Source organism: Panthera onca, chromosome X, assembly GCF_046562875.1.
Source record: "Panthera onca isolate mPanOnc1 chromosome X, mPanOnc1 haplotype 2, whole genome shotgun sequence".
NCBI classification, from domain to species: Eukaryota; Metazoa; Chordata; class Mammalia; order Carnivora; family Felidae; genus Panthera; species Panthera onca.
In genome coordinates, this window is record NC_138357.1 from 60,270,618 (window position 1) to 60,414,796 (window position 144,179).

Below are 144,179 nucleotides of genomic sequence, written 5' to 3' on the forward strand. Positions count from 1 at the left end.
TCTGATAGAAATGGGAGAGATTATAAATGGGAAAATTATGTTCCAATGGAAAACTATAGTATGCCCATGTGGAAAATCAGATTCCAGTCCTCTTTGAAATTTTGTTTTTGCCTATAAACTGGATTGGATGCTGAATTCTAGTTTTATCCAAACTAATGTTTCCATTTTTTCTCCTATCCTTCTAATTTGGAATTATTAAGAACTAAAACTGTACTTTTTCTGAAACTATACAAGCTAAAGTTGGACAGCTTGATAAAAACTTCAGAGAAATCAGTATAACAGCTCATGTATACAACAATCTTTATGCCTGCCACTATGTGCATCACTCAGAAAGGTTATTAGACACATTAAAAGTATAAACAAGGGACACAGAGGGAGATGGAGGTGTAGGAGGACGCTGGGCTCACTGTGTCCTAGTGATCACTTAGATTCCACCCACACCTGCCTAAATAACCCAGAAAACAGCCAGAAGACTACCAGAATGGATTCTCTAGAGCCAAGCATAGGAGAGAGGCCCACGGAAGAGGGTAGGAAGGGCGGACAGGTGGTGCTCGTGACACAGACTGGCAGGAGGGAGCCGGGGCAGAGGGGCAGGCTGCCAGCAAAGCAGAGCTCCCCAGTCTGGCTTGCAAAAGCAGAGGGGCCAGACAGAGTGTGTTCAGACAGCAAGCGGGACTTAACCTCTGGAAGGTTATAAGTTAACAGGTCTGCTCAGAGAGAGGGAGGGCTGGAGGACAACATGAGGAAGAGTTATTGAGCCCCTGAGGGCAGAGTTCAGCTTGGCAGGGATCAAAGGCGCTCGCCAGTGCCATCTCCCTCACCCATCCCCCAGCCAAAATCCCAAAGGGAACCAGTTCCTGGCAGGGAACTAGTTTGCTCCGCACCAACACCCAATGCTGTGCTTCTGTGGATCCATCCCTCCAGAGGCAGGTCTGACTCACTCCTGGTGTTGGAAGGCCACTCACGAAGCAGACCACCAAAGGCAAAGGAGGTGAGCCTACCCCTCCCGCCCCTGTGTACCTTACTGATCCACCCCAACTAATACACCAGATCCCCAGCACCACAAGCCAGGCAGTGTACAAGTAGCCCAGACAGGCCACTCCACCCCACAGTGAATCCCACCCCAAGGAGAGAGGAAGACAAGGTACACAACTGTCTGACTGTGGCCCCAGTGGTGGGCTGGGGTCAGACATCAGGTCTGACTGCGGCCCTCCCCACCAATGCAAGTTATACAAGACAGCACAGGGGAAGTGCCCTGCAGTTCCGACCACTCCAGGGGCTATCCAAAATGGTGAAGCAGAAGAATTCCCCTCAAAAGAAACTCCAGGAAATACCGACAGCTAACGAACTTACCAAAAACGGTTTAACAATAAAACAGAAAGTCAATTTAGACTAATAGTCATAAAGTAAATCACTGGACTTGAAAACAGTATAAGAACAGCACAGGATCTATTGCTACAGAGATCAAGGGACCAAGGAACAGCCAGGAGGAGCTAAAACATGCTATTAATGAGCTTCAAAATAAAATGGAGGCGACCACAGCTCTGACTGAAAAGGCAGAGGGGAGAATAGGTGAACTAGAAGATAAAATTATGGAAAAAGAAGAAGATAAGAAAAAGAGAGATGAAATAAATCCAGGAGTAGGAGGGGAAAATTAGAGAACTAAGTGATGCACTAAAGAGAAATATACGCATAATTGGTATTCCAGAGGAGGACGAGAGAGGGAAAGGTGTTAAAGGTACTTGAAGAGATAATAGCTGAGAACTTCCCTGATCAGGGAAGGAAAAAAAAATGAAATCCAAGAGGCACAGAGAACTCAGACGTAACTTGAATCAATCTTCTGCATGACATGTCATAGTGAAACTGGCAAAATACAAGGGTAAAAAAAAATTCTGAAAGCAGCTAGAGATAAACATGCTCTAACATATAAAGGGAGACGTATAAGACTCGTGACCGATCTCTCTACTGAAACTTGGCAGTCCAGAAAGGAATGGCAGGAGATCTTCAATGTGATGAACAGAAAAAAATATGCAGCCGAGAATCCTTTATCCAGCAAGTCTGTCATTTAGAATAGAAGGAGAGATAAAGGTCTTCCCAACCAAACAAAAACTGAAGGAATTTGTCACCACGAAACCAGCCCTACAAGAGATCCTAAGGGGGATCCTGTGAGACAAAGTACCAGAGACATCACTACAAGCATAAAACATACAGACATCACAATGACTCTAAACCCATATCTTTCTATAATAACACTGAATGTAAATGGATTAAATGAGCCAACCAAAAGACATAGGGTATCAGAATGGATAAAAAAACAAGACCCATCTATTTGCTGTCTACAAGAGACTCATTTTAGACCTGAGGACACCTTCAGATTGAAAGTGACAGGATGGAGAGCTATTTATCATGCCACTGGAAGCCAAAAGAAAGCTGGAGTAGCCATACTTATATCAGACAAACTAGACTTTAAATTAAAGGTTGTAACAAGAGATGAAGAAGGGCATTATATAATAATTACAGGGTCTATCCATCAGGAAGAGCTAACAATTATAAATATCTATGCGCCGAATACTGGAGCCCCCAATATATAAAACAATTACTCATAAACATAAGCAACCTTATTGATAAGAATGTGGTAATTGCAGGGGACTTTAACACTCCACTTACAGAAATGGAGAGATCATCTAGACACATGGTCAATAAAGCAACAAGGGCCCTGAATGATACACTGGATCAGATGGACTTGACAGATATATTTAGAACTCTGCACCCCAAAGCAACAGAATATACTTTCTTCTCGAGTGCACATGGAACATTCTCCAAGATAGATCACATACTGGGTCACAAAACAGCCCTTCATAAGTTTACAAGAATTGAAATTATACCATGCATACTTTCAGACCACAATGCTATGAAGCTTGAAATCAACCACAGGAAAAAGTCTGGAAAACCTCCAAAAGCATGGAGGTTAAAGAACACCCTACTAACGAATGAGTGGGTCAACCAGGCAATTAGAGAAGAAATTAAAACATATATGGAAACAAACGAAAATGAAAATACAACAATCCAAACGCTTTGGGATGCAGCGAAGGCAGTCCTGAGAGGAAAATACATTGCAATCCAGGCCTATCTCAAGAAACAAGAAAAATCCCAAATAAAAAATCTAACAGCACACCTAAATGAAATAGAAGCAGAACAGCAAAGGCAGCCTAAACCCAGCAGAAGAAGAGAAATAATAAAGATCAGAGCAGAAATAAACAATATAGAATCTAAAAAAACTGTAGAGCAGATTAACGAAACTAAGAGTTGGTTTTTTTAAAAAAAAAAATAATATTGACAAACCTCTAGCCAGGCTTCTCAAAAAGAAAATGGAGATGACCCAAATATATAAAATCATGAATGAAAATGGAATTATTACAACCAATCACTCAGAGATACAAACAATCATCAGGGAATACTATGAAAAACTATATGCCAACAAATTGGGCAACCTGGAAGAAATGGACAAATTCCTAAACACCCACACTCTTCCAAAACTCAAGCAGGAGGAAATAGAAAGCTCGAACAGACCCATAACCAGCGAAGAGATTGAATCGGTTATCAAAAATCTCCCAACAAATAAGAGTCCAGGACCAGATGGCTTCCCAGGGGAGTTCTACCAGACGTTTAAAGCAGAGATAATGCCTATCCTTCTCAAGCTATTCCAAGAAATAGAAAGGGAAGGAAAACTTCCAGACTCATTCTATGAAGCCAGTATTCCTTTGATTCCTAAACCAGACAGAGACCCAGTAAAAAAAGAGAACTACAGGCCAATATCCCTGATGAATATGGATGCAAAAATTCTCAGTAAGATGCTAGCAAATTGAATTCAACAGCATATAAAAAGAATTATTCACCATGATCAAGTGGGATTCATTCCTGGGCTGCAGGGCTGGTTCAACATTCGCAAATCAATCAACGTGATACATCACATTAATAAAAGAAAAAATAAGAACCATATGATCCTGTCAATCGATGCAGAAAAGGCCTTTGACAAAATTCAGCACCTTTCTTAATACCCTCGAGAAAGTCAGGATGGAAGGAACATACTTAAACATCATAAAAGCCATTTATGAAAAGCCCACAGCTAACATCATCCTCAATGGGGAAAAACTGAGAGCTTTTTCCCTGAGATCAAGAACACGACAAGGATGCCCACTCTCAACGGTGTTGTTTAACATAGTACTGGAAGTTCTAGCATAAGCAATCAGACAACAAAAGGAAATCAAAGGCATCAAAATTGGCAAAGAAAAAGTCAAGCTTTCACTTTTTGCAGATGACATGATGACTATACATGGAAAATGCAATAGACTCCACCAAAAGTCTCCTAGAACTGGATACATAAATTCAGCAAAGTTGCAGGATACAAAATCAATGTACAGAAATCAGTTGCATTCTTATACACTAACAATGAAGCAACAGAAAGACAAATAAAGAAACTGATCCCATTCACAATTGCACCAAGAAGCATAAAATACCTAGGAATAAATCTAACCAAAGATATCAAAAATCTGTATGCTGAAAACTATAGAAATCTTGTGAAGGTAATTGAAGAAGAGAGAAAGAAATGGAAAGACATCCCCTGCTCATGGATTGGAAGAATAAACATTGTCAAAATGTCAATACTACCCAAAGCTATCTACACATTCAATGCAATCCCAATCAAAATGGCATCAGCATTCTTCTCAAAACTAGAACAAGCAATCCTAAAATTCATATGGAACCACAAAAGGCACCGAATAGCCAAAGTAATTTTGAAGAAGACCAAAGCAGGAGGCATTACAATCCCGGACTTTAGCCTCTACTACAAAGTTGTAATCATCAAGACAGCATGGTATTGGCACAAAAACAGACACATAGACCAATGGAGTAGAATCGAAACCTCAGAACCAGACCCACAAACGTATGGCCAACTCATCTTTGACAAATCAGGAAAGAACATCCAATGGAAAAAAGACAGTCTCTTTAACAAATGGTGCTGGGAGAACTGGACAGCAACATGCAGAAGGTTGAAACGAGACCACTTTCTCACACCATTCACAAAAATAAACTCAAAATGGATAAAGGACCTGAATGTGAGACAGGAAGCCATCAAAACCCTAGAGGGGAAAGCAGGAAAAGACCTCTCTGACCTCAGCCATAGCAATCTCTTACTCGACACATCCCCAAAGGCAAGGGAATTAAAAGCAAAAATGAATTACTGGGACCTTATGAAGATCAAAAGCTTCTGCACAGCAAAGGAAACAACCAACAAAACTAAAAGGCAACCAACGGAATGGGAAAAGATATTTGCAAATGACATATCGGACAAGTGGCTAGTATCCAAAATCTATATAGAGCTCACCAAACTCCACACCTGAAAAACAAATAACCCAGTGAAGAAATGGGCAGAAAACATGAATAGACACTTCTCTAAAGAAGACATCCGGATGGCCAACAGGCACATGAAAAGATGCTCAACGTCGTTCCTTATCATGGAAATACAAATCAAAACCACACTCAGGTATCACCTCACACCAGTCAGAGTGGCCAAAATGAACAAATCAGGAGACTATAGATGCTGGAGAGGATGTGGAGAATTGGGAAACCTCTCGCACTGTTGGTGGGAATGCAAATTGTTGCAGCCACTCTGGAAAACAGTGTGGTGGTTCCTTAGAAAATTAAAAATAGACCTACCCTATGACCCAGCAATAGCACTGCTAGGAATTTACCCAAGGGGTACAGGAGTACTGATGCATAGGGGCACTTGTACCCCAATGTTTATAGCAGCACTCTCAACAATAGCCAAATTATGGAAAGAGCCTAACTGTCCATCAACTGGTGAATGGATAAAGAAATTGTGGTTTATATACACAATGGAGTACTACATGGCAATGAGAAAGAACAAAATATGGCCCTTTGTAGCAACGTGGATGGAACTGGAGAGTGTGATGCTAAGTGAAATAAGCCATACAGAGAAAGACAGATACCATATGTTTTCACTCTTATGTGGATCCTGAAAAATTTTAACAGAAACCCATGGGGGAGGGGAAGGAAAAAAAAGAGATTAGAGTGGGAGAGAACCAAAGCATAAGAGAATCTTAAAAACAGAACAAACTGAGTGTTGATGGGGGTTGGGAGGGAGGGGAGGGTGGGTGATGGGTATTGAGGAGGGCACCTTTTGGAATGAGCACTGGGTGTTGTATGGAAGCCAATTTGACAATAAATTTCATATATTGAAAAAAATAATAAAAATAAAAAAGAAGTGGCATATATTTTCAATGGAGTATTACTCTGCCATAAAAATTATGAGATCGTGCCATATGCAACAACATGGATGGATCTATAGAGTATAATGCTAAGCGAAGTAAGTCAATCAGAGAAAGACAAATGCCATATGATTTTACTCATATGTGGAATTTAAGAAAGAAATCACACAAAGAAAAATGAGACAAACCAATAAAAGCAGACTGTTAACTATAGAGAACATACTGATGGCTGTTCTAGGTGGGTCAGTGAATTAGGTGAAGGGAGTAAAAGTACACATCATAATGAGCACTTAGTAAAGTACACAATTGTTGAATAAGTATTTTACACCTGGGACTGAAATAACAGTGTATGTCAACTACACTGGAATTAAAAAAAAAAGGAGCAGCTATCATATAAAAAAGCTAGCCTTAAAATTCCCCCAAATATCGGGGAGCTTTTGGAACTTTCCCTTGGTGGAGGAGCTGGTGGACACAGTTTTTGCTCTCCTTTCACCTTGAAAGTGCAGACCTGTGCAGAAGGTGGGTGTCCTAACAAACATGTTGCCTCAGTGAGCTCCAGACCCCTATGCCACACCAGCCTTAGCTGTCACACAAAGGTGGCCACATATTGGTGCATACTGGGACACTCTGGTTAGTGTTCATTACACCACCAACCTTTACACAAAAATGACACAGGCACAAATGACCCCAGAGCACTTTAGGCCCACATCACTTTGGCTGCAGATGGTTTGTTAATGTACTTCTGGTGCAGAGTATGTTGGAACCTCCTGTTTGATATCTGCTTCAGATTCAGCCACCCTGCCAAAATGCCACCTTCACAGAGTGCTCCAGAACACTCCTGCTGCACTGGACTCTTCTACAGTCACCACCAGTCCAGGACACCCACTATGTTGTGTACCTCAGGACACACTGGCTTGCAACGAAATCAATTTCAGCTGTCCTGTCAGGTCACTCTTAATATAGAAAACCCTGGAACAAGCCAACCTGCAACCACTTCAGCTTCAGCTGAAATACTAGAGAACATTTTGTGTGAAAAGTCCAAAGATCACACCCACCCACACCCACTCTAACTTTAGCTGTCCTACCAGAGGATCCCCTTCTTGAGCACCGCAGGACCCCATGATACATACACCAGGAAACTTCCTGTGCAGAGTATTGTAACACCTTAGTTTACATCCACTTATGCTTATCTATTCTGCAAAGGTATTCTTCGTGAGTAGAAACCCAGTTCCCCAGCTTGCACCCACTTTAGTTTCAGCTATTCTGCCAGGTTACCCTCTGTACAGGGAGCCCAGGAACTTTCTGGATCATACACCACCTCACTCCAGCTTCCCTGCCAATGTACCTCTTGCACAAAAAGCACCAAGACACTCTAGATTACACCAAATGCAGCTTCAGCTATGAAGATGCTTTCTGCAAGTAGAGTCTCAGGACAACCTGGTTTGCAACCACTTCAGCTTTAGCTGTCTTGTCAGGGAACCTGTTGCATAAAGAGCCAAAGACCACACAAATTTGTTCCCACTTCAATTTTAGCTATTTTGCCACAGCACTCACTGTGTGGATGGTCCTGGGATGCCAGGCCCCACCTACAACCAGTCAGAAAATTTCACCAAGTACTCACTCTCAACATAGGGGTTACCATACCCAAGACAATTCCATCAAGATTAGAAGTAGCTGTTTTGCCTAACCCATAGAAGCAAACACAGAAATTCAAGAAAAATGGGGAGACAGTGGAATATGTTCCAAAATAAAGAATAAGAAAAATAATCTAAGAAAATAACTAAATGAAAAGGAGATATGCAAAATGCTTAATAAAAATTTACATGAATGGTCATAATTATGCTAACCAGGCTGCAGAGAAGAGTGGAAATCTCACTGGGACCTTCAGAAAAGATATAGAAAATATAAAAAAAGAACCAATAAGTGTTGAAGAATACAGCAACTAAAATAAAAAATCAACAGTAGAGTAGCAATACAGAATGTATAAGTGATTTGGAAAAGAAGGTAATAAAAAGCACTGAAGCTGAACAACAACAAAAAATAATAACAATTTTAAAAAATGATGAAAGGTTAAGGAATCTCTTGGACAACATCAAATGAACAAACATATGCATTGTAGGATTCCCAGAAGAAAAGACAGAAAAGTACAAAAACACTTATTAGAGGAAATAATAGCTGAAAATTTCCCTAACCAAGTGAAGGGAACATTCACGCTCAAAGAAGCACAGAAAGTTCCAAGTAATATTAACCCAAAAAAGAGCACACAATGACACATAATTAAAATATCAAAGTTTAAAGATAAATAATTTTAAAAGCCACATGAGAGAAGCAAAACATTATCTACAAGGTAAATCCTTAATAATATCAGCTGGTTTTCCAGCAGAAAATATTCAAGCCAGAAGGGACTGGCAATGTATATTCAAAGTGCTTAAAGGAAAATAAATCTACGGTCTACAATCAGGAATACTCTACCTGACAATCTTATTATTCAGATTTGAAGGAGAGATAAAAAGTTTCCCAGAAAAACACAAATTAAAAGTGTTTATCACCACTAAACCAGCCTTACAAAGGATGGTAAAAAGACTTATCGAAGTGGAAAATAAATGGCCATAATTAGACATGAGAAAATTAGGAACAAAAAGTTATAAAATATGATTGCATATACATAAATGTGAGGGAGGGAGTAAAAAAAGGAAGTATCTTTGGAATGTGTTTGTACTTAAATGACAACCAACTTAATATAGACTGCTGTATACTTAGGATGTTATATATCAACCCCATTGTAACTACAAATCCAAAAAATATATAATAGATGCACACAAAAAAAAACCAATAAGGAGAAATAATGCCAAACATAACACTACAGAAACTCCTCAATCACAAAGAACAAGAGAAGAAAAAAGGAACAGAGAACAACTGCAAAAATAACCAGAAAACAATTAACAAAATGGCATTAAATACATACTTATCAATAATTATTTTAAATAAATGTCCTAAATGCTTCAATCCCAAGGCATAGGTTATCAAAATGGATAAAACAACAAGACCAATGTATACGTGGCCTATAAGACACTCACCACAGATCCAAAGACACATACAGACTAAAAGTGAAGCTATGGAAAAACATATGCCATGAAAATTGAAGTGAAGAGAAAGGTAAGGTAGCAATACTTATATCAAACAAAATAGACATTAAAACAAAGCCTGTTTCAAGAGATAAAGAAAAGAATTACATCGTGATAGAGATAAAACAAGGAAATATAAAAACTTCAAAAATCTTCACACACAATAATGACACAATAAATGCATATAGAAAATATTAATGGACATAAGAAAAGACACTGATGGTAATACAATAATAGGGGTCACTTTAATGCCCCACTTACATCAATGTATAGATCATCCAGTCAGAAAAATCAATAAGAAAACCTTGTCTTTGAACTTCAAATTTCACCAGATGAACAAAACAGATATGTACAGAAAATTCCATCCAAAACCAGTAGAATGCTTCACCAAAAACCATACTACATTTAGGAATAAACCCGACCAAATAGGCAAAAGATCTATACTCTGAAAAATATAGAATGCTTATGAATGAAATTGAAGAGGTCACAAAGAAATGGAAAACTATTCCATGGTCATGGATTGGAAGAACAAATATTGTTAATATGTCTATACTACCTAAATCAATCTACACAATTAATGCAATCCCTATTGAAGTACTACCAGCGTTTTTCACAAAGCTAGAACAAACAATCCTAAAATTTGTATGGAACTATGATAGACCCCAAATAGCCAAAGCAATCTTGAAAAAGAAAAGCATAGCTGGAGGCATCACAATTCTGGGCTTCAAGCTATATTACAAAGCCATAGTCATCAAGACAGTATGGTATTGACACAAAAACAGACACACAAAGCAAGAAAGAATATCCAAGGTGGGGGGGGGGGAGGGGGAAACAGTGTCCTCAAAAAATGGTGTTGGGAAAACTGGACAGCAAAATGTATAAGAATGAAACTGGGCCACTTCTTACACCATATACAAAAATAAATTTAAAATGGTTGAAAGATCTAAATGTGAGACAGGAAACCATCAAAACCCTACAGGAGAATACAGGCAGCAACCTTTTTGACATTGACCATAGCAACTTCTTACTAGACACATCTCCAGAAGCAAGGAAACAAAAGCAAAAATGAACTATTGGGACTTCATCAAGATTAAAAACAAACAAACAAACAAAAAAAAACAACAAAACAACAACAAAAAACCTTCTCTGTAGAGAAGGAAAACAATCAACAAAACTAAAATAAGCCCATGGAATGGGAGAAAATATTTACAAGTGATATATATGATAAAGTATCCAAAATCTGTAAAGAATTTATCAAACTCAACACCCAGAAAAACAAAATAATCCAGTTCAGAAATGGGCAGAAGACCTGGATAAACATTTTTCCAGAGAAGATGTTCAGATGGCTAACAGACACATGAAAAGAGTTTCAACATCACTCGTTATGAGAGAAATGCAAATTCAAACCACAATAAGATACCACCTCATATATCTCAAAATAGCTAAAATTAACAACACAGGAAACAACAGATGTTGGCAAGGATTCAGGGAAAAGGGAACCCTCTGGCATTGTTGGGAATGCAAACTGGTGCAGCTACTCTGGAAAACAACATGGAGTTTCCTCAAAAAGTTAAAAATATAACTGCCCTATAATCCAGCAATTACAATACTAGGTATTTACACAAATGATACAAAAATACTAATTCAAAGGGACATGCACCCAGATGTTATAGCAGCTTTATCAACAATAACCAAATTGTGGAAAGAATCCAAATGTCCATCAGCTGATAATTATACAAAGAAAATGTGACATAGAAGCACCTGGGAGGCTGAGTTGGTTGGTTGGTTGAGTTATGACTCTTGATTTCAGCTTAGGTCATGATCCCAGGATCATGGGATTGAGCCCTGCTTGGGATTCTCTCTCTCCCTCTGCCCCTCTCCCCGGCCCATTCTCTCTCTCTCTCTCTCTCTCTCTCTCTCTCTCTCTCTCTCAAAATGATGTGATACACTCACACACACTACTACTCAGCCATAAAAAATAATGAAATCTTGCCATTTTCATGATATGGACAGAGCTAGAGTATATTATGTAACACAAAATAAATCAGCCAGAGAAAGAGAAACACCATATGATTTCTGTCATATGTGGAATTTAAGAAACAAAACAGATGAACACAGGGGAAGGAAAATAAAGAAAGGACATTATACTTCCTTCTTAACCATAGACTTTTATCTATAGAGAATAAACAGTGTTGCTGGAGGTGAGGTAGGTGGGATGGACTAAATTAAATGGGTAATGGGTATTAAGGAGGACACTTGTGATGAAACCTGAGTGTTATATATGTGATGAATCACTAAATTCTACTCCTGAAACCAACATTATACTATATGTTAACTAACTAGAATTTAAATAAAAACTTGAAACAAATTACCAGTAACCAATATACTTTCAAGTGCACATGGAAAATTATACAAGATAGATCACATGTTAGGCCACAAAACAAGTCTCAATAAATCTAAGACTGGCATCATATCATACCTTGTTTTTGACTCCAATAGTATAAAACAATAAGTCAATTACAAGAAAAAATTGGAAAAAAAACCCAAAAACTCGGAGACTAAACAACATGCTAAGCAACCAATGACTCATGAAACAATCAAAGAAATAATAAAAAACATACAAGAAGGTAAAATGAAAATGAAAACACAATGATCCAAAATCATTTGGATGCAGCAAAATCAGTTCTATAAGGGAAATTGATAGCGGTACACGGTTACCTCAAGAAACAAGATGTTGAGCATCTTTTCCTGTGTCTGTTAGCCCCTCACACTGGTCAGAGTGTCTAAAATTAACAACTCAGGAAACAACAGATGTTGACAAGGATGTGGAGAAAGGGGAACACTCTTGCTCTGTTGGTGGGAATGCAAACTGGTGCAGCTTCCCTGGAAAACAGTGTGGATGTTCCTCAAAAATTTAAAATAGAATTACCCTATGACTCAGCAATAGAACTTCTAGGAATTTATCCAAAGGATACAGGAGTCTTACTTGTAGGAGCACAGGTATGCCAATATTTATGGCAGCACTATCAACAATAGCCAAATTATGGAAAGAGCCCAAATGTCCATCAGCTGCTGAATGGATAAAGAAGATGTGGTATGTATATATAATAGAATACTACTCGGTGATGAAAAAACTGAAATCTTGCCATTTGCAACAATGTGGATGGAACTGGAAGGTATTATACTAAGTGTAATAAGTCAGTCAGAAAAAGACATCATATGCTTTCACTCATATGTGGAATTTAAGAAACTTAACAGAAGACTATAGGGGAAGGGAAGGAAAAATAAGTTACAGAGAGGGAGGCAAACCATAAAGACTCTTAAATACAGAGTACAAACTTATGGTTGATGGGAATGGGGGGTTGGGAGGTGGGGGAAATGGGTGATGGGCATTGAGGAAAGCACTTGTTAGGATGAATCATGGGTATCTAATCCTGAAGCCAAGACTACACTGTACACACTGTATGTTAGCTAACTTGGCATTAAATTATTAAAAACAAAAAAAGAAACAAGAAAATGTTCAAATAGTTAATCTGATCTTACACATAAATGATGGGAAAAAGGGACAAAAAAACCCCAAGGTGAGTAATAAAAAAGGAAAAAAAAAACCCACAAAGATCAAGGCAGATATAAGTAGCATAAAGTCTAAAAAATGTAAAGACAAGAAAAGGAAAAAGTCAATGAAGCCAAGAGCTGCTTCTTTGAAAACATAAACAAAATTAAAAATCTTTAGCCAGACTCAAGAAAAAAAAATGAAAAGGCCCAAAAAATAAAATCAGAAATGAGAGAGAAGTGACAATTGAAACCACAGAAATACAAAGGGTTATAAAAGAATACTAAAAAAATTATATATGAACAAATTGCACAATTGAGAAGTAATGAATGGATTTATAGAAACATAACCTTTCAACACTGAATCAAGAAATAGAAAAGAAAAAAAAATAGAACATTTCAATGGAAGAATTAATAGTAATGAAATTAAATCAATGATACTGATTAAAAAAAATACTACCAAAAAATTTCCAGGACCATCTGGATTCACAGATGAATTCTACCAAACATTAAAAGAAGAGTTAATACCTATTCACCTTAATCTATTCCAAAAAGAAAAAAGAACCAAAAAAAAAAAAAGCTTCTAAATACATTCTATGTGGCCAGCATTACCCTGTACTAAAACCAGATAAAGACACAATAAACACACACACACACACACACACACACACACACACACAATAGGCCAATATCTCTGATGAACATAGATGAAATACTACTAAAAAATATTAGCAAACCATATTCAACAATACATTAAAGGAATTACACATTACAATCATGTGGGATTTATTCTGGGTACACAAAGATGGTTCCATTATTGCAAATCAATCAATATAATATATGATATTAACAAAACAAAGGATTAAAAGCATATGATTACCTCAATAAATGTAAAAATACCATTTGACAAAGTACAGTATCCATTTATGATAAAACTCTCAACAAAGTGGCTTTAGGTGATCATGCCTCAACATAATAAGAGACATATATGAAAAACCCATAGTTAACATCATATTCAATGGTGAAAACTTGAGAGGTTCTATTCTAAGATTAGGAAAAAGACAGGGATATACAATGTCACCATTTTTATTCAACATAGTACTGGAAGTCCTACACGCAGGTATTATATTATTTTACTCACATGTGGAATTTGAGAAACACAACAGATGAACATAGGGAAAGGGAAGGGAAAATAAATTAAAAACAGAGAGGGAAGCAAACCATAGAGAGTCTTAAATACAGAGAACAAACTGAGGGTTGCTGGACGTAGATGGGGGGATGGGTTAAATGGGTGATGGGTATTAAGGAGAGCACTTTTTTGGATGAGCACTAGGTGTCCTATGTAAGAGATGAATCATTGGGTTCTACTCTTGAAGGCAAGAATACACTGTATGTTAACTCAATTGAATTGAAATAAAAAAAGACAAGCAATAACAAGTGTTGACAAGAACTTGGACAAAAAGGTATTATTGTACACTACTGGTGGAAATAGGAATTGATACAGCTACTGTGGAGAACAATATGGAAGTTATCTAAAAATAGAATTATCATATGATTAATTAATTCTACTTAATTTTTCATGAAAAGAAAACAAAAACACTAAATCAAAAATATATATTCATCCTTAAGTATATTAAAGCATTATTTACATTAGCCAAGATATGGAAGGAAACTGTCCATGGATAGTTGATTGGACAAGGAAGATGTATATACATATACATATATATATATATATATATATATATATATATATACACATATACATATATACATATGGTATACACATGTACATATAGAAAAAAATGTTACATAGCCATAAAAAGGATGAGATCTTGCCATTTGTGATAATGTGTAGAACTAACAGATATTATACTAAGTGAAATAAGTCAACCAGAGAAAGACAGATACCATATGATTTCACTCATATGTGGGATCTAAACAACAAATGAGTAACAAAGAAAAAGCAGAATCGGATCTATAAATATACAGAAAAGAATGATGATTTGCAGAGGGGTAGAAAAAGGGGGATGGGCAAAATGTGTAAAGGGTATTGGGAGATACAGCCTTCCAGTTATGGAAAAAAATAAGTCATAGTAATAAAAGGCACAGCATAAGGAATATAGTCAATGATATTGTAATAGCATTGTGTGGTGACAGATGGTAGCTACATTTGTGGAGAGCATAGCATAATATATAAACTTACTGAATCACTGTGTTGTACCCCTGAAACTAATGTAACATTTTGCCAATCATAGTCAAAACTTTTTAAAGGTAAACAATAAAAACAAATTGAAATTAAGGATTTAACCATTATTGAAAAATTATTTATAAATATGGACTATATAATAGTTTTATTTTTTGGAATAAAAGAATATTAAAATGTAGTTCAAAAGAAAATATTTTTTCTTTTTTTTCCAAATTTTTATATAAATTCTAGTTAATTAACATATAGTGCATTATTAATTTCAGGAGTAGAATTCAGTGATTCATCACTTACATACAACACCCAATGCTCATCATAACAAGTGCCCTCCTTAATACCCATTATCCATCTAGCCCATTCCCCACCCACCTCCTTCCATCAATCCACATTTTGTTCCATATATTTAAGTGTCTCTCATGGTTAGTTTCCCTTTCTCTTTTTTCCCCACTCCCGTAAGTTCATCTACTTTGTTTCTTAAATTTTGTATATAAGTGAAATCATATGGTATTTTTCTTTCTCTGACTTATTTTGCTTTGCGTAATACACTCTAGTTCCAAACATATCATTGCAAATGGCAAGATTTAATTCTTTCTGAAGGCTGAGTAATAGCCTTCAGATATACATCTTCTTGATCCATTCATCAGTCCATGGACATTTGTGCTCTTTACATAGCTTGGCTATTGTCGGTAATGCTGCTATAAACATTGGGGTGCATGTACCCCTTCAAACCTGTATTTTTTATCCTTTTGGATAAATACCTAGTAGTGTAATTGCTGGGTCTTAAGGTAGTTCTACTTTTAACTTTTTGAGGAACCTCCATACTGTTTTCCTGAATGCCTGCCTGCACCAGTTTGCATTCACACCAACAGTGCCAGAGGGTTCCCCTTTCCCTGCATCCTTGCCAACATCTGTTGTATACTGTGCTGTTAATTTTAGCTATTTTCACAGATATGAGTTGGTATCTCATCATGGTTTTGATTTGCATTTTCCTGATAATGAATGATGTTGAGCATCTTTTCATACTTCTGTTGACCATCTGGATGTCTTCTTTAGAAAAGTGTCTATTCATGTCTTCTGCCCATTTCTTAACTAGATTATTAATTAGTATTTGGGGTGATGTTGATATATATATATATATATATATATATATATATATATATATGTGTGTGTGTGTGTGTGTATATAATTTATTGTCGAATTGGTTTCCATACAACACCCAGTACTCATCCCAAGAAGTGCCCTCCTCCATGCCCATCACCAACTTTCCCCTCTCCCCCACCCCCTATCAACCCTCAGTTTGTTCTCAGTCCTTAAGTGTCTCTTATGGTTTGGCTCTCTCTTCTGCAACTTTTTTCCCCCTCCCCCCCACCCCATGGTCTTCTGTTAAGTTTCTCAAGATCCACATATGAGTGAAAACATATGGTATCTGTCTTTCTCTGCCTGACTTATTTCACTTAGCGTAATTTGGATACTAACCCTTTATCAGATGCCAACTGCAAATATCTTCCCCCATTCCATTGCTTGTGTTTTAGTTTTCTTACTGTTTCCTTCTCTCTGGAGAAGCTTTTTATCTTGATGACATCCCAATAGTTAATTTCTGCTTTTGTTTCCTTGCCTCTGGAGATGTTTCTAGTAAGAAATTGCAATGGTCAGTGCCAAAAGCTTGCTGCCCTCTACTGTAAGGTTTTAATGGTTTCTGTCTCACATTTAGGCTTTTCAACCATTTTGAATTTATTTTTGCATATGGTGTACGAAAGTGGTCCAGTTTCATTCTTCTGCATGTTGCTTTCCAGTTTTCCCAACATCATTTGTTCAAGACACCATTGTTTTCCCCACTGGATATTCTTTCCTGCTTTGTTGAAGATTAATTAACCATATAGTTTTGGGTTCATTTCTGGGCTTTCTATTCTGTTCCATTGATCTGTGTGCCTGTTTTTGTGCTAATACCATACTGTCTTGATGACTACAACTTTGTAATATAGCTTTAAATCTGGTATTGTGATGCCCCCACTTTTCTTTTTCTTTTTCAGGTTTGCTTTGGCTATTTGGAATCTTTTTTGGTTCCATACAAATTTTAGGATGTTTGTTCCAGCTCTGTAAAAAATGCTCATTGTATTTTGATGGGGATTGCATTAAATGTGTAGATTGCTTTAGGTAGTATAGACATTTTAACAATGTTTGTTCTTCCAATGCGTGAGCGTGGAATGATTTTCCATTTCTTTGTGTCATCTTCAATTTCTTTCATAAGTGTTCTATAGTTTTCAGAGTATAGATCTTTTACCACTTTTTTTAGGTTTATTCTCAGATTCCTAATTTTTTGGTGCAATTGCAAACAAGATCGATTCCTTGACTTCTTTTTTGGCTGCTTCATTATTGGCGTATAGAAATGCACCAGTTTCTGTACACTGATTTCATATCCTGAGACTTTGCTGAATATGTGACAATACTTCAGTTGATAAGTAAAATAGTTGTAGAAGTTTAAGGTGCAAACATTTACACACCTGTGTTATAAGTCACACAGATGAAAAGAATAGCATCGGGAATTTAGTCAATAATATCTTAATAAGTACTTAATAAGTACTTAATAAGACCTAGGACCATTTACTTGAGTGCCTATACATGAGGAAAAGGAGAAAATACAGTTACTTTGAGGAATATTGGACACAGTATCTGACTTGACATTGATATCCAGAGAACTGAAGCATCACCATCACGGTACCCTTAGTAAGGCCTTAGAGATGGGTTACGGGTTGAATTGTGTCCCTCAAATTTCTCTGCTGATATCCTCACCTTCAATACTTCAGAACATGACCTTTGAGGGAGAGTCTTTACAGAGATAAATGTTTAAATGAGGTCATTGGGATAGATCCCAATCCAATGTGATATGTCTCCTTATAAAAAATGGAAATTTGGACACAGATACATATGTAGAGGGAGAATACCATGTGAATATGAATACATCCATCTACAAGCCAAGGAGAGTCCTTCCCTCACAGTCCTCAGAAGGAACCAACTCTGTCAACACCTTGATTATGTTGTTATAGCCTACAAAATGGTGAGAGAATAAATTTCTATGGCTCAAGCCATTCAGTTTGTGGCAGCTTAAGTAAGTACCTGCCACTTTGGTAGGCTACCCTAGAAAACAAGTACATATGAACAGGTAATAAGTAGAGTCTTGGTTATGGTTCAGCTTATGATTGGTCTAATGGATCTTGCAAACCCAACCACTGGTCATTTCCTCAACCTCTAAGTGTATCATTTTCAGCTGTATACTGGGCAGTTGGAGTAACCCTCTATGTGGTCCATGGACTGTGGAGTAGTAGTTATTAAGTAATGAAATCAAGTGGAAACATTAGAAAATTCCTCTCCACTCTTTAGGAGAAACATAAAAGTATATATAGCATCCCTAGGTCCACTTGGCAATGATTTATATTACTTTTAAGGAGAAAAAGTATACAAGAATAACATTGCCACTCATAGCTCTGCTTAATTTGTCAGTTTGCCTACTGAGAAAACTGGATGAATCATGGAGAATGACTATAAACTACTACAAGTTGATCCAGGTAGTATTCCCAACTGTAGCTGCTCTGCTAGTCATGGTACTGTTGCTAGATCAGCTTGGAAAGACCTCACATACACTGATTTGGGAAATTATTTTCTATTTATTCAGAAAAGGGAAACAGAAAACAGTTCACAATCATATGAGGCAGACAATGATATGCATCTACAGTTTGCTGAGATCTATGTTAAATCTCCCATTCTTTCTTATAATATAGTGTAAACTATTCTGAAACATCTGTATACCCTATAGAATATTACATTAGTGGCATTATGCTGATTAGGCAGGATAATAAAAAAGTTGAAAAATATGCTGGAAGGCTTTATTAAGGGACATTTATTTCAGAGAATGGAGGACAAATAATAGAAATATTCAGGAACTTGCAATTTTACTAAAACTTTTCGTCCAGTGGTCAAAGACATGCTGAGACACTGCCCCTCTACAGAAAAAAAAAAAAAAAAGTTGTGTCTGGCATTTATTACTAAACAGAAAGAAATACATTGTCTGGTGGTCTTCTTTGGATTCTGGAGTAACACAGTCCACACAAAAGAATACTGCTCCATTTGACTTACTGGGTGACACTAAAGGCTGACAGATTTCAATGGGGCCTTGAAACAGAAAAGGGCTTGATAATAAGCCCAAGTTGTGGTTGTAGAAAGCCAAGTTGTGGCACAGAATGAATAAAATTCTCTGGTTTTGGAGGTGTAAGTGGTAGGGAAAGGTGCAATGTGGTGTTTCTGACAGGTGCCAGTGTGAGAATCTCAATTCAAGCCCCTGGGTTTCTGAAGCAAAGCCATGGTGTCTATATCCAAGAATTATATGCCCTTTAACAGACAACTCTTGGCATGGTACTGGGCTATAATAGAGACAAAATGTTTTACAATAGGATACCAAATGATTATGAATCCAGAACTGCCAAGCATAATCCAGATTCTGTTGAAGAATTTTTCCTAATCAAAAAGTCATGAAGGCCCAGCAGCTATCCATCATAAAATGGACATGGTCATTCTGGGATCAAGCCTAAGCAGGACCAGAAGTTATAAATAAATTTTATGAACAGTTTACACAGACCTCTATGTCATCCAACATACTTGCACTAGCACCCTCCCTCTGCTTACACCTGTGAATATTTGAAAAAGGAGAGAAAGCCTGAATTTCATTCATAAATAGGTTAGTTCAGTTTGTGGGTTCAAGCTAAAAATATATGGTACCTACATTACAGCCACACTCAGGGATGACCTTAAAAGAGTATAGTATCTAACTAGAGGATTCACTTCACAGTAAAGGAGAAGTGGGAGTAAACTGGCCAAGAGATTCACTGGTAATACATATTGCACTATCCAGAAGCAACTGTCTTCAGAGAGAGCCTGAATGACCTACTGAAGGCATAATAAAATATTAACTTGGGTGCAATACTCTTCAAAATTGAGTGACATTCTTTAAGATGCAGTGCATGCATGAAAACAGCAACTTCTATGTAATGGTGTGCCTTGAATAGGGAGAGCATATGTGCTTAGAAATGAAGTGATATACTCAGGAGTGGCCTCACTTACCATCCCTCTTAATGGCTCACCAGAGCTTGAGTTCTTGTTACATCAGTTCTGGTCAATGTAGTGTTATAAGTCCTAATCCTCCTAAAAGGAACATATTCTTGCCAGGGGAAATAGCAATAGTCCCAGTGAAGTGCAAGTTATGTATATTGCCAGGGAAGTTTGTACTCCTTATGTTTAGAGGCCAGCTATTGTGAAGAAAATTCACCACCTTGACAGGGTAATTTAACCTGATCAGCAAGAGGAGATAGAGTTCCTGTTTACAATATAAGAGAGAAAGAATATCTGTGAAAGGCACATGATCTCTTGGTACTCTTTTTTCCATTTTTTACTATGAATGGAGTTTGAAGAGTGTATGATTACTAGGGTCTCAGACCCTTCTGGAATGAAATTGGAGGTTGTACCACCAGGTAAGGCAGCAAGATCTATAGAAGCAATACCTGAGGATGAAGAGAAAGAATGGACAGCATAGGAAGTCAGCCAATTGTGACCCTAACATCAACAACAGTGATGAAGGCTATTGTTTTTCCACTTTTCTCCCTAAGAAGAAGTCCACTGGAGCTTTGGAGGGGTGAGTATGGATAGAGAAATTAATCTGTGTAGTGACTGAGTTTGCTGCTCAGATCTCACTTCAAGAAAGATTGGGGCGCCTGGGTGGCTCAGTCGGTTGAGCCTCCGACTTCGGGTCAGGTCATGATCTCGCGGTCTGTGAGTTCCAGCCCTGCATCGGGCTCTGTGCTGACAGCTCAGAGCCTGGAGTCTGCTTCTGATTCTGTGTCTCCCTCTCTCTCTCTCTGCCCCTCCCCGAATAATGCTCTCTCTGTGTCTCAGAAATAAATAAACATTAAAAACCTGCATATCAAGTTAATCCCTTCTTTAAAAAAAAGAAAGAAAGAAAGATTGTGCTATGAGGAGCATAGATACTGATAGCCTCAAGCTACTGAAAATTTGAGATCCACCAGTGTGCAAGCCAGGGCCACTCTTTCACTGGATTTCTTCCAGCTAATGATTTAGCACCATGGGGGTACAAAGGTCAGGATATTCCTTACCAACACAAACTCTTCTAAAGAGCAGTGTTTACTCATGGCTTTTCACCGGCCTGGTTGAGACTCTCTGAGCTGCATCACAGTCTCAGGCTCTTCCTTCCAGCTTTCCTTTTTCTTTCTCTTTTAACATGGGTCACAACTGCATGGTAATCTGAAGATTCTCCCTACCTACTCTTTCTCCTTTTCTCCTTTACCTTTCAACACTGTTTCCCTTAGTAAGTCATTTATATTTTTCATTATGCCTTAGCTTGTAATTCCTGGAGGATCGCTGGTGCTCTAGGGTAGAAGGCCAGAGAGACATTTCAGGTGGAGGGTAAATTTTCTAGCTGCCATTTGCCAACTGTTTTGGAAGTATTTTTACCAACATTTACAGATCTATCCTTGTGTACTGGCTGAATATTGGTATTGGGTCTAAATTTCATCCCTGTTTCTCATTTATTTCTCCAACATCACTTATTATTTATAGGTAATTGCTTTTATTATTTTATTTTATATCATTCAAGAGCTTCTTTTAGGAAATACAGGTACACACACACACACACAAGGACACACATACACAGACACACACACATGCATTCTCTCTTTCCTCTTTTAAAAAATACTATAGCTTATATAACATATCTCTTATTCACCTTGATTTTTTTCACTAAAACTTAAGTAAAAGATCTTTCCATCTCACTACATAGAGAGCTTCTTTATTCCTTTTCAGATTCACGTGGTATTCCATTGCAATGAAGTACTGTTATATATTCAACCAATCATTTAATGACAGATAAATGGACTGTTTTTTAACTTTTCATATTTACAATGTTGCAATAAAAAAACTTTTTTGTGTCATTTAGGGAATGTGTAAAGTTATCAAATGGGTTAGAAAAATGACACCTCTTTAAGAATTGGATCTGAAATGTAGTAATTTCTGAGTAAATGGAAGACAAGATTATAACAAAAGGCAGAAATCAGACTGTATGGAATGAAGGAGTGCTCCATATTTATATCTGTCTATAGCTCTATCTATATATTTGTTGTTTCAATAGATAGGATATTTGTGTTCTCTCAAAATTCATATATTAAAATCTTAATTCCAAATGTGGTGGCATTAGAGTGGGCCTTAAGACCCCAAAGGTAGAGTCTTTGGGAAGTGCTTTGGGGGAGCAGAGCCCTCAAGAGAGGAATTAGTGTTTTTATAAAAGAGAACCCATCGTTCCCTTTTCCCCTTCCACTATGTGAGGACACAGTGATAAGGGAGGTCTATGAACCAGAAGGTAGGCTCTCACAAGACCCTGAATTTTCTGGTTCCTTGATCTTGGACTACCCAACCTCTAGAATTGTGAGAAATAAATTTATTTATGAGCTACCCAATTCATGGTATTTTGGTTATAGCAGCCAAGACAGACCAAGACGATTATCTAATCTAATCTAATCTAATCTAATCCTACTTCGGATTAGACTGTCGTTCTTTCCACACCCCTTTACAGCTTTCAAGAATAAACATTACAAGCATATTCATGGAAATATGTAAAATAATTGACAAATATGTGTTATTCTTTCAGGGTAACTTGCAGATTATCATTAAATAAAGTAATAAACTAAAGAAAAAATGTCTAAAGGTAAATGATTACATTTAGAGGTCTATATGTATGTAGGAAGTGGGGGTTACTCTCTACATATATCTGTTTATTTCTTTTAAGGGTGTAAAAGATATGATTCTTTCCTTCCATTATCTGTTTACTTTTTCTTAATGCTAAGAAAAGGTAGATAAAACAAAACATGATAAATGTATTCAAAGGGAGATTGTAAAGTTTTAACCTAAATTTAGAAATGGTTTCCAATTAAAGTTTCAGAACATGGGGTAAAATGCTACAGCATTTTGGCTTGAATAGTTCAAGCATTTAATAAAGCATGTACCACTAAAATTACCTCTATAAATTATACACAAAAAAAATCAGCTCCTGGTGTAAGTGTTAAATTGTAGTGTAGGGCTAACCTGTAGCCTTGAGAAATAACAGCTTTGTTTGGATACTGTAGGTTAAGAGCTAACAGCCTTGTCCTATCAGTCAAGGGAACAAGTTCAAGGAAAATCAACTGGATTAGTGTTTGATTGAATTGGGGCAAGGGCATGTCTGAACTGTTTCCACCCCGATCTGGGAACTATTTCTTTGTTCTGTTCCCAGGTGGTGATAAGACGATGTGGTAGGCTATAAAAACTCTGTACCCCGGCTGTTCAAGGCCACACTCTGATCAAGAGTGTTGGTCCCAATCTGTCGGCCTTGCCTCTCATTGCAATAAACTTTGTTGTGACTGTCACTGGTGCCCGTAGCATTCTGTTTCAGGAGTCGTGTGGATGCAACACTGGGATTCATGGAAGACTTGTTTTTATTTATTACAGTTCCACACAAGTAGAAATGATCATTTGGGAGTAGCCAGTGTTTACTGTGGTAAGGCCATTCTGTGAAACCAAGTGCTCAGTTCTTTTATTTTCTTTTTCTTTTTCTTTTTCTTTAAAGCAGCTTATGAATCCACTTTGCTTCAGGCTGAGGAATAAAGTAAAAAAAGGAAAAAAAGAAAATAAAAAGTAAAATATTATTTATCTATTAATTATGGAGAGTTCCAGGTTTTTTAGAGACCACACCAAAACACATAATGTCACAAGTGAAAGGAACTTGGATATCATTTTTATTATTTTTTATTAAAAATACAGGTCCCTGGACTCCACCCCAGACTTATCAAGTCGAAGTCTGAGATGGAGTCAGAAATTTGCATGTTCAACATCCCTGGGTGCTCCTAATGTTCACCAAAAGGTGAGAAGTACTGAATACTCATCCAACAATAAGGATTTGTGTAGGAACCAAGTTCTATCAAAGTACATTATGTATCTAAGATCTCACAACTATTTTAATAGACCAGAACTTTTGAAATTGATAATATAATATAAAAACACAAAAAGTAGTTAACAATAATGGAAAGTCACTTCAAATTCCACCCTACTAATATAAATATATTCATATTTGCATATTACTATCTTTGTTCAGAAACATGCAGATTTTTGCTTAGTTGTGATCCCATAGTATTTTTTCCTGTTTTTATCTCTTAAAAGTATAGTATGAACTTTTTCCTTTAATTATCAAGGTTTTATAATTATTTCAATAAATGCATATGATTATATATATTTTACTAAACCATTCTCCTAGTTTGATACCTTTAGTTTAATTCCAAAGTTTTTCCTTTATAGACTGTATTGTAATCATTGTCTTTATTCCTAGTGTTTGTTTATCCATCTGCTGATATTTTTATTACAATACATTTCAAGTAATGGGATTACTGAATCAAATAGTATTACCACATTTATGACTCTTCCTTCATAGTTCCATATAATTCTAGAGGAAGGTTAGACCAGTTTACACTGTTCTTTTGCGTCAGCCGTGAATAAATGTACCACCATCCTTAAAGCCTCAAGAACTCTATGTGAGATATATATGTAAGATATCTTAAACACATAATACATATAAAATTTATGTTATATTTATATAATTTAGGTATGGATTATTATATTTTTACTTCATTATTATATGAGAAATGATCTCATAGGATTGTTTTCATTACTAACCATGGTCAATATATTTTTTTAAATTTTTAAATATTTTATTATTATTTATTTTTGAGAGAGAGAGAGACAGAGCACGAGTGGAGGAGGGGCAGAGAGAGAGGGAGATACAGAATCCAAAGCAGGCTCCAGGCTCTGAGCTGCCAGCATAGAGCCTGACATGGGGCCTGAACTCACGAACCATGAGATCATGACTTGAGTTGAAGTCAGAGGCTTAACTGAATGAGCCACCCAGGCACCCCATAGTCAATATTTTTTAATAATTTTATTTCTTATATTTATTTATTTCCTCCTGTATAAATTATGTTTCTATTTCTTGGTCATTTATTATAGGTACCTTTATTTTACTGTAAGAAATGTGTCTTATTACTCACACTCTTGATTTATAGTTCAGTATTTTTTTCTACATGATGATACTTCTCAAATAATTAGGATGAAGTGTTGACTGTGTGTAGCCTAAAATACAGATGGAATAACTTTCATCTACATATTGTGGTTTACGAGAATTACTGGAAATGCCACTTTCTAAAGCATTTCACATTACAAGTCCAAATATTTGACATTCATTCATTTATATTTTGGCTTTAAGAGATTTAAATGCTTCTGTTAAACCATAGTTAATACTTTAAGGGTGACTACTATGGACTGAATGTTTGTGTGTCCCTAAAATTCATATTCTGAAACCTTAATGCCCAATATGATGGTATTTGAAGGTAGAGAATTTTAGGGGGTAATTAGGTTTAGATGAGGTCCTAATGGTGGAGTCCTCATGATGGGATTGGTCCCCTTATAATAGAATGAATAGACCAGATCTCTTTCTATGCCATGCAAGAATATATCAAGAAAGTGGTGTCTATAAGCCAAGAATAGGTCTTTTACCAGAACTCAGCCATGCTTATACCCTAGTCGTGGACTTCTAGACTATCAAATTTTGAGAAATATGTGTTAAGTCACCCACTCTATGGTATTTGTCATAGCAGCCTGAGCTAAGATAGTATGAAATTATTTTGACAATTCAGGGAATAATAAGTGGCAGAATTTTTTCCATATGAGAAAGAGTTTTGAGTTTCTGGGACTTTCCATAAGATGAAACATTGTCTAAAGAAGGGAGATCTTGGGATTAAAGTTTGTTATTGACAGCCAAATGTCAACAAGAAGAAATCAAAACTAATGGTGACTGAGGGGAAATAGGTAGACTAGTTGCATGTTTGAAGCACAGCAAAGCAACAGCATATCAACACAGTTATGCAATAAAGGAAAAAAAATCTTTTGAAACTACATCATTAAAAATCATAGGCCTTTGTTCACCTTCTTTCCATTTAATTTATAGTTTAATATTAAAAAGAAAACCTGTGTAGAGGCATCACAATAATCTATTGCAGCTTTTATGCCCCTTAGGTTTAATTATGTTTACTATGTGAGTTGCCAACCCTGTGTCTCTACCACCACTCACTTTGGATTCTTCCTGGAAATTCTATGTTTTACTTCAGTTAATATCACCTTTCAATATCATACTCTTATCTTGTATCTAATAATAAAATTTTATAGCCTGGTTCTCCTATTAACTAGTTGAGTGTACTTGGATACAAATTTCCCCACTGTCTTTGCCTTTCAAAATATTTCTTATCTTTCATGATCCAGGTCAAATATAACCTTAATAGTTATTTGACAGCTTTTTTTTTTTACCCTTTTTTAATGAATGAATGGATGAATCAATGAATCAATGAATGTATTTATGAACTGGGCACACTAAAAATTATACTATCTAGTATCATCTGGATTTTTAAAACTGCCCAGCAATTATTTTATTCATTTTTTCGAATTTTTTAAATAAACGTCACACTAATTTTCTTGTTCAATAAATATCAAGTGCTAGCCACTTTCTTGGGAATTTGGGATATATTAGCAAACAAAACAAAGAGCTTTGCCCTCACAGCAATTACATTATATATTATATTATACTTTATGTATATAATACATTATATATTATATATTACATTATATATAATATACATATTATATATATGTGTGTATATATATATATATACATATTCATATTTGTCAAACTACTGCCACAATCACCCCAAACATTTCAATCACTCCCAAAAGATGCTATATATCCCTTGATTGAAAGTTTTAAGCAGATGTGATGTGTTTTAACATGATGTGATGTATGTTTTCTACAGAAGAGAGTTAACAGTGGCTGGGACCAGGGAGGTAGCAGTGTAGTTGATGAAAGGTGGTCATATTTTAGATATTTTTTGAGTAAACCAGATCTAACAAGGATTGTAAAAGAAAAAGAAAAATCAAAATGTCTTTGGTATATATTTATATATTTATATATATATTTATATATTTATGTATTATTTATATTCTGACTTATTTTGCTTATTTTGCTTATTTTGCTTGCATAATATTGCCCAGCTCCAGCCATATCGTTGCAAATCACAAAATTTTTCTTGTGTGAAAACCCATTTGTCCTGATATTCAGCACCAAAGCAACAAATTGAAAAGTGCCTAGACCATGAATGACAAAGACCCATTTACTAATTTTAAGCAGCTTCCAGACAGGTAGAAACCTGCAAGTACGTTATCAAGGGGCAGAAGCACTGGAGAGTGTCATTTTTGCAATATCATCTTGACTTGCTGCTGATAATGGCAATGATACCCATTTTTGATTCTCTTCCTCTAGCCTGTTAACATCAGTGGGCTGTGCTTCCTATCCTTCACTGTAATCAGAATGTATGAGTATCCCATGCCCCAATCAACGTGCAGGACACCCAAGCCACAATAGGGCCAAGTGAGTGCTCAAGCACCCCAACCCATGCAGAGACCAAGGCACAACAAGGGTGGGTAAGCACCCTAGGCCCTGCACTACCCACACAGCAACCAAGCCAAAGCTAAGTTGAGAAAGAGCCTCACATCCTGCCATCCCTATGTAGTGGAAATGCCACAACTGGGTTAGTTAGTTCCTTGAGCCTCACCCAAACCATTCAGAGACTTGAGCCACAGTTTAGGAAAATGCCCTTAGATTCACATTCCCTGTGCAACATACTAGCCACAAACTGAACAAATGAGTACCCAAATCCCTTGCCTACCCCACACAGAGACCAGGAAACAATGAGATGAGCAAGTGGCTAAAATTATACTCTCCTTGTGCAGGGGTTGAGTTACAAACAGTTCAAGAAAAGGCCTCATGCTTCACCACCTCTGTACAGCAGTTGTAGCCTTATCACAACCCATGAGTATGTGCAACCCATAAGAAGTACAACTATAGAGTACCTGGCTCTGGTAGCCAAGGAAGATTGAATTTCTGGACCACACATTTCAGCTTCTACACAAGACTTCTCCTTCAAGAGTGGGGGAGGTGGCCATTTTGCTTAATACAATACAAACACAGATAGGCAAAATGAGGAAACAGGAAAATGTTCCAAATCAAAGAATAAGGCAAATTCCCATATTAAACTTAATGAAATGGAAATAAACAATCTAACTGATAAAGCATTCAAAGTAATGGTCATAAAGATGCTCATTGATCTTCGGAGAAGAATGTATGAACATAGTGATAACTTCACCAATGTAATAGAAAATATAAGAAAGTGCCAAACAAATTATAATTGTACTGAAAAATACATTAGAGAGGTTCAACAGCGCAATGAACAAAATAGAAGTATGAATTTGTGGGCTGGAATATAGAGTAATGGCAAACACCCAGAGCACCAAAAGGGGAGAAAAAAAAAAGACAACATCTGGATAACATCAAGCAGAATGGGAAAAGAGAAAGAGAAAGGGACACAGAAAATGAAAATATCTCAAGAAATAAGTGCTAAGATGTCTCTAATCTGGGAAAGGAAAACATACATACAGGTTCACAAAGCCCCAAAAGTTCCAAATAATATGAAACCAAAGAGAAACACATGGGGACACATTTTAAAATGGTAAAAGTTAAGGACAAAAAGAATTTTAAAAGCACCAAGAGTAAAGCAACTTACTACATACAAGGGAAACCTCAGAAAGCTATCGGCAGATTTTTCAGCTGATACATTATAGGCCAGAAAGGAGTAGCATGACATATTCTGAAGTGCTGAAAGAGGAAAACTGCAAACCAAGAATCCTCTGCCTAGCAAGTTTATTATTCAAAATTAAGACTTACAAGTTGTTTTCCAGATAAGCAAGAACTAAAGGAAATTATCACCACTAAATCAGCTTTAAAAGAGATGTTAAAGACACTTCTCTGAGCTAAAATGGACAGGCATTAGTGAGTAATAAGAAAACACAGAAAAGCAAAAACCTCACTGTAAAGGATAAATAAATAAATGTTCAACCACATATAAAGTTAAGTATGATGGGTAAAATAAAAGTAGTAAAATTAAAAATACAATAATTAAGGGATATATAAAATAAAATTATATAAAGTGTATTTTCAAAATATTTTTGGGTGATATGAGTAAAGATTTGGAATGAGTACAAAATTAATATCAACTTAAAGTGGAGTATAACAAATAGAACAAAGTGAGGATTGCTCGAGGGGAGGTGGATGAGGGGATGGGCCAAATGGGTGATGGGCATTAAGGAGGGCATTTGTTGGGATGAAGACTAGGTGCTATATGTAAGTGATGAATCACTGGTTTCTACTCCTGAAACCAATACTACACTGTATGTTAACTAACTTATATTTAAATAAATAAATTTTAAAAAGACTACAATATACCTAAGGTATTTTATTTTATACGAACCTCACAGTACCACAAACAACAACAATGGAAAAATCTTATAGTGAATACAAGAAAGACAATGAGAAAAGGATCTAAACATAATACTAAAGAGGAGGAGGAGCCAAGATGGCGGAACAGCATGGAAGGTTTTTGTGTGTCTCGCATCCATGGAATACAGCCAGACCAACACTAAACCATCCAACACACCTAAAAAACTTATTGGAGGTTTAACCCAACAATCTGCACAACCTGAAACACAGAATTCAGCAGGTATGTGGCACGGAGAGGTGAACTTGGAGAGAGAGAGGCTGGCGGCAGGCAGGGAGTCGCTTTTGCAGGCAGAGAGAGGATGGAGACTTGGGGTGGGGAGAATACAGGAAAAGCACCCCTCCCCAAAAACAGCTGGAGAGAAAGTGGAAAATTGGAAACAGCCACAGGGTCTAAAATAAAAAGGGAGAAAGGATAAAGGAGAGGGTTTAAATTCCATTAAGACTGTAAACAAGGGGAGCACAAAGTCTGCAACTCTGCAGCTCAATAACTGACTGTGCTCTGGTGGGAAGGGTGAATCCCCAGGAACAGACTGGGGTCTGGGGGGATCTCAGGCCACACAGGGAAGAGCGGTTCCACTGCTGGAAGGACATTTGGTAGAGACTGTTGAAGCCACCTAGACCCAGCAGACCCCCCAAAATGGCTACATTTGCTGGTGCTGGAATAAGGTCATTAAGGGTGAAGCCTGGTGCCAGATGTGTGTTGTGATTTTCCATAATCCCTGTAGCTCCTGCTACACTATCTCGATAACTTTTTCTGGGGTGGGCTGGCACCTGGCCTCAGTAATGGGGCACCAGAAGCAGCAGGGTCTAGCAAGCGATCCTGGGTGCAGTCAACATTTGGCCTTTGCTCATTTGGCCATTGCTTGATGAGACCCTCTTGCAGAGGGGCGGAATGGCTAAAAGCAGCAGTCCTTCAGAAGTCAGGGGCTGGGGGAAAAATGCATCTGAGACAAAACTTGGGAGAGGTATTGCCTGGGGCTTGTTCATAGTGAAGAAGTGGAGAGTGGATGAAAGCTGAAGACAGAGGACGGGTGCATGATTACTGATCAGGGAGAACACAGTTCCAATACTAGAGACTGGGTAGCTAGAACAGAGAATTAGTGATATAGAGGACAAACTTACCGAGAATAATGAAGCAGAAAAAAGAGGGAGATTAAGGCAAAAATGCACGATTTAAGACTTAGAGAAATCAGTGACTCATTAAAAAGGAACAACATCAGAATCAAAGGGGTCCCAGAAGACGAAGAGAGAAAAATCAGGGTAGAAGGGTTATGCGAGCATATAATACACAAATTCTCAAAATACTCAGGCAAGGAGAGAATCATGAAAGCATCAAGGGAAAAAAAGTCCCTAACTTACAAGGGAAGACAGATCAGGTTTGCAGCAGAAATTTCCACAGAAACTTGGAAGGCCAGAAAGGAGTGGCAGGGTATATTCAATGTGCTAAATCAGGAAAATATGCAGCCAAGAATTCTTTATCCAGCAAAGCTGTCATTCAAAATAGAAGGAGAGATAAAAAGTTTCCCAGAGAAACAAAAATTAAAGGAATTTGTGACCACTAAACCAGCCCTGCAAGAAATTTTAAAGGGGAATTTCTGAGGGAAGAAAAGATGTATACATATATATATATAATATATATATTATATATACACATATATATTATATATAATATATATAATATATTATATAACAAATATATAATTATATATTAATTATATTTATATAATATATTAATATAATTATATTATAATTATAATATTATAATATTATATATTATATGCTATTATATTATATATAATAATATAATATATATTATATATAATATAATTATATAAAATAATATATATTAATATATTATAATATAACATATTATATATACCAAAAGCAACAAAGATTAGAGAGGACCAGAGAACACCACCAGAAACTCCAACTCTGCAAGCATCATAATGGCAATAAATTGATATCTTTCAGTACTCTAAACGTCATTGGGCTCAATGCTCCAATCAAAAGACATAGGGTAACAGAATGGATAGGAAAACAAGATCCATCTATATGCTGTTTACAAGAGACACACTTTAGACCTAAAGACACCTTCAGATTGAAAGTAAGAGGATGGAGAACCATCTATGATGTAATGGTCAACAAAAGAAAGCCAGAGTAGCCATACTTATCTCAGACAATCTAGACTTTAAAATAAAGACTATATCAAGAGATGCAGAAGGGCATTATATCATCATTAAGGGGTCTATCCACCAAGAAGACCTAACAATGGTAAACATTTATGCTCCAAATGTGATAGCACCCAAATATATAAATCAATTAATCTCAAACATAAAGAAACTCATCAATAGTAATACCACAATAGTAGGAGACTTCAACACCCCACTCACAACAATGGACAGATCATCTAATCAAAAAATCAACAAGAAACAATGTCTTTGAATGATACACTAGACCAGATGGATTTAACAGATATATTCAGAAAATTTCATTCTAAAGCAGCAGAATACAGTTTCTTCTCCAGTGTACATGGAATGCTCTCCAGAATAGACCATATACTGGGACACAAATCAACCCTAAGTAAGTACAAAAAGGTCGAGATCATACTGTGCATATTTTTAGACCACAACACTATGAAACTCGAAATCAACCACAAGACAAAATTTGGAAAGGTAACAAATACTTGAAGAACATCCTACTAAAGAATGAATGGGCTAACCAAGCAGTTAAAGAGGAAATTTAAAAGTATATGGAAGTCAATGAAAATGATAACACAATCCAAAACCTCTGGGACGCAGCAAAGGCCATATAAGAGGAATGAATATAGCAATCCAGGCTTTCCTAAAGAAGGAAGAAAGATCTCAGATACACAACCTAACCTTATGTCTTAAGAAGCTGGAAAAAGCAGCAAATAAAACCAAAATCCAGAAGAAGACAGGAAATAATAAAGGTTAGAGCAGAAATTAATGCTATTGAAACTAAAAGAAAACAGTAGAACAGATTAATGAAACCAGAAGCTGGTTCTTTCAAAGGATTAACAAAATTGATAGACCACTCACCACTTTGATCAAAAAGAAAAAAGAAAGGACCCAAATAAATAAAATTAAGAATGAAAGAGGAGAGATCACAACCAACACAGCAGAGATACAAACAATAATAAAAGAATATTATGAGCAGTTATATGACAATGAAACGGTCAATCTGAAAGAAATAGACAAATTCCTAGAAACATATACACTACCAAAACTGAAACAGGAAGAAATAGAAAATTTGAACAGACGTATAACCAGTAAGGAAATCGAATTAGTAATCAAAAATCTCCCAAAATACAAGAGTCCAGGGCCAAGAAGCTTTGCAGGGCAATTCTACCAAACATTTAAGGAAGAGTTAACATTTTTCTCTTGAAAGTGTTCCAAAAAATAGAAATGGAAGGAAAACTTCCATACTCTTTCTATGAAGCCAGCATTACCTTGGTTCCAAATCCAGACAGAGACCCCACTAAAAAGGAGAACCATAGACTGATTTCCCTGATGAACATAGATGCAAAAATCCTCAACAGGATATTAGCCAACTGGCTCCAACAATATAGTAAACAAATTATTCACCACGACCAAGTGGGGATTTATACCTGGGTTGCAAGGCTGTTTCATATCTGCAAAACAAAAGAAAGCAAGACACAAACAATCGGGCCAATATTTCTAAAGAACTTAGATTTTAAAATTCTCAGAAACCTATTAGCAAATTGAATTAAACAATATATTAAAAGAATAATACATGGTCAAGTGAGATTCATTTCGGGGATTCAATGATGGTTGAACATATGAAAATCAATCAACATGATATTCCACATTAAAAAATGAAGGATTAAAAAGTACATGATTAGTGACAGTACTGGAGAAGGAAGTTGGAAGCCACTATAGTAGCCTCTGGAGGAGCAAGCAACGTTGATCTGTGGTCCAGAGGCCATTATCCCCAACTGGGAAACCCAGGAAATCTCCACAGGGACCACTTTAATGGCTGAGCAATTTGATGGGGTCGTGATTTTGGGAGCCCACTCCATAACAACCACTGGGTCCTATATCTCCAGTTGAGTGACTGATAGGCTGACCCCTATTCATGACTATTTTTTGCTGCCACTAAGGCTCAGCAGCTTATATGCAGGCAGTAGCTGATGCTGTCAGTTATCAGTTTGATTTCCACAGCACCGAGCTGAATGAGCCTCCTATGGTACACACAGCAACCAGCCTCTTTTAGGAGATGTGTTAATGGTATCTAGAAGACCTGATGGCAGGAATCATCATTGCAGGCTGGTAACCCCAAGAAGGAGGGCTGTTGTACTCAGTGCCCATTGTAGGTATGATCGTAAGGCAGTCCTTGGCCACTGGGGGTTCTGGGAGCTCATATACCTATGGCTATTGGAAAGCATGACCAAGGAAGAGTGTCTGGAATTCACTGCCAATGATATTAATTTGGTCATCGAATGGATGGTTCCAGTGGAGGGGTGATTTGCCTGGAAGCCATTGCAGAATTAAGGGTAGAGCAGAAGGTACTTTTGGGAGCCTAGATTCCCAAACTCACCATTACCACATCCCCAATTCCTAGAATTCTAGGATACAATAAAAGACACACCATTGTGATGGAAAATTCACTAAAAATTTCATCAAAAAAGAAAAAAAGTATGATAATTTCTATAGATGCAGAAAAAGCATTTGACAAAATTCAACTTCAATTTATCATAAAAATTCACAACAAAGTGTTTGTAGAAGGAATGTACTTCAACATATAAAAGCCATATATAATAAACCCACAGCTAAGATACTCAGCAGTGAAAAGCTGAAAGCTTTTCCTCTAAATCAGAAACAAGAAAAGGAGGCCTGCTCTGAGCACTTTTATTCAACATAGTATTAAAGTCCTAGTTGCAGCGATTAGGAAAGAAAAATAAGTAAAAGGTATCCAAATTGAAAAAGAAGAAGTAAAATTGTCACTATTTGAAGATGACATGAAAATGAATTCAGTAACATTATAGGATACAGAATTAATATACAGAGATGTGTTATATATCTATACACTAAAATGAACTATCAGAAAGAAAAATTAAGAAAACAATCCCTTTTACAATAACATCAAAATAATAAAATACTCAGGAATAGATTTAACCAAGGAGGTGAAACTCTTATATTCAGAAAACGATGACATTGTAAAAGTGATTAAAGACAACACAAATAAGTGAAAATATATTTTGTACTCATGGACAGGAAGAATTAATATCTTTAAGATATCTATACTACCCAAAGAGTTAATATCATTAAAATATCTATACCACCCAAAGCAATCTAAAGATCCAATACAATCCCTATAAAATACTAATGACATTTTTACAGAATTACAGTAAATAATCCTGATATTTGAAGGAAACTACAATGGATACTTAATAGACAAAGAAATCTTAAAAAAGAATAAATATGGAAATATTAGATGCTACATGATTCTGAACTACACTACAAAACTATAATAATCAAAAGTATATGGTATTGGAACCAAAAGAGGCACGTAAGTTAATGGAACAGAATAGATACTCAAAAAATAAACTCATTTTCTGTGATCAATTTATCTACAACAGAGGAGGCAAGAACATATAGTGGGGGGAAAGAAACCAGAGTTTTTAATAAATTGTGTGCAAAACTAAACCACCTTCTTACAGTGAATACAAAAATATACTCGAAGTGAATTAAATACTTAAATGTAAGGCCTGAAACCAAAAAATTCCTGGATGAAAATACAAACAGTAAGTTTTTTTTGCATTGATCTTACCAATATTTTACTGGATGTATTTCCTCAGACAAGGACAACTAAAGCAAAAATGAATAAATGAAACTAGAGCAAACTAAAATCTTTTGCACAGTGAAGGAAACCAACAACAAAATAAATAGACAATCTACTAAACAGGAGAAGACACCTGGGGTTGATAGCCAAAAGATATAATGACCTTGTACAGCTCAATAGTAAAAGAAAAAAAGGCTAATTAAAAATTGGCATGCAACCTAAATAGACACTCTTCCAAAGAAGTCAACAGGCAACAACAGGGAGATGGCCAACAGGAAGATCAAAACATGCTCAATATCACTAATCATCAGGGAAATGCAAATAAAAACTTTAAGGACACACCAACTCATGCCTGCCAGAATGGTAATTATCAAACAAACAAAAAGCAAGAAATAACAAGTGTTGGGGAGGATGTGGAGGAATGGGAATCTTTGTGCACTGTTGGTCAAAATATAAATTGATGCAGCCACTATGAAAAACAGTATGGAGTTTCCTCAAAAAAAAAAAAAAAAAAAAAAAAGATTCAATTACCATGTGATCCAGCAATTCCACTTCTCATTATTTATCCAAGGAATGTAAAAACACTAATTCTAAAAGATGGATGTATTCCTTTGTTTATTATAGCTTTGTATACAATAATCAAGATATGGAAGCAAACTAAGTATCCATTAATAATAAATGGATACAGAATGTATCACAAACACATTGGAATATTATTCAGCCATACAATAGAATGAAATCCTGCCAAATCCAACAACATGCAATCACGTAGAGGATATTATGCTAAGTGAAATAAGTCAGAGAAAGGCAAATGACATGATTTTTACTTATATGTGGAATCTAAAAATAAGTCAATAAAGCAAGACAGAAGTAGGCTCATAGGTACAGACAGCAAACTGATAGTTGTCAGAAGGGAGGGGATGGAGGAATGGGTGAAATAGGAAAAGGGGGCATGCAAACTTCCAGTTTAAATGATTAAGTCAGGGGAACCTGGGTGGCTCAGTTAAGCGTCTGACTCTAGATTTTGGCTCAGGACATGATCTCACAGTTTGTGGATTTGAGCCCCATGTCTGTGCTGTGCACAGAGCCTGCTTGGGATTCTCCCTCTCCCTCTTTCTTTCCCCCACTTTTCTCTCTCAAAATAAATAAACTTTAAAAAATAAAATAAAATGATTAAGTCATGGGGATGTCACGTCCATCATAGGGAATATAGTCAATAATATTGTAATAAGTCTATATGGTGACAAATGGAAACTAGACTTCTGGTGGTAATCATGTATTAATGTATAAAATTATCAAATCACTATGAGGTACATTTGTAACTAATATATGTTGTATTTCAATCATATTTCAATAAAAATATAAAATAAGAGAAGGGCTAAAGAAAAGGGACAGGAAAGAACTGAAGAGGAATGAGTACAAAAATTTTTCAAATAAAATATTTAAAGTTACAAAGACAATTAATGAAGGAACTAAAAATAAAGATAGAACCATATTAGGAAAAGAGGAGAGGAGATGGTGTATATGAACAAAATCTTCACCCATTGTGGAAGACCATTTTGAGAAAATGTATAAAATTGAAAAGTAACAATAAAATATATTATTTAGAGATATGGAAGTAGCCAACAAACAAAATAAATACAGAATCACATTTATATGTACCTATGACCTTCGGTTTGCCTATACAACTAATTTTACTGGTACTTGAATATCTTATCATCAAATACAATGATAATGCTTCAAATTAAAGCAATTGTGTCTTTTGAAAACAGACCAAACCAAGTAATGACAGTGTTAGAAAAATGAGTCCTTATGTCATAAGTATATATTTTAAATACAATTCTTAAATTATTATTTTTTTACACTCTGGAAATCAGTGTAGTATCAAAGAATTCCCATACCTTTTCCTTTTCCTTAGAAAAATTTCATTAGATAATTTTCATTTCATGTCACTATTTCTTGTGATCTAGTAGTTCAGCCACCTATGTTACATCATTAGGCGTATTCCATTACTGATCCATCCCAGTTATGTGCAGGCACATGGCTTACATCTTTCAGACTCCATTAAAACACCAAACACTGTCACTGGACTGTTCACTCCGGTTTCAATTTATAGCTCATTTAACTTAATTCTTCATTTTGGAGACAAAGAAATAGGCCCAGAATAGGAAGAGGATTTACTGGTTTTATTTTGTCATAAAACGATATGTGTTTTAGGGTAAAAAGTACAAATTTAAAGAGTCTGCACAGTTCTATAGTTCCTGTGTCTTTATTCAATTTGTGAATTCACAAAAAAATCACACAGAGTAGAAAGATTTTGGAGGAAGATGGTGGCGTAGGAGGATGCTGGGTTCACCGCGTCCTACTGATCACTTAGATTCCAACCACATCTGCCTAAATAACCCAGAAAACCCGCCAGAAGTCTAGCAAAATGGACTCTCCAGAGCAAAGCGTAAATGAGAGGCCCACGGAAGAGGGTAGAATGGGGTGAGAGGCAGTGAATGTTACATGGACTGGCAGGAGGGAGCCGGGGAGGTGGAGGGGCAGCCAGCCTTCCCGGCAAGGCAGAGCCCCCGAGTCTGGCTTGCAAAAGCGGAGGGGCTGGATGGAGTGTGTTCTCACAGCCAGCAGAACTTAACATCTGGAATGTTATAAGTCAACACCTCTGCTTGGAGAGTGGGAGGGCTAGAGGAAAATGGGAGGGAGAGTTGTTGAGCCCCAGAAGACAGAGCTCAGCTTGGCGGGGAACAAAGGCGCTGGCCAGCACCATCTCCCTTGCCCATCCCCCAGCCAAAATCCCAAAGGGAACCAGTTCCCATCAGGGAACTTGCTTGCACCCGGCAAACACCCAATGCTGTGCTTCTGTGGATCCATCCCTCCGAAGGGTTGGCCTCCCTCCCGGTGCTGCAGGGCTCCTCCCGAAGCGGACACCTAAGGCAAAGCAAGCTGAGTCTGCCCCTACTGCCCCTGGCACCCTGCTGATCCACCCCAGCTAATATGCCAGATCCCATCGAAGCAGCACCACAAGCCTGGCAGTGTGCAAGTAGTCCAGACAGGGGCCACACTACTCCACATTGAGTCCTGCCCCTGGAGAGGGGAAGATAAGGTACACACCAGTCTGACTGTGGCTCCAGCGGTGGGCTGGGGGCAGACATCAGGTCTGACCACCAATGTAAGTTACTCCAGACAGCACAGAGGAAGAGCCCTGCAGTTCCACGCCACTCCAGGGTCTATCCAAAATGACAACATGGAAGAATTCTCCTCAAAATAAACTCCAGGAAGTAGAGACAGCTAAAGAACTGATCAAAACGATCTAAGCAATGTAACAGAAAATGAATTTAAAGTAATAGTCATAAAATTAATCGCTGGGCTTGAAAAAAGCATAAAGGACAGCAGAGAATCTATTACTACAGAGATCAAGGGACTAAGAAAGAGTCAGGAGGAGCTAAAAATGCTATAAATGAGCTGCAAAATAAAAATGAGATGACCACAGCTCAGATTGAAGAGGCAGAGGAGAGAATAGGTGAATTATAAGATAAAACTATGGAAAAAGAGGAAGCTGAGAAAAAGAGAGATAAAAAAATACAGGAGTAAGAGGGGAAAATTAGAAAACTAAGTAACAATTAAACGTAATAACATATGCATAATTGGGATTCCAGGGGAGGAAGAGGGAGAGAGAGGTGCTGAAGGTGTACTTGAAGAAATCATAGCTGAGAACTTCCCTGATCTGGGGAAGGAAAAAGGCATTGAAATCCAAGAGGCACAGAGAACTCCCTTCAGACGTATCTTGAATTGATCTTCTGCATGACATATCATAGTGAAACTGGCAAAATATAAGGATAAAGAGAAAATTCGGAAAGCAGCTAGGGATAAACATGCTCTAACACATAAAGGGAAACTGATAAGACTAGTGATGGATCTCTCCACTGAAACTTGTCAGGCCAGAAAGGAATGGCAGGAAATCTTCAATGTAATGAACAGAAAAAATATGCAGCTGAGAATCCTTTATCCAGCAAGTCTGTCATTTAGAATAGAAGAGATACAGTCTTCACAAACAAACAAAAACTAAACACATTCGTCACCACTAAACCAGCCCTACAAGAGATCCTAAGGGGGACCTGTGAGACAAGGTACCAGAGACATCACTACAAGCATGGAACCCACAGACATCACGATGACTCTAAACCCATATCTTTCTATAATAACACAGAATGTAAATGGACTAAATGCTCCAACCAAAAGACATAGGGTATCAGAATGGATAAAAAACCAAGACCCATCTATTTGCTGTCTACAAGAGACTCATTTTAGACCTGAGGACACCTTCAGATTGAAAGTGACAGGATGGAGAACTATCTATCATGCTACTGGAAGTCAAAAGAAAGCTGGAGTAGCCATACTTATATCAGACAAACTAGACTTTAAATTAAAGTCTGTAACAAGAGATGAAGAAGGGCATTATATAATAATCACAGGGTCTATCCATCAGGAAGAGCTAACAATTATAAATGTCAGTGTGCCGAATATGGGAGCCCCAAAATATATAAAACAATTACTCACAAATATAAGCAACCTTATTGATAAGAAGGTGGTAATTGGAGGAGACCTTAATACTCCACTTACAACAATGGATAGAGCATCTAGACACAGGATCAATAAAGAAACAAGGGCCCTGAATGATACATTGGATCAGATGGACTTGACAGATATATTTAGAACTCTGCATCCCAAAGCAACAGAATATACTTTCTTCTCGAGTGCACATGGAACATTCTCCAAGATAGATCACACACTGGGTCACAAAACAGCCCTTCATAAGTATACAAGAATTGAGATCATACCATGCATACTTTCAGACCACAATGTGATGAAGTTTGAAATCAACCACAGGAAAAAGTCTGGAGAACCTCCCAAAGCATGGAGGTTAAAGAACACTCTACTAAAGAATGAATGGGTCAACCAGGCAATTAGAGAAGAAATCAAGAAACATATGGAAACAAATGAAAATGAAAAGACAACAATCCAAATGCTTTGGGATGCAGCGAAGGAAGTGCTGAGAGGAAAATACATTGCAATCCAGGCTTATCTCAAGAAACAAGAAAAATCCCAAATACAAAATCTAACAGCACACCTAAAGGAAATAGAAACAGAACAGCAAAGACACCCCAAACCCAGCAGAAGAAGAGAAATAATAAAGATCAGAGAAGAAATAAACAATATAGAATCTAAAAAAAAAAAAAAACCTACAGCATATCAATGAAACCAAGAGTTGTTTTTTTGAAAAAATAAACAAAATTGGTAAACCTCTAGGCAGGCGTCTCAAAAAGAAAAGACAGAGGGCCCAGATAGATAAAATCATGAATGAAAATGGAAGTATTACAGCCAATCCCTCAGAAATACAATCAATTATCAGGGAATACTATGAAAAATTATATGCCAACAAACTGGACAACCTGGAAGAAAAGGACAAATTCCTAAGCACCCACACACTCCCAAAACTCAAACAGGAAGAAATAGAAAACTTGAACAGACCCATAACCAGTGAATAAATTGATTCAGTTATCAAACATCTCCCAACAAATAAGAGTCCAGGACCAGATGGTTTCCCAGGGGAATTCTACCAGACATTTAAAGCAGAAATAATACCTATCCTTCTCAAGCTATTAAAAAAAAAAAGAAAAATGAAGGAAAACTTCCAGACTCATTCTATGAAGCCAGCATTATTTTGATTCCTAAACCAGACAGAGACCCAGTAAAAAAAGAGAACTACAGGCCAATATCCCTGATGAAAATGGATGCAAAAATTCTCAATAAGATACTAGCAAATCGAATTCAACAGCATATAAAAAGAGTTATTCACCATGATCAAGTGGGACTCATTCCTGAGCTGCAGGACTGGTTCAACATTCACAAATCAATCAATGTGGTACATCACATTAATAAAAGAAAAGATAAGAACCATATCACCCTGTCAATCGATGCAGAAAAAGCATTTGACAAAATCCAGCACCCTTTCTTAATAAAAACCCTCGAGAAAGTCGGGATCGAAGGAACATACTTAAACATCATAAAAGCCATTTATGAAAAGCCCACAGCTCATATCATCCTCAATGGGGAAAAACTGAGAGCTTTCTCCCTGAGATCAGGAACATGACAGGGATGTCCACTCTCACCTCGTTGTTTCACACAGTGTTGGAAGTTCTAGCATCAGCAATCAGACAACAAAAGGAAATCAAAGGCATCAAAATTGGCAAAGATAAAGTTAAGCTTTCACTTTTTTCAGATCACATGATATTATACATGGAAAACCTGATAGACTCCACCAAAAGTCTGCTAGAACTGATACATGAATTCAGCAAAGTCGCAGGATACAAAATCAATGTACAGAAATCAGTTGCATTCTTATGCACTAATAATGAAGCAACAGAAATACAAATAAAGAAACTGATCCCATTCACAATTGCACCAAGAAGCATAAAATGCCTAGGAATAAACCTAACCAAAGATGTAAAAGATCTGTATGTTGAAAGCTATAGAAAGCTTATGAAGGAAATTGAAGAAGATATAAAAGAAATGGAAAAACATTCCATGCTCATGGATTGGAAGAATAAGTATTGTTAAAATGTCAATACTACCCAAAGCTATGTACACATTTAATGCAATCCTAATCAAAATTGTGCCAGTATTCTTCTCGATGCTAGATCAGGTAAGTCAGAGTGGCTAAAATGAACAAATCAGGAGACTGCTAGATTTGATGCTAGAAAGGATGTGGAGAAACGGGAACCCTCTTGCACTGTTGGTCGGGATGCAAACTGGTGCAGCCACCATGGAAAACAGTGTGTAAGTTCCTCAGAAAATTGGAAATAGACCTACCCTATAACCCAGCAATAGCACTTTTGGAAATTTACCCAAGGGATACAGGAGTGCTGATGCATAGGGGCACTTGTACCCTAGTGTTTATAGCAGCACTTTCAACAATAGCTAAATTATGGAAAGAGCCTAAATATCCATCAACTGACGAGTGAATAAAGAAATTGTGGTTTATATACACAATGGAATACTACGTGGCAATGAGAAAGAATGAAATATGGCCCTTTGTAGCAACGTGGTTGGAACTGGAGAGTGTTATGTTAAGTGAAATAAGTCATACATAGAAAGACAGATATCATATATTTTCACTCTTATGTGGATCCTGAGAAACTTAACAGAAGTCTATGGGGGGGCGGGAGAAAAAAAAAGAGGTTAGAGAGGGAGAGAGCCAAAGCATAAGAGGGTCTTAAAAACTGAGAACAAACTGAGGATTAATGGGGGGCAGGAGGGAGGGGAGAGTGTGTGATGTGTATTGAGGAGGACACCTTTTGGGATGAGAACTGGGTGTTGTATGGAAACCAATTTTACAATAAATTTCATATTAAAAAAATCACATAGAGTAACTAAGTATAGCTAATTCCGTATAGAGTAAGTACTCTAAGGTGGACTCCAGTTTACAAACAATATCTTTCCTTGAATAGAAATAATTTTTCATCCTCCTTCCTTTTTTTTTGGTTATTTGATTTGCCTTCATTTGACTCTAATTAACCATGGAATTGACAATACAAGCTATTTCATCAAATGCTTAGTATTGTGTATAATACCACCTAATTTCTGGGTGCTCAGTAAATGAAAATATCTGCTGGAAAATAAAATAAGCTATCAATGACAGTTTCTATTGATAAGAAGGTGACAATTAACATATTGATTTATTTTTTGACTTGAACATTTTGTACCGAACTGGTTTCTTTTACCTTATGTTCATATTGCCCAAATGCAAATTAAAATTTACACACATCAGTATTTTAGAAATCTTGATAGGAATATGGGTCTATGAATATGTTTAATACAACCCTAGATATATTACTAAGCAATTTACATGCTTTACTTTCCTATAAAGAATGTAATATTCATGTTCCATTTTACACTTGAGGAAAATGATATTCCAAATGATTAAAAAAAGTTCTGCAAAGGAATTCTGCAAGTAACTGGTAGTGTAGCAATTAAAATCAAAGCTTTCTGACTCCAAAACTGTAGGAAGTAGCAACTAGATTATGCAACATTCATGATACTTTCTATTTTCAACTTATTTTGGTATTTTGAGGAAGGTTAGAATATCTTTGCTGACACATTTTAAGATACTAGAACCTTGGCTATCACAATGCAGGATATAAAATCAACACACAGAAATCGGTTGCATTCCTATACACCAACAATGAAGCGGCAGAAAGAGAAATCAAGGAATCCATCTCATTTACAGTTGCACCAAAACCCATAAAGTACCTAGGAATAAATCTAACCAAAGAGATGAAAAATCTATACATTGAAAACTACAAAAAGTTTAACAAAGAATTTGAAGAATACACACACACACACACACACACACACAAAATAGAAAAATATTCCATGCTCCTGGATAGGAAGAACAAATATTGTTAAAATGTCGATACTACCCAAAGCAATCTACATATTCAATGCAATCCTAATCAAAATTGCACCAGCATTCTTCTTGAAGCTAGAAGAAATAATACTAAAATTTGTATGGAACCAGAAAAAACCCCGAATATCCAAAGCAATCTTGAAAAAGAAAACCAAATCAGGAGGCATCACAATCCCAGACTTCAAGCTCTACTACAAAGCTGTAATCTTCAAGACAGTATGGTACTGGCATAAGAACAGACACTCAGATCATTGGAACAGAATAGAGAACCCATAAATAGACCCACAAACGTATGGCCAACTAATCTTTGACAAAGCAGGGAAGAATATCCAATGGAATAAAGAGAGTCTCTTCAGCAAGTTGTGCTGGGAAAACTGGACGGCGACATACAGAAAAATGAACCTGGACCACTGTCTTACACCATACACAAAAATAAACTTAAAATAAATGAGAGCCCTAAATTTAAGATAGAAAGTCATCAGAATCCTCGAGGAGAAAGCAGGCAAAAACCTCTTAGATGTTTGCTGCAGCAGCTTCTTACTCAACAAGTCTCTGGAGGCAAGGGAAACAAGCAAAAATGAACTACTGGGACCTCATCAAAATAAAAAGCTTCTGCACAGTGAAGAAAATAATCAGCAAAACTAAAAGGCAACTAACAACACGGGAGAAGATATTTGCAAGTGACATATCAGATAAAGGGTTAGTATCCAAAATCTATAAAGAACTGATCAAACTCCACCCCCTAAAAACAAAGAATCCAGTGAAGAAATGGGCAAAGACATGAATAGACACTTCTCCAAAGAAGACATCCAGATGGCCAACCGACGCATGAAAAAATGCTCAACATCACTCATCATCAGGGAAATACAAATCAAAACCACAATGAGAGACCACCTTACACCTGTCAGAATGGCTAACATGAACAACTCAGGCAACAACAGATGTAGGCGAGGATGTGGAGAAAGAGGATCTCTTTTGCATTGTTGGTGGGAATGCAAGCTGGTGCAGCCACTCTGGAAAACAGTATGGAGGTTGCTCAAAAAACTAAAAATAGAACTACCCTATGACCCAGCAATTGCACTACTAGGCATTTATCCACGGTATACAGGTGTGCTGTTTCGAAGGGACACATGCACCTCCATGTTTATAGCCGCACTATCAACAATAGCCAAAGTATGGAAAGAGTCCAAATGTCTATCGATGGATGAATGGATAAAGAAGATATATAATAATATATATTAACACATATTAATATATTAATTAATTAATATATAATTAATATATATATATTATTACTCAGCAACCAAAAAGAATGAAAGCTTGCCATTTGCAACTACATGGATAGAACTGGAGGGTATTATACTAAGTGAAATTAGTCAGAGAAAGACAAAAATCATATGACTTCACTGATATTAGGGCTTTGAGAGACAAAATAGATGAACATAAGAGAAGGGAAACAAAAATAATATAAAAACAGGGAGGGGGACAAAACAGTAGAGACTCATAAATATGGAGAACAAACATAGGGTTACAGTAGGGGATGTGGGAGGGGGGATGAGCAAAACGGGTAAGGGGCACTAAGGAACCTACTCCTGAAATCATAGTTGCACTGTATGCTTACAAATTTGGATGTAAATTTTAAAAAATAAAATAAGAAACATAAAAACAATAGATATATGAGAGTAGGGGAAATTACAACAAAGAAGAACAACAGAGACTTATATCTATAATAAAGAAAGTCTTTTATGAATTGACAATAATCTATAAATATCCAATGAGAAAAATGGACAAAGGATACAAAGCCATGATTCTCAAATTATCAAACCAATGTGACCAAAATACATTCAAAATATTTTCAAGGTTACTAATAGGAACATGCAAGTTAAAGTATCAGTGAATTATTATGCATCCATTAGAATGGTTAGAGGAAGAGCTGTAACATATATTGCTAACAAAACATCCCCCTCTCTTCTGCTTTCTGCACCTTTCCCATTCTCGTGTGTGGTGTGTGTGTGTGTGTGTGTGTGTGTGTGTGTGTGTGTGTGTTTCAAGGTTTGATATGGTCAAGTGAATCTTTAATAAAAGTAAGGAATGATACATAGTAAAAGGTTGTTGATTGTTATCCGAAGAAAATAAGTCGAAATGGATAAGGGTAGAAATGGGCAGTGGGAACACAAGCCAAAATAAAAACTAAAAAAACTGATGTTAGGCAAATCCAGAATGTATGGCATCTTGGAGAATTAAATTATGTGTGTATTTTCATAAATAAGATGGAACTTAAAGCAATAGCATTAGATACATATCTCCTGGTTTATAGAGATAATTAGGATATTGTCAGGTAAAAAATTAAATTGTAAAGTACTGCATATGTATGATTTTAGTTTAGTCAAAACAAATTATTTATCTCTCTATCTGCTTCTGCTTACATACACTTGTATGTACAAGGTGTTGGTGCAAAAGAAAAATGAACACCAGGCTGGTAACACTGGTTATCTCAAGAGGATATATGCGTAAGGAACTTAGAAGTACAGGAGTGAGCATAAGGATTTAGTAACTTTTTACATATTTTGTATTATTTTAGTTGTTATAAAAAATTTGTATTACTTTTGTTAGTAAGAAAATATTTAAATTTGACCATAAGACAGAAAATCAATAACGAAAATTCAGTTTTAAACAATACATTATACAAAAGAAACTTAACAGATATATACAAACCATTCCAAATAAAATCGGTGAAATATATATTATTCTCAAGTGCAGGTGAAAAATTCTCCAGGATCAATAATGTGTTAAGCCATGAAACCAGTCTTAAAAAAATGAGAGGGGCGCCTGGGTGGCTCAGTCGGTTGAGCGACTGACTTCGGCTCAGGTCATGATCTCACAGTTTGTTGGTTCAAGCCCCGTGTTGGGCTCTGTGCTGACAGTTGGAGCCTGTAGCCTGCTTCGGATTCTGTGTCTCCCTCTCCCTCTGTCCCTCCCCCACTCATGCTCTGTCTCTCTCTGTCTCAGAAATAAATAAACATAAACAAAAAATTTTAATTAAAAAGTTAAGGAGATTTAAATAATATCAAGCATCTTTTCTGAACATAATGATAAATTACATAAAGAAACGTAGAAAATGTATATTACATGGAAAGTTAAAAACATGCTACTAAATAACCAATGTGTCAAAGAAGAAATCAAAAGAGGAATTAAAATGTAACTTGCCAGGGCATGTGCGTGGCTAAATTAGTTGTGTCTAACTCTTGATTTCAGCTCAGGTCATGCTCTCATGGGTCATGAGATCAAGCCCTGAATCAGGCTCTGAACTGATGGCATAGAGCCTGCTTAGGATATTCTCTCTACCTCTCTGCCTCTCCTTCCCCTAAAAATAAATAAACTTGAAAAATATAACTTGAGAAATTAAAATGTAAATACAACTTACCTAAACTTATGGGTAGAAGAAAAAACAATTCTAAGAAAAAAATCATACTGAGAAATACCTGATTCAAAAAATAATACTAATAATACATAAAAAAGAGAGAGACAATTCTCAAATAATAAAACTAGCTCTACAACTCAAGAAATTAAAAATAAAAGATTAAACAAAACTGAAAATTAGTAGAATGAAGGAATTAACAAAGGTCAAAGCAAAAATAAATGAAAAAGACACTAAGAAGATAATAGAAAAAAAGATCAATGAAACTAAGAGATCGTGTTTTGGAAAGATAAACAAAATTGATAAACCTTTACCTAGCCTCACCAAGAAAAATATCAAATAAATAAAATCAGAAAAGAAAAAAAAATACATTACAGATTTTGTTACAACAGAAATACAAAGGATCATAAGAGACTACAATGAAGAATTTGATAAATCCTAGCAACATACAACATTGCAAGATGGAATAAAAAAGAAATAGAATATCTGAACAGACTGATTACTAGTAAGGAGGTTGAATAAGTAATCAAAAACCTCCCAACAAAAGTTGAGAATCAGAGGCTTCCCTGCAAAATTTTATCAAATATTTAAAGAAGAACTAATACCAATCCTTCTCAAACTCTTCTAAAAATATAAAAGAGGAAGTAACATTGCTGAACTCATTTTATTTATCCATATACTAAAACCACTCAAGGATACCACAAGCAAAGTAGAGGCCAATATCCCTGATGAATATAGATAGAAAAAATCCTTAGCCAAATACTAGCAAAACTGAAATCAACAATACATTAAAAGAATCATACAACATGAACAAATAGGATAAATTCCAGGGATGCAAGGATGGTTCAACATCTGCACATCAATGTTATACACCATGTTAACAAAACTCATTTTAATAGATGCAGAAAACATGTATGAAAAAATTCAACATTCCTGTATGATAACTCAATACACTGGGTATAGACGGAATGTACTTCAACCTAAGAAAGCCTATATGAGACAAAATCCACAGCTAACATCATATTTAAATGGTTAAAACTGGACATTTTCCCCCTAAGATTAGACACAAGAATTATCATTCTCATCATTTTTATTCAACATAGCGTTGAAAGTCCTAGCCAGAACATTTAGGTACAAACAAGAAATTAACATCATTGATACCAGAAAAAGTTAAAGAGCGTTAAGACATACAAACTTCCAATTACAAAATAAATCACAGAGATGAAAAGAGCACCATAAGGAATATAGTCAATAAGATAGTAATAATGTTTGGTGATAGATGGTCAGTACACTTATCATAATGTATAGAATTGTAAAAGCAGTATGTTGTACATTTGAAAATAATATAACATTGTATGTTAATTATACTTGAATTAACAAGTCAACCAAATCAGAAAAGAAAAAGTAAAAGTGTCTCCATTTGCAGATAACATATTATACATTATAAACACTAACCACCAAAATCTGTAAGAACTAATAAAAGCATTCAACAAAGTTGCAGGATACAAAATTAATACACAAAATCCTGTTGTTTTTCTACACAATAATAATGAACTAGCAGAAACAAAAATGAAGAAAACAATTACACTTACAATTGCATCCAAAAAATATCCAGATATAAATTTAACCAAGGAGGTGAAACACCTGGACTCTGAAAACTATAAGACATTGAAGAAAAAAATGGAAGACACAAAAAAATAGAAAAGTATTCTATGCTAATGGATCTGAAGAATTAATATTGTTAACATATCTATGCTACCAAAAACATTCTACAGATTTAATACAATCCTTATCAAAATTCCAATGATATTTTTCACAGAAGTAGATATAACAATATTAAAATCTGTATAAAAATGATAAAAGACCTTGAAAAATCAAAGTAATGTTGAGAAAAAAGAAGAAAACTGGAAGTGTCATGCTGCCTGATTTCAGACTATACTGCAAAGCTATAGTAGTCATACTAATATGGTACTGGTACAAAAACAGACAAAGAGTTCAATGGAGCAAGACAGAGAGATAAATAAACCCATCCACATAAAGTCAATTTGGTTATGACAAAGGGGCCATGAATATTCATTGGGGGAAATGACAGTGTCTTCAATAAGTGGTTTGGGAAACCTTGACAGCCACATGCAAAAGAGTGAAACTGAACCACTGTCTTACACCATACATAAAAATTAACTCAAAAACGGATTAAAGATTTAAATGTAAACTCAGAACCATAAAACTCTTAGAAGAAAATGTAAGCAATAAACTCCTTGACATTAGTCATGCTGATGGCATTTTGGATTTGATTCCAAAAGTTATGGAATAATAAGTCACAGTAATAAAAAGCACAGCATAAAGAATTTAGTCATTTATATTGCTATAGTGTTGTGTGGGGACCGATGGTAGCTACACTAGTGGCAAACATAACATAATGTATACAATTTTCAAACACTATGTTGTATGCCTGAATGTACCTGAACGTGGTACACCTAATGTAGCATTGTGTTAACTATATTCAAATAAAAAAATAACACACACACATACACACACCCACACGCACACACACATATACACAATGGAATGTTATTCAGCCTTAAAAAGAAGAAAATCTTGTACTATGTATGAAACTTGAAGGAATTATGCTAAGTGTAGTAAGTCAGATAGAGACAAACACTGTATGATTTCACCTATATGTGGAAATTAAAAAAAAAATGGGAGAGTGGATACAGAGAAAACATTTGTGGTTGTCATATGTGTGGAGGCTGGGGAATGGATGAAGTGGGTGAAAGCAGTTAAAAATTACAAGCATCAAGTTATAAAAACAAAGAAGTCATGGGTATGTAATATACCATATATCTGCCAAACACCCCACTTACATCAATGGATAGATCATCCAGACAGAAAATCAATAAGGAAACAGTAGCTTTGAATGACACATTGCATCTAACATATATATTCAGAGAACACCATCTAAAAACATGGGAATACACATTCTTACCAAGTACACATGGAACACTGTCCAGAATAGATCATATGTTAGGCCATAAAACAAGTCTCAGCAAATTCAAAACCATTGAAATCATATCATGCATCTTTTCAAACTACAACACTATGAGACTTGAAATCACTACAAGAAAAAATTGGAAAGACCACAACAAAATGGAGGTTAAAGAACATCCTACTAAAGAATGAATAGCATAACCAGGAAAGTAAAGAAGAAATTTAAAAGTACATGGGATAAAAGAAAAATAAAAACACAACAGTCCAAAACCTTTGGGATGCAGCAAAGGCAGTCCTAAGAGGGAAGTATATTGTAATACAAGCCTACATCAAGAAGCAAGAAAAGTATCAAATACACAAGATAAACTTAATACCTAGAGGAGCAAGAAAAGGAACAGCAAATAAAGCCTAAAGCCAGCAGAAGAAGGGAAATAGTAAAGATTAGAACAGAAACAAATGATACAGGAACCAAAAGAAAACACAGACACACACAGACACACACACACACACACACACACACACACACACACACACTAGAAAAGATCAACAAAAATAAGAGCTGTTGTTAGAAAAAAATTAATGAAATTAATAACCCCCAGCCTTTTCAAAAACAAAAGATACAGAACCCAAATAGATAAAATCATTAATGAATTAGGAGAGATCACAGCCAACATCACTGAAATATAACCAAGTATAAGAGAATATTATTTAAAAAAAAAAACGAACTGGGCAATCTGGAAAAACGGACAAATTCTTAGAATCTCACAAAATACCAAAACTGAAGCAAGAAGAAATAGAAAATTTGAACAGACCCATAACCAGCAAGGAAATTGAATCAGCAAACAAAAATCTTCCAACATACAAAAGTCCAGGGCCAGATGGCTTCCCAGGGGAATTCTACCAGTCATTTAAAGAAGAGTTAATACCTATTTTTCCTCAAACTTGTCCAAAAAGTAGAAATGGAAGGAAAACTTCCCAACTCATTCCATGAGCATTACCTTGTTTCCAAATCCAAAGACCCCACTAAAAAGAATTATAGGACAATAGCCCTGATGAACATGGAAGCAAAAATTTTCCACAAGATACTAGCAAATCAAATTCAAAAATACATTAAAAGATTATTCACCATGATCAAGTGGGATTTACTCTTGGGCTGCAGGGCTGGTTCAATATTTGCAAGGCAATCAATGTGATACACCACATTAAGAAAATAAAGGATAAAAACCATATGATCCTCTCAATAAATTCAGGAAAAGCTTTAGGCAAAATACAACATCCATTCTTGATTAAAAAATATCAACAAAGTAAGTGTAGATGGAACATACTTCAACATCATAAAGGCCATATTCTAAAGACCCCTAACTAATATCATCTGCAATGGGGAACAACTGAGAGCCTTTCCCCTATGGTAAGGAACAAGACAAGGATATCCACTTATACTATTAGTATTTAACATAGTACTGGATGTCAGTCTCAGCAATCAGAAAAAAATAAATAAATAAAAGACATTCAAATCAGCAATGAAGATCTCAAACTTTCACTATTTGCAGATGACATGATACTCTATGTAGAAAACCTGAAAGACTGCTAAAAAAAGTGTTGTTAGAACTAATACATGAATTGAGTACAGTCCCAGGATATAAAATCAATGTACAGAAATCTGCTGCATTTCAATAAACCAATAATGAAGCAGCATAAAAAGAAATCAAGGAATTGATCCCATTTGCAACTGCACCAAAATGATAAGATAAATAGGAATAAACCTAACCAAGGAGGTAAAAGATCTGTACTCTGAAAACTATAGAGCACTTATGAAAGAAATTGAAGAGGACACAAAGAAACAGAAACACATTCCATGCTCAAGGATTGGAAGAACAAACATTGCTAAAATATCTATATTACCTAAATCAATCTACACATTTAATGCAATATTTACCAAAATTCCACCAGCATTTTTCAGACATAGAACAAATGATCCTAAAATTTGTATGAATCACAAAAGACCCTGAATAGCCCAAGCAATTCTGAACAAGAAAAACAAAACTGGAGGCATCACAATTCTTGGTTGCAAGCTTATTACAACGTTGTAGTCATAAAGAAAGTATGGTATGTCACCAAAAAAGACATACAGATCAATGGAGCAGAATAGAAAACCCAGAAATTCACTTATAAGTATATGGTCAACTAATCTTTGATAAAGCAGGAAGGAATATCCAATGAAAAAAAGACAGTATCTTCACCAAATTGTGTTGGGAAAACTGGACAACAACATACAGAAAAAGGAAACCGAACCACTTTCTTACACTGTATACAAAAATAAATTCAAAAATGGATAAAAGACCTAAATGTGAGACAAGAAACTATCCAAATCCTAGAGAAGAACACAGGCAGCAAATTCTTTGACCTCGAATGTAGCAACTTCTTATTAAACAAGACACTAGAGGCATGGGAAACAAAAGCAAAAATGAACTATTGGGACTTCACCAAGACAAAACCTTCTCTGTACAGAAGGAAACAGTCAACAAAATTAAAAGGCAACCCACAGAATGGGAGAAGATGTTTGCAAATTACGTATCAGTAAAGGGTAAGTATCCAAAATATATAACGAACTTATACAACTCACCCCCCCCAAAAAAAACCGCCAAATAATTCAGTTAAGAAATGGGCAGAAAAGTTGAATAGACATTTTTCCAAAGAAGACATCCAGAAGGGTAACAGACACATGATAAGACGCTCAATATCACTCATCTTCAGGGAAATACAAATAAAAACCATGGTAAGATACCACCTCACCTCTGTCAGAATTGTTAAAGGAACAGCACAAGAAACAACAGGTATTAGCTAGGATGTGGAGAAAGGTGAACCCTCTGACATTGTTGGTAGGAATGCAAACTGGTGCAGCCATTCTGGAGAACAGTATGGAGGCTCTTTGAAAAACTAAAAATAGAACTGCCCTACTATCCAGCAATTGCACTATTAGGTATTTACCCAAGGGATACAAAAATACAGATTCAAAGGGATACATGCACCCGATGTTTATAGCAGCATTATCAAAAATAGCCAAACTACGGAAATAGCCCAAATGTCCATTGACTGTTGAATGGTTAAAGAAGATGTGCGTGTGTGTGTGTGTGTATTCAGCCATCACAAAGAATGAAATCTTTCTATCTATGATAACATGCATGGAGCTACAGTGTATCATGCAAAATGAAATAAGTCAGTTCAGAATAGAACAAATACTATATGATTTCACTCATATGTGAAATTTAAGAAACAAAACAGATTAACATAAGTGAAAGGGTGAAAAAAAAGAGAGGAAAACAACCACGAGAGACTCTTAAAGATAGAGACCAAACTGATGGTTGACAGATGGAGGTTAGTGGGGGGTGGACTAGATGGGTGATGGATATTAAGGAGGGCACATTTGTGATGAGCACTGGGTGTTATATATAAGTGATGAATCACTAAATTTCACTTCTGAAACCAATACTGCACTGTATGTTAATTAACTAGAATATGAATAAAATTTTTTTAAAAAGAATCCCATTTATATTGCAGCAAAAGGAATTAAATTTCTAGGAATACACTTAACCAAAGTGGTAAATGACGTGTACTCCAAAAAATGTAAAACATTAATGAAAGAAATCGAAGATGACACAAACAAATGGAAGGATATTCCATGTTCATGAATCGGGAGAACAAGTATTGTTTATATGTCCACACTACCAAAAGCAATCTACATATTTAATGCAATCCCTATCAAAATACCAACAGCATTTTTCACAGAAGTACAACAAAGAATCCTAAAATGTGTGGAATCACAAAAGACTCTAAATAGCTAAAGCAATCATGAGAAAGGGAACAAAGCTGGAGTTATCACTATCTCATATTTAAAGATATACTACAAAGCTGTAGTAACCAGAACAATATAATTCTGGCAAAAGAAGATGCACATAAATCAATGGGAGAGAATAGATTGCCCAGAAATAAACGTAGGATTATATGGTTAATTAATCTTCAACAAAGGAAGCAAGAATATACCATGAGGAAAAAGGAGTCTCCTCAAAAAATGGTGTTGAGAAAATTAAACAGCTACATGGAAAAAATAAATAAATAAATAAATAAAATAAAACTGTACCACTTTCTTGCACCATACACACAAAAAAACTTAAAAAAGATTAGAAAAATACATGTGAAACCTGAAAGTATAAAATTCCTAGAATAAAATATAAGCAATAATCTCTTTGACATCAGTCATCAAAACATTTTTTCTAGATATGTCTCCTTTGGCAATGGAAACTAGAGAGAATTTAAATTATTGGGACTATACCAAAATGCATAACTTCTGCATAGTGAAGGGGAATAGCAACAAAACAAAACTATACCCAACTGAATGAGGGAGGATATTTTCAAAATATATATTTGCATCTAATAAAGGGTTAATATCCAAAATATATAAACAATTTTTACAATTCAACGTAAAATAATCCAATTAAAAATGGGCCAAAGACATGTATAGACATTTTCCAAAGAAGGCATACAGATGGTGAAAAATTATATAAATATATATAGATAGATAGATAGATATAGATAGATAGATATAGATATAGATATATAGATGCTCAACATCACTAACCATCAGGGAAATGCAAATCAAAACAACAGTAAGATATTACCTCACACCTGTCAGAATGGCTAAAATAAATAAATAAATAACAAATTTTGGTGAAGATGTAGAGAAAAAGAAATCTTCGTGCACACTGTGTGGATATGCAAATTGCTATATTCACTGCGGAAAACAATAAGGATATTCCTTTAAAAATTAAAAATATAATTACCATATCTTCAGTAATTCCACTACTTGGTATTTACCCAAAGAAAACAAGAACACTAATTTAAATAATATATGCACCACAATGTTTATTGCAGCATTATTTACAATATTCAAGATACAGTAGCATCTTAAGTGTGCTCTGATAGATGAATGAATAAAAAAGAACTGGTACATCTATACAATGGAATAATACTTAGCCATGAAAAGGAATGAAATCTTCCCATTTGTAACATGGATGGATTAGAAGGTATAATGCTAAATTAAATAAGTCAATCAGAGAAAGACAAATACCGTGTTTCACTTGGTGGAATTTAAGGTACAAAACAAATACATAGAATAAAAGCGACAAATAAGACACACCCTTATATATAGAGAATAAACTTGTAGTTTTCAGAGGGGAGGCTGTGAAATGAGTAAGGGGATTAAAAGTACACTTATCTTGAGCACTGAGAAAGATATAGGATTTAAAAAGTATATTATATACCTGAAACTAATATAACACTGTATATTAAGATGAATTATTTTTTTTATTCCTGGTTATGAATCATGACATGTTTTACTAACATAATTTCAAATGTCAATTATTTTAATACAGGAATATAAACAGAGGTGATCTTGAAACATGGCATTAGTCCTTATTATGTCCATTATGATAATTATGAACAGTAGTATGATTCATTGAGCCCATACTAAAACAGACCTAAGGCTCATTAACAGTTTGATTATAAATTCCCCGGATAAAAATGAGAAAAAATATATATGTATCCTTTTGTGACTTCCACTTAGAATGCATCGTTCCCTTTTGTGACTACCCACAGTCTTTTAAAAAATATGCCTTATTATTTGTTCATTTTGTGTGAGTAGAAATGCTTGGAAAAACAGATGTCAGAGGTCCATTAGTATCATATGGTCTGCAGCTCTTTAGAGAAACCATGTTCTTAACCAACCAAATATATCTCACGTGCTGCTTTTGGAATGGTGGATACAGTTCTTGGGGAAGATGGCGGCATAGGAGGATGCTGGGCTCACCGAGCGTCCTGCTAATCACTTAGATTCCACCTACACCTGCCTAAATAACCCAGAAAACTGCCAGAAGACTAGCAGAACGGAGTCTCCAGAGCCAAGCTCAGATGAAAGGCCCACGGAAGAGGGTAGGAAGGGCAGCGAGGCGGTGCGCACTCCACAGACTGGCCGGAGGGAGCCTGCGTGGAGGGGCGGCCCACCAACCTAGCAGAGCACCCGAGTCTGGCTTGCAAAAGCGGAGGAGCCAGACGGAGTGTGTTTGGACAGCAAGCGGGACTTGACATCTGGAAGGTTATAAGCTAACAGCTCTGCTTGGAGAACTGGAGGGCTGGAGGACAACGGGAGGGAGAGTTGTTGAGCCCCGGAGGACAGATCGCAGCTTGACGGGGAACAAAGGCGCTCGCCAGCACCATCTCCCTTGCCCATCCCCCAGCCAAAACCCCAAAGGGAACCAGTTCCTACCAGGGAACTCGCTTGCACCGCGCAAACACCCAACACTATGCTTCTGCGGATCCATCCATCCAGCGGGTCTGACTCCCTCCTGGTGCCGCAGGGCCCCTCCCAAAATGGATCTCTGAAGGAAAAGTGAGCTGAGCCTGCCCCTCCTGCCCCTGTGCACATTGCTGATCCACCCCAGCTAATACACCAGATCCCCAGCACCACAAGCCTGGCAGTGTGCAAGTAGCCCAGACGGGCCACGCCACCCCACAGTGAATCCCTCCCCTAGGAGAGGGGAAAAGAAGGCACACACCAGTCTGACTGTGGCCCCAGCAGTGGAATGGGGGCAGACATCAGGTCTGACTGCGGCCCCGCCCACCAACTCCAGTTATACACCACAGCACAGGGGAAGTGCCCTGCAGGTCCTCACCACTCCAGGGACTATCCAAAATGACCAAACGGAAGAATTCCCCTCAGAAGAATCTCCAGGAAATAACAACAGCCAATGAACTGATCAAAAAGGATTTAAATAATATAACAGAAAGTGAATTTAGAATAATAGTCATAAAATTAATCGCTGGGCTTCAAAACAGTATAGAGGACAGCAGAGAATCTCTTGCTACAGAGATCAAGGGACTAAGGAACAGTCACGAGGAGCTGAAAAGCTCTTTAAACGAAATGCAGAACAAAATGGAAACGACGACGGCTCGGATTGAAGAGGCAGAGGAGAGAATAGGTGAACTAGAAGATAAAATTATGGAAAAAGAAGAAGCTGAGAAAAAGAGAGATAAAAAAATCCAGGAGTATGAGGGGAAAATTAGAGAACTAAGTGATACACTAAAAAGAAATAATATACACATAATTGGTATCCCAGAGGAGGAAGAGAGAGGGAAAGGTGCTGAAGGTGTACTTGAAGAAATCATAGCTGAGAACTTCCCTGAACTGGGGAAGGAAAAAGGCATTGAAATCCAAGAGGCACAGAGAACTCCCTTCAGACGTAACTTGAATCGATCTTCTGCATGACATATCATAGTGAAACTGGCAAAATACAAGGATAAAGAGAAAATTCTGAAAGCAGCTAGAGATAAACGTGCTGTAACATATAAAGGGAGACCTATAAGACTCGTGACTGATCTCTCTACTGAAACTTGGCAGGCCAGAAAGGAATGGCAGGAGATCTTCCATGTGATGAACAGAAAAAAATATGCAGCCGAGAATCCTTTATCCAGCAATTCTGTCATTTAGAATAGAAGGAGAGATAAAGGTCTTCCCAAACAAACAAAAACTGAAGGAATTCATCACCACTGAACCAGCCCTACAAGAGATCCTAAGGGGGATCCTGTGAGACAAAGTACCAGAGACATCGCTACAAGCACGAAACCTACAGACATCACAATGACTCTAAACCCGTTCTTTCTATAATAACACTGAATGTAAATGTATTAAATGCGCCAACCAAAAGACATAGGGTATTAGAATGGATAAAAAAACAAGACCCATCTATTTGCTGTCTATAAGAGACTCATTTTAGACCTGAGGACACCTTTAGATTGAGAGTGAGGGGATGGAGAATGATTTATCATGCCACTGGAAGTCAAAAGAAAGCTGGAGTAGCCATACTTAGACAAACTAGACTTTAAATTAAAGGCTGGACCAAGAGATGAAGAAGGGCATTATATAATAATCACAGGGTCTGTCCATCAGGAAGAGCTAACAATTATAAATGTCTATGCGCCAAATACCCGAGCCCCCAGATATATAAAACAATTACTCATAAACATAAGCAACCTTATTGATAAGAATGTGGTCATTGCAGGGGACTTTAACACTCCACTTACAGAAATGGATAGATCATCTAGACACATGGTCAATAAAGAAACAAGGGCCCTGAATGATACATTGGATCAGATGGACTTGACAGATATATTTAGAACTCTGCATCCCAAAGCAAGAGAATATACTTTCTTCTCGACTGCACATGGAACATTCTCCAAGATACTGGGTCACAAAACAGCCCTTCATAAGTATACAAGAATTGGAATGCTGGATACAAGAATGAAAAAAAAAAAGAAAAACAAGGCTCACTGCCTACATGGAGCCTAAATTCTTATTGTGAATATAATTAATAAACAAATGAATATAGACTTTTAGATAAAGATACATTCTATGAAGAGGAATAAAGTAGGGTTCAGGGTTAGAGGACTGACTGGACACTTGTTGGGGGAGGAGATAACATAGTATATGGTAACCAGGGAAGGTTTCTCTGAAGAGATAACATTTAGACTGAAATATTACCTGTTGAGAATGTCTGGATCATGCAAAGATCTAGAGAGGAGCAGAGGGAACAGCATACATAAAGCCCTGGCAAGAAAACAATCTTGGTGTGTATACGAATCAAGCAACACATGCTAGCTTGGCTAAATTATATAATAAAAGGGAAAACATGGTACAAAATGAGGGTGGAAAATAGGTAGGGTCTAGATAATGTAGGCATTGAAAACCAGGTTAAGTGTTTGAAACAGTAGAGAATAGAGATATCAAGACTACTTAGAAACCTTTGTAGAATTTCAGGAAAGATGATGATAAAAACTATTAAAGTAGTAGTAATTGATATGCAGAGAAGTTGACTGATTCAGGATATATTTTGGAGCTAAAGTACAGAAATTTGATTGATTGATCACATGTGTGAGTGAGGAAATGGATGAATCATAGATGATATACAGATTTTAAAAGAGCAAATGAGTGGAGGGCGTCACTATTACTAAGATGGAGAAGGCTGGGGAGGTATAGGTTTTGGAATGGGTTGAGAGTTGTTAAGATATGTTAAATTTGAGGTGCCTAGTAGAATTCATGCTAAAAATTTCAGGTAGGTGTTTAGATATAAGAATTGGTACCTCAATGGAAAGATCAAGCTAGACGTATTAATTTTGAACTAATTAAATCATAGATGATATTTAAAGCCATTGGATTAGATGAGTTTACCAAAGAAAGGTTGTAGATATAAAAGGTCAGCAACCAAGTCTTAGGTCATTGCAACATCAAAGATGAGGAAGAGGGGGTTACAATAAGGGTGGCAAAAACTACAAGTAGAAAGAAAACATGATAGTTGAGTCCTAGAAGTAAAGTGCATTTTTTTTTAGGAGGAGAGAGAGGCTATTTTAAATGCTGTTGGTAAGATGAGAGAGGAGAAACCAGTGGATGTGGCCACAAGCATATATATGGCAATCTTGGAAAGAGCAGTTTCAGTAAAGTGATAGAGATGGAAGAGCCTAATTAAATGGTAGCTATGCACATGGAAGTTTATTAAAGCGACAGTCTGAATGTATAAAAGCCCATAACACACCCTGAAAGATTTTCTTGTACAATTAAAATCAATCCATGTCCCCAACTGGATTTCTTGTATTTTACTTATTTTTCATAAAAAAAATCTAATGGAAAATAATCCAGCTACTTGAAGATCTTTTATTTTCATTTACTTTAAAATTTATACACCAATACATTCTTATTTCTTGTAAATCTTGTTGCGCTAGTGGCCACTCATCCATTGATTCAACCTCCAAGACTTATCCTTTAACAAAGAAGTCGTGAATTAGTTTCAAGTCTCAAAGCTGACTTTTTGAGTCTGCTTGGAAAAAATGGACTTAAAGTCCAGGATTTTTGACAGAAGTTTTTTTTAAGATTTCTAAATAAAAATAGGAAAATATAGGAAGATAAAAATGGAGATCTATACATAAAATTTTATTAAAAACCAAGGATAGAAAAAACTTGGAATAAAATGTAAAGGGTAATCCCCACAAGATTAGAGGAGGAATATTTGAGACGAAATAAGAATAGGAAAACAGGGAGGAAGAGGAGGAAGGGAAATTTTAATTAATGCAAGAATTTAATTAACACAAGAAGCTCAAGGTTAAGACTCAGCAATATCTACAGGTGTTCTGAATTTAGCAGGACAGAGAACATAAGCCCTATCATGAAGAGAATTGACAATAAACATTATGTGAAAGCAGAGCACACAGATTGATGCCCAGAAACCATGCAAATAAATTACACCCCAACCAAAGATTAGAGAGAGCCAGCAATAGTGGACAACATGGGGAACAGGAGACCCTACATTCAAACTGAGATGTCTAATTAAGCTTCCCTTTACAGCAAGATTTTGGAGGAAGGGGAATGGAAGAGGAGATCTCCTGGAGGAGAGAAAAGAAATTAAATTTACAGAGCATTTACTCCTCTAAAGAGGGAATTAACCTGAAAGAGACTGTTATAAACCAGAGGGATCTAGTTACTTCTAGCAAGTTAACTTTTTTTCTGATTAATAGTAAGAATGATGAATTATAAATAAATTTATTTCAGATATAGATTAAATAATTTAATTGCGTATTTGAATCCTTGTATGTTACATTTTTACCCTGCTATCTCTGGATTTTGGTTGATATTTAGCAACTTCCTAGGAAATGTCTTCATACCTCATTAAAATTTGCCACTGTAGAAGTTTTAGTCAATTTTAATTTTTTATTCCTTCTTAAGAATAGGACACTTAACCACTCTTGTAGTATTCTCTTTACAAATACTTTTAAATGTTTCCTTAAGTTACAAGCCAGTTCTCTGTTCCAGTCTAAATATTATTAACTTTTTGACACTTGTTTTTCAACTCTTGAATTCTTTTGAAGTACTCTCTTATGTGTTAGTCCCTAACTTGTAAATATTCCAATAAAACTGAACTATTCTTAAGAAAAATATAAATTCAAACCTTTAAAATGTTTTTCATTATAGTCATTTTTTTTCTAAAAATAAAGCACAGTAAACATACCAAAGGAGCATATCTTGGTTTTAGAGGTGGAGGAGGCATCTTGCACTGACAGAGACGTTTGACCTTGGGTGATGGTAGTATAGGCTCACAAGGAGGTAGTGGTGGTCTTTCTCTTGATGGGGGGACTCTGCCTGTACCTATTTTTTTCCCTTTTTCTTTGAATGTAGTCTTTTTGGATGAAATTTTGAATTCTCTCTTCAGTTCCAGTGCTTCCTTCTTTGAAGCTGTAGATGTGGCATCTGATTTGTCAACTCCTTTCTTTTTAGCCTCCAGTTTATATAAGGAGTCTTCAGATTCAGCATCTGAACTTTTGAATGTCTTAGTCTTCTTTGAGTCTTTCTTGGAAGATTCATCAGATTCAGCATCAGTAGACTCTGTACTCTTCCTCGCATCCTGTTTCTTGGCATCTTTCTTTGAATCTTTGTTAGCCTTCTTTGAATCATACTTATCCTTCTTTGACTCCCAATCAGATTCAGTTTCAGTAGACTCTTCAGACTTCATTACAGACTTATTTCTGTCATCTTTCTTTGAATTTCTCTTATCATTTTTTTCATCTTTTTTACCCTTCTTTGAATCCCATTCAGATTCAGAATCAGCATCAGTAGACACTGCATCCTTCTTGGCGGACTTTCTCTTGTCATCTTTTTTTGAGTCTTTCTTGATCTGCTTTTCACCTTTCTTCCAATTTTTTGCCTCCAGTTCAGACTCAGATTCAGCATCAGTAGACACTGCATCTTTCTTTGTATCTTTTTTCTTGTCATTTTTCTTTGAATCTTTCTTAGCCTTCTTTGAATCTTTCTTTGCATCCTTTGAGTCTACAGATTTTGCATCAGTAGACTCTGCATCTTTCTTTGCATCTTTCTTTGCATCTTTCTTCTTGCTGTCTTTCTTTGTACTTTTCTTATCTTTATTTTCATTTTTCTTTGCATCTTTTGAATCTACAGATTCAGCATCAGAGCTCTTTGCATCTTTTTTTGTGTCTTTCTTTGAAGGCTTCTTTGAATTATTGTGAGAGTAATTCTTTAACCATATATCCAATTTCATGGATTCAGCACCAGACTCCTCTATATACAATATGAAATCCATATTTGAACTATTTTTTGAGCAAGTCTGTGATTTGACATCAGAATTGTTCTTTGAGCCCTTAGAATCCTTCTTTGCACACAGGAATTCATTACCTGTGTCCTTGGACTTCTTTGAATCTCTCTTATCTTTTTTTGGATCCATTGAGACTGTCTTAAAATCTCTGGATTCTGGATTTGTTTCCAATTTAAACTTTGACTCCTCGGATAGTTCACTTTTATGTGATAATTTTGATGGAGTTTTATCTGATTTCTTTCCTCTTTCAGGTTCCTCATCATTTACTGTTTTGGATTCTGGAGTTGTTTCATGTTGGCCTTTGTTTTTTTTGGAATTTCTTTGTAAAGTTCTTCCTTTTTTGTCATCTTTGGACTTTTCAGATTCTCTATTTTCAGGATGGGTTTTAGGAGTATAAGGATTTCTGAATAGAGCCTGTCTCCTGACAGTTAAATAAGCAGATGGCCTTTGGTAATTTTTTTTAAAAGAATGCCTTATCCGTATATGATCTGGCTTCTCAACTTCCTTTAACTTTCTTTTGTCATGTCTCTGAAAAGATTAGAATAATTTTAATCATTTTTGAATAAGTTTTATTCATATGTATATATTTTTAGAGAGAGAAAGAGACCAAGTGGGGCTGGTGCAGAGGAAGAAGGAGAGAAAGAATCTCAAGCAGGCTCCATGCCAAGCACAGAGCCAAATACAGGGCTCAGTCACACAACTATGAGATCATGACCTGAGCCAAAATCAATCAGTCAGACTTTTAACTGAGTAACCCAGGTGCCCCAAATGAGTTATGTCTTTTTAATATTGAAACATGAAAATAGGCTAGCTTTTCATTAACCATCTAGTTCAAATGGAAAAAAAAAATCAACATTCTGTGTGGGTTATGTATGTGAGATAACTCCATATTAGAAATAAAATGACTTTAGAAGAAATCTTGGTATTTTCTCAATGACTTCTATAGGGATTAGAGCAGGCCCATAATGATCCATGACATTTAAGGGCTCATCCTCACAATTGATAGTGGGTTCCTTTTCAACCCCTGTATAGGAGAGATCATTTGAAACATTTTGTGCACCTTTAATCCCCAAGTTAGCTCAGAAATAAGCTGAATACCCATGAAGATTGTCATGACAATTTTTATGATAACTGTAAGCTTCAAGCCTTAGCCTCACTTTGTACTCCTGCTTTTAAGGTCTCTGATCAAATCAAGAGACTTAGAGCCCTGACGTGAATTATTTCCCAGAACAAGGACATAAAATGAAAAAAAAAAATTGATACCATTAATTTGTGTAAAGGTACTGTAATTTTTTTAAATTCCTAATCTCAAATCTGTCAAATCTGGTTTTCATAGTGATCTCATACACTAATTTTGCATTTAGCTCTTATATTCTTTTAACTATTCAGTAGGGACTTCACCAATGACATGGTCATATAGAATTAAAGGAGGACCATAAAGAGTAGCATGAAACTTGGATCACTAAAGATGTGGAATTGGCACTCAAATAAATGCATTGACTTACTCTGACTTGGGAGATGCTCTTAAAACATATTTTGATATCACCATGGGTGACCTCTGTAAGCTAGTTTTTCCTTTTCCTAGTTAATAAGATATTTACACTTTATATAAAAGGGGTAAAATCTTGAATGTCCCTGTATCTAGTATCCTGAATGCCAGATTAAAGAAAATGGAGAGGCCCTGAAACCTTATCAACATTAGCCCATGTTCTAAGGTTCAAATTTTAGATGTTTTTGCAGCTGGTAAACATTTCCTGAGAGATCTCACCAGTTTTATCATTAGGTTCTGTAGCTTTCATAGCCTATTACTATATAATGCCTTTGAAAATTAGAATTATGTATAAATACAAGTATATCTGAAACAGATGGAGGTAATCTGTTGTACAGGGAATTATAAATTTAAAATATCTGCTTCCAAAAGGAATTAAAATTCAAATTATATATATTTTTATTTAAATTCACATATTGTATAGTCTTAGATTTAGTTAAAATGACATTTTCAATACTTACAGGAACTGAGATTTGTAATTCTGAAGATATTGATCTCTTTTCTCTACCTGGCTGGAGTTGTTTGGGAAATGTCAAAGTAAAGTAATCTTGATTCCATAATTTTCTGTTTGATTCACTGACTATAATGAGTGAGAACAATGCACAAGTTGCAGTTAATAGCCAGACTTCCATCAGCACTGAAATATTCTTAAGAAATATATTGCTTAAATTAAACTAAGTTATAACTCAAAATATAGCTTCTTTCCCTGGATTCTTTAGTATATTTGGGTATCAATTAGGGAAAATAAAAACTAATTTCCCCATTTAGCACTAAATTGTATGTAAAATTACATTTGTAACTTTATTTTTTAAATTAAACTTTTTTTCACAATTTTTACTTAAATCATAATAGTTAATATAATACAATAAGTAGGAATGTAAAATGGAGAAAAATTTGCTGTTTCTTTTCAAACATCATCTTATATATTTTGATTTATTTTCTTTGTCATTTTGGTTATCTTGCAGACAATGTGACTTCTATAGTCCCCATAATAGCACAATGCAGAGCATAAAGTAGTCCATAAAGTCTCTATTGATTAAATCTGATCATATATTTTAGCACACTTCTGACCTCAATGACATCCAAGTCACAAAAAATTAGGGCCACAAACCCAAATACTGAATTTAGTTCAGGGAAACCTATTTAAAGATTGGTATATACACCCTTGAGCGCATCCAGAATAAAGTGATCAAACTATCTGGGTGTTCTAACCTCAAAGGAAGAAATAGTGAGGTAATTCAGTATAGTTCTCCTGGATATAAGGAGATTAATGAAGGATGTGATCACTATATTCAAATATTTAAATAACTGTTATATGAAAGTATAATAGTAATAGTAACAGTATAACTGCAACTACTAACACATATAGTGGTTACTATGTGTCAGACTGTTTTAAGCACGTTTAATTCACACAACACTGAGTTAGATAATAAAATTTATAATTGCTTCAATTTTATAGATATACAAAAATGAAGCACTGAGAGAGGTTAAACTGCTTTCTGAAACTCATAATGGGGAAGAGCTAAGATTCAAACAGGTAATTTGGCTCAGAGTCCGTGGTCTTGGTCACAATGTTAGAGACTTTTTCTATGTATTTCCTGAGGGGAGAACTAGATCCAGTGGGAAAAGTTGTATCAGTGCAGGAAGATATCCGCTCAATATATAAGGAAAAAATTATTTAAGTTGTAGCTTTTCAACAAAATTGTATGTCCACTTTCGTCATTTTGACTACAATTCTTCTCTACTTTGGGTTTTGTAATTGTGATTTATCTCTACTTTGGGCTTTGTAATTGTGATTTTTAAATGAAAGGAAACTTATGTAATTAAAATTTGTCGATTTGTTGTTATAATGAGGAAGAACAAACTAAATATTTCATTTTTCAGTTTATTTATTTACTCACTTATGTATGTATTTTGAGAGAGAGAGAGAGAGAGAGAGAATCCCAAGCGGGCTCTGTTATGTCAGCACAGAGAACGACATGGGGCTTGATCCCATGAACAATGAGACAATGACCTAAGCTGAAATCAAGAGTCAGATACTTAACTGACTGAGCCATCCAAGCGTCCCAATATTTTCTTTTAAAATAGCTACTACAAACCTACATCAAGATCAAAAATACTTTAAACACACATATATTTCAATGCACACATATACACATACACACACATATAGGTTCTTTTAAATTTTAAGAGATATCAGGGCACTTTATGCTTTACTACTTTGAATGGTTATTTGTTCCAAAAAACAAAAGTTATTTGTCCCCAAAATAACTTTGAATATGATCTAAGTAATATTGAATTTCAAAGACTCAATTCTTACTTGATATGGAATTATCATACATTCTGATGTTTACTTCTTGCCTGTTAAAAAAAAAGCTACAATTAAATTTGTGCTATAGTTAATAATAACTAATAATAGTCATACATCAATAAATATAATATAATACAATACAATACACCAGTGAGAATGCCTGGTATCAAAAAGACAAAAATAATAAGCGTCTGTGAGGATGTGGAGAAAAGTAAACACTTGCACACTGTTGGTAGGAATATAAACTGGTGCAACCACTGTGGAAAACAGTGTAGAGTTTCCTCTAAAACCTAAAAATAGAAGTACCATATCATACAGTAATTCCACTTTTGGGTATTTACTCGAGGAGAACAAAAACATTAATTCAAAAAGATATATGAACCACTATGTTTAGCACAGCACTATTTTCAATAGCTAAAATCTGGAAACAATCTAACTGTCCATGCATAGATGAACGGCTAAAGATGTAGTGTGTGTGTGTGTATATATCAACTAAAAAAATGATTACATCTTTCCATTTGCAGCAACATGAATGGACCTAGAGGGTATTATGTGAAGTGAAATAAATCAGATACAGAAATTAAAAAATACTATATGGTTTTGCTTATTATGCAGAATGAAAAAAGAAAACAAACAATGAACACATAAACAAAAATAGAGACAGATACATAAGTACAGAGAACAAGCTGGTGGTTGCCAAAGGGTAAGAGGATGGTAGCATGAACAAAATAGGTGAAGAGTATTAAGAGGTACAAACTTTCCATTATAAAATAAATAACAGGGATGAAATGTATAGCACAAAGAATATAAGCAATATTTTAACAATGTAGTATAGTGCAAATGGTAACTGCACTTATTATGGTGAGCACTCTATAACGTATAGAATTGTTGAATCACTATGTTGTACACATGAAACTAATATAATATTGCATGTCAACTATACTTCAATAAAATGTAACATAAATTTTGGGGTGCCTGCGTGGCTCAGTCTGTTGATAGTCCAAATCTCAATTTCAGCTCAGGTCATGATATAACATTTGTGAGATCAAGCCCCACATCAGGCTCCTCACTGAGTTTGGAGCCTACTTGAGATTCTCTCTTTCCCTTTCTATCTCTGTCCCTCCCCAATGGTGTGCACTCTCTCTCTCTAAAGAAATAAACATTTTTTTAAAGTAACATCAATTTTAAAACATGCTAAAATACTATGTACTTCTTATGTATTATTCAATATTGTAATAAACAAACACAGTTTGCATTATTAACATCAATAAACATATACTAAAAATACTTCAATTAAATTTATACTATGGATAATGATTATTATAAATACTATTATTAATAAGCCTTCAATAGTAACACTTTGAGGATTTTTTTCATTTGAATATAGTTGTCACAATGTTACATTAGTTTCAGTTGTACAAAATAGTGATTCAACAAGTTTATACATTGTTATGTTCACAAGTGTAGCCTTATCCATCTCAATACATTGTTGTTACAATATAACTAACTATATTTCTTATGCTATGCCTTTTATTCCCATAAATGTCAACTATCAGTTTTCTGCATTTGTAGGTCTGATTCTGCCTTTAATAATTTCTTTTTTGATATTCCACTTATGAGTGAAATTATATGGTATTTGACTTTCTCAGCCTGATTTATTTCACTTAGCATAACACCCTTAAAGTCCATCCATGCTGTCTAAAATCTCTTCCTTTTGGGGCACCTGAGTGGTTCAGTCGCTGAAGCATCCAACTTCAGCTCAGGCCATGATCTCATGATTTGTGAGTTCAAGGCTCATGTTGGGCTCTGTGCTGACAGCTCACACTCTGGGGCCTGCTTCAGATTCTGTGTCTCCCTTTCTCTCTGCTCCTTTCCTGCTCATACTTTCTCTCTCTCTCTCTCTCTCTCTCTCTCTCTCTCTCTCCCTCAAAAATAAATAAACATTAAAAATTATTTAAAAAATAAAATCAAATCTCATCTTTCTTGTGGTTGCATAATATTCCACTGCATGTCTACACACAATCTCCTTATCCATTGATCTATTCATGGGAAAGTTAGTGGTTTCCATATCTTGGCTCTTGTAAATCATGCTTCAATTAACATAAGGGTGCATATATCTTTGTGAATTATTATTTTTGTTTTATTTGTGTAAATACGCATCAGTGAAATTATTTGATCATGTGGTATTTTAATTTTTAATTGTTTCAAAGAACCTCCATACTGTTTTCCACAGTGGCCATACCAATTTACATTCCTACCAAGAAGGTACAAGAAAGGGTTCCTTTTTTCTCCACATTCTCTCTTGTCAAAACTAATTGTTACTTCATGTTTTTTAACCATTTTAAAAGTTATAAAGTGATATCTAATTGTGGTTTTGATTTGCATTTCAGTGATTATTATTGATGTTGAGCATCTTTTCATGTGTCTGTTGGCCATCTGAATGTCTTTTGGAGCATCCGGTAAGGGAAGGAGAAATAAGATAAAAACACAGAGGGAGGCAAACCATAAGAGACTCATATACAAAGAACACACTGAAAGTTACTGGAGGGGAAGAGGTTGGAGGGATGGGTTAAATGGGTGATGGGTATTATGGAGGGCACTTTTTGGGATGAACACTGGATGTCATATGTAAGAGATGAATCACTGGGTACTACTCCTGAAGCCATGACAATACTGTATGTTAACTAACTTTAATTTAAATTAAAAAAAATGGCTATTCTGGTCCCCTGCACATTTTTCAATCAGATTGCTTGATTTTTTTCCTGTGGAGCTGTATACATTTTAAATATATTTTGAATATTAACTCTTTATCAGGTATATCATTTGCAAATGTCTTCTCCCATTCACTAGGCTGCTCTTTTGTTTTGCTGATAGTTTCCTTTGTGGTGGAAAATATTTTTATTTTGATGAAGCCCCAATAGTTTACTCTTGGTTTTGCTCCTCTTGCCTTAGGAAACATATCCAGAAAAAATATTGCTATGATTGATGTATGAGTAATTACTGCCTTTATTATGAGAGTAATTATTGCCTGTATTATATTATAAGAGTAATTTTTGCCTGTATTATCTTCTAGGATTGTGATGATTTCAGGTCTTTAATCCCTTTTGAGTTATTTTTAGGTTTGCTATTAAAAGGTGATCCAGTTTCATTCTTTTACATGTAGCTGTCCAGTTCTCCCAGCACTATTTATTGAAGAGATGGTCTTTTGCCTATGGTATATTATATATATTGTGTTTCTTTATTGAGAATCTCACTGAGTTCTTCCACTCCCTTCTACAGCCTGGTATCTTTATAATCATTACTTTAAATTCTTTATAAGGCATGAAGGTAAAAAAAAGAAAAAAAAAGAAGAAGAAAAGAGGTTAGAGAAGGAGGGAGCCAAACCATAAGAGTCTTAAAAACAGAACAAACTGAGGGTTGATGGGGGGTGGGAGGGAAGGGAGGGTGGGTGATGGGTATTGAGAAGGGCGCCTGTTGTTATGAGCACTGGGTGTTGTATGGAAACCAATTTGACAATAAATTTCATATTAAAAAAAGAAACAAAAACAAACAAAAAATAAAAAAATAAATTCTTTGTAAGTCATAGTGCTTAAACCTATTTCATTTAGTTGTTTTTATGAAGTTTTTTTCTTTCTTTTTTTTCTCTTTCATTTCTTTATTTTCATTTTCTTTCTTTCTTTCTTTCTTTCTTTCTTTCTTTTTTCTTTCTTTCTTTTGGAGAACATTCTTCTGTGTCTCCATTTTGCTTGACTTTCTGTGTTTGTTTCTATGGATTGGGAAGATCACTGACATTTTCTAAACTGAAGGAATGGTCTTGTTTATGGTTAGCCTCTATGTAGACTATGTGGTTGGTGACTTTTCCTGGCTGGCTAGAGCTACGGTTGGCATGGACTGAGTGTCTTGGGGCTTTCCAAGTAGTGGGCATCCTGTCAGGACAACTAAAAGTGAAGTGTATGCAAGCAGGGTATTCTCAGCATTCTACACACTGAGGCCACCCTAGTAAGATAAAGCTGAAATGGGTGTAAACCATGGTGTTCTGGAGCACTCTGTGCAGGAGGTGCCAGGCAGGGTGGCTGGAGCTGATGTAATGTGCAGTCAGGAGGTCCCTGAGCTCTCCATGCAGAGGGTGCCATAGCAGAACAGCTGAAACTAAAGTGGGTACAAGTGAAGGCACTTAGGTCTCTACACACAAAAACATCTTGGGAGGATAACTGAAGACCAGAATCCACCCTAGGCACCCCAGGCATGGAGGGACCCACACAGGGAAAACAAATTACCATAATATTTGGCTTTGAAAACTAGAGAAGCCTAACAATCAGGGGGACTGAATACTGGAACTTTAAAAATCCGGGGACCAATAGTAATAATAATAATAATAATAATAATAATAATAATAAAAGAGAGAGAGGCAAGCCATAAAACAGACTCTTAACTATAGAGAATAAAAAGGGTTGCTGGAGGGGAGGTGTGCGGGGGGATGGACTAAATGGGTGATGGGTATTATAGAAGGCACTCAAAGTGATGAACAGTGGGTATTATTGTATGTACATGATGAGTCACTAAATTCTGCTCCTGAAATTAATATTACAGTGCATATTGGCTAACGAGAATTTAAATAAAAACATGAAACAAACAAACAAAAAGCCAGGGGGAGCTCAGTTCTAGGAGAGTGAGGAGGGCAGAGTCCCTGCCACTAAAGATACAGCACAACAAACAGCCCTGTTGAGATGTCGTTTAGAAGCAGCAGTTTTGAAAACACTTGGAGTGCGCAGGAAGGAAATTTATTTACTAATCTCAGAGAATGTCCTGGGTGGGCAGGGATCTTTGGGGAACTTCTCAAGGAAAAAAAGAGCTAGCAGGTACCATTCATTTCCTTCCCCCACACCCTAACCTAGATTCAAGGGCAACAGCAGAAATTAGCACAGTGCATACTTTCCACTTCATTTGCTAATAGTGTTCCCCAACCCTGTGTGCTCCTGCAGAAACATTCCTGACATCCAAGCTTCAGCAGTTTTTCCAGGTAGCTGCAGCCCCCTTTAGCAGCAGAAGTGTGCAGAACTTTCTGGCACTGTCCTTCCAGACCCCATGTTCTCCTGTGGACCTTATGCCTCCAATATACCCTTGTCTACAGCCCATTGAAAGCAATGCCAAAAAACAGCCTCACTAGGAGCCAGCACCACTCCAAAGTGATTCCTGGCCTGTGGAGAGGGGAAGATAACTACACATGCAAATCCAACAGTGACTCAAGAAGTAGGCTGGGAGAAGACATCAGAGAAGAAACTGATGGTTACCAAAGGGGAGGTGGCTTGGGGAATGGATGAAATAGGTTAAGGGGGATTAATAATATACCTATCATGATGAGCACTGTTAATGTATAGAATTATTGAATCACTATATTGTATGCTTGATACTAATATCACATTATATATTAACTATACTGGAATTAAAATAAAAAATAAATATTTAAAATAAATAAAATTACATGATTATAAATCTTAAAATGATAAATTAAAATAAGAGACAAAACTTTTTCAGTGGATTATAGAAGATATACCAAAATAAAAGAACACATAAAGATTAATGTTTTAGTGGAGATAGTGTACTGTGTACACACTAAAGGATAGTAAGCTCATAAAGCTACACTAATGTCAAACAAAGTTACTTTTAATGTAAATAAAGATAAATGCAACATTTTATAATGCTAAATGGGTCAATCCCATAGGAAAATACAAGTCTAAATTTGCATGTACTCACTTGCATAACTAAAATACACAAGCAAAAAGTTATACAACTAAAAGCAATATGCAAACTTACAATTACAGCTGGAACATTTAGTATGTGGAGCAATTATATAAAATATATAAGTAGAGATATAAAAATTTTGAATAACATTATTAACAAAATGACATATGAAGACACTACACCAAACAACTGCAAAATACACATTCTTTTCAAGTTCACATGGAATATTTAACCAAAGTGACTATAGACTGAACCATAAATTAAGTTTCAACAAATATCAAAGTACTGAAATTGTATGGTATATATTTGCTGACCACAGTTGCATAAGGCTAGAAATCAATAACAAAAAGAAAATTTTGAAAAATCTAAATATTTGGAAATTAACAGTATAATATATATGGGTTAAAGAGTAAATAACAATTAAAATTAGAAAATATTTTGAAATATATTTTGTATATCATGAAGAATAATATGATAGTTAAATATGAATGGATGCAAAGAATTACTAAGAATTTTATAGCTTTATTCATATATCAGAAAATAAAAGAATCTGAAAACAAATGTTTTACATATCCATATCAAGAAACTAGAAACAGAACAGCTCATTGAAGCCAATATATGTAGGAAGAAAAAAAAATAAAGATAACATGGGCACCTGGGTGGCTTAGTCAATTAAACATTTGACTCTTGGTTTCAGCTCAGGTCATGATCTTATGGTTCATGAGATTGAGCTCTGTGTTGAGCATTTTTCTAACAATGTGGAGTCTGCTTGTGATTCTCTGTCTCCTCTTTCTCCACCCCTTTCCTTCTCTCTCTCTCTTATAAAATACATGAATAAACATTAAAAAATAAAGATAACAGAGGTGAAAAGAAAACAAAAAAATTATGCATGAAAACTTGAAAAATTAGGTGAAATAGGAAAATTCCTTTAAAAAGAACACATGTTAAAGCTGAAATAGAAAAATATAAATTATTGTATGTATACTAAAGATGTTAGCTTGATAATTAAAAACTTACCGACATAAAGAATTTGCGGTATGGATGTCTTCATTGATAAATTCTCCCAAAAATCTGAAGAATAAATAATAACAATTATTCACAAACTCTTCTGAAAAAGGGAACATTTATCAACTTGTTCTATGAGAAGAGAATAGCCTTAATAACAACATCTGAAAAAGTCATTAATAGAAAATAAAATTACAGTCTTATATCTTTTATAAATATAGATTCTAAAATGCTTAAACATTTTATCAAATTCAACACATAGAAAGCATATTATATCACAACCAAATGAGTCCTATTTTAAGTCAGTTCAACATTTGAAATTCACCACATTAACACATTAGAATAAAGGAGGGAAAGTCATGTGATCATTTCAGTATACAGAAAAAAGTCTTTAAGAATATCTAACATTTGGGGAGCCTGGGTGACTTAGTCAGTTAAGCGTCTGACTCTTGATTTAGGCTTAGGTCATGATCTCATGGTTCATAAGTTTGAACCCCACATTGGGCTCTGCAATGGTGGTGTGGAGCCTGCTTGCAATTTTATCTCTCCATCTCTGCCCCTCCCCGGCTCACACTGTCACTCTCTCTCAAAATAAATAATAAACAAATAAAATTACAAAAAAGAATATCTAAAATTCATTTATGGAAAATTTTTGGCAAAGAAGAAATAGAAATTTCTTTAGCCTGGTAAAAAGAATCTATATGAAACCAGAATAAATGTAATATTCAATGGTGAAGTAGAAGCGTTCCTCTTAAACTGATGAATAAAAAGGGTGTCCACTAGTAAACTTCGATCTGACATTGTAATAGAGGTCCTAGCCTATGCAATAAAGCAAGAAAAAATAAGTTAAAAGCCTAAAAATAGTAAAAGGAGAAATAAAATTGTTATTTGCAGCCAGCACAACTGTTTACATGGAAAATGTAAGATGTTCAGACACACAATCAGAATTAATAAATGAATTTAGTGAAATTGCTATATACTAAGATTAACTGTGAAAATAAGTTATATTTCTATACACAACAACATAATTAGAAAATATACCATTTATATGATAACATCATAAATACCCAACACTTAGGAATAAATCTAAAAATATATCTTCCAAATGTCTATAATAAAGGGTGTAAACCAATATTAAGATAAATTAAATAAAACATAAACAAACTGACATATATACCATCTTCAGGAATTGAAAGATTCAATATATGTATAACACACCTTCCCACATTGATATATCGATTGAATATAATCTCAATAAAAATTTTTGACATTTTTTATAACTGATAGTTGATTCTAAATTTTCATGGAAATGAAAGAGCCAAGAATATTCAAGACAATTTGAAAAAAAAAATGGAAAATTATACATTGCCAAATATCAATATATCAATTTATGATAAAATGGCAACAGTTAAGACAATGTAGTATTGGCACAAAAACAAATAACCATTGAAACAGAATAGGAAATATAAAAAGATGTCTATAAAGATATGGTCACATGAATTATCCCAAAATTGTCATGCACTGGGGAAAGAGTATTTTCAACAAATGGTACTAGTCAATTTGATATCTTCAAAGGGACAAGATGTGAGTATTGGTCCTTCTCTCACTTTACACACCAAAATTAGTACTAGATGTATTATAGACATAAAGCTGAAAAGTAAAACAAAATATTTTCAGAGGTAACATAAGAAAATATTTTAATAGCAGTGGAATGTTTCTTAAACAGGACACAAAAATATATAATCCTAATGGAATAGAATGACATGTAAGCCTTCTGTTATCCAATGGGGATTAACTGTACCACTCTCCCTTTTTCCAAAAAAAAGGAAATGTAAAGAAAAAAGTAGATAAAAGTAGTAGAAAAAAGTAGTAGATATTTCTTTTTTGAACATCATAATAAAATATTTTTAAAGAAATGGTAGTCATAACAATATTAATAACAATAATAACTAGTATGTTTATTGTGCTTTTATAGCATTTTAGAGTGCTTAAAATGCACTTTCCAGTATAGTATACCTTTTAATATAATAAGCTATTTTAATTTGTTTTATTTGTTCTAGAATGAAATCCTGCTCTCAAAATTATTTTTCCTTCTCCATTTATATGTCGTTTTCTTCAAATCTTCTTTTTATAAACATAACTGCTGTTTTTCTCTACTTCATTTAATTCATTACTCTTCTTGAAATTCTATTCCTTGATAATTGAATAAGTCAGTTCTTCAAATTTGAATAAGAAATTATGATGTTATTTTCATTCATGTATTCATTCAACTAATAAATATTGAGTACTGTGGAAAGCTAGTAAATAACTTCACAAAATGTCCATATCTGAAGGACTGGAACCTGTGAATATCATCTTATATGACTAAAGGGATTGTACATATGTGGTTAAGAACCTTGAAATCAGGAAATTATTCTGGATTATCCAGCAAGACACTTAATGTATTCAACAGAGTTCTTATAAGAAAAAAACAAGAAAACCAGAGGGTGATAAGGCAATCTGATGATGAAAAAAGAGATTGGAACGATTCCCTTTGGAGAAAGGGAAAGGAGACACAAGCCAAAGAACTCAGGTGGGCACTAGAAGCTAAAACTATGCAAGAAAATTGGTTTCCTCTTCAAAGACTTTAGAAGAAAGCAACCTTGCTGACACCTTGATTTTAGCCTAAGTAAAACTGATTTCAGACCTATAACCTCCAGAAATGTAAGCAAATGTGTTTGTATTATTTATCCCACTGAATTTGTGGCATTTTCTCACAGCAATAATAATTAATACAAATCATGGTACCAGTAATGGGTGTGGGTGCTACTGTAACAGATACCTAAAAATGTGGAAGTGAATTTAGATTTGGGATATGGCAAAGGCTAAAGGGATTTATATTGCCTTGGAAAAACTGTTAGTAGACATATGAGTGTTAAAGTCTCTGATGGACTCTGGAGGAAGTGAGGAGCATGATAGAAAAAGCCTATATCATCTTAAAGAATACGTAATAAACAAACTATTGGTAAAATATGGACATTAAAAGTGTTGATGAGGGTTCAGAAGGAAGTGGAGAGCACAATAGAGAAAATGTAACATCATCTTAGAGAATACCTATATAGTCACAAATAGAATTTTGTTTGAAATATGAACATTAGGGTGCCTGGATGGCTCACTCAGTTTAGCATCTGACTCTTGATCTCAGCTCAGGTCATTATCTCATGGTTCATGAGATGGAGCCTTATCTGAGCTGACAGCACAGACCCTGCTTGGTATTCTCTCTCTGCCTCTTTTTCTATCTCCTGCTCATGCTCTCTCAAAAGAAACAAACTTAAAAAAAAAAAAAACAGGAAGGAAGTTAAATCTCCAAAGCAGTAAAATGGTTACATATATATATAACCCAGTCACAAAATTCACAAAATAGAAGGATGCGAAGTATGATATCATATGTGTGCATGGGGGAAATAAAAAAATAGTGCTTTCAGAATGGGTTGCATTTAGGTAACCATCAATTTAATATAGACAGTTATATGCATGAAAAGTTATATATGAGCTAATGGTAACCACAAATGAAAAATCTGTATAGAGATGCAAAAAAAGAAAAAAAATAATCCAAACATATTATTAAAGAAAACCACCAAACAAGAGAAAATAAAAGAGAAGAAAAATACACAAAAAAATGAAACAACAAAATTGAAATAATTACACCTTTATTGGTAATCCCTTTGATTCTAAATGGCCTAAATGCTCCAAACAAGAGACACATGCTGAATGAAAGGATAAAAATGCAAGAACCACCTTTGGTTCTCTATATGGTACCCAGAAGAGACCTACTTCAGACTTAAAGACACATACATATTGAAAGTGAAAGAATGGAAAAACCCTTACCATGCAAATGGAAATAAAAAGAAAACTGGGTAGCAATATTTTATAGGAAAAAATAGACTTTAAAACAAACAGTGTAACAAGACACAAAGAAGGACACAACATAGTGTTACGGCCAAAAATCCAACAAACAGATATAACAATTTGAAATATTTATGCAGCAAAAATGGGTGCGCCTATACACATAAAGCAATTATTAGCAGACATAAATGAAGAAGTTGACAATAATACGATGTATGGGACTCTAACACACCTTTACAGGAGTAAATAGATCATCCAGGCAGAAAATCAACAAGGAAAACGGGGCTTTGAATGGCACATTGGACTAGATAGACCTAACAGATTCAGAAAATTCTATCCAACATGTGGAATGCACATTCTTTTCAAGGGCACATGAAACATTCTTCCAAATAAATCAGATGTTATACCACAAAACAACTCTCAATAAGTTAAAAAGACTGAAATCATATGCATCTTTTCTGACCACATTGTTATGAAACTAGAAATCAATCACAAAGAAAAAATTTGGAAGGAACACAAATACATGAAGGCTAAATAACATGCTACTAAACAATGAATGGGTCAACCAAGAGATCAAAGAGGACATTTAAAAAATACATGGAGACAAATGAAGATGAAAACAAAATAGTAAAAAAAAAAAATTGAGGGATGAAGCAACAGCCGTTCTAAGAGGGAGGTTATGGCAATACAGGCCTACCTCAAGTAGCAAGAAAAGTCTAAAATAAACAACCTAACCTTAAACCTAGAAGAACTAGAAGAGCAAAGTCCAAAACCATTAGAATAAAGGAAAAAATAATAATTAGAGCAGAAATAAATGCAATAGAGACTAAAAAAATATAACAGATAAATTAAACAAGAAATATTTCTTTGAAACAAAGTATATCAACAAAATTGACAAACCTTTAGCTAGACTCAACAAGAAAAAATGAGGGAGGACTCAAATGAATATAATAAAAAATTAAGTAGGAGAAATAAGAACTAACACCAGAAAAATATGAAGGATTATAAAAGAAAATTATGAAACATTCTATGGTATCAAATTGGACAACCTAAAGGAAATGGATAAATTCCTAGAAACATAAAACTTTCTAAAAGTGAATCAGGAAGAAATAGAAAATTTAAATAGACTGATTACTAGCAATGAAATTGAATCATTAAAAAAAAAAGAAAATTCCTGTAAAACAAGTGCAGGACTGATGCATTCACAGTAAATTATACCAAACACTTAAAAAAGAATTAATACCAATACTCCTCAAACTATTTGAAAAAATAGAAGGGGAAAGAAAAAAAAATTCTATAAGGCCAGAATTACCCTGATACAAAAAACAAACAAAGCAGATAAAGACACCACAAAAAAAGAAAACTACAGGCCAATATCTCTGATGAACATAGATGCAAAAACCCTCAATGAAATATTAGCAAACTAAATCCAACAATACAGTATCAAGTGTGCTTTATTCCCGGGTTTCAAGGGTATTTTAATATTCATAAGTCAATCAAAGTGATGTGTCACCTTAACAAAAGAGTAAAAACCATATGATCACTTCAGTAGATTCAGAAAAAAGTTGACAAAGTGCAATATTTATTCATAATAAGTCTCAAAAAATCTGTTTTAGGGGGAATATGTCTCAACATAAGAAAGACCATATGTAAAAATCCCACAGCTAACATCATACTCAGTGGTGAAAAACTAGAGTGTTTTTCCTCTAAGGTCGGGAACAAGACATGGATATCTACTTACACTACATTTATTGAATATAGTACTAGAAGTCCTAGACAAAGCAAACAGAAAAGAAAAACAAATAAAAGACATCCAAATTGGTAAGGAAGAAGTAAAACTTTAGCTGTTTGAAGATGATATTATATACAGAAAACCTTAAAGGCTCCACCCAAAACTACCGGAATTGATAAATAAATTTTGTAAAGTCACAGGATACATAATATGCAGAAACCTGTTGCCTTTATGTACACTAATAATGAAGTAACAACAAAGAAAATTAAGAAAGCAATCCCTTTTACAATTGCACAAAATGATAAAATAATAAATGTAACTAATGTGGTGAAAAACTACTCTGTAAACTACAAAATATTGGTGAATGATACTGAAGATGACACAAACAAATGGAAAGATATTTTATGCTCATGGATTAGAAGAACCAGTATTGTTAAAATGTCCATAATAACCAAAGCAATCTACAGATTTAATGAAATCTCTATCAAAATATCAACAACATTTTTCACAGTACTAGAACAGATAATACTAAAATTTGTGTGTAACTACAAAACACCCCAAATAGCCAAAGTAACCTTGAGGAAAAAAGCAAAACAAACAAACAAAGCTGCAGGTATTGTGATTCAAAATTTCAAGGTATACTACAAAGGCACAGTTATCAAAACAGTAAGGTCCTGGCACAAATATAGAAACATAGATCTTTTTAATAAGTGGTGTTGGAAAAACTGGACAGCTACATGCAAAAGACTGAAACAGGACTACTATTTACTCCACACACACAAATAAAAAAGTGAATTAAGGAGAAAAATGTGAGACCTGAAACAATAAAACACTTAGAAGAAAACAGAATTTCTCTGACATCAGTTGTAAAGAAATTTTTCTAGATATGTCTCTTCTAGCAAGGGAAAGAAAACCAAATTAATCTATTGGGACTATACCAAAATAAATGCTTTTGCACAGCAAAGGAAGAAATTAACAATACTAAAAGATAATCTACTAAATGGGAGAAAATATTTGCAGATAATATATCTGATAAAGGGTTAATAGTCAAAACATATAAAGAACTTATACAACACAATACCAAAAAATAGTACAATTAAAAATGGGCAGAGGGCATGAATAGACATTTTTTTTTTTCAGAAAAAGACATATAGATGACCAACAGCAGCATGGAAAGTAGCTCAACATCATTAATCATGAGGGATATGAAAATTAAAACCACAATGAGATTTTACTTCACACCTGTCAGGATAGGTAAAATCAAAAATACAAGGAATAAAACAGTTAATGAGGGTTCTTTTCTCTCCACATCTTCCCCAACACTTATTTATTTATTTATTTATTTATTTTGTATTTCATCAAGATATGGAAACAACCCAAATGTCCCTAAGGTCCTTAGAACAATTATAAATAGTGCTGCAGTAAACATAGGGGTGCATATGCTTTTTCAAACTAGTCTTTTCATATCCTTTGGGAAAATATCCAGGAATGGAATTACTGAATCATATGGTAATTCAATTTTAAATTTTTTGATGAACCTCGATAATGTTTTCCACCATGGCTTCACCAAATTTTGTTTAGTACCATATACTAAGGGATCCAGGAAGAGTCTTGCCCACCTTTGTATGTGGCGATAGTCCTTGGTACCACCTATGAACACTGCAGTAGCCCATGAGCCACCATTAGCCCCTTTCAACCATGGTCCAAAATACCCTGGATAACACTGTCTTAAACAGTCACTCACATATGAGCCTTTGCAGAAACCCTGGTTTCAAGTGGAGAAGTTATAGCACACCATTAAAATAAATAAATAAGAAAGAAAGAAAGAAAGAAAGAAAGAAAGAAAGAAAGAAAGAAAGAAAACAGGCTGCTTAGAGAGAGTAAGAGAGACAATTGGAGGAGTTGACTTTATAAGCATCACCCATCCCCAAAAGCAGCACAGCTCACTGACAAAAGTGAGTAAAAGTGTAGCCTCTGATTTCTCCTGGAGGAGAGTGAAAGTGTGTGAATGTCCAGTTTCCTTAGCTGTGTGGGAAAATGACAAAAAAAAGTCCATTTCTATCTCATCACATCCAGAGTATTGAGTCATGAGCAGCATTACTAGGGGCATGAAGAGTCAGGGAGAGCAGTAGATATAATTCTCCGAGGACATTAAATGGATATGGATCCTACTGTGTTAATGACTCCATCAAGAAGCCTATCCATGAGCTTCTGGGAATGCTTTGCACATGGATCCCTAAATTGACCCATGGGCACCCATGACACTGCCTCACACACAGACTCACACATTGTGTTTGGCTGCCTGTGAATGCTCCTGATGGTGAAGAGTGTGAGCTTTGGCAAATGGCTAGTGAGAATGCACATAAACCTAGCATGAATCTGTGGTCCAGGAAATACAATGTTGAGCTTTAGTGTTGCCTCTAGGGAAGTAAATGGGAAGCTGTCCGCAGTTGGCCTATTGCTTGGCAAGATCCAGGGAAGAATTCAAACTTAAGAATTCTGCCACAAAAAGGCATAAGAAGCATGGAACATGTATATCTATAAAATGTCTGAGAGAACCTCGGGATCCCCAGCAGGGAAGATGGAAGGTGTTTCTCTTTTGAAGTCAGTCAGTAAGGAATGGACAAGGTGACTCTTACTTCAAATATGAAAACAAAAATGCAAGATTCCAAGGAACATAAAACATCAAGGAAACATTACACCAAAAAAGGATTACAGTAATTTTTCAGTAACAAACCACAACCCAATGGAGATTTGTGATTTACCCAATAAATAATTCAAAATAGCTATTTTAAGGAAGCTTAATGAACTACAAAAACACAGAAAGAAAATTCAACAACAACAAAAAAAACAATACACAAGCAAATTGAATAGTTTAACAAAGAGGATAGAAAACATAAAAAAGGAAAAACAAATTCTCGATCTGAAAAACACAGTGAATGAAATGCAAAATGCAATAGAGAAATATCAAATAGTATAGATCGAATAGGAGAAAAGAATATATGCATTAGAAGACAGACCTTTTAAATTATTGAGTCAGAAAAAAAAACCAAAAAAAATGAAAAAGAGTGAAGAAAGCTGATACAATTTATGGAATACAACAAAAAGAAAGAATCTAAGAGTTATCAAAGTTCAGAAATCTTGCAAGCAAGGAGAGAGTATGATGATAAATTCAAAAATCTGAAAGAGAAAAAAACCAAAAAACAAAAAACAAAACCTTGCCAACAAAAAACACTCTATCTGTAAAGTTATCCTTCAGAAATAAGGGAGAAAAACAATTTTCCAGATAAAAACTGAGGGAGTAAATAATCACTATTTTTTTAAGAAATGCTGAAAAAGGATATTCAAGCTGAAATTAAAGGACATTAATTAATACAAAATATACTAATATATTTAACACATTAGTAAAAGTCATATATAGTCAAATTCAGAATATTTTAATACTGTGATACAGTAGTAAATTGACCACTACTTAATCGAAGTTAAGTACTTATCAGCTTACGATGAACTATTATATTTATTAAGATGTTTTCTTTAAGACCAATAGTAACACAAAGCAAAATCACACAGTAGATACACAAATGATATATAGAAGGGAATCCAAGCATATTACTGGGGAAAATGATAAATTCACAAAGGAAGGAAGCAAGAGAATTAGCAGTGAAACTATAAAAACAGCCAGAAAACTATTAATAAGGTGATATTTGTAACTCCTTACCTATAAATAATTACTCTAAATAAAAATGGATTAAATTCTCCAAAGGCATAAAGTGGTGGAATGGATTAAAAAACAAGACATAACTCTATTATGCTTATAATAGACTGACTTCAGCTTTAAGGACATCTATAGTCTCAAAGTGAAGTGATTGAAAAACATATTCCATGCAAGTGCAAACCAAAAGGGATCAGGGAGAACTATAATTATATCAGATAAATAGACTTTAAGCCAAAAACAGTAAGGAAAGATAAAGGTTAGTATATAATGATAAAGGTTTAAATTTACCAAAAGTATATAACGATGGTTAATTATATAAGCAACAAATATTAGGTTACCTGAAGATATCAAGCAAATACCAAAAGATCTGAAGAGAGAAACAGACAACAATACAGTAATAGTAGGGGACTTCAATGGACTTTTAACAATGGACAAAACCTCCAGACATGAAATCAGCAAGGAACCAAATAATTTAAATTATATTTTAGACCAAATGTGCCTAAAAGAAATATACAAAAGATCATATCCAATAGCAGCAAGATACACATTCCTCTCAAGAACACAAGGAGCAAACTCCAGGATAGATCATACAAAAAGTCACAAAATAAGTCTTCACAAATGTAAGAAAATATAATTCACATCAAATATCTTTTCCAATCACAATGGTATGTAACTAGAAATCAATAACCAGGAAGCAAACGAAAATCTACAAATATGTGGAAACTCCTAAACACCCAATGAATCAAAAACGAAATGAAAAGGGAAATAAAAAATAACTTTGACACAAATGGATATGGAAACAACATACAAAAACGTATGGGATGCCACAAAAGCAATTCTAGGAATCAAAATTAAGATGATAAACAACTATATTAAGAAAAAAAGAACGATCTCAAACAATCTAACTTGACATCTGAAAGAACTAGAAAAAAGAACAAAGTTCAAAGTTAGAAGAAAAGAAATATAAAGATCAAAGAAGAAATAAATTAGAGACTAGGAAAACTTTAGAAAATGTCAACAAAACAAAGAATTAGTTTTTTGAAAGAATAAAATTGGCATACCTTTAGTTAGATGAAGTGGAAAAAGAGGGAAGTTTCAAATAAATGATATTATTAATGAAATAAGAGACATTAGAAACATAGAACCAAACAGGAATCAATCATAAAAAAATAGAGAATCTAGACTAACACATAGTAGAAGTAAGGCTAGAGTAATTAAAAAATCTCCCAACAAAGAAACGCCCAGTAGCAAATGATTCCGCTGATGAATTTTAGAAAACATTTAAAGAATTATTCTAATTATTCTGAAACATTTCCAAAAATTCAGAGGTGGCAACATTACTAAACTCATTTTGTGAGGCAAGCATTACCCTGATATCAAAGGCATATAAAGATAGTAAAAATTAAAAAAAATAATACAAGCCAATATCTTTCATTAATATGCATGCAGAAATCCTCAAGAAAATATTAGCAAACTGAATTTAACAGTATATTAAAATAATTATACACCACGAAGAATTGGGATTTATTTCCTGGATGTAAGGACAGTTAAATAAAATCAAATTGGTAAATATAATATAACAAATAAATAGAATAAAAGAAAAATCATATAATCATATCAATAGATGCAGAAATAAGCATTTGACAAAATACAAAATCCTTTCATGTAAAAACTCTCAACACATTGGCTATTAAGGAAATGTAGCTCAATGTAATAAAAACCATATATGATAAACTCACATCTTAAGTTCTACCGGATGAAATGTTGAAAGGTCTTCCTCTACAATTAGGAACAAAATAAGTGTGACCACTCTGGCCACTCCTATCCAACATAGTACTGGCAGTCCTAGTGAGAACAATTAGGCAAACAAACAAACAAATAAACAAATAAATGACATCCAAATCCAGAAGTAAAATTATTTGTTTGCATACATATGATCTTATTTAGAGAAAAATCCTAGAGATCCCACAAAAAAACTATTGAAGCTAATCACTATATTCAGTAAAGTTGCAGGATACAAAATCAAGATACAGAAGTGGGTTGCGTTTCTATACACTAAAAACAAAATATCTGAAAAATAATGAAAACAATCTAAGAGAAGGAGGGGAAGATGGCCCCAGAGTAGGAGGACCCAAGGCACATCTCATCCCAGGAACACAATTAGATAACTATCAAATCTTGCTAGATACCCTAGAAATCAACGTGAAGTCTGACAGAACAAACTCCACAACTAAGGGAGAGAAGAAGCCACGTCTAAGAAAGTAGAAAGTGTGGATATTTGGCTTAGAGGAGAAAAGGATCATGGGTGCCATTGAGGGGAGGGAACTGTGGTAACAGAGGATGAGAGAGAGAGAGAGAGAGAGAGAGAGAGAGAGAGAGAGAGTAGAACACACAGGACAGTGCACAAGGAGAACAGTTCCACAAAGACTTTGGCTTGAAAAATGAGAGTGGTTCAATGTTGTGAGTTCTTGCAAACAATGGGGCTAAAAGCCTGCAGTTATAAAGATCAGCAAGCTTGGCTGGGATAGAGTCCTGAGAGTGCTGCCCTGCTTCTTGAGAGAAGCAGGCAAACAACTCAGGGGCAGAAGGTGGGGAAACCGTGATCTGAAGCCTGGGGTACACAGGGGAGAGATTACTCACTCTTTTCAGAGCACACCCTTGAGAGGTAACTTTCACAGAGACACCTCTCCTGGAACAAAGAAGCTTCCTGGTGCCATTTCCCTCCCCAACTCCCCAGCATAAACACAGAGACACCTGAGGGAAACAGCACAGAAGGGACACTGGCTACTTAATCAGCTTATACCAAGCCCCACTACCATGAGCTCTGAGGAGACTGTCCCTTTCAGTCAAGTTTGCCTCAGTCCCAGTGCAACAGGCACCTACTGCAGAAGACTAGCACAAGTGTAGAGAGGAGAGGAGCCAAGATGGCAAAACATCATGGAAGTTTTTTGTGTCTCATGTCCATGAAATACAACCAGGCCAACACTAAACAATCCTGCACACCTAGAAAACTGACTGGAGGATTAACAAAACAATCTGCACAACCTGAACACAAAATTCAGCAGGTACGCAATACAGAGAGGTGAACTTGGGGAGCGAGAAGCCATGGCGGGCAGAGAGAGGATGGAGACAGGAGATGGGGAATGCAGGAAAAGCACCCCTCACCAAAAGCAGCTGGAGAAAAAGTGGAAAATTGGAAATAGTCACAGGGACTAAACCAAAAAGGGAGAAAGGAGAAAGGAGAGGGTTTAAGACTGTATTAAGACTGTAAACAAAGGGAGCACAGAGTCTGTAACCCCACAGCTCGATAACTGACAGTGCTCTGTTGGGAAGGGTGAATCCCCAGGAGCAGAGTGGGGTCCAGGAGGTTCTTGGGCCACATAGGGAAAAGCGGTTCCACTGCTGGAAGGACATTTGGTAGAGACTGTTGAAACCACTTGGTCCCAGCAGACCCCAGGAAACAGCCACATTCGCTGGTGCTGGAACAAGGTCAAGAGTGAAGCCTGGTGCCAGATGTGTGTTGTGATTTTTCCATAATCCCTGAAAAGCTGCTGCTACACTATGTTGAGAACTTTTTCTGGGGCGGGCTGGAACCTTGCTAGCAGCAGGGTCCAGTAAGCGATCCTGGGTGCAGCCAATATTTGGCCACTGCTCAGTGAGACACTCCCATAAAGGGGCAGAATGGGTCAAAGCCACAGCCTGTCAGAAGTAAGGGGCCGGGAAAACAGCCGCATCTCAGACAAAACTCCAGAGAGAGGTACTGCCTGGGGGCTTGGTCACGGACAGTAAAAAAGTGGGGAGTGGGAGAAAGCTGAAGACAGAGGATGGGTGCATGATTGCTGATTGGGGAGAACACAGTTCCAATACTAGACACTAGGTAGCTGGGTGACACCATTTTCACTGCTCCTGTGCTTGGGCGCACAGGACTCCCACAAGTGCCACAACACTCCATCCCAGTAGTCTAGCAGCGCCATCTGGTGGAGAACGGAGCCATTGCACTGAGACTTCCCAATCGGGCCAACCTCTGTCTTCAAGAACAGAAGTCTCACCACATGCTTAGTTTATGGACTATAAAACGCTTCATAGTCTGACTGCTAGGCGAAAACGAAGTAATTTAAGTCCTATTTGAATCTGTTAGCAGGTCCATCTACTCAATTTCCTTTCTTTCTTTTTTTTTCTCTTTTTCTTGAATACAGAAAGAGAAAAAAAATCATTTTTATTTTCAATTTTTATTAAAATATTTTTTCTTTAATTTTGTACTATATATTTTTTTACTTTTGTGTAATTTCTTTTTCAAATTCTATTTTACTTCCATCATTTTATTTTAGTCTATTTCGGGGTATTCATTTTTTCAAATTTTCTTTTATTTATTTTTTTTTTATTTTTTAATATATGAAATTTACTGTCAAATTGGTTTCCATACAACACCCAGTGCTCATCCCAAAAGGTGCCCTCCTCAATACCCATCACCCACCCTGCCCTCCCTCCCACCCTGCCCTCCCTCCCACCCCCCATCAACCCTCAGTTTGTTCTCAGTTTTTAACAGTCTCTTATGCTCATTTTTTCAAATTTTCAAACGATTTCCTTTCTTTTCTTTTTCTTTTTTCTCTTTTTCATTTTCTTTTCTTTTCTTGAATACAGAAAGAGAAAACCTTCATTTTTCCTTAAAATTTCTGTTAAAATATTTTTTTAATTTACTATATTTTTTTTTACCTTTATGTATTTTTTTTCAAATTCTATTTTAACTCCATAATTTTATGTTAGTCTATTTCTGTGTGTTCATGTTTTTTCAAATTCTCAAATGATTTCCTTTTTTCCCCCTTTTTTGCTCTACTCTATAAAACCACTTTCAACATCCAGACCAAAACACACCTAGGATCTAGCATCATTTATTTGATTTTTGTGTGGGTGTGTTTTAATTTTTTAATTTTAATATTTTATTCATTTTAATTGTTTTTAATTTTTTTACCTCATTAATTCCTTTAATCCCTTCATACTGACAAAAAGAAGTAATTCACCCCAAAGAAAAAGAACAAAAAATGGCAGCCAGGGATTTAACCAACAAAGATACAAGCACAATGCCTGAACCAGAATTAAGAATCACAATGATAAGAATACTAGCTGGAGTCAAAAATAGATTTGAATCCCTTTCTGTGAATATAAAAGTAGTAGAAACCAGTCAGGATGAAATACAAAATGCTATAACTGAGCTGCAATCATGGATGGATGCCGTGGTGGCATGGTAGGATGAGGCAGATCAGAGCATCGGCGATATAGAGGACAAAATTATAGAGAATAATGAAGCAGAAAAAAGGGAGATTAAGGCAAAAGAGCACGATTTAAGAATAAGAGAAATAAGTGACTCATTAAAAAGGAACAACATCAGCATCATAGGGGTCCCAGAAGAGGAAGAGAGAGGAATAGGTGTATAAGGGTTATGTGAACAAATCATAACAGAAAACTTTCCTAACCTGGGGAAAGACACAGACATCAAAATCCAGGAAGCACAGAGGACACACATTAGATTTCACAAAAACTGACCATCAACAAGGCATATGATAGTCAAATTCACAAAATAGGTAAGGAGAGAATCATGAAAGCATCAAGGGAAAAAAAGTCCCTAACATACAATTGAAGACAGATCAGGTTTGCAGCAGACCTATCCACAGAAACTTGGCAGGCCAGAAAGGAATGGCAGGATATATTCAATGTGCTGAACCAGGAAAAATATGCAGCCAAGAATTCTTTATCCAGTAAGGCTGTCATTCAAAATAGAAGGAGAGATAAAAAGTTTCCCAGAGAAACAAAAATTAAAGGAATTAATGACCACTAAAACAACCCTGTGATAAATTTTAAGGGGGACTCTCTGAGGGGTGAGAAGATGAAATATATATATATATATGTATATATATACTAAATATATATATATAGTATATATATACATATATATATACATATATACATATATACATATATATACATATAGTATATATATATATACTATATATATATATACTATATATACTATATATGTATATATACATATGTATATATGTATACATATATATATATATACATATATATATATATATACTATATATATATATATGTATATATATGTATGTATATATATGTATATATATACTATATATAACAAAGATTAGAAAGAACCAGAGAACACCACCAGAAGCTCCAACTCTACAGGCATCATAATGGCAATAAATTCATATATTTCAGTACTCATTCTAAACATCAATGGACTCAATGCTCCAATCAAAAGACATAGGGTAACAGAATGGATAGGAAAACAAGATCCATCTATATGCTGTTTACATGAGACCCACTTTGGACTTAAAGACGCCTTCAGATTGAAAGTAAAGGGATGGAGAACCATCTATGATGTAATGGTCAACAAAAGAAAGCCAGAGTAGCCATACTTATATCAGACAATCTAGACTTTAAAATAAAGACTATATCAAGAGATGCAGAAGGGCATTATATCATCTTTAAGGGGTTTATCGACCAAGAAGACCAAACAATTGTAAACATTTATGCAAAAAATATGGCATCACCCAAATATATAAATCAATTAATCTCAAACATAAAGAAACTCATCAATAGTAATACCATAATAGTAGGAGACTTCAACACCCCACTCACAACAATGGACAGATCATCTAATCAAAAAATCAACAAGGAAACAATGGCTTTGAATGACACACTGGACCAGATGGATTTGACAGATATATTCAGAAAATTTCTTTCTAAAACAGCAGAATATAGTTTCTTCTCCAGTACACATGGAACGCTCTCCAGAATAGACCATATACTGGGACACATATCAACCCTGAGTAAGTACAAAAGGTCAAGATCATACTGTGCATATTTTCAAACCACAACGTTATGAAACTCGAAATCAACCACAAGACAAAATTTGGAAAGGAACAAATACTTGGAGACTGAAGAACATCCTACTAAAGAATGAATGGGCTAACCAAGCAGTTAAAGAGGAAATTAAAAAGTACATGGAAGTCAATGAAAATGATAACACCACAACCCAAAACCTCTGGGACACAGCAAACGCCGTCATAAGAGAAATGAGTATAGCAATCCAGGCCTTCCTAAAGAAGGAAGAAAGGTCTCAGATACACAACCTAACCTTATGCCTTAAAGAGCTAGAAAAAAGAACAGCAAATAAAACCAAAAACCAGAAGAAGACAGGAAATAATAAAGGTTAGAGCAGAAATTAATGCTATTGAAACCAAAGAAAAAACAGGAGAACAGGTTAATGAAACCAGAAGCTGGTTCTTTCAAAGGATTAACAAAATTGATAAACCACTCGCCAGTTGGATCAAAAAGAAAAAGGAAAGGACCCAAATAAACAAAATCAAGAATGAAAGAGGAGAGATCACAACCAACACAGCAGAGATACAAACAATAATAAGAAAATATTATGAGCAGTTATATGACAATGAAATGGTCAATCTGAAAGAAATAGACAAATTCCTAGAAACATATACACTATCACAACTGAAACAGGAAGAAATAGAAAATCTGAACAGATGCATAACCAGTAAGGAAATTGAATTAGTAATCAAAAATCTTCCAAAATACAAGAGTCCAAGGCCAGGTTGCTTTCCAGGGGAATTCTACCAAACATTGAAGGAAGGGTTAACGCTTTTCTCTTGAAGGTGTTCCAAAAAATATAAATGGAAGGAAAACTTCTTTCTATGAAGCCAGCATTACCTTGGTTTCAAATCCAGACAGAGACCCTACTAAAAAGGAGAACCATAGACTAATTTCCCTGATGAACATGGATGCAAAAATCCTCAACAAGATATTAGCCAACTGGCTCCAACAATGTATTAAACAAATTATTCACCACGACCAAGTGGGATTTATACCTGGGTTGCAATGCTGTTTCATATCTTCAAAACAATTAACGTGATTCATCACATCAATAAAAGAAAGGACAAGAACCATATGATCCTCTCAATACATGCAGAGAAAGCATTTGACAAAATACAGCATCCTTTCTTGATACAAACCCTCAACAAAGTAGGGATAGAAGGAGCATACCTCGAGATGACAAAAGCCATACATGAAAGTCTCAACACTAATATCATCCTCCCTGGGGAAAAACTGAGAGCTTTGCCCCTAATATCAGGAACAAGACAGGGATGTCCACTCTCGCCACTGTTATTCAACAAAGTATTGGAAGTCTTAGCCTCTGCAGTCAGAAGATACAAGGAAATAAAAGGCATCCAAATCAGCCAGGAAGAGGTCAAACTTTCACTTTTCGCAGATGACATGATACTCTATGTGGAAAACCCAAAAGATTCCACAAAAAACTGCTAGAATTGATTCATGAATTCAGCAAGTTGAGGATATAGAACTAACACACAGAAATCAGTTCCATTCCTATACGCCAACACTGAAGTGACAGAAAGTGAAATCAAGCAATTGATCCCATTTACAGTTGCATTAAAAAAACATAAAATACCTAGGAAAAAATCTAACCAAAGAGGTGAAAAATCTATACAGAGAAAACTATAGAAAGACGATGAAACAAACTGAAGAAGACGCAAAAAAAGGAAAAGATTCCATGCTCCATAATAGGAAGAACAAATATTGTTAAAATGTCAACACTACCCAAAGCAATCTACATATTTAACGCAATCCCTATCTAAATAACACGAGAATTCTTCACAGAGCTAGAACAAATAATCCTGAAATTTGTATGGAACCAGAAAAGACCCCGAATAACCAAAGCAATCTTTAAAAAGAAAACCAAAACAGGAGGCATCACAATCCCAGACTTCAAGCTATACTACAATGCTGTAATCTTCAAGACAATATGGTACTGGTGCAAAAACAGACACTCAGATCAATGGAACAGAATAGAGAACCCAGAAATGGACCCACAAACGTATGGCCAACTAATCTTTGACAAAGCAGGAAAGAATATCCAATGGAAAAAAGACAGTCTCTGTAACAAATGGTGCTGGGAGAACTGGACAGCAACATGCAGAAGAATGAACCTGGACCACTTTCTTACACCATACACAAAAATAAACTCAAAATGGATGAAAGACCTCAATGTAAGACAGGAAGCCATAAAAATCCTCTAGGAGAAAGCAGGCAAAAACCTCTTTGATCTTGCCTACAGCAAATTCTTATTCAACATGTCTCCAGATGCAAGGGAAACAAAATAAAAAATGAACTACTGGGACCTCATCAAAATAAAACTTCTGCACAACAAAGGAAACAATCAGCAAAACTAAAAGGCAACAGACAGAATGGGAGAAGATATTTGCACATGACATATCAGATAAATGGTTAGTATCCAAAATCTATAAAGAACTGATCAAACTCAACCCCCAAAAACCAAATAATCCAGTGAAGAAATGGGCAAAAGACATGAATAGACACTTCTCCAAAGAAGACATCCAGATGTCCAACCGACGCATGAAAAAATGCTCAACATCACTCATCATCAGGGAAATACAAATCAAAACCACTATGAGAGACCACCTTACACCTGTCAGAATGGCTAACATTAATAAGTCAGGCAACAACAGATGTTGGCAAGGATGTGGAGAAAGAGGATCTCTTTTGCATTGTTGGTGGGAATGCAAGCTGGTGCAGCCACTCTGGAAAACAGTATGGAGGTTCCTCAAAAAACTAAAAATAGAACAATCCTATGACCCAGCAATTGCACTAATAGGCATTTATCCAATGGTTACAGTTGTGCTGTTTTTAAGGGGCACATGCTCCCCAATGTTTATAGCAGCACTATCAACAATAGCCAAAGTATGGAAACAGCGCAAATGTCCATCGATGGATGAATGGATCAAAAAGATGTGGTATATATAGACATGAAGTATTACTTCAATTAAAAAGAATGAAGTCTTGCCATTTGCAACTATGTGGATGGAACTGGAGGTATTAAGCTAAGTGAAATTAGTCAGAGAAAGACAGAAATCATATGATTTCACTCATATGAGGACTTTAAGAGACAAAGCAGATGAACATAAGGGAAGGGAAACAAAAATCATATGAAAAGAGGCAGGGGGACAAAACAGAAGAGAGTCATAAATATGGAGAACAAACTGAGCATTATGGGAGGGGTTTTGGGAGAAGGGATGGGCTAAATGGGTAAGGGGTATTAAGGAATCTACTTCCGAAATCATTGTTGCACTATATGCTAACTAATTTGGATGTAAATTAAAAAAAAAAAAGAAAATGAAAAAAAGAAAACAGAAGAAAAAATAAATAAATATAATATTAAAATAAGATTAGTAGCACAAGGCATTGCTCACAACATGTCTCTAAACTTAGGAGTTTGAAAATTCACCAATCTTTTCTGGGATCGAGCATGGAGAGCACTGTGGTGTTCCTGGAGAGAAGGCAGGCAAAAAGCCTGGAGGCAGACAACATGGAAACAAGGATTTGAAAGACACATGGCACACACAGGAGGGCCATTATTCATTCTTCTCAGAGCCCTTCTGTGATAGGCAACATTCAGGGGAAGCCTCCCCAGGAATAAAGGAACTAGCTGGTGCCTTTCCCTTCCCTGCCCCTCAGCATGAGCACAGAGCTAACTATGGGAAAAGGCTCAGCACCAACACCTGCTAGATACTTGCTTACACCAAGCCCACCCCCTGTACTCTGTTGGAAATGCCCATCTCAGGTAAGTTAGCCTCAGTTACAGTGCAATGGACCCCTCCACCCGAAGATTAGGAGAAACCCCCACACATACCATGTCTCCCAACCAGAGTTCTTCAGGGCTTCAATTCTAGCGAAAGTAGTATCAGGTCTCATTTCACACGCAGACCAGAACATTGGTCTTGTTAAAACTTACCACATTTAGTCCAAGGACCAACACCGCCCACAGCAGGCAAGTAAATCTTCTGCAGAAAACTGGCCTGAAGTAGAGAGCAGACAAAATACAGTAGCAAGAGCACACACAACACTCACCAGAGACACTACTTGAAGCACCAGGCCCTGGACACTATATGACCTCTTCATCATAAAGCCATTATTTTAGAAGCAGGAAACATAACTGGATTTTATAACACAGAGAAAAAGGAAGTGGCAGATAAAATTCAAAGACAGAGGAATTTATCCCAAATGAAGGAACACCATAACACTATAACCCAGAGATCTAAGTGAAACAGATATAAGTAACATGTCTGAAGGAGAATCTAAAGCAACAATCATAGAGATACTGTGCTTTAGAAAAGAATAAAGTACATCAGGAAACTTTTTACCACAGATATAAAAGAGTTAAAAAAGAATCAATCATAGATGAAGAATGAAATAAATGAGATCAGAAACAGGCTTGATGCAATGAATACCAGAATGGAAGAAGCAGAGGAATAAATTAGTGACCTAGAAGACAAAATAATGGAAAATACGGAAGCTGAAAAAAGTACACAAAGAACAACTATGCAACACAATAATAGACTTAGGGAACTCAATCAAGTGTAATAACATTTGTATTATGGGAGTTCCAGAAGAAGCACAGATAGAAAAGAGGGCAGAAAATTTATTTGAAGAAATCATAGTTGAAAATGTCCCTAATCTTGATAAAGAAACAGTCATCCAGATCCAGGAGGCACAGAGAACTCCATTAAAATCAACAAAAGGAGTCCAACACCAAGACATATTGAAATTAAATTTGCAAAAGATAGTGGTAAAAATTATAAAACATCAAGATAAAAAAAAAAAGTCCTTATCATACAAGGTAATACCCATTAATCTAGCTGGAGATTTCTCAACAGAGACATGGCAAGTCAGAAGGGAATGGCATGTTATATTTAAAATACTAAATGGGAGCAGTGTTTCAGTGGCTCAATCAATTGAGTGTCCAACTTCAGCTCAGGTTATGATCTTGTGTTCTGTGGATACAAGCCCCGCATCAGGCTCTATGCTGACAGCTCAGTGTCTGGAGCCTTCTTCAGATTCTGTGTCTACCTCACTCTCTGTCCATCCCCCGCTCATGCTTTCTCTCTCTCTCTCTCTCTCTCTCTCCCAAAAATGAATAAACATTAAAAAAATCAAAAGCTAAATGGGAAAAATCTAAAGCCAAGAATATTCATACAGCAAGGCTATCATTAAGAATAGAAAGAGAGGGGCGCCTGGGTGGCGCAGTCCGTTAAGCGTCCGACTTCAGCCAGGTCACGATCTCGTGGTCTGTGAGTTCGAGCCCCGCGTCAGGCTCTGGGCTGATGGCTCGGAGCCTGGAGCCTGTTTCCGATTCTGTGTCTCCCTCTCTCTCTGCCCCTCCCCCGTTCATGCTCTGTCTCTCTCTGTCCCAAAAAATAAATAAAAAACGTTGAAAAAAAAAGAATAGAAAGAGAGATAAAGAATTTCTCAGACAAAAAAACTACTAAAGGAATTTGTGATCACTAAACCAGCCACAAATATATAGAGGTTAAACAACATGCTACTAAATAAGGAATGGGTCAACCAGGAAATCAAAGAAAAAGTTAAAAAAAATACATGGAAACAAATTAAAATGAGAACATGATAGTCCAAAACTTTAGGGATGCAGCAAAAGTGGTCTTAAGAGGGAAATATAGTAATACCAACCTACCAAAAGAAGAATAAATTGATCAAATAGACAAACTAACCTTAAACCTAAAGGTGTTAGAAAAACAAACAAAGCCTAATGCCAACAGAATCAAGGAAATAATAAAGATTAGAGGAGAAATAAATTATATAGAAATTAAAACAACAAAAATAACAACAATAGCAACAACAATAGAAAATACCAATGAAACAAGAAACTGGTTCTTTGAAAAAATTAATAAAATTGTTATACCTCTAGCCAGACTTTAAAAAAGAGAGATTTTGGCACCTGGGTGGTTCAGGTGGTTGAGCATTCCACTTTGGCTAAGGTCATGTTCTCACGGCTTGTGAGCTCAAGCCCCGTGTCTGGCTCTGTTGTGACACCTGAGCCTGGATCCTGTTTCAGATTATGTGTCTCCCCTTTTCTCTGCCCCTCCTCTGCTCATACTCTCTGTCTCTCTGTCTCTCAAAATAAATAAACATTAAAAAAAGAAATACTGAAATAAATAAATTCACAAAGGAGGGAGGAGAAATGACAACACTACAGAAATAAAACAATTGTAAGAGAATATTATGAAAAACTATATGTCAACAAATTAGACAACCTGAAAGAAGTTGATAAATTCCAAGAAACATATAAGCTAACAAAATTGAAACAGTAAGAAGTAGAAAACTTGCACACACACACACACACACACACACACACAAAATAGAATCTTATTCAGTCATAAAAAAGATGTCTTGCCACTGCAATGATGTGGGTGGAGTTAGCGAGTATTATGTTAATCAAAATAAATCAGAAAAAGAGAAATACTGTATGTTTTCACTGATATGTGGAATTGAAGAAATAAAACAAATGAGCAAAGAAAAATAGAGTCAATCCAAGAAACACATTCTTTTTTTAATGTTTCACTTTTATTTTTGAAAGAAAGACAGAGCATGAGCCGGGGAAGGGCAGAGAGAGAAGGAGACACAGAATCTGAAGTAGACTCCAGGCTCTATGCTATCAGAACAGAGGCTGACATGGGGCTCGAACTCACAAGCTGCAAGATCATGACCTGTGCTAAAGCTGGAAGCTTACTCAACTGAGCCACCCAGGTGCCCTGAAACATAGTCTTAATTATAGACAAGCTGATGGTTACCAGAGCAGAGGTGGGGAAGAGGATGGGTTAAATTGGTGATAGGGATTAAGGAGGGCACTTCCTGTGATGAACATCAGGTGTTGAATGTAAGTGTTGAATCAGCACATTTTTTATCTGAAACTAATATTACACTGTATGCTAAATAACAGGAACTTAAATAAAAACTTAACAAAAAGAAAAGGAAAAGTAAGCCATCTAATTTGGAATAGTTTAAAAAATAAAATGATTACAAACATCTTTAGCCAAGGAATTTAAATATTTTTACACTGAAAATTTTCAGATATTGAGGAAAGGAAATGAAGACACAAATAAATGGAGAGGTATCCCAAGTTCATGGATCAGTAGAATAATATTGATAAAATGCCAATACTACCAAATCCATATATAGATTAAATGCAATCCTGGTCAAAATTCTAAGAGAATTTTTCCACAGAAAGGGAACAATCCTAAAATTCATGTGGAAACACAAATGACTATAAGTAGGCAAAACAGTTCTGAGAAAGGAATAATACTGGAGATATTACACTTTCTGATTGCAAACTATAGTAAAAAGTATAGTAATTAAAACAGTATAGTATTGGAATACAAACAGAAACATAGACCAATGGAATGTAACCAAGAACAGAGAAGTAAACCCATGTATATATGATAAACTAACCTTCATGAGGGCACCAAGAACACACAATAGGTAAGGGATCATCTCTTCACTAAATGATTCTGGGGAAAGTGGATATCTACATGCGAAAGAATAAAAGTGGAACCCTATCACACACAAGTCATAAAAATTATCTTGCAATGGTTTAAAAACTTGAACATAAGAACTGAAAGTTTTCAACTCCTAAAGAAAAACATAGGGAGAAAGATCTTTGATATGCCCTTGACATTGATTTTCTTGGATATGCCACCAAATGTTCAGGCAACAAAAACAAAAGTAAGTATGTGGAATCTATATAAAACTTAGCTTCTGCACAGCAAATGAACAATCAATATTGAAAAGCAATTATCTGATATGGGGTTAACATACAAAACATTTAAGTAACAGTAAACTGATTAAAAAATGGAAAAAGGATGTGAATAGGCATTTTTCAAAGAAGACATGTTCTTTCCACAGAAACAGATGTTGTCAAAGGGTACAAACTTCCATTTATAAGATGAATATGTTGTGAGGATCTAATGCATAATATGGTGACTATAGTTAACACTGCTGCGTTATATACTTGAAATCTGGTAAGAGAGTAGACCTCAAATGTTCTCACCACAAAAAAAAATGGTAATTACATGACGTGATGGAGGTGTTAAATAACCGTACCATAGTCATAATTTTGCCATGCACGTGAGCATCAAATAATAACATTGTACGTCTCAAACATACACAGTTATATTTCAATTGTTTCAATAAATCTATAGAAAAAATAAAAATAACGAGGCTACAGAAAATAAGTTAAATATAGGAGCCATATTCTTACGTAGTGAAGGAAATCCAATGCTCAGTGTTATGAGTTGAATTGTGTCCCACATAAAGACACACTCATGTCCAATCACTGGGTACCTGTTAACTTGGCCTTATTTGGAAACAGGGTCTCTGTAGATGTAATCAAGTTTAGATGAGGTCATACTGGATTAGGGTGGACCCTAATTACAATGACCGGTGTTCTTATGAGAAGAAGGAGATTTGGACACAGACACACACAGGGAGAGTGTGCCATGTGAGCTATGATGGAAGCAATGACTGGGGTGATGGATCTACAATCCAAGGAATGTCAATGATTGCTAGAAACTGCCAGAAGCTAGAAGAGAGTCATCGGACAGATTCTTCCTCAGAGCCTTGGCAAGGAGACCATATTGCTGACATTTTTATTTTGGACTTTTAGCTCACAGAAATTTGAGAAAATAAACTTCTAATGTTTTAAGCCAGCTGATCTGTGGTAATTTGCTTAAGCAGCCCTAGGAAACTAATATACCTTAAGTTATATTTAGATATGAGCAAGAAGAGAGTATCTACTATAATAGGAGAAAAGTCAGGGAAAAAAAAAGGTTGTAAAATACATATAGATTAGTATATTTAGTTGTGACTATGGTGAAAATTTATCCTATTTATCTCTATTATGTGAGAGTGGAGTGGAAAAATATATTATAAATTTAACAGAAAAAATGTAAGAAATAGTCATCTTAAAGGAGAGACTTGAACAGATGAGAGAAGTTTAATACCATTGCCAGGTAACATTAATGGCCCACTTGCAGTATGATATTATAAATTAAGTTGAAGCCAATTATCATGGTTACATGATTTTCCTCAACTACATTCAGCTTGCAAAAAGGTACCACTGAGAAGTGATGGGGGAGTTGGATATATCTATAACTAGGGTTTTGTCTAAGAGACATCAAAATGAAAATGGATAAAGGGAATTGAATATTTATGCATGAAATTATTTGTTTTGGTTCACTATGAGCCTATAGGAACCTAAGATAGGTAAGAATCTATAATGAGTAAGAACATAAGTAAAGCCATTGGGAAAGGATTAATGAGCAGTAGTTCAAAGTTGGTAAAATCAATAGTAGGTCTTATAGGGGTAGGTGAATTGTTGGAGTGTGCGTATTAGAGGTGCCTGAAGTAGTGTTTGGAGAATAATTGAAATTGAGATTTTGGAGGGATATGAATAGAAATGAGCAACTGAAATAAGATGGAAGGCAAGATACTTTGAGAAAATGAAGTAAAAAAAATGAGATATTAGGATATGGGAATGATTATCTATGTATCAAAATCACCAGGGATTAAATAAAGAGGGAATGGCAGTGGACCAGACAGAGAACCATGGCAAAATAAAGGGAATGACCTGGGAGTTAGTCGATGAATACAACAAGGAAACATAGCAGGTGATATAAATCTGATGATATGAGATTCAAAGCTGGCTATTTTTAGGGAGTAGAGAAGTAGAATGAGTTGGAAATGCCATTGAGGAACCAAATGTACATCTATAGCATCTCTGGTTCCAGTGGCAGGAGGGGACATGGGAAGGAAAATATCCACTCAAGAGGGCCCCAAGAAAAACAATGTATTTGAGAAACAGCCGAGTTTCGGAGAGCAATAAAGTGGAGATATCATTCAGATATGAGGCAGAGGAGGGTATAGAGGATTTTGCTGATGACAGTGTGTTTCAGAGATAATGCCCAATGGTGACATAATCCAGAAGCCTTTGTGATGTAAGAGGAAAGATCATATGTAGGCAGGATAAAACTAGAGATACCTCTCCAAAATCACTAGGAGCTCAATTTTAATTTCTAGATCAAACCATTCTTTTCCTTTCTTTCACACTGTATTGAAATTTCTGATTTTAAAAGTAATACAAACTCATTGAAAAACATCCAAGCATCATAAAAATGTGTCATTTAAAAAGGGAAAATCTCTTTAAGTTTTTTAGAGTTTGAATTTCTGAGTCAAAGATTTTCTAAATGTTCTTTTTATAAATGAGGTTGTGCACTTTTTCATATGTTTACTGGTCATTCACATTTCTTTTTTTATAAAATATCTGTTCATAGCCTTCAACTATTTTTATGCCACCTTAATTGTACCTTTCTTATTGAGCTTTATGAGCTTTTTATATGATTGTATCTTAAGAAATTCCCATTTTTGTAGGTAAAAATGGTTGAATATTAACAATCTCATATGATTCAACATAATACACATCGCTATTAGCTGGTAGTTCCAAGTCAATATGGTCTATATTATCCTAATTTTTGTATTATTTCAGCAATATTCTTGTGGAGATGTAAACTTTTAAAATAAAGACCAACATTGAAAGATGTGGCCAACTAAAACCTGCAGAAATACTGTTAAATCCATGTTAATATTTCATCATCCACTTAATGACTCTTTTTAAAAGTCAACTCACTAAACTTTATTTTCTTGGAAATAATACTGTCTTCCTTTTTAGCAGAGCAAAAGGATGATCTAACTTTCTTTTTACAGAAAATTAAGTATACCAAAGTTGTATAATAAAGTCTTACTACATTATATCATGCTTTACATTTTAAGTACCTTCACACACATTAATTACTTCCTGTCTCAAAATAAGATGTGATTGTGAGTACACACATGCACACACACACAAAATGGTTAAGGCCATGCAACTGTTTTGTGACAAAGCCTGAAGTAGCTAAATCTTAAAGCAAAAAACCCAAGATATTGTTGAAAATTTCATACCTCTCTTTAAAGTATTAATCTATAAATAAAATTACAATGAAATAAACATTATTCACATTTAAAAATATATGTTGCTAAGTTGAGCATATTAGTCATTAAAAATACTAAAAAGTATTAGACAAAGTACTTACAATCTTGTAAGAGACATTTCCCCTGCCTATATGTTGCCAGGACTTTAGGATTGTAATTTCAAACTGGTAGTGTTGAGTGATGACATCATAAAGACACTGTGAATAACAGGAAGTTGAAGGGAAAAGACAGAATTAATTATATTTTATGGTGCATAGATGCCTCTGAAATCTATTGTAAAATTGTACCTGTGTTTACACATAATGTTTTACAGCTTGAACAGGAACAATCAGGTTTTCATTGATTAATTCTATTTTGTTGTTTGCTAAACATCTAATTGTTATTAGACTATTTTAACACCAGTTTTGAACATACATGTGTACACACAGACCTATATACACGTCTATATGTGCATATGAAGGAGCTATATGGATTAAAAGGAATATAAAAGAATATAAACATTCCTCTAAAGAACTACTTTAATCCTGTACATTTCCTTCACATTCAGACTTTCCCCCATAAAACTATCTATTATCTATCTATCTATCTATCTATCTATCTATCTATTATCTATCTATATTCACAGTGATATTTCTTCAAAATAACTTGAATATAGTTTCATCTTATGTGTGTAAGTTACACAAAGGTGAAATGTCTATTAAAATAGTACCAAGAACTCTGAAACACTTTTTTTCTCCCCAAATCTAAAAACAATTGTTGTTATGTACAAAGTTATATTAGAACCAGTTATCAAATGCTACTTGGCAGGAAATTTGCAAAATATGAACTTTACATTATATAAAGGAAAGTCATGTGGTAGGTAAGGATGCATACAGAAAAAAGATGTCTTTTATGTGATCTAGAAAACAAAAAGTGAGTATCTTTTTGGTCCCAGGAAGAGAAGCAGTTGATTAGTTATTTTCATTTTTGGCTACATTTTTGTCATTGAATTTTTATTTATTTTTGAAAGTGTATATTTCTTATGTAATACTAAGCTCATCTCATTTTTTTAGTTTGTTTATTAATTTTGAGAAAAACAGAAAGCACGAGTGAGTGGGGAAGGGGCAGAAAGAGACAGAGAGAGAGGGAGAGACAGAATACCAAGCAGGCTCTGTACTGTCAGCACAGACAATTTCACAACCATGAGATCATGACCTGCACCAAAATCAAGAGTTCAATGCTTAACCGACTGAACCACCCAGGCGCTCTTGACCTTATTTCATTTTTAGAAAATAAAAGCAAAATGTGATCCAAGCACCAAGTTAGTTTTCACTTGAGTAGTGTTACACAGTCTCAGAGCCCTTCCATTGGCCAAACTGAGCTTAAAAGACTATCAAAAAGTATTACCTTCTGAAGTAAAGTAATATAAAGCCATTCAATTTGTAAGTCAAAAATAGACCACAATCAGTAAAGTAATAAAAGGAACACTATGTGTAAAGAGCCTTGAAAAATGTTCCTACTCTCAGGCAGAGTAATTCTACTCCTAGGAATGCATCCTAAGTAACTATTTCAGCACAAAGATGTTAATTATAATTTTACATAAAATATTAAAATTTAGATACACTCTAAATGTCCAAGATTAGGGAATGGTTTTAGTAAATCCCTAGATTATAATTCCATGAGGGCAGGAATCATGTCTGTTTGGTTGTCAACGCCTAACATTTGTGTGAAAAAAAAAAAAGATATGTAGAACTGTACACAGAGTTTGATAGCTACCATGTAAAGTGGAAGTATTTATTGTAAAAAGAAATAAAGTTAAATATATGATAATGGTATAAGTGGAGTTATGGATAATTTTGTTTTCTGCATATGATGTTTTGTAGTTAAAATTCCTACAAAATATGTATATATTGATAAGCAAAAAATATAATACTAAAATATATGTAAAGCTTTCCAAGTGCAGATAGAAATAATATTTGGAACATTTATATTCTTGGATTATTTGGCCTGATAAGAAAATTAGTATTACTTTTGAAAGACTGTTGTGTAGATAAAACAATTAACAAAATAATTATTTTATTAATTTTTTTAATGTATATTTATTTTTGAGAGAGTCAGAGTGTGAGTGGGGGGGATATAGACAGGGGAGACACAGAATCTGAAACAGACTCCAGGCTCTGAGCTGTCAGCACAGAGTCCAATGTGGGGGCTCAAATTCATGAACCTGGAGATCATGACCTGAGCTGAAGTTGGAGGCTCAGCCGACTGAACCATCCAGGTACACCGCAAAATATCTTGACTAATACTACTTTATTTTCTTAACTTACCTGTTAATTCAAATAGTCAAATTGGTATAAATGCAGCTTCAATGAATACAAAATTTCTGTCAAAATTTCTAAGATTCAGTCAAGGAAAATTAAGTAATATCTATGAACATATAAAGCTGTAAAGGGCATATTTTAACTCATGTGAAGAGTATACTTAAAGTTTTTATTTTTAAAAATTTATACATACTATTGATTTGAAGGTTTAATCATAAGGAAGAAAATTGGAAGAAGAACCAGAGAACAGCCTTGTTTTGGGAAAGATCTAGGGCTCAGGAAGAGTACATGCCCTGTACAACCCCATCACCAAGGCAATACTGAAGCAGACAGAGGCTGGTTGTCTCCTCCTCTCTTTCTCTTTTGTCACACCTGTTTCCTCCCCCCCACCCCCCATTTCAAAACTTTCTCAGATTTTAAAAATGAGATACAAAGCAGGGAACAATGAAAGCATATGCACATCTACAACGAGATTTGGCTTGGGCCCTGGACTTCTCCAAGCATGACCTCGAGCTTTGAAGAAGAAAAACATAACATTTTATTTTCAGTCACCAATTTCAGTCTTTAACAATATTCACACACAGACTGGCAGGACATCACATCTTCAATTGAATCTGAAGTCCCCATACCACTTTCTCCCCTGCACTGGGCCTCCCTTCCACTCTATCTCATTTATTTTTTTCCATAGCACTTATTACATTCTACATAACTTACTTGTTTATTGTTTATCACCCACCACTAGAATATACAGACCATGGCTGCAGGGATTTTTGTTTGTTTTATTTACTGGTGTATCTCCAGTTCCTGGCAAATAGATGACACTAAACATTTTTATTGAATGAATACTATCTCAGGTGTTTTCTTTCACTAAGAAAGCATCATTAATGTCTGTAGCCACTGAAAAACTGAGATTTAAATGATCAATATACTGCTACCTACTAGTAATAGGACTAAATTGGCCATTAATTTTGACCTAAAATTTATGACTATGTTGCAGTTTCATTTTGTACTGATCCCCTGCTGGTTCTGGTGGTAAGGGTGGAAGTGTTTTGAAGGGATATGCTTGGGAGTAAAAACATATTAAATTAGAACTCAGGAAACCACTGTTAAGATTTCAGCTTTGTCACTAATCATAGGGCTTTGGATAAGCCAACTAAACTTTCCTTGGTGTCTCAATCTGTAATAGGGATGGAGTAGATAGCTAGTTAACCTAGAGTAACACAGACTGTTAAGGATCTAAGAGGGTAGTAACCAAGTGGTCCAGAGCCAAATTCCACATTTCACATAGGTTTCATTCTGTATTAATATATTTTATGTTAAACAATCTGAGTGCTTTTGCATGTAATATATTGATCCAGTAAGGTAACACCACTATTTCTTACTTATCAGGCATTTTAATTGGCAATGATATATAATGAAAATAATTGTGAATATGAAACTCTATGGAATTCAAGATTTAAGTTAAAAGCTAAAATCTGAAATTACCCCTTGCCCTATTCCCACCATTACTCAGGAAACTCCAGTAGACTAAAAAGAGCCTGATATCTCCATCTAGTTAGAATAATGGTTCTTAACTCTTAAACTCTAATCATTTATAAGGATGCTCTCAAACTTTGATCAAGAGATAATATAAATTATTGTTGCAAGTGAGGATGCACACTTCAAGTCTTGTCAAAAGGAACCTTGAAGTGAGTGAATCTTCTGATATTGAGGGGAATAAACCTTGCATCAAATTCAAAGGGGGCAAGTTGGGATATCAAAACTTGAGTCAACAATCTTATGTATCCTGGAACAAACAATGCAAGCCCCACATGAAAGTAAGGCTATTTCTGTTTTTGTTTTGTTTTGTTTTTGCTGTTGTTGTAGTTAATAATTTCATCTCCATGATTAGCAGAGTGCTGCTTCAAACTAGGCACTCAACAAATATTTGTTCAATGCATAAATATGTAAGAAAGGTATGATCAGGATAAAGTTGTACACAGGTAGATATAAAGGACTGACATGCAACAATTTAAATCGTACAAAAGTGGATGTTTTTATAGATCATTAGTGACATTTATTATTAGTAATTGGGTTGCAATTATTGTGGCTTAGTACAGCTTTAGTTAGAATCTTTTATTTGAAATGTGCTCAGAAATTTTCATTTTCAAATGTGTGCTATAAACACATGTACATGCATGATTGTGAATCACAGAATTAGAAGAACTTGTCTTACAAAATAGGAAATTGTCTGAAGCTTTTGAGAAAACTTTACTAAATATTTTATTTACATGTAAGACCCATAAAGACTAAATAGCGGCTATATTTTGAGAATATCCGTGACTGAGTTCATTAGATATTTGTTTTGATTGATCAAATGAATACATTTTTAAAAGGCAAATGAATTAGAGAGATAGAAAGACAACACCCTTGCACTGCCTTTTTTTAAATATAAAGATAAATACTACACGTGTAACTCCTATGCTTTCAGTAGGTGAACATGTGCATCCAATCTATTTCCCCAACCTCTTTCTATCATTTCCCTCATATTTCTGATACCCATGTCCACTGAAAGATATTGTGATAGAACCTATTGATTGCTTACCCAACATTTTTACCTTCCTCTGTATTTCTTACCTGTCATCACCATAGATGTTAGGGAGTCCATGTGCATGGTTTCCAAGACTTCCTTGTAGCTAGTACTGGTCCCCCAACCTAGATTGGGCCAATGATAAATAATAAAAATACTTCTAGGGAGTGTCTGGGATTTTCTATTATGATAAAAACCCTATTTTATTCCTGCTTCATATATTGTTTATATAATGGCATGATGCTTGAAAGTGCAGCAGCCATCTTGTGAACATGAGAGGACATATTGACAACACCAAAGATAACTCAGCAGAAAGAGTATAATAACATTTTTAATCCTTTAACTTAATTATATATAAAAAATCTTTCTGAAATTATGCTAGGGTGAGCCTGGGTGGCTCAGTTGGTTAAGCCTCCAATTATTAATTTTGGCTCAGGTCATGATCTCATGATTGAGCCCCATGTCATGAGATTGAGCCACATGTCAGCCTCAGTGTGGAGCCTGCTTGGGATTCTCTTTCCACCTCTCTCTCCCACTTGTGTGTGCTCTCTCAACATAAATAAACTTCAAAAATCTTGTTAAGAAAACAGTAATGTATTGATGGTTTAAGCTGCTATTAATGGAGTTTTCTCTTACATTTTTTCAGAAAGCGATAATAACTGATCCAACTTTCTGTGCCAGTTTATGACTTTTTCCAGTGTCTTTCCCCTCATCTAAAATGGTATTCTCCCTATCTGTTTCCATACCAATTTTCATCTAGCACCAGATCAACTATTATTTGCTCTGTGAAGACTTTATCATTCAGAGTTAATTGCTTCCTAGGCAGAGTTGGTCATTAATTCAAAAAGTAATTATTGAGAACCGACTTTATGACAGACATTTTACTAGAATAATGATGTAATTGTTTAAAAAATGACTCTCTGGAGTTTACAGTCCATTGCATATATAATTAGTTATATACCAACATCCATTTCCCTATTTTTTCCTTATAAGCAAAACCACAATTTTAATTTATTGTTCATACTTTCCTCATATAACTTAAATGAGGCAAACTTTATCTAGAGCTATAAGTATAAATTATTGTTGCCCTAAGCCATTGTTCAGTATTTTTTTTTTGCTAGTGATTGATTTAGGGGTAAACATATCATCCAGTTCTAGCCAATTATATCTGAGAGAAGGATTCTAGGAAAGGTTTTTTCACTCTTATGTAGTTGTCACTAGAAAAAAAACAGTCCATTTTCATCTCCTAGAAATACTCATATCTGGTTGCAGTGCTTGAAACCAATGCAACAACCATCTTGTAAATATGAAGAGACACAAAACAGGCAAAGCCAAACAACTAAGGTATTTAGATATAGAAATTAGGTTTTGATGACATTTGTGATATGCTGAATTAACCAACACTGAAAATTTCTCTAGTTCTAAACACTATGTAACTTAAATGCATTAGCTGTGTAAGTTTATTTGAGTTAGAGTTTTCTAATACTTGCAGGCAAAAACATCTCAAATAACAGTCTTACAGACAATGCAAGAACAAGGTTGTAAATGATGAACAAATTGGAGAAAAAGACCTTTGGTTTTATTAATTAAAAACTCTTGGTCTCAGAATAACTAGATTGCCCATTCAAGAGAACATAAATAGACCACAAAAATCATTCTTACTAAATATTTGTAGATCAAAGATCTTAGTACTTAGTGGTTGCCTCCATGGCATATATTTTTTGCCATAGCAATGGCAAGGTTGTTTCAATATAATCATCTATGTCCCTTTGTGATTGTCTGAAATATAGCTGTCCAATATTAGGGATACTGTTTTTTATCATGACATCAAAGATGACTAATTATGTGGAAAATATTTGTGGACCTTGGATTTATTTGTATTGAACTTTAACCTCTAAACTAGCTTTCTACAGATGTTGTATTCCATTTAATATTTTGTGAATAATGTATATATGTGTAAAGACTTATATCATGTTTTTATGTTTATGGATTTTCTATCCCCATTTTCTTTCTGTGCCTTTTAAACTCTTCTAGCCCTCTGGCAACTGGCATTAGCTTTATGCAAAATTTGTCATTTTCAAACATCTTAGTAATACCAATGTGACATTTTTATACCAAAATTTGACTGTTCAACCAAGTCACCATAGATTTAATTTATAAGGTTACATTCACTAAGACATATTCATAATATACCCATTATGTTGTGACAAGTGAGATATTTTTATGTTCAGCATTTCCATTTCTCTTGATAATTCAAAGGTCAAGGTCACTGTCTATATTTTAGCTTAATCTATTTAGTAATGAATACTGTCCAATATTTCTAGTTACTTTATTGTTTTTTTGGCCAATAATTTAAAAGCCCCCTAATATTTCCAAATTCATAAACCTTACACGTGTATTTGAGAACTTTGTTGGATAAAAGAGAACACTTGAAAGACACAATATTCAACATAGTAAAGCAGAGTAGGTCAAAACAATGATTAACAAGCAGGCTGTCTATAGAAAAAAAAACATAAGGAAAAATCCCTTTGACATTGGCCTTGGCAACATTTTTTTTCAGATATGTCACCAAAAACACAAGCAACAAAATGAGAAATAAACAAGTGAGATTACATCACTCTAAAAAGATTATGTGGAATGAAGAGGCAATCTATGAAATGAGAGAAAATATTTGCAAATCATAGATCAAATAATGGCTTAACATCCAAAATATGTAGGGAATTCATATAACTCAATAGTAAAATAATAACAATAATAATAATAAGTAAATAAAATGGGCGGAGGACCTGAATAGACATTTATCCAAATGGCCAACAGATATAAGAAAAGAGTCTCAACATCACTAATCATCACGGAAATGCAAATCAAAACCAGGGTGAGGTATTATCTAACAACTGTTAGAATGCCTATTATCAGAAAGACAAGAGATAACAAGTGATGGTGAGAATGTGGAGAAAAGGGAACCCTGTACAATGTTTGTGGGAATGTAAATTTGTATAGTCACTATAGAAAGCAGTATGCAGAGTTTAAAAAAAATTAAAGATATAACTACCATATAATCCAGCAATCTCACTTCTGACATTTATACAGAAAAAACGGAATCACTGTCTCAAAGGGATATTTGCACAGCCATTTTCACTGCAGCATTATTCGCAATAAACTAGACGTGAAAACAACCTAAGTGTTCATCGATGGTTAAATGGATAAATAAGAGGTGGTATATATAAATAATATATATATATATATATATATATACACACACACACACACACACACACACACACATACATACACACAATGGAATATTATACTATTATACAGCCATAAAAAGATAATCCTGTCAGTTGCAGCAACACTAATGGATCTTGGGGGCATTATTCTATGTGACCTGTCAGACAGAACAAGTAAAATACTGCATGACCTCACTTCTATGTGAAATTTTAAAAAGCCAAATTCATGTAAACAGAGAATAACAAAGTTGTTATTAGTCTATAAAGTCTATAAAGGGACCTTATACTTATACAATGTTATATGCCAATTATATCTCAAAAATATTTATATATACTTTATACATACATAAAGCTGGAAAAAATTAAAAATAGAAGAAAACAAATAGGCTGTCTGGTAGAAACTAAAATATATCTCTTAATTCTTTTATAAAAGTTAACAGAAAGTAGAGCATGCAACTCTTGTTCTCATGATCATGAGTTTGAGCCCCATGTTGGGTGTAGAGATTACTTAAATAAAAAAAATTAAATTAGAAATTATTTTTTAGATTTCAACCTTCAAGTCAATTAGAGATAAATATGAATCTTCCACATTTTTTCTCTCTGAAGTTGGACAGTTACATTCAAATAATTAAAGGCTGTATGAAGAGAGACATGTATCATATTTCCTGTTATCTTTTTTGTGCTAATACAAATTAGAATTTAAAATGTTTTTCAAGCAATGTGTCAATAATAAATCAGTGAATCTATTAATCATACACAAAATAATCACTGAGTGTATTCCAATGTGGGAAATATGGGAGAAATGTGTTCTTGGGAAGTGTTCTCATGGGATGTTTTGGTGAGTGTATAGGTGTTCATTTTAAAATAAATTTATGATGTGTTTATTTTTTCAACTGATGCACCATTTATAGAAAATTTTAAAAATATAGAACACTAGTAAGAGTTTGATAGGTAGAAACTGTAGTTTCAACTTGGTATAATGAGTACATGTTGCAGTTTCCACCCTTACATTAATCTATAAAAATTTTTAAAAGAATATTTTAAAAATTAATGAAGATATTACTATATTCAAATATAGGAATGATAAATCACAAGAGAAAAGAAAACAAAAGCAGATAAATTTAATCAGAGAGATAACCCAGAGAGAGGCTCAGAGCCTAGGATGCATGTGGGATCTAGTGGGAGAGTACTGGGTTTTTAAAAAGAATCAACACCAAGGGACCTTAATGTCTAGAGGTTCTTGACACTAATAACAGAAATAAACTGAGAGACAAATAATTGGGGATTAGTAGGAACAGAGCAGGAGAGAGCAATGAGGCTGGCTTATACTTGAGCATTCTTTCTCTAATTCTCTTATGATTCTGAAAGCTGTGATAAAGGCGTCTGTTTCCAGGAGGAAGAAGTGCTTGGAGATGATAAAGCCTGTAGATGAGTATGTCTATACTAAGAATGAATAAATAAATAAATATATATATATGTTTATATATATATATTTTCATATATATATGTTTATATATATATATTTTTTTCATATATATATATATATATATATATGTTTTCCCAGAAGATCAATTGTAGTGAAACTATCCAACTTGTAGTATGCTCCACTCATTTATCCTTCTCCTAAAAACTATCTCTCCTGTGCCCCCAAAGCAGGCTGTATAGTCAGATTTAGCTGATTGTCTTGGAGTAAATCTCAGTTACCAGGATGAGCTCACAATAACAAAATATAGGTCATTTGAGACATGTAAACACCACAAAAGTGAGACAATACAGATGTGTGAAACCAGAGCTAATGGAGAAGGCAGATCAGGACTTACATATAAGTATAATTATATAAATATAAGAACTGACATTCATGACACAAGAAAGAATAGCCACAAATTAAAATATATAAATAATTTTATAAATAAATATGAGTTTCAATATGTTGATATTCAATAGATGAATTGAATAGAACAGACACACAAGAACAGAGAATTAATAAACTGGACAATTTGGCTAAGCAATTCTCAATGCAGCACAAATGAATGGAAAGATGAAAGGTAGTTTTAAAAGGTTAAGTTAATAAACACATAGATTACAGAAGGGCCAGAATCCACCTAATGTAGTTCAAAAAGAGTAACACCTAATTTAATCTAATACAGAGAAACTTGCACCCACCAAAGATTGGACATTCTTTCAAATGCACATAGAACATTATTAAAAATAGAGCACAAGGAAATAGCAAAAAAAAATTAAGGAATAAAAATTATAAAGACCATGTTGCCTCACAAAAATGCAATAAAACTAGAAATAAAAAAAAATACCCTCAGTTATAGAAAATATATTTGGAAAACAAATGTATCTACTACTACAAATTAATTGATTAAAGAAAAGATAACATAATAAAAGTTATGAGATACTTACAATAAAATGACAAAATACTATACTGAATTGTGGGAATTCAGAAAGAAGGACAAATAATATGCATTTTAAGAGAATAATTGGCAGTATTCATAAATATTTTAAATATTGGATATAACAGAAGAATGAGTCAAATATAAGTAGGATCTAAGAGATGTTTTGAAAAACTAGTGGGACATTTATTTTAGTGAGGCTGGAAGGAGAAAATTTTCAAGATGGAAACTACATTTTGGCAGAAAACCTCGGAAGAGTTAATAGTTGATGGTATGTGCATTAATGACACCTCTGAGATGAAGAATGTATAAAGAAGAGCAAAAGATCAAAGACTGAAAGAACCTTTAGTAATCCCCGTATTTTGATGATGATAAGAGTAAAAGGCCATTAGGTCTAAAACAAAAATGTTTAGATAAGAAGAAAAACCCAATGCACCAAATGTCATTAAATTCAAAATATGAGAGAATTTCAAGGAGTGGGAAATAATTAACCGTGACTAATTCAGTAGAGAAGTTAGTAATAAATGGAATAGAGAAAAAACAGTTGGATTTAGCAAGATTTTCACATCCAACTTTCTTTTTTTATATGAAATTTATTATCAAATTGGTTTCCATACAACACCCAGTGCTCACCTCAACAGATGCCCTCCTCAATGCCCATCACCCACTTTCCCCTCCCTCCCAACCCCCATCAACCCTCAGTTTATTCTCAGTCTTTAAGAGTCTATTATGGTTTGGCTCCCTCCCTCTCTTTTTTTTTCCTTCCCCGCCCCCATGGTTTTCTGTTCAGTTTCTTAAGATCCACATATGGTAAACTTTCAAGAAAGCAATACGAGTAGAATAGTCATGGAAAAATGCCTGATAAATTAAATTATTTAAGAACAAAATGAATATATCATGTTCTAGAGATGTTTATCAGTAAATTTATTTATTGTAATCACTTCTTTTGATGATAGGCCCTATTGTAGAAGGTGAGGTGTTGGATAAGCAAGTTAAGTCAAGAATTATGGTTTATCCATTAATACTCCTTTCTGCTTTTTTCTATCTTGTTAATGCTTGTTAATGTTTTAAGATTTGATCACAAAAGGTATGTAAAGCTCATAAAACTTTAGGAGGATTTCATCTGTACGTATATAATAGTTACTGTTTTGGTTCACAAGGCAGATAATTATGTCATATCTGATTATAAGTCTGTAATTATAAGTTAGGCTTCATTGGTAGCCACATTAATTCTGCTGATTGAACATGAAATACTCCTTCAGTGGTAAAAAGCTAGTGTGGCTTCTAAAATGTTGTGTTCCTCTTGCTTCCAGAGACATGTCTAGTAAGAAATTGCTACAGGGTGCCTGGGTGTCTCAATCAGTTAAGTGGCCAACTCTTGATTTCAGCTCAGGTCATGATCTCATGATCTTGAGATCAAATCCTGCATTGGGCTCTTCAATGAGCATGAAGTACATTTATGATTCTCTCTCTCCCTCTCCCTCCGCCCCTCCCCAGCTTGTGCTCTCTCTCTCTCTCTCTCTCTCTCTCTCTGTCTCTCTCAAAGAAGAAGAAAGAGAAGAAGAAGAAGAAGAAGAAGAAGAAGAAGAAGAAGAAGAAGAAGAACAAGAACAAGAAGAAGAAGAAGAAGAAGGACAAGGAGGAGGAGAAGTTGCTATGGCTGAGGTCAAAGAGGTTGCTCCTTGGGTTCTCTTATAGGATTTTGATGGTTTTCTGTCTCATATTTAGATATTTCATCCATTTTGAATTAGTTTTTGTGTAAGGTGCAAGTGGTCCAGTTTCATTCTTCTGCATGTCATTGCCCAATTTTCCCCATGCTATTTGTTGAAGAGACTGTCTTTTTCTCATTGGATATTCTTTCCTGCTTTGTCAAAGATTAGATGACCATATAGCTGAGCATCTATTTCTGGGTTGTCTATTCAGTTAGATTGTTCTATGTGTCTGTTTTTGTGTCATTACCATACTTTCTCAATGATTACAGCTTTGTAGCACAACTTGATGTCTGGAATTGTGATGCCTTCCACTTTCCTTTTATTTTTCAACACTGATTTGGCTATTCAGGGTCGTTTCTGGTTCCATAAAAAATTTAGAATTGTTTGTTCTAGCTATGCAAAAAATGCTGATGTTATCTTTATAAGAGTTGCATTGAATGTGTATATTGCCTTGGATACTATAGATATTATAACAATATATGTTCTCCCAATCCAAGAGCATTTCCATGTTTTTTCAATCTTTTCTTTTCTTTTGTCTTTTTCAATTTCTTTCATAATTGTTTGGCAACCTACAGAATAGAAAAAGATATTTGCAAATATCTGACATATCAGATAAAGATATCTGATATCCAGAATCTATAAAGAATCTATCAAAATCAACACCCAAAAGACAAACAGCCCAATTAAGAAATTGGCAGAAGACATGAAGAAACACTTCTCCTAAGACATACAAATGGCTAACAGACACATGAAAAAATGCTCAACATCACTCATCATCATCAGGGAAATACAAATCAAAACCACAGTTAGATACCACCTCACATCTGTCAGAATGGACAAAATTAACAACTTAGGAAACAACATATGTTGGTGAGGATGCAGAGAAAGGGAAACTCTTTTGCGTTGCTGATGGAAAGGCAAACTGGTAGAGCCACTCTGGAAAACAGTGTTAAAGAAAGTGAAAGATAGAACTACCCTATGGCCCAGCAATTTCACTACTAGGTGTTTATCCAAAGGATACAAAATACTGATTTGAAAGGGCACATGTACCCTAATGTTTGTAGCTGCACTATCAACAATAGCCAAATTATGAAAAGAACACAAATATCCATCGACCGAGGAATGGATAAAGAAGATGTAGTGTATATATACAATGAGATATTACTTGGCTATCAAAAAGAAGGAAATCTTGCCATTTGAAACAACGTGGATGGAAATAGAGTGTCTTATGCTAAGCAAAATGTCACTCAGAGAAAGAAACATACTGTATGATCTCACTCATATGTGGAATTTAAGAAACAAAACAGATGAGAATAGTAGAAGGGAAGAAAAAATAAGATAAAAACAGAGAGGGGGGCAAATCATAAGAGACCCTTAACTATAGAAAACAAACTGAGAGTTGCTGGAGGGGAGGTGAATGGGGGATGGGCTAAATGGGTGATGAACATTAAGGAGGGCATTTGTTGTGATGAACCCTGGGTGTTATATGTAAGTGATAAATCACTAAATTCTATTCCTGAAACCAATACTACACTAACTTGAATTTAAATAAAATCTTGGAAAGAAAAAAATTGAAAAAATAGAATGTTGCCTGTATATAAGAATAATGTGACTCCCTTATAATTCAAAAAATACATGGTGCCTGGGTAGTTCCAAGTTAATAAACCAGATATTTTCTGAAATCCATGGGTGATCCACAAGTACATTAAATTGTGTACATGTGTAATAGTAAAAAAAAAATGGGAGAAGATAATGGGGACCAATGCTAGTAATTAAACAGAAAAATCTAAGAAACATAAAAATAAGAATTTTATTAATATTTATTCATATATAAATCCTAGCTGTTTTAAAAGGAAAAGGTGATTATTATAGTAGAATAGAGAAATCTGAAATTATTTTATCCAGATTTTAAAGCGTTGTCTGGGAAATTACAAAGATTCTGGAAGTTGGTGATACTTTTGTATTGTTAATTTCAGTTTAAAACTCAATATTTTGTTTTTCTTTCAGATGGGAGTATAATTTTAACTATTCATATTGTTTTATAATTACAGTTAGGGTCCTTTTTGAATCATAATAGGGGCACTTATGAAATACATATCATTTGTCAAGCATTGTGCTAGGTATTTTTTATAATAGTCTCCTTTAATCTTCACAATTATTAAATGAAGGGAGTCTTAGTTTACTAATTTTTTATATGAGGATACTAAAACTGAGAGACAGGTTAAGTAACTTGTCCAAGGGTACCCAATAGTAAAAAGCAGAGCTAAGAGTTATATAACCTAAACCATCTGACTACAAAACCTGTGTTCCATTCTCTGTACTAATCTGTCACAAACATAATGAAAATAAGGAGAAAGACAATTTTAGAATGAAGGGAAAGGATTTAAAAAAATCCAGCTAATTATGTAATAGTTAGAAATTGCTGAGGGGTGCCTGGGTTGCTCAGTGGGTTGAGCATCCAACTCGATTTCAGCTCAGGTCACAATCAGGCGGTTTATAAGATGGAGCCCCCCATCAAGCTCTGGGCTGTCAGTGAGGAGCCTGCTTGGGATTCTTTCTCTCCCTCTGTCTCTGCCCCTCCCCCACTTGCATTCTCTCTAGCTCTCAAAATAAATAAATACACATTAAAAAGAAGAGAAATTGCCTGAGATAGACTAACTAGGCAAAAGCTCAAGGTGTGCATGCATGTGTGTGTGTGTGTGTGCGCGCGCGCATGTGATTGATCACTTTGAAGTGGGAAATTTTTAATCAGATACTTCCAAGGTTGGTTCAAGTGTGCTCAAGATTATGGAGATGAGAGTGGCATGGGATATGAGAAACTAAGCAATGTGTAACTTCACAACTTGGTGAGGACCAATTCAATTTATTTTAGTTTAAATGCAGCATCTTTCAGGAAAAGTGACTTTATACCTACCAGAGGTGACACTGATATTGAGTTCCTATAGGTATTCCTGTAGCTTTTAACTCAGCATGAGGCCTGACTATAAGATTTTCTAGTTGTGTAATTCTTAAGGAACTGAGTGCTCCGGGCAGCCATTTTCTTTTTAATAACATAAGATTAATGGGAGACAAGAGAGGAGGTGCAAATAGAATTATACATGTTTTACACATGTAAAACTTGAAATACAAGATGACAGACTTCTGAATAAGGGGGCATATTGTTCTCTGAGTCAAGAATAGACTAAATTAGTAACTGGAATTTTCTTTCTTTCTTCTTTCTTTCTTTCTTTCTTTCTCTCTTTCTAGAAATAATAACAAAGTTTTCTCAGCGTGGGTTTCATAGAAATTCCTTTGATATACTTTCTTTTTTTTATTAGTTTACAATTTTTTTAATGTTTATTTTTGAGACACAGAGTGAGATGGAGCATGAGGGGGGAGGGGCAGAGAGAGAGAGAGGGAGACCCAGAATCTGAAGCAGGCGCCAGGCTCTGAGCTGTCAGCACAGAGCCCCACACGGGATGGAGCAAATGATGGCAATTAACAAACATTGCTCATAATCATTCTATTTCCTTTTAATGATTATTTCTCTTATTTGACAACTCTATGTGTACAGAGATGAAAACTAAATTAATCAAAGAATCTAATATAGTATATTGTGTCATATAGGTATTCAGCATAATTTGTGCTTATGAACTACCTAACAGTGAGTCAATAATTGCCATAAGTGGCTGATAGTGATATCACTCATTGATTTATTCATTAACCTGACAGTGAAGTGTAGGATAAATAGAAAAGGCTACATTTATCCATTCATTTATCTCTTAGACATAACTAGAAAATAAATTCTTAGTGACACAAGTTATACAGAAAGGGTTAAAATGTTATCTAGTTTAAAAGTATGTATATTCAGTAGTGCTAATGCACAAAATGGTTTATCTAATAAAACTAACTAAAGATGGCTGTGACTCCTCCCTTATCTCATCATGTGTATGGTTCTAAAATTTGTGATTGTTCTTTGTTTAGAGAAAAGCTATAGATGTCTCCCATGATAAAAATCCTTTATACTTCAATATTTTACAGTTTTTTTCAAAGTAATTTCATATCCATTATTTAACTTGATCCTCACAATAATGCTATAAAATAGGTAGAACATATATCACAGTGCACTGAATGCTCTGGGGCACCAAAGCAAACTCACAGGGATACCATGGGATAATTTTAATTTTCAAGGGAAACAGTAATATTCAACACTGAGGTAATTTACAGTGTCAACATTTAATATCAATACATTATTTTTGATGATCATATCATTAGAAGTTGGGTTTATGGCAATTGTGATAAAAAAGCAAGTACTGTATGAAATTTAATGTGGGTGGTGGTGTAAAATCTAATTCCACGGTTAAGAAATTGTAATAGTCAGACTCATTTTACTAGCAAGCAATTCTTATTTTTTTTTTTTTTTTAATATATGAAATTTACTGTCAAATTGGTTTCCATACAACACCCAGTGCTCATCCCAAAAGGTGCCCTCCTCAATACCCATCACCCACCCTGCCCTCCCTCCCACCCTGCCCTCCCTCCCACCCCCCATCAACCCTCAGTTTGTTCTCAGTTTTTAACAGTCTCTTATGCTTTGGCTCTCTCCCATTCTAACCTCTTTTTTTTTTTTTTCCTTCCCCTCCCCCATGGGTTTCTGTTATGTTTCTCAGGATCCACATAAGAGTGAAACCATATGGTATCTGTCTTTCTCTGTATGGCTTATTTCACTTAGCATCACACTCTCCAGTTCCATCCATGTTGCTACAAAAGGCCATATTTCATTTTTTCTCATTGCCACGTAGTATTCCATTGTGTATATAAACCACAATTTCTTTATCCATTCATCAGTTGATGGACATTTAGGCTCTTTCCATAATTTGGCTATTGTTGAGAGTGCCGCTATAAACATTGGGGTACAGGTGCCCCTATGCATCAGTACTCCTGTATCCCTTGGATAAATTCCTAGCAGTGCTATTGCTGGGTCATAGGGTAGGTCTATTTTTAATTTTCTGAGGAACCTCCACACTGCTTTCCAGAGCGGCTGCACCAATTTGCATTCCCACCAACAGTGCAAGAGGGTTCCTGTTTCTCCACATCCTCTCCAGCATCTATAGTCTCCTGATTTGTTCATTTTGGCCACTCTGACTGGCGTGAGGTGGTATCTGAGTGTGGTTTTGATTTGTATTTCCCTGATAAGGAGCGACGTTGAACATCTTTTCATGTGCCTGTTGGCCATCCGGATGTCTTCTTTAGAGAAGTGTCTATTCATGTTTTCTGCCCATTTCTTCACTGGGTTATTTGTTTTTCGGGTGTGGAGTTTGAGGAGCTCTTTATAGATTTTGGATACTAGCCCTTTGTCCGATGTGTCATTTGCAAATATCTTTTCCCATTCCGTTGGTTGCCTTTTAGTTTTGTTGGTTGTTTCCTTTGCTGTGCAGAAGCTTTTTATCTTCAGAAGGTCCCAGTAATTCACTTTTGCTTTTAATTCCCTTGCCTTTGGGGATGTGCCGAGTAAGAGATTGCTACGGCTGAGGTCAGAGAGGTCTTTTCCTGCTTTCTCCTCTAAGGTTTTGATGGTTTCCTGTCTCACATTCAGGTCCTTTATCCATTTTGAGTTTATTTTTGTGAATGGTGTGAGAAAGTGGTCTAGTTTCAACCTTCTGCATGTTGCTGTCCAGTTCTCCCAGCACCATTTGTTAAAGAGACTGTCTTTTTTCCATTGGATGTTCTTTCCTGCTTTGTCAAAGATGAGTTGGCCATACGTTTGTGGGTCTAGTTCTGGGGTTTCTATTCTATTCCATTGGTCTATGTGTCTGTTTTTATGCCAATACCATGCTGTCTTGATGATGACAGCTTTGTAGTAGAGGCTAAAGTCTGGGATTGTGATGCCTCCTGCTTTGGTCTTCTTCTTCAAAATTACTTTGGCTATTCGGGGCCTTTTGTGGTTCCATATGAATTTTAGGATTGCTTGTTCTAGTTTCGAGAAGAATGCTGGTGCAATTTTGATTGGGATTGCATTGAATGTGTAGATAGCTTTGGGTAGTATTGACATTTTGACAATATTTATTCTTCCAATCCATGAGCAGGGAATGTCTTTCCATTTCTTTATATCTTCTTCAATTACCTGCATAAGCTTTCTATAGTTTTCAGCATACAGATCTTTTACATCTTTGGTTGGATTTATTCCTAGGTATTTTATGCTTCTTGGTGCAATTGTGAATGGGATCAGTTTCTTCATTTGTCTTTCTGTTGCTTCATTGTTAGTGTATAAGAATGCAACTGATTTCTGCACATTGATTTTGTATCCTGCAACTGTGCTGAATTCATGTATCAGTTCTAGCAGACTTTTGGTGGAGTCTATCGGATTTTCCATGTATAATATCATGTCATCTGCAAAAAGCGAAAGCTTGACTTCATCTTTGCCAATTTTGATGCCTTTGATTTCCTTTTGTTGTCTGATTGCTGAGGCTAGAACTTCCAGCACTATGTTAAACAGCAGCGGTGACAGTGGGCATCCCTGTCGTGTTCCTGATCTCAGGGAAAAAGCTCTCAGTTTTTCCCCGTTGAGGATGATGTTAGCTGTGGGCTTTTCATAAATGGCCTTTATGATCTTTAAGTATGTTCCTTCTATCCCGACTTTCTCAAGGGTTTTTATTAAGAAAGGGTGCTGGATTTTGTCAAAGGCCTTTTCTGCATCGATTGACAGGATCATATGGTTCTTCTCTTTTTTTTTGTTAATGTGATGTATCACGTTGATCGATTTGCGAATGTTGAACCAGCCCTGCATCCCAGGAATGAATCCCACTTGATCATGGTGAATAATTCTTTTTATATGCTGTTGAATTCGATTTGCTAGTATCTTATTAAGAATTTTTGCATCCATATTCATCAGGGATATTGGCCTGTAGTTCTCTTTTTTTACTGGGTCTCTGTCTGGTTTAGGAATCAAAGTAATACTGGCTTCATAGAATGAGTCTGGAAGTTTTCCTTCCCTTTCTATTTCTTGGAATAGCTTGAGAAGGATAGGTATTATCTCTGCTTTAAACGTCTGGTAGAACTCCCCTGGGAAGCCATCTGGTCCTGGACTCTTATTTGTTGGGAGATTTTTGATAACCGATTCAATTTCTTTGCTGGTTATGGGTCTGTTCAAGCTTTCTATTTCCTCCTGATTGAGTTTTGGAAGAGTGTGGGTGTTTAGAAATTTGTCCATTTCTTCCAGGTTGTCCAATTTGCTGGCATATAATTTTTCATAGTATTCCCTGATAATTGTTTGTATCTCTGAGGGATTGGTTGTAATCATTCCATTTTCATTCATGATTTTATCTATTTGGGTCATCTCCCTTTTCTTTTTGAGAAGCCTGGCTAGAGGTTTGTCAATTTTGTTTATTTTTTCAAAAAACCAACTCTTGGTTTCGTTGATCTGCTCTACAGTTTTTTTAGATTCTATATTGTTTATTTCTGCTCTGATCTTTATTATTTCTCTTCTTCTGCTGGGTTTAGGCTGCCTTTGCTGTTCTGCTTCTATTTCCTTTAGGTGTGCTGTTAGATCTTGTATTTGGGATTTTTCTTGTTTCTTGAGATAGGCCTGGATTGCAATGTATTTTCCTCTCAGGACTGCCTTCGCTGCATCCCAAAGCGTTTGGATTGTTGTATTTTCATTTTCGTTTGTTTCCATGTATATTTTAATTTCTTCTCTAATTGCCTGGTTGACCCACTCATTCGTTAGTAGGGTGTTCTTTAACCTCCATGCTTTTGGAGGTTTTCCAGACTTTTTCCTGTGGTTGATTTCAAGCTTCATAGCATTGTGGTCTGAAAGTATGCATGGTAAAATTTCAATTCTTGTAAACTTATGAAGGGCTGTTTTGTGACCCAGTATATGATCTATCTTGGAGAATGTTCCATGTGCACTCGAGAAGAAAGTATATTCTGTTGCTTTGGGATGCAGAGTTCTAAATATATCTGTCAAGTCCATCTGATCCAATGTATCATTCAGGGCCCTTGTTTCTTTATTGACTGTGTGTCTAGATGATCTATCCATTTCTGTAAGTGGGGTGTTAAAGTCCCCTGCAATGACCACATTCTTATCAATAAGGTTGCTTATGTTTATGAGTAATTGTTTTATATATCTGGGGGCTCGGGTATTTGGCGCATAGACATTTATAATAGTTAGCTCTTCCTGGTGGATAGACCCTGTGATTATTATATAATGCCCTTCTTCATCTCTTGTTACAGCCTTTAATTTAAAGTCTAGTTTGTCTGATATAAGTATGGCTACTCCAGCTTTCTTTTGGCTTCCAGGAGCATGATAAATAGTTCTCCATCCCCTCACTCTCAATCTAAAGGTGTCCTCAGATCTGAAATGTGTCTCTTGTAGACAGCAAATAGATGGGTCTTGTTTTTTTATCCATTCTGATACCCTATGTCTTTTAGTTGGCGCATTTAATCCATTTACATTCAGTGTTATTATAGAAAGATATGGGTTTAGAGTCATTGTGATGTCTGTATGTTTTATGCTTGTAGTGATGTCTCTGGTACTTTGTCTCACAGGATCCCCCTTAGGATCTCTTGTAGGGCTGGTTTCGTGGTGACAAATTCCTTCAGTTTTTGTTTGTTTGGGAAGACCTTTATCTCTCCTTCTATTCTAAATGACAGACTTGCTGGATAAAGGATTCTCGGCTGCATATTTTTTCTGTTTAGCACACTGTAGATATCGTGCCAATCCTTTCTGGCCTGCCAAGTTTCAAAGGAGAGATCAGTCACGAGTCTTATAGGTCTCCCTTTATATGTGAGGGCACGTTTATCCCTTGCTGCTTTCAGAATTTTCTCTTTATCCTTGTATTTTGCCAGTTTCACTATGATATGTCGTGCAGAAGATCGATTCAAGTGACGTCTGAAGGGAGTTCTCTGTGCCTCTTGGATTTCAATGCCTTTTTCCTTCCCCAGTTCAGGGAAGTTCTCAGCTATAATTTGTTCAAGTACCCCTTCAGCACCCTTCCCTCTCTCTTCCTCCTCTGGGATACCAATTATGCGTATATTATTTTTTTTTAGTGTATCACTTAGTTCTCTAATTTTCCCCTCATACTCCTGGATTTTTTTATCTCTCTTTCTTTCAGCTTCCTCTTTCTCCATAACTTTATCTTCTAGTTCACCTATTCTCTCCTCTGCCTCTTCAAGCCGAGCCATCGTGGATTCCATTTTGTTTTGCAATTCGTTTAAAGCGTTTTTCAACTCCTCGTGACTGTTCCTTAGTCCCTCGATCTTTGTGGCAAGAGATTCTCTGCTGTCCTGTATACTGTTTTCAAGCCCAGCGATTAATTTTATGACTATTATTCTAAATTCACTTTCTGTTATATTATTTAAATCCTTTTTGATCAGTTCATTAGCTGTTGTTATTTCCTGGAGATTCTTCTGAGGGGAATTCTTCCGTTTGGTCATTTTGGAGAGTCCCTGGCGTGGTGAGGACCTGCAGGGCACTTCCCCTGTGCTGTGGTGTATAACTGGAGTTAGTGGGCGGGGCCGCAGTCCGACCCGATGTCTGCCCCCAGCCCACTGCTGGGGCCACAGTCAGACTGGTGTGTGCCTTCTCTTCCCCTCTCCTAGGGGAGGGATTCACTGTGGGGTGGCGTGTCCCGTCTGGGCTACTTGCACACTGCCAGGCTTGTGTTAGCTGGGGTGGGTAGGCAAGGTGCACGGGGGCTGGAGGGGCAGGCTTAGCTTGCTTCTCCTTAGGTGATCCACTTCAGGAGGAGCCCTGTGGCAGCGGGAGGGAGTCAGATCCGCTGCAGGAGGTTTGGCTCCGTAGAAGCACAGAGTTGGGTGTTTGCGCGGAGCGAGCAAGTTCCCTGGCAGGAACTGGTTCCCTTTGGGATTTTGGCTGGGGGATGGGCGGGGGAGATGGCGCTGGCGTCCGCCTTTGTTCCCCGCCAAGCTGAGCTCTGCCGTCCGGGGGCTCAGCAGCTCTCCCTCCCTTTGTCCTCCAGCCTTCCTGCTTTCTGAGCAGAGCTGTTCACTTATGACCTCCCAGACGCTAAGTCGGGCTTGCTGTCGGAACACAGTCCGTCCGGCCCCTCCGCTTTTGCCAGCCAGACTCGGGGGCTCTGCTTGGCCGGCGAGCCGCCCCTCCACCCCGGCTCCCTCCCGCCAGTCCGTGGAGCGCGCACCGCCTCGCCGCCCTTCCTACCCTCTTCCGTGGCCTCTCGTCTGCGCTTGACTCCGGAGACTCCCTTCTGCTAATCCTCTGGCGGTTTTCTGGGTTCTTTAGGCAGGTGTAGGTGGAATCTAAGTGATAGGCAGGACGCGCTGTGAGCCCCGCGTCCTCCTACGCCGCCATCTTCCGGACCACTAGCAAGCAATTCTTGTTGTATACAAATGAAATATAAATGTTGGTTTTTATTTCCATTCATGCATATTGTTTTTTAAAGGTTTATGTATTTATTTTTGAGAAAGAGAGAAAGGAGGTGGGACACAAGAGAGAGAGAATCCTAAGCAGGTTCTGCACTGTCAACACACAGCTGGCTGCAGGGTTTGAACTCATGAACCACAAGATCATAACCTGAACCAAAATCAATAGTTGGATACTTAACAGACTGAGCCACACAGGTTCTCATTTGTATGCTGTTTTCCCCCCAAAAACCTAAGTTATTAGGGTATATAGTATGTTGCTTAGACCTAATTACTTCGTAAACAGGAATGTTAGATGTTTCTGTAGGTCTAAGAGTACCATGACAAAATTACTAACACACTGAGGTGCCATGAACTGAGAAAGTTTGGGAAACTCCATTATTAATGAAGGACTTTTCTCAGAATCACAGATGAAACTAGGACATCGTTATGACTTTGTGAAAGTGAAGCACAGGGTGCTGGAGGGTAAGCCCGGGTTCAACAACAGACACAATACATTGAAACAGATAAATCTGTTCCTCATAAGTCCTGGAGAAAGTACATGGCACAACTCAAGGGACAGAGAGATCGGTGCAGGGTACAGACAAAAAAAAAGGGCAAGACCTGGGGAACATGTTTTTATTAGAGTCTGTGGGTGGACTGTTTTGGGTTTCCTGGGCTAGAGCAGATTGGTCAGTTCATACTAAAAAGTGGAGCTTTATTAAGCCCAATTAAGGTCTTATCTAGGGGTCACATAAGGCATAAAAGCACTGGAGGTTGAAGATACTTGATGACAAGTGTTGGCAAAGTCATTTCAGGAACTCACATTTGCTTGTGACTCTGTGGGCTGCTCTCTAGGTCATGCACTTATATGATGTGGCTAGTGTCGATTTAAAGTCCTTGAATCCTTCAGGCTGCTTGGTCTAACAAAATGGAGACTGAGGTAGCAATACCATGGAATAGGTTAACTAAACTATCGACAGTCCTTATATTTTGATTACACGCTAATATTCCTGCCTCTATATTATGCTGGCTCTCCTTTGTCCACACATGATGACATCTTGTTTTTATTCTATTTTCCATCACTCACTAAGATGTCAGGTGTCTGCTTTTGCAGTTTTCATTAATGTATTAGAGACTGATAAAGATAGAGATAGTCCATAAATGATGCAAAGATGAAAAATAGGTGCATTTATGTGCATGTATATTGTTTTGCTTAGTGTATTAAAGCTACTTAGAATATAAAAATAGAATAGGTCTCCACCTAAAAGCAGCTTCTCAGCTTCTTCTAGAACCCCTGTCAGGTTAAGCTTACTCATTTTCACTCCAGCCTTCACCATGTCCATCATGGTGACCCAGAGGTCTTACAGAGTGCCCATTTTCAGCCCCCAGGCTTTCAGAAGCCACTCATACATGAGCATGCCTGGTTCCTGCATCAACTCCATGACCTTATCACAGTTGGGCAGTAGAAGCAACTTCAGGGGTAGCCTGGATGCCATCATGAATTATTTTCAGGGGCTATGGCAGGGCTGAAGTATGGAAAACATCACAGCTATCTCAGGGAACCAAAGGCTGCTGAGCCCCCTTAAGGTGGAAGTGGGCCCCAACATCCAGGCTGTGCACACCTAGGAGAAGGAGCAGATCAAGACCCTGGACAAGTTTTCCTACTTTGTTGACAAGATGTGGCAGCTGGAGTAGCAGAAAAACATTCTGGAAACCAAGTATAGCCTCCTTAAGCAGCAAGAAACAGCTCAGAACAACATTAACAATATGTTTGAAAGCTACATCAACAACCTTTGGTGGCAGCTGGATACACAGCCAGGAGAAGCTGAAGCTGGAGGTTGAGCTTGACAACATGCAAGGGCTGGTGGAGAACTTCAAGAATAAGTAGGAGAAGGAGATCAAAGAGTATGAAGACATAGAGAATGACTTTGTCCTCACCAAGAAGGATGTAGACAAAGCTTACATGAATAAGGTAGAGCTGGAATCCTGCCTGGGAGGGCCGACCAAGGAGATCAGCTTCTTTAGACAGCTTTATGAAAAGGAGATCTGTGAGCTGCAGTCCCAGATCTTGGACATGTTCATATTACTGTACATGGACAGCAGCTGCTCCTTGGACCTGGACAGTATCATCACTGGGATCAAGCACCAGTAAAAGGAGATTGCCAACCACAGCTAGGTTGAGGCTGAGACCATGTACCAGATCTAATATGAGGAGCTGCAGACATTGACGGGGGAGAACGGGTATGACCTCTGTCACAGGAAGATGGAGATTTCCGAGATGAACTGGAACATCCATCTGCTGACTCCAGGCTGATATTGAGGGCCTCCAAGGCCAGAGGTCTTCCATGGAGGTCACCATCACTGATGCTGATCATCGCGGGGAGCTAGCCATTAAGGACACCAATGCCAAGCTAGAGAAGCTGGAGGCCTCCCTGCAGTGAGTCAAGCAAGACATAGCATCACAGCTGTGCTAGCACCAGGTGTTCATGAGCATCAGGCTGGCCCTGTACATCAAGATTGACATATACCACAAATTTGTGGAGTTTAGGGAAAGCCAGCTGGCATCTAAAATGCAGAAAATAAGTGTTGATACTAAGACCACCACTACTCAGGCTTAGCTTGGCCTTTGGGAGCCTCACAAGCCCTGGACTCAACTATGGCCTGAGCTCCTTCCAGTTCAGCTTCAGCTCTGGTGGGGGCTCCAGTTCCTTCAGCCATTTCAGTTCCTCCAGGGCTGTGGTTGTGAAGAAGATCAAAACTCATGATGGGAAGCTGGTGTCCAAATTGTTTGATATCCTGACAAAGTGAACAACTACAGTGGTCTCCCAGCCTATTTCTGTGGCTGACATAGAGCCTTTGGGGGAAGCATTTGTGCAAGGGAATGTCAGGAACAGGAGACTTGCCTGAGGCTCTACCCCAGTCCTCAGCCTACCCTTGTGGGGAGTCTACTGCCCTGGGTTCTCCCTCTTGCCCATGCCTCCAAATAAAAACCAATTCAAGTGTCTTTTCCCAAATAAAGTCACAGATGGCTCTTCCAATCCCTTCCCCCATCAAAGTAATAGAATATGCACAAAGTACAAAAGTTCAATAACTTTCTTATATTTTGGTAACAAAACAAGGACAGTTTCAGGAGTGGTGGTAAGAACACAAAGAATTCTATAAGCAGTTGCACACAGACCTCAAGACTTGATGATTTAGTACCATCAGTGTTAAAAAAAACATTAAATTAAATGAAATAACATGACATTTTATGCTTCCTTGCAGGAATGTCTTTGTCTTAAGTGAAGATACACTAAAATTTATTCTACAGAAAACACACAACAAAATTTAGTTGATTTCTTTCAAAACCAATATTAATGAAATAATGAATCAATGAATTCTTTATCATTGCTTAGATCAAATTAATGTGTTCACTGAAGTTTTGTTTTTTCAACTGATTTTTGGTATCTCTAAGAACAGACTCTGTAATTTGACATCATTATATTCCAATGAAATATTTTCCTCCAGATAGAAGTATTTCAATAAATTGCCATCTAAAATAAAATTCAAGGAAGCTGACCAATCATTTCATGACCAAATGTGACATAAAAGAAAAAAATATGTTTTAAGAGAGAAACTAATATTATCTATTTTAACTTGGGCTTTCACAGGTCTGTTTATTGCATTTTTAGTTTCTAAAAATCCAATAATTAAACCATCAGTTCATTTGACATATGCTCTCATCCCCCAGGTGGGCTTTTTTCTGCTGGTAACTCTAAGATAGATAGAACCAAACACAACTAACTCCAAATAATCTGAAAAAGCATTGCAAAATAAACTTGAAAGATCCCTTCCAGGTTCATTTCGCTAACACCAGTCTATAATTGACAGTTGTTTAGTACGATATTCTACTAATACTGTGATTGTTAACTACAGGAATGAACGTTAAAAATGGTGGTCATTAACACACCTGAAATGTTTAATTTTAACCTTCACAAAGTCATGACCTTCATTTCCTTCCATCGAGAGTGAAGAATTCAATATTTTACTATTGTTTTTTTTCTCCCTATAGCCCAAGCTACCATGACTGATGACTGACAAGCCTACAAGTATTCACTTTTATATAACTTTTATAGCTGTACCAGTACACTGTAATTTAGGACTTTCTAAACATTTAAATACAAAATTTTATAGCTTAAGCACCACCAGGCCATGGAAACTCCACAGTAATCTGGCAAAACAGTTGTTAGAAGTAAAGGAAATTAAAAAAAAAAAAGAAGTAAAGGAAATTCTCAATGAAATGAGCACTACAGTATATTCTTAATATGTGTTTTCAAATGTGTACAAATCTTTGTGGATTGATTGTTCATTTGATGAAATCCTTCACATGTTGATTTTTCATTTGACTAAATTTTTTAGATGCTGTGTGGGAGAATTTACTCTGTGCTAATATAGAGTTTTGAAAGATTAAAAAAAGCAGCATGATTCAACATAAACAATTTTCATAGAGCTTACTGGGAATGACTAATGGGATAAAATGAGGCTAAACCACATAGGCTTTTGTCATTTGGTGCTGCCATAAACAGTACTAGTCACAATAAAAACTAAATGTTATTTCATTGTATAAAATAGAATTTAGATGCTAAATGCTTAACTTTTGCATTATTCACAAAACACTTGGATTTAGCTCTTCTTTGGAGGATAATCAGACTTACAATGGAGATACTGATTTTAATGGTTGACTTTGGAGGCAATTCACTTTAAATGGAATCTAGATTTAGGAAAAAGACAATAGACATTATTACTATTTTAAAATTTATGGATGTAGTCACCAAAACTCAAGCTTTTTTGTTTTTTCTAAAATCTATATCATACATAAAGTTAATAATTGTAAAAGAAAACAATGCAAGTCATGTGTGGTGAATCATTATGTTTGAGATTACGTTTTAGTTATTTATTTTTAATGGTTATTTTAATTTTGAGAGAGAGAGTGAGAGAGAGAAAGAGACAGAGTGCAAGTGGGGGAGGGGCAGAGAGAGGGGAGACACAGCCTGAAGCAGGCTTAAATTCACAGGGCTCAGATTCACAAATACGAGATCATGACCAGAGCTGAAGTCGGATGCTTAACTAACTGAGCCACCCGGGCGCCCCTGAGATTCCATTTTAAAATATAGCTAGGTCAGTGTATTTACCTGTTTCTTCTAATGGTTCTAATCATAACATTGGAATTTTAGCATTTAGAAGCATACTGCTTCCAAATAATAAATAAATAAATTAATAAATAAATAAATAGCTGCCTTCACAGTGTAGCTGATATGTCTAATCACCAAATGATATTAGTTTATTTTTACACAGATGGAAAATATAACAAGCTCCCACATTGTCCAAATTGTGGTTCACGTAAAGGAACTTCTCTTCAGACTTAAAAATAAATATTGTGAGATCCTAAGCATGGTTGTGTTGGGTTATGACACTATCCTTTCCACTTACTGTTTTGTCCCTGTCAGAGGCACCAAAAATTTCTGTAAGAAAGTACAGTAGATACTTTCCATTATGTCATAGTTAAGTTATTAGAAATATCTCTTGGTGTGCCTGGGTGGCTCAGTCAGTTGAGTGTCTGACTATTGATTTTGGCTCAGGTCAAGATCTCATGGTCATGAGATCAAGACCCATGTCAGGGTCCACTATGGGTGCGGAGCTTGCTTAAGATTCTATCTCTTCTTCTCCCTCTTCCCCTCCCCTGATCTCTCTCTCTCTCTCCCAAAAGAAAAAAAGAACTCTCAAAAATCTTCAAAGTCTTTTAGAAATTCCTATGGTCCACCATCTATTATTTTATCTAAGCTCTTCCCGAAGCTTTTTAAACTTTATATGAATTTAATAGAATCCTAGTGATTTAAGAGAATTTAACACTTCATTTTGGGGTGCCTGGGTGGCTCAGTCGGTTAAGCATCCAACTTCATCTCAGATCATGATCTCACGGTTTGTGGGTTCAAGCCCCACATTGGGCTCTGGGCTGACAGCTCGGAACCTGGAGCCTGCTTTGGATTCTGTGTCTCACTCTTTATCTTCCCTTCCCATGTGCATGCTCTGTCTCTCTCTCAAAAATAAATGAACATTAAAAACATAAGAAAACACTTTATTTAACATAAAACAACTTAAGTTCCAGAGAAGGTAAATAATTTATTCAGCAAACTAATGAAAACGCTAAGAATCTCAGGCCAGGTTTTCTGACACACAGCCCTTTATATATGTCCTTGTTATCAAATGCTTCATATTTTCTGCTTGTATAACTTCATTATTAATCCCATTTGAATGAGGGGCCTAAAACATGAGTTTTTAAAAACACATAAATTTGTTTTCATCGTGATTTTTTCATATTTTTTAAAAGAGCCTTTTGATGGTTTCCTGTCTCACATTCAGGTTCTTTATCCACCTGGAGTTTATTTTTGTGAATGGTGTAAGAAAGTGGTCTGGTTTCATTCGTCTGCATGTTGCTGTCCAGTTCTCCCAGCACCATTTGTTAAAGAGACTGTCTTTTTTCCATTGGATATTCTTTTATGCTTTGTCAAAGATTAGGTGGCCATACTTTTGTGGGTCAAATTCTGGAGCCTCTATTCTATTCCATTGGTTCATGTGTCTGTTTTTGTGCCAATACCATGCTGTCTTGATGATTACAGCTTTGTAGTAGAGGCTAAAGTCTGGGATTGTGATGCCTCCCGCTTTGGTCTTCTTCTTCAATATTATTTTGGCTATTCAGGGTCTTTTGTGGTTCCATATGAATTTTAGGATTGCTTGTTCTAACTTTGAGAAGAATACTGGTGCAATTTTGATTGGGATTGCATTGAATATGTAGATACCTTTGGGTACTATTGACATTTTAACAATATTTTTTTTTTAATTTTTTAACGTTTATTTATTTTTGGGACAGAGAGAGTCAGAGCATGAACGGGGGAGGGGCAGAGAGAGAGGGAGACACAGAATCGGAAACAGGCTCCAGGCTCTGAGCCATCAGCCCAGAGCCCGACGCGGGGCTCGAACTCACAGACCGGGAGATTGTGACCTGAGCTGAAGTCGGACGCCCAACCGACTGAGCCACTCAGGCGCCCCGACATTTTAACAATATTTAATCTTCCAATCCATGAATCCCTAGAGGAGAAAGCAGGAAAAAAAAAAAAAACCTCTCTGACCTCAGCTGCAGCAATTTCTTACTTGACACATCTCCAAAGGCAAGGGAATTAAAAGCAACAATGCATCATTGGGATCTCATCAAGATAAAAAGCTTCTGCACTGCTAAGGAAACAATCAACAAAACTAAAAGGCAGCCAACAGAATGGGAAAAGATATTTGCAAATGACTTATTGGAAAAAGGGCTAGTATCCAAAATCTATAAAGAACTCACCAGGCTCCACACCTGAAAAACAAATAATCCAGTGAAGAAATGGGCAAAAAACATGAATAGACACTTCTGTAAAGAAGACATCCAGATGGCCAACAGGCACATGGAAAGATGCTGAACGTTGCTCCTCATCATGGAAATACAAATCAAAACCTAGATACCACCTCATTCCAGTCACAGTGGCTAAAATGAACAAATAGGGAGACTATAGATGCTGGAGAGGATGTGGAGAAACGGGAACCTTCTTGCACTATTGGGAATACAAACTGGTGCAGCCGCTCTGGAAAACAGTGTGGAAGTTCCTCAAAAAATTAAAAATAGACCTACCCTATGACCCAGCAATAGCACTGCTAGGAATTTACCCAAGGGATACAAGAGTACTGATGCAAAAGAGCACTTGTACCCCAATGTTTATAGCAGCACTTTCAACAATAGGCAAATTATGGAAAGAGCCTAAATGTCCATCACCTGATGAATGGATAAAGAAACTGTGGTCTATATGCACAACGGAATACTATTTGGCAATGAGAAAGAATGAAATATGGACTTTTGTAGCAACGTGGATGGAACTGGAGTGTTATGCTAAGTGAAATAAGTCATACAGAGAATGATACCATGTTTTCACTGTTATGTGGATCCTGAGAAACTTAACAGAAAACCATGGGGGAGGGGAAGAAAAAAAAAGGTTGAGGAAGCCAAAACATAAGAGACTCTTAAAAAATGAGAAGGGTTTGTGTGTGGGAAGGACAGGAGGGTGGGTAATGGGTATTGAGGAGGGCATCTGTTGGGATGAGCACTGGGTGTTGTATGGAAACCAATTTGACAATAAATTTCATATTAAAAAAAACGAGCATTTTTTCTCAACAACTTTAGAGACTCAAATTCAGAAATTTAGACAGTTAAATGAATTAATTGTGAGTCTTTTTATTTTTCCTATAAAGTTTTTCATTGTGTTTTCACAGCTCTGATATAAAGACTTAATTGAAATTTTATACAAAGGGAAGTAAAACAAATGTCAAAATGCTGTTGATAATTGTGCAGTAAGGGAAAGAGCTCTACTCAGAGAAAAGCTTCATTGATGTATTTCAGATAGAAAGAAATCATGCCATTTTCAGCAACGTGGATGGAACTGGAAGGTATTATGCTGAGTGAAATAAGTCAGTCAGGAAAGGACAGATATCATATGTTTTCACTCATATGTGGATCTTGAGAAGCTTAACAGAAGACTATGGAGGAAGGTAAGGGGAAAAATAGTTACACACAGAGAGGGAGGGAGGCAAACCACAAGAGACTTTTAAATACAGGGAACAAACTGAGGGTGGATATGTGGGTGGGGGAGAGGGTAAAATAGATAATGGCATTGAGGAGGGCATTTGTTGGGATAAGCACTGGGTGTTGTATGTAAGGGATGAACCATGGGAATCTACCCCAAAAACCAAGAACACACTTTACACACTGTATGTTAGCCAATTAGACAACAAATCATATTTTAAGAAGTTATCTTATTTAGAGTGAATAAATTACACAAATCTTTTTAAAAATCACCTATCCTTTTAGTTAAACACCTATACTATAGCTCTTTTTAACCAATATGTAGATGGGGTCATTGTGGGAAAAATTATATATATTTTATGTGTTTGAACCACTTGACTCTTTTTCATAGATCCAAGCAAATGAGAAATAATAAAAGAGTGAAACATTTTTTTTAAATCCTTGACACTTCACAAAACCATAGCACTTTAGAGCTGGTAGGGAACTTATATCAAGTTCATCTAGCTCAACCTGAGAATTTGGTTCTTATTATTTTTGGAATTCTATTGGAAACTTGGCCTCAAATCCAGAAAATAACTAGAAAATATTGACTCTTTATTCTCCTTTCATAGTTCAATAGTTAAAATTTTAAATTTTAAAAATAGATATGGAGAGAGAAAGATAGCAGAGTAGGAGGACACTGAGCTCATCTCTTCCCATGGACAAACCAAGACAAAAATTACATGCAATGCAACTCACTCTGAAAATAACCTGAGACTGGCAAAGCATATCTTGTACAGCTAAAGTCATAAAGACAAGGTCACATAGGGAATAGTGGGAGGGGAAGAGACACGGTAAAGAACCAAACTCATCATGCTGGTGACCCACAAATGGGAAGGATATCATAGGCATGGAGAAGTTCTCTGATAATTGAGGGAATCAAGCACCCAAACCCTGGGGATCTGCATCAGGAAGATGAGCCCCTATATCTGATTCTGAAAATTGTCAGGGCCCAGCTCTGGGAGCTGTGAAAATCAGTGAGGTTTTACTCTGAGAGAGCTAGAAGGCTATTAAAAAATTTGAGTTTCTGGGGTGCCTGGGTGGCTCAGTTGGTTAAGCCTCTGGCTTTCAGCTCAGGTCATAATCTCGTGGTTAGTGAATTCGAGCCCCTCTGCTGTTAGCACAGAGCCGACTTCAGATCTTCTGCTTCCCTCTCTCTGTCCCTCCCTTGTTCTCTTGCACCTTTCTCTCTGTCTCTCTCTGTCTCTGTCTCTGTCTGCCTCTCTCTCTCTCCCTCATGAATATACATTTAAAAATTTAAAAGAAAAACTGAGTCTCTGTTCTTCAAGGGCCAATACACTATGTCACTTGGCCTGAGATCCACCACAGAAGCAGCTGTTTGAAAAGTGCAAAGGGTATATATGAAGGATATTTATTTGACTAATTTTAGCAAGTGTGTTAGAGGGACAGGGATCTGCAGGAGTTTGCTTTGAGAATAGTATTGCTGGTAGATGTCATTTTTATTGCTCTCTTTCAGTCTTCCTGACTGGACACATGGGGAAGCAGTTCTGAAACTCTCCATCTACTTTGCTAGCACAGCTTAGTCTGACCAGGTGTTCCCTTGTGGTCCTGCCCCACCCAACCCACCCACCCCAGCAGTCACACCTCCAAAACAGCTCCCACTCCACCATATCTGGCAGGCAGCCTCAGTTGGGGCTGGTATTTCTCCAGAGTGATTACCACTCTGCCAGACTGAGCAGACAGCCCAGGCCAGAACTGGCACCCTTCCAGAGTGATTTCTGCCCTGGGAAGGAATGGAGGAGCTAGCCCCATAGATCAGCATGCACACAGTAGCTACAGCCAGGTCTCTCAATCAGCTGCACTGGGTGATAGCCTCAACCACAAGTGTGCTTGCAGTGGCTCGAGCTGGACCTTTCAGTTACGCATGCTAAGGGCAAAGTCATTCCCAGCAGTGCAACCATAGCAATAGAGGTGTGTTATTATAGACAGCTGGACTGAAGGCTGGCCCTCTACACCAGAACACCCATAGTAGATGAAGGAAGGCTTCTCAGGTATGCCAGGGGTAAGCCCTACCCACCAATGCACCCATAGCAGTAATGGCTGATCTTTGCAGATAGCTGGGCTGAAGACTAGCGTCACCCACCAGAATGCCCACAGCAGTCATTGCCTAGACACAATGGGACAGCGCATGCAACACACACAGAAGACAATTCTAAAGTGCTTGGTGCTGGTGACCAAGGTAGATTGCACTAGTTGGTATCCAGGAAAACTTTATATATATGGTCACTAATTTTAAGACAATGAGATGTAGCTGACCTACCTAATACACACTAACAAATCCCAAGGGTCAGACAAAATAAGGAGAACAAGGAAAAATATCCAAATGAAAGAAGAGAAACACACACCTCCTCTCCCCAAACAAACTAAACAAAATAAAGATCTGCAATATACCTGAAAAACAGTTTGAAGTAATGGTCATAAAAATACTCACTTGACTTGAGAGAAGAGTGAATTATGTCAGTGAGAACTTAAGAAAGAAAAATAAAAGATAAAAAAAAAGAACCAGTCAAAGCAGAAGTATATAATAATTGGAAATTTAAAAGATACTAGAGGAAAATCAAAGGCAGATTAGAGGATACAAAGGAATAAATCAGTGATCTGGAAGACAAAGTAGAGGAAAGTAACAAAAATTAACAGTAAAAATGTAGAAATTAAAAATTAATTCTACAACAATTGACATTCTACAATCATGTCAAGTGTAATAACATTCATATTATAGGGGCCACAGTAAAAGCAGATAGATAAAAGGAGACAGAAGAATTATTTGAAAAAAAATAATAGCTAAAAATAATAGCTAAAAACTGAGCCTGGGTGGCTCGGTCAGTTGGGCATCCAATTTCAGCTCAGGTCATGATCTCACACTCCGTGAGTTCGAGGCCCACGTTGGTCTCTGTGCTGACAGCTCAGAGCCTGGAGCTTGCTTCGGATTCAGTGTCTCCCTTTCTTTCTTCTCCTCCCTGCTCATGCTCTGTCTCTCTGCCTCAAAGATAAATAAAAACATTTTTTTAAAATGTGGCTGGGGAACCCAAGGCCCAGGTTAGGCCAATTCAAAATATGCTTACTTTTAAATACATTAAATTTATAAGAGGAATTGTTACAAATTTTAACTGAGTTTTCTAGAGATGAAACAGATTGAAACACATGATCTTCCAACCCTTTGTGATATGATCTCCTCAAGTAACAGGCCTTTCCAATAAACCCCAACCAATCATATACACCATACATAAATAACACTTATTGATGGGATAATCCATGGATTGTTTGTCCTGCTGGAATTTTCAGAAACCTTCCTGGTTTCTAATAATTTATCCTTTTAAGGTTAGGAGTAAAAATTGACATTTGGATAGTGCCTGTTTAATCTAAGTCAGTCAAACAAAGCAAACAATTCAGGCCAAAAAGAAAATCTATCTTTAGCAATAAACTGGAGTTTTAAATGATAATGTACCACCTGTTAGGAGAAATACAGGGATCATCAAAGGGAAAAACTGGAAAACACTAAGGAAAAGTCTCTAGTTCATGATTACTGTAATCACAATCAGAATAATCAATTAGAAGTGTCATTTTGAAGTTTGATATGATTTATTAGTCACCATTTCAACCCTGCTTTTGTGCTTACCTTTAAAAAAGTTTTATAATTTTTTATTTAAATTCAATTAATTAACATACAGTGTAATATTAGTTTCTTGATACAATAAAGTGATTCAACACTTCTGTACAGAACTCACTGCTTATTTCCAATGACATGGATGGGGCTACAGAGTATTCTGCTAAGTGAAATAAGTCAGAGAAAGGCTAAGACCATAAGATTTTACTCATCTGTGGAATATGAGAAACAAATGAGCAAAGAAGGGGAAAAAAGAGAGAGAAACCAAGAAACAGACTCTTGGGACACCTGGGTGGCTCAGTCTGTTAAGCATCCAACTCTTGATTTCGACTCAGGTCATGATATCACGGTTTATTCGATTGAGCCCTGTATTGGGCTCTGGATTGTCATCACAGAATCTTTTGGGATTCTCTCTCTCTCTCTGTCCTTCCCCTGCTCCCTCTCTCTCTCTCTCTCTCTCTCTCTCTCTCTCAATAAGTAATTAAGTATTTTTTAAATAAAAATACTCTTAACCATAGAGAACAAACTGATGGTTACCAGAGGTGAAGTGGGTGGGGGATGGGTTAAATAGGTGTTGTAATTAAGCAGTTGTATTAGTTCCTTATATATTTTAGATACTAATTCTTTATCAGATATGTCATCTGTAAATATCTTCTCCCATTCCATAGGTTGACTTCCAGTTTGGTTTATTGTTTTCTTCACTATGCAAAAGGTTTCAATTTTGATGGAAGTCCAAATTGTTCATTTTCGCTTTTGTTTCCCTTGCCTCAGGAGACATATCTAGAAAAAAAGTTGCTATGGATGATGTCAAAGGAGTTACTGCCTGTGTTAGCCTCTAGAGTTTTTATGGTTTCATTTTTACAATTTTTATTTATTTTTGAGAGTTAGAGACAGAACATGATCAGGGCAGGGATGGAGAAATAGGGAGACACAGAATGTGAAGCAGGCTCCATGCTCCAAGCTGTCAGCACAGAGGCCAATGTGGGGCTCAAACCCATGAACAGTGAGATCATGACCTGAGTGGAAGTCGGATGTTCAACTGAATGACCCACCCAGGCACCCCTAGAATGCTTGTGGTTTCAGTTCTCAAATTCAGGTATTTATTCCATTTTGAATTTATTAATCTGTATGTGTAAAAGTGGTCCAGTTTCATTCTTTTGCATGCCACTGTCCAGTTTTCCCAACACCATTTGTTGAAGAACCTGTCTTTTTCTCAGTGAATATTGATTCCTACTTTGTCAAAGATTAATTGTCCATATACTTGTGGGTTCATTTCTGGGTTTTTATTCTGTTCCGTTGATCTCTCTATTTTTGTGCCATTGGCATCGTGTTTTGATCAAAAGAGCTTTGTAATATAACTTGAAGTTACATTGTGATGCCTTCACATTTGCTTTTCTTTTTTCAATATCCCTTTGGCTATTTAGGGTTTTTTGTGGTTCCATACAAATTTTGGGGTTGTTTGTGCTACCTCTGTGAAAAATGCTGGTGGTATTTTGACAGGGATTTCAACAAATGTTTAGATTGCCTTGGGTAGTATAAAAATTTCAGGAATATCTGTTCTTACAATCCAGGAGCATTGAATGTCTTCTCATTTCTTTGTGTCATGTTCAGTTTCTTTCATTAGTGTTTTACAGTTTTCAGAATACAGGTCCCCCCCCCCTTGCCTTAGGTTTGTTCCTAGTATCTTATGGGTTTTCGTAAAATTGTAAATGGGATTGGTTCCCACATTTCTGTTTCTGCTGCTTCATTATAGATATATAGAAAAGAAACAGATTTCAAAAAATTGATTTTGTACCCTGCGACGTTACTGAATTTGTGTATCATTCCTAGAAGTGTTTGGGTGGAGTCTTTCCAGTTTTTGTTTTTTTTTTTTAATAAAAAGTATCATGTCAGGGCCTCTGGGTGGCTCAGTCAGTTAAAACTCCAACTCTCCATATTGGTTCAGGTCATGATCTCATGGTTTTTGAGTTTGAGCCCCACATTGGGCTCTGTGTTGACAGGGCAGAGCCTGATTGGTATTCTCTCCCTTCTCTCTGCCTCGCCCCTGCTCAGTCTCTCTCTCTCTCTCTCTGTCTCTCTGTCTCTCTGTCTCTCTCTCAAAAATAAGTAAATAAACATTAAAAAATATCATGTCATCTGCAAATAGTGGAAGTTTTATTTCTTCCTTGCCAATTTAGATATATTTATTTATTTTGTTGTCTGATTGTTGTGGTTAGGACTTCAGCACTATGTTAAATAGCAGTGGTGAGAGTGCACATCCTTGTCTTATTCCTGACTGTAGAGGAAAATATCTGTTTTCCCCATTGAAGATATTAGTTGTGGGTTTTTTCATTTCTGGCCTTCATTATGCTGAGGCATGTTTATTCTAATCCTATGTTGTTGAGGATTTTTACCAAAATGGATGTTATAATATGTCAAGTGTTTTTTTCTGCATCTTTTGAAATGATCATATGGTTCTTATCCTTTGTTTTATTAATGTGCTGTATAACATTGACTGATCTGTGAATATCGAACCAATCTTGCAACCCAGGAATAAATCCCATCTGGTCATGATGAATTATATTTTACTGTATTGTTGGATTTGGTTTGAAAATATTTTTTATCATATTTTGCATTTTTTAAGTTGTTATTACATTACAGCTAGTACACTGTAAAACTGGTTTCAGGTGTACAATTTAGTGATTCAGCATTTACATACAACACCTGGTACTCATTACAAGTGCTCTACTTAATCTCCATCACTTATTTACCCATCCCTACACCCAGATCCCCTCTCGTAACCATCAGTTTGTTCTCTATAGTTAAGAGTCTGTTTCTTGGTTTGCCTCACTCTTTTTGTCTGTTTTCTTGTCTGTTTTGTTTCTAGAAATCCACATATAAGTGGAATAATATGGTATTTTTCTTTTTCTGACTGACTTATTTAGCTTAGCCTAATATTCTCTAGCTCCATCCACATCTTTTAAAATGACAAGGTTTCCTTCTCTTTACGCCTGAGTTATATTCCAGTGTGTGTGTGTGTGTGTGTGTGTGTGTACTACCATTTTTATCCAATCATCAGTCAATGAAAACATGGACTGTTTCCCTAATTTAACTATTGTAGATAAGGCTGCTATAAATATTGGGATGCATATATCTCTTTGGGTTAAGATATTTTCATTATGTCATTAAATACATAGTAGAGCAATTGCTGGATTGTAGGGAACTTCTATTTTTAACTTTTTAAGGAACCTCCGTACTGTTTTCCAAAGTAGCTACACCTATTTACATTCCCATCAACACTTCAGGAGGATTCCCCTTTTCCAACATTCTCGCCAACACCTATTGTTTCTTGTGTTGTTGATTTTAGCCATTCTGACAAGTGTGAGGTCACATCTCATTGTAGTTTTCATTTGTATTTCCCTCATGATCAAAGATGTTGAGCAACTTTTCTTGTGCCTATGGGCCATATGTTTATCTTCTTTGGAAAATATCTACTCATGTGTTCTGCCTATTTTTAATTGTATTATTTGTTATTTGGATGTTGAGTGTTATAAGTTCCTTATAGATTTTGGATACTAACCTTTTATCAAATATGTCATTTGCAAATATATTCTCCCATTCCATAGGTTTCCTTTTAGTTTTATTGACTGTTTGCCTTGCTGTGCAGAAGCTTCTTCTTTTGATGAAGCCCCAAACTTATTTTTTATTTTTTTGCTCTTCCCTCAGGAGACATATCTAGTAAGAAGTTGCTATAGTCAATATCAAAGAGGTTACTGCGTGTGATCTCCTCTAGGATTTTTTAAATTTAATTAATTAATTATTTTAATTTACATCCAATTTAGTTAGCATATAGTGCAACAATAATTTCAGGAGTAGACTCATTAATGCCCCTTACCCATTTAGCCCATTATGTTTCATCTCCGTCCCTGTTTTCATATTATTTTTTCTTCCTCTCTTATGTTCATCTGGTTTGTATCTTAAACTCCGCATATGAGTTAAGGAATGTGAAATTAGTCTTTTTCTCACTAATTTCACTTAGCATAATACCATCTAGTTCCATCCACATAGTTGCAAATGGCAAGATTTCATTATTTTTAATGGCCAAGTAATACTCCAGTGTGTGTGCGTGCGTGTGTGTGTGTGTGTGTGTGTACACACCACATCTTCTTTATCCATTCATTCATTCATCCGTTGATGGACATTTGGGATCTTTCCTCACTTTGTCTATTGTCAATAGTGCTGCAATAAACATTGGGGTGCATGTGCCCCATCGAAACACATATGTATTCTTGGATAAATACCTAGTAGTGCAATTTATGGGTCGTAGCATAGTTCTAATTTCAATTTTTTGAGGAACCTCCATACTGTTTTCCAGAGTAGCTAAATCAGTTTGCATTCCCACCAGCAGTGCAAAAGAGATACTCTTTCTCCACATTCTCGCCGACATCTGTTGTTGCCTGAGTTGTTAATGTTAGCCATTCTGAGAGGTGTGAGGTGGTAGCTCATTGTGGATTTGATTTGTTTTTCCCTGAAGATGAGTGATTTTGAGCCTCTTTTTGTGTGTCTGTTAGCCTTCTAGATGTCTTCTTTGGAGAAATGTCTATTCATGTCTTTTGCCCAATTCTTCACTGGATTATTGGGTTTTTAGTGTTGAGTTTGATAAGTTCTTTATAGATTTTGGATACTAACCCTTTATCTGATATGTTACTTGCAAATATCTTTTTCCATTCCGTTGGTTGTCTTTCTTTTTGCTAATTGTTTCCTTCACTTTGCAGAAGCTTTTTATTTTAATGATGATCCAACAGTTCATTCTTGTATTTGTTTCCCTTGCCTCTGGAGACGTGTTGAGTAAAAAGTTGCCGCAGCTGAGGTCAAAGAGGTTTTTGCCTGCTTTCTCTTCAAGTATTTTGATGGCTTCCTGTCTTACATTTAGGTCTTTCATCCATTTTGAGTTTATTTTTGTGTGTGGTGTAAGAAAGTGGCCCAGGTACATACTTCTGAATGTCACTGTCCAGGTTTCACACCATCTGCTGAGGACACTGTCTTTTTTTCTTTGGATATTCCTTCCTGCTTTGTTGAATATTAGTTGGCCATACATTTGTTGGTCCATTTCTGGGTTCGCTATTCTGTTCCATTGATTTTAGTGTCTGTTTTTGTGTCAGTTCCACACTGTCTTGATGATTACAGCTTTGTAATACATCTTGAAGACCAGGATTGTGATGCCTCCAGCTTTGGTTTTCCTTTTCAGGATTGCTTTGGCTATTCAGGGTCTTTTCTGGTTCCATTCAAATTTTATGATTGTGTGTTCTAGCTCTGTGAAGAATGCTGGTGTTATTTTGAAAGGTGTTGCATCGAATATGTAGATTGCTTTGGATAGTATCAACATTTTCACAATATTTGTTCTTCCAATCCAGGGGCATGGAATATTTTTGAATTTTTTTTTCTGTCTTCTTCAAATTCATTCATAAGTTTTCTATAGTTTTCAGTATATATATTTTAACCTATTTGTTTAGGTTTATTCCTAGGTTTTTTATGGTTTTTGTGCAATTCTAAATGAGATCAATTCCTGGATTTCTTTTTCTGTTGCTTCATTATTGGTGTATAAAAACTCAGCTGATTTCTGTGCATTGGTTTTATATCCTTTGACATTGCTGAATACATGGATCAGTTCTAGCACGTTTTTTTTTTTTTTTTTGCAAATCTTTTGGGTTTTCCATATAGAGTACCACATCATCTGTGAAGACTGAAAGTTTGACTTCCTCCTGGCTGATTTAGATGCCTTTTATTCTTTGGTGTTCTCTGATTGCTGAGGCTAAGACTTCCAATAATATTTTGAGAAACAGTGGGGAGAGTGGACATCCCTGTCTTGTTCCTAATATTAGGAGGAAAGCTGTCAGTTTTTTCCCATTGAGGATGATATTAGCGTCGGGTCTTTCATATTTGGTTTTTATGATCCTGAAGTATGATACTTCTATGCCTACTTTCTTGAGGGTTTTTATCAAGAAAGAATGCTGTATTTTGTCAAATGCTTTCTCTGCATCTACTGAGAGGATCATGTGGTTTTTGTCCTTTCTTTTTTTGATGTGATGTATCACATTGATTGTTTTGTGGGTATTGAACCAGTCTTCCATCCCAGGTATAAATGCCACTCGGTGGTGGTGAATAATTATATTAATGTATTGTTGTATTCTATTGGCTAGTATCTTGTTGAGGATTTTTGCGTCCATGTTCATCAGGGAAATTAGTCTGTAGTTCTCCTTTTGAGTGAGGTCTTTGGTTTTGGAATCAAGGTAATGCTGGCTTCATAGAATGTGTTTAGAAGGTTTCCTTTTGGTTCTATTTCTTGGAACAGCTTCAAAAGAATGGGTGGGTGTTAACAGTCCTTTAAAGGATTTGTAGAATCCCCCTGGAAAGCCATCTGTCCCTAGACTCTTGTTTTCTGGAAGATTTTTGATTACTAATTCAATTTCTTTACTGGTTATGGGCCTGTTCAAATTTTCTATTTCTTCCTGTTTCAGTTTTGGTAGTGTATATGTTTCTAGGAATTGTCCATTTTTTCCAGATGGCCCATTTTATTGGCATATAATTGCTCATAATATTCGCTTATTTTTGTTTGTATTTCTGCTGTCTTTGTTGTGATTTCTCCTCTTTCATTCTTGATTTTATTTATTTTGGTCCTTCCCTTTTTCTTTTTGATCAAACTGGTTAGTGGTTTATTAATTTTGTTAGTTCTTTCAAAGAACCAGCTTTTGGTTTTATTAATCTGTTCTACTGTTTTTTGTTTTACATTTTGTTGTTGTTTCTTTGGTTTTGATAGCATTTATTTCTGCTTTAATCTTTATTATTTCCTGTCTTATGCTGTTTTTTTTCTGTTCTTTATTCAGCTCTTTAAGGTGTAAGGTTAGGTTGTGTATTTGAGACCATTCTTCCTTCTTTAGGAAGGCCTGTATTTCTATATACTTCCCTCTTCTGACTGCCTTTGCTGCTTCCCAGAGGTTTTGGGCTGTGGTGTTATCATTTTCATTGTCTTCCATGTACTTTTTAATTTCCTCTTTAACTTCTTGGTTACATCATTTATTCTGTAATAGGATGACCTTATTCTCCAACTATTTGTCATCTTTCCAATTTTTTTCATGTGGTTGACTTCGAGTTTCACAGTGTTGTCTTCCGAACATACGTATGGTATGATCTTGATCTTTTTGTACTTATTGAGGGCTGATTTGTATCCTAGTATGTTATCTATTCTGTAGAATGTTCCATGTGCACTGGGGAAGAACGTGTATTCTGCTTTAAGATGAAATGTTCTGCATATATCTGTCAAACCCATCTGGTCCAGTGTGTCATTCAAAGCCATTGTTTCCTTGTTGATTTTCTGTTTAGATGATTGGTGCATGGCTGTGAGTGGGGTGTTGAAGCGCCCTACTATTATGGTATTATTATCAATGAGTGTCTTTATATTTGTGGTTTATTAGTTTATATATTTGGATGCTTCATTTTTGGAACATAAATATTTACAATTATTAGGTCTTTTTGATGGATAGTTCCCTTAATTATAATATAATGCCCTTCTTCATCTCTTGTTCCAGTCTTTATTTTAAAATCTAGATTGTATGATATAAGTATGGCTACTCTGGCTCTCTTTTGGTGACCATTAGCATGATAGATGGTTCTCCATCCCCTTACTTTTAATCTGAAGGTGTCTTTAGGTATAAAGTGGGTCTCTTGTAAACAGCATATAGATGGATCTTGTTTTCTGATCCATTCTGTTACCCTATGTCTTTTGATTGGAGCTTTAGTCCATTCACATCAAGAGTCAATCCTGAAAGGTATGAACTTATTGCCATTATGTTTACTGTAGAGTTGGAGTTTTTGTTGGTGTTGTTTGGTCCTTTCTAGTCTTTGTTGCTTTTGGTCTTTTTGTATTTTTTTTTTTCTGTCTTTCCTCCCCTCAGAGAGTCTCTGTTCAAATTTCTTGCATGGCTGGTTTAGTGGTCACGGTCTGTAATTTTTGTCTGGGAATCTTTTTATCTTCCTTATATTTAATATCAGCCTTTCTGGATAAAGAATTCTTGGCTTCATATTTTTCCAATTCAGCACATTGAATATATCCTGCCAATCCTTTCTGGCCTGCCAAGTTTCTGTGGATAAATCAGCTGTAAACCTGATGGGCCTTCCCTTCTAGGTTAAGGACTTTTTTTCCCTTGCTGCTTTCATGATTCTTTCCTTGCCTGAATGTTTTGTGAATTTGACTTTGATATGTTTTGTTGATGGTCAGTTTTTTTTAATCTAATGGGAGTCCTCTTTGCTTCCTGGATTTTGATGTCTGTGTCTTTCTCCAGGTTAGGAAATTTTTCTGCTATGGTTTGATCACATAAACCTTCTACACCATTTTCTCTCTCTTCATCTTCTGGCATCTCTATGATTCTGATGTTATTCATTTTTAATGAGTCACTGAGTTCTCTAATTCTTCTATCACACTCTTTGGCCTTAGTCTCCCCCTTTTTTTTTTCTGCTTCATTGTTCTCCATAAGTCTGTCCTCTATATCTCTGATTCATTGCTCTGCTTCATACATCCTTGCCACTGTGGCACCAATTTGAGATTGAAGCTCAGTTATAGCAATTTTTATTTCTTGCTAACTGGCTTTCACTTCCTTTATGTCTGCAGAAAAGGATTCTAAACTATTTTCAACCCCAGCTAGTGTTCTTATTATCATTATTCTAAATTCTGGTTGAGACATCTTCTTTGTGTCTGTTGTGATTAATTCCTTGGCTGTCATTTCCTCCTGTTCTTTCTTTTGGGGTGAATTCCCTCATTTCATCATTTTGAAGGAAGAAAAGT

General features: G+C 35.8%; 1 protein-coding gene and 2 pseudogenes across 6 annotated transcripts; 2 read left to right on the plus strand and 1 right to left on the minus strand.

Moving 5' to 3' along the window:
• Positions 1-23,677: 23,677 nt before the first annotated feature.
• CYLC1 (cylicin 1) lies at positions 23,678-100,661 on the minus strand. Of its 6 annotated transcripts, XM_081792551.1 has the most exons (7): positions 100,580-100,608; positions 93,394-93,457; positions 73,210-73,263; positions 66,460-66,500; positions 64,601-64,719; positions 61,493-63,118; positions 23,678-23,853 (listed from the first exon to the last, which is right to left on the minus strand). In XM_081792551.1, exons 4-7 carry the CDS (start codon positions 66,479-66,481, stop codon positions 23,821-23,823), a joined length of 1,800 nt encoding a protein of 599 aa, XP_081648677.1. In that variant the 5' UTR covers positions 66,482-66,500; positions 73,210-73,263; positions 93,394-93,457; positions 100,580-100,608; the 3' UTR covers positions 23,678-23,820. The 6 variants fall into 6 exon arrangements, with proteins under 6 accessions (XP_081648677.1, XP_081648674.1, XP_081648675.1 ...); XM_081792548.1 differs by lacking the exon at positions 93,394-93,457 and having other exon boundaries at positions 100,580-100,661; XM_081792549.1 differs by lacking the exons at positions 66,460-66,500; positions 93,394-93,457 and having other exon boundaries at positions 100,580-100,661.
• LOC145714403 (proteasome subunit beta type-6 pseudogene) lies at positions 30,853-37,679 on the plus strand (annotated as a pseudogene).
• Positions 100,662-124,376: 23,715 nt separating the features above from the next.
• On the plus strand, positions 124,377-125,858 carry LOC145714585 (keratin, type II cytoskeletal 8 pseudogene; annotated as a pseudogene).
• The last annotated feature ends 18,321 nt before the right edge of the window (positions 125,859-144,179 follow it).

Excerpts from the sequence above, each read along its gene's own strand:
- CYLC1 (XM_081792548.1), bottom strand. Across the intron at positions 66,501-73,209 it reads ACCGCAAATTCTTTATGTCG|GCAAGAAGTAAACATCAGAA; the intron begins GTAAGTTTTTAA and ends TTTTTTTAACAG. Across the intron at positions 64,720-66,459 it reads GTATGATAATTCCATATCAA|TCAGTGAATCAAACAGAAAA; the intron begins GTAAGAATTGAG and ends CACTCATTATAG.